We start from the raw sequence: 144,179 nt of genomic DNA, 5'->3' as shown, positions 1-144,179 counted from the left end.
TTTTAAAAAAAAAATCAACATTTTTCAGTCAATTTTACCACTTTGTTGGATATTCATTCGGATAATATTTTTATTGATATTTTTTCAGATTTTACTGTCATTTTGACAATTTTTTTAATAATTGTAATAATGTTACATTAAATTGGTCATTTGATCAAGATAATTTTGTAATAGGTATTGACAATTGTATTAGAAGTAACCTAGAACCAACCACAGCCTTTTTAACAAAATTCATAATTTTTCAGTTAATTTTACCACTTTTTGGATATTCATTCGGATAATACCTTTACTGATATTTTTCAGATTTTACTGTCGATTTAACAATTTTTTTAATAATTGTAATAATGTTACATTAAATCGGTCATTTGATGAAGATAATTTTGTAATATGTACTGACGATAGTTTTAGAAGTAAACTTGAACCAACCACAGCCTTTTTAAAAAAATGCAGTTTTTCAGTTAATTTTACCATTTTTTGGATATTCATTGACTAATACCTTTATTGATATTTTTTCAGATTTTACTGTCAATTTGTAAATTTTTTAATAATTGTAATAATGTTACGTTAAATCGGTCATTTGAACAAGATAATTTTGTAATATGTATCGACATTTGTAATAAAAGTAAACTTGAACCAACCACAGTCTTATTAAAAAATGCAACATTTTCCAGTTAATTTTACCACTTTGTTGGATGTTCATTCGGATGTTACCTTTATTGATATTTTTTCAGATTTTACTGTCTATTTGACAATTTTTTTTAATAATTGTAGTAATGTTATATTAAATCGGACATTTGAACAAGATAATTTTGTAATATGTATCGACAATTGTATTGAAAGTAAACTTGAACCAACCACAGTCTTAAAAAATTGCAACATTTTTCAGTAAATTTTACCACTTTTTTGATTTTCATTCGGATAATACCTTGATTGATATTTTTCAGATTTTACTGTCAATTTGACAAATTTTTTTAAACTTGTAACAATGTTACATTAAATCGGTCATTTGATCAAGATAATTTTGTAATATGTACTGACGATTGTTTTAGAATTAAACTTGAACCAACCACAGCATTTTAAAAAAAATGCAATTTTTCAGTTAATTTTACCACTTTTTGGATATTCATTCGGATAATACCTTTGTTGATATTTTTTCAGATTTTACTGTCAATTTGACAATTTTTTTAATAACTGTAATAATGTTACATTAAATCGGTCATTCGATCAAGATAATTTTGTAATATGTATCGACAATTGTATTAGAAGTAAACTTGAACCAACCACAGCCTTTTTAAAAAATGCAACATTTTTCAGTAAATTTTACCACTTTTTTGGATATTCATTTGGATAATATTTTTATTGATATTTTTTCAGATTTTACTGTCAATTTGACAATTTTTTTAACAATTGTAATAATGTTATATTAAATCGGTCATTTTCTCAAGATAATTTTCTAATATGTATTGACAATTGTATTAGAAGTAAACTTGAACCAAAAAACATTTTCCAGTAAATTTTACCACTTTGTTGGATATTCATTCGGATAATATTTTTATTGATATTTTTTCAGATTTTACTGTCAATTTGACAATTTTTTTAACAATTGTAATAATGTTACATTAAATCGGTCAATTGCTCAAGATAATTTTCTAATAGGTATTGACAATTGTATTACAAGTAAACGTGAACCTAAAAACATTTTCCAGTAAATTTTACCACTTTGTTGGATGTTCATTCGGATAATATTTTTATTGATATTTTTTTCAGATTTTACTGTCAATTTGACAATTTTTTTTAACAATTGTAATAATGTTACATTAAATCGGTCATTTGCTCAAGATAATTTTCTAATAGGTATTGACAATTGTATTAGAAGTAAACTTGAACCAAAAAACATTTTCCAGTAAATTTTACCACTTTGTTGGATATTCATTCGGATAATATTTTTATTGATATTTTTCCAGCTTTTACTGTCAATTTGACAATTTTATTAATGATTGTAATAGTGTTACATTAAATCGGTCATTTGATCAAGATAATTTTGTAATAGGTATTGACAATTGTATTAGAAGTAACCTTGAGCCAACCACAGCCTTTTTAACAAAATTCATAATTTTTCAGTTAATTTTACCACTTTTTGGATATTCATTCGGATAATACCTTTATTGATATTTTTCAGATTTTACTGTCGATTTAACAATTTTTTTAATAATTGTAATAATGTTACATTAAATCGGTCATTTGATGAAGATAATTTTGTAATATGTACTGACGATAGTTTTAGAAGTAAACTTGAACCAACCACAGCCTTTTTTAAAAAAATGCAATTTTTCAGTTAATTTTACCATTTTTTGGATATTCATTGAATAATACCTTTATTGATATTTTTTCAGATTTCACTGTCTATTTAACAATTTTTTTTAATAATTGTAGTAATGTTATATTAAATCGGTCATTTGATCAACATAATTTTGTAATATGTATCGACAATTGTATTAGAAGTAAACTTGAACCAACCACAGCCTTATTAAAAAATGCAACATTTTTCTGTTAATTTTACCATTTTTTTGATTTTCATTCGGATAATACCTTTATTGATATTATTTCAGATTTTACTGTCGAATTGACATTTTTTTTAATAATTGTAATAATGTTACATTAAATCGGTCATTTGATGAAGATAATTTTGTAATATGTATTGACGATTGTTTTAGAAGTAAACTTGAACCAACCACAGCCTTTTTAAAAAAATGCCATATTTGTCAGTAAATTTTACCACTTTGTTGGATATTCATTCGGATAATACCTTTATTGTTATTTTTTCAGATTTTACTGTCAATTTGACAATTATTTCAATAACTGTAATAATGTTACATTAAATCGGTCATTTGATCAAGATAATTTTGTAATATATATCGACAATTGTATTGGAATTAATTTGAAGCAACCACAGCCTTATTAAAAAATGCAACATTTTTCTGTTAATTTTACCACTTTGTTGGATGTTCATTCGGATTTTACCTTTATTGATAATTTTTCAGATTTTACTGTCAATTTGACAATTATTTCAATAACTGTAATAATGTTACAATAAATCGGTCATTTGATCAAGTTAATTTTGTAAAATGTGTTGACAATCTATAGAAGTAATCTTGAACCAACCACAGCCTTTTTTTTTTTAAAAATCAACATTTTTCAGTTAATTTTACCACTTTTTGGATATTCATTTGGATAATACCTTTATTGATATTTTTTCAGATTTTACTGTCGATTTGACAATTTTTTTAATAATTGTAATAATGTTACATTAAATCGGTCATTTGATGAAGATAATTTTGTAATATGTATTGACGATTGTTTTAGAAGTAAACTTGAACCAACAACAGCCTTTTTAAAAAAATGCCATATTTTTCAGTAAATTTTACCACTTTGTTGGATATTCATTCGGATAATACCTTTATTGATATTTTTTTCAGATTTTACTGTCAATTTGACAATTATTTCAATAACTGTAATAATGTAACATTAAATCGGTCATTTGATCAAGATAATTTCGTAATATGTATCGACAATTGTATTGGAAGTAAATTTGAAGCAACCACAGCCTTATTAAAAAATGCTACATTTTTCTGTTAATTTTACCACTTTGTTGGATGTTCATTCGGATTTTACCTTTATTGATAATTTTTGAGATTTTACTGTCAATTTGTAAATTTTTTAATAATTGTAATAATGTTACGTTAAATCGGTCATTTGAACAAGATAATTTTGTAATATGTATTCACAATTTTATTAGAAGTAAACTTGAACCAACCTCAGCCTTTTTAAAAATTCAACATTTTCAGTTAATTTTACCACTTTTTGGTTATTCATTCGGATAATACCTTTATTGATATTTTTTCAGATTTTACTGTCTATTTGACAATTTTTTTTAATAATTGTAGTAATGTTATATTAAATCGGACATTTGAACAAGATAATTTTGTAATATGTATCGACAATTGTATTAAAAGTAAACTTGAACCAACCACAGTCTTAAAAAATTGCAACATTTTTCAGTAAATTTTACCACTTTTTTTATTTTCATTCGGATAATACCTTGATTGATATTTTTCAGATTTTACTGTCGATTTAACAATTTTTTTAATAATTGTAATAATGTAACATTAAATCGGTCATTTGATGAAGATGATTTTGTAATATGTACTGACGATTGTTTTAGAATTAAACTTGAACCAACTACAGCATTTTTAAAAAAATGCAATTTTTCAGTTAATTTTACCACTTTTTGGATATTCATTCGGATAATACTTTTGTTGATATTTTTTGAGATTTTACTGTCAATTTGACAATTTTTGTAATAACTGTAATAATGTTACATTAAATCGGTCATTTGCTCAAGATAATTTTCTAGTAGGTATTGACAATTGTATTAGAAGTAAACTTGAACCAAAAAACATTTTCCAGTAAATTTTACCACTTTGTTGGATATTCATTCGGATAATATTTTTATTGATATTTTTCCAGCTTTTACTGTCAATTTGACAATTTTTGTAATAACTGTAATAATGTTACATTAAATCGGTCATTCGATCAAGATAATTTTGTAATATGTATCGACAATTGTATTAGAAGTAAACTTGAACCAACCACAGCCTTTTTAACAAATTTCATAATTTTTCAGTTAATTTTACCACTTTTTGGATATTCATTCGGATAATACCTTTATTGATATTTTTCAGATTTTATTGTCGATTTAACCATTTTTTTAATAATTGTAATAATGTTACATTAAATCGGTCATTTGATGAAGATAATTTTGTAATATGTACTGACGATAGTTTTAGAAGTAAACTTGAACCAACCACAGCCTTTTTTAAAAAAATGCAACATTTTTCAGTTAATTTTACCATTTTTTGGATATTCATTGAATAATACCTTTATTGATATTTTTTCAGATTTTACTGTCTATTTTTTTAATAATTGTAGTAATGTTATATTAAATCGGTCATTTAATCAAGATAATTTTGTAATATGTATCGACAATTGTATTAGAAGTTAACTTGAACCAACCACAGCCTTATAAAAAATGCAACATTTTTCAGTTAATTTTACCATTTTTTTTATTTTCATTCGGATCATACCTTTATTGATATTTTTCAGATTTTACTGTCAATTTGACAATTTTTGTAATAACTGTAATAATGTTACATTAAATCGGTAATTCGATCAAGATAATTTTGTAATATGTATCGACAATTGTATTAGAAGTAAACTTGAACCAACCACAGCCTTTTTAAAAAATGCAACATTTTTCAGTAAATTTTACCACTTTTTTGGATATTCATTTAGATAATATTTTTATTTATATTTTTTCAGATTTTACTGTCAATTTGACAATTATTTTAAACAATTGTAATAATGTAACATTAAATAGGTCATTTGCTCAAGATAATTTTCTAGTAGGTATTGACAATTGTATTAGAAGTAAACTTGAACCAAAAAACATTTTCCAGTAAATTTTACCACTTTGTTGGATATTCATTCGGATAATATTTTTATTGATATTTTTTTCAGATTTTACTGTCAATTTGACAATTTTTTTAACAATTGTAATAATGTGACATTAAATCGGTCATTTGCTCAAGATAATTTTCTAATAGGCATTGACAATTGTATTACAAGTAAACGTGAACCAAAAAACATTTTCCAGTAAATTTTACCACTTTGTTGGATATTCATTCGGATAATATTTTTATTGATATTTTTTCAGATTTTACTGTCAATTTGACAATTTTTTTAACAATTGTTATTATGTAACATTAAATCGGACATTTGCTCAAGGTAATTTTTTTAATAGGTATTGACAACTGTATTAGAAGTAAACTTGAACCAAAAAACATTTTCCAGTAAATTTTACCACTTTGTTGGATATTCATTCGGATAATATTTTTATTGATGTTTTTCCAGCTTTTACTGTCAATTTGACAATTTTATTAATGATTGTAATAATGTTACATTAAATCGGTCATTTGATCAAGATAATTTTGTAATAGGTATTGACAATTGTATTAGAAGTAACCTTGAACCAACCACAGCCTTTTTAACAAAATTCATAATTTTTCAATTAATTTTACCACTTTTTGGATATTCATTCGGATAATACCTTTATTGATATTTTTCAGATTTTACTGTCGATTTAACAATTTTTTTAATAATTGTAATAATGTAACATTAAATCGGTCATTTGATGAAGATAATTTTGTAATATGTACTGACGATAGTTTTGGAAGTAAACTTGAACCAACCACAGCCTTTTTTAAAAAAATGCAATTTTTCAGTTAATTTTACCATTTTTTGGATATTCATTGAATAATACCTTCATTGATATTTTTTCAGATTTTACTATCAATTTGACAATTTTTTTAACAATTGTAATAATGTTACATTAAATCGGTCATTTGCTCAAGATAATTTTCTAATAGGTATTGACAATTGTATTAGAAGTAAACTTGAACCAGCCACAGCCTTTTTAAAAAAATGCATAATTTTTCAGTTAATTTTACCACTTTTTGGATATTCATTCGGAAAATACCTTTGTTGATATCTTTTACAGATTTTACTGTCAATTTTACAATTTTTTTAATAACTGTAATAATGTTACATTAAATCGGTCATTTGATGAAGATAATTTTGTAATATGTGTTGACAATTTTATTAGAAGTAATCTTGAACTAACCACAGCCTTTTTTTTTTTTTAAAATGCAACATTTTTCAGTAAATTTTTCCTTTTTGTTGGATATTCATTCGGATAATATTTTTATTTTACTGTCAATTTGACAATTTTTTTAACAATTGTAATAATGTTACATTAAATCGGTCATTTTATCAAGATAATTTTGTAATATGTATCGACAATTGTATTAGAAGTAAACTTGAACCAACCACAGCCTTTTTAAAAAATGCAACATTTTTCAGTAAATTTTACCATTTTGTTGGATATTCATTCGGATAATATTTTTATTGATATTTTTTCAGATTTTACTGTCAATTTGACAATTTTTTTTAACAATTGTAATAATGTTACATTAAATCGGTCAATTGCTCAAGATAATTTTCTAATAGGTATTGACAATTGTATTAGAAGTAAAAGAAATTATACAGATTCATTAATTGTGTTATTTTTAGAATTAAACTTAGAATTTAAAAGGGAAAATGGACATTTAATTTATAAGAGACTAATACTATCTCCTTCAATCACTATGCCATCACTAGTTGCTCCTAGAACAGAGTTGTTTAAAGTTAACCTTGCTGTATCGACTTTGAAATCATCATGCATACATTGATTCAGTTCTATATATTGGGCTCTGGTCCTGTCCTCATTGTCTATTCCCCACTGGATAGCCTCTGGAAGTGATGAATACCTGTAAAATAAAAATAAATATTTTATCACTAAAATAACATTAATGGTACAAATTTTCCTGCACCATATGCGCCTTTCTTTCAACAAGCCTCACTGGGGTAAAGCTGATGACCGTAACTGCATTCACGGTCATCCCAAGATGTCGGATGAAAAATTAGGTCAGTTTCTGTATTGTCTGTGTTTCTATATCATTTTCTTTACAAACCATACATTGAAACGACGTAAATTCATAAAAGAATAACTCGGAAATTACAAATTACTACCGTGAAATGTGCATGAAATGGGAAATTCGATTTGAAAAAATCATTAAGATGACCGTAAATCATAATCAAAATATTTTCAAGATGACCGTAACATATAACAAGGATGACCGTGATTGGTAAAAAGATGACCGTGACTTGTAAATGATGACCGTAATTTGTATAGGCTGACTGTAATTTATAAAGGACGACCGTCAATTCTAAGAAATATCCGTACTTGTATTCAAAGCTTTTTGTTGAGTTTGTCGATTTCAATAGGGGCTCGGTTAGCGGATATAAATATGTTTCATACATTTCTTTTTTTTTTAACTATTGGCCGTATTTTGGGTTCATGACATTGATAGTAAATTGCATATTTCTCGTAAACAATGAAATATTTATTGATAACGACGTTAAAATTTTACTAACAATTGACAGTGATACGACGAAAATTTGAAGAAATATGAATGTGTCGCTAATACACAGATACCTCATCTACACTATCATTTTCTATGTTTAGTGGACCGTGAAAATGGGATAAAACTGTAATTTGGCATTAGAAATTCAAAGATCATACCATAGGGAAAACGTGTACTAAGTTTCAAATTGATTTAACCTGAAGCTGGACAAACGGATAAACGAACAGACGAACGGACGAACGCACGCACAGACCAGAAAAACATAATGTTCATAAATGGAGCATAAAAAACATTAATAATACATACATGTATGAATATTCAGTAATCGAGCCCATGTGTATGGTTCCAGAGGAAGCTGATTAAAATCTTAATTTGTCTTGATATATGCAGGCGGAAACCCAGTTGAAATAGAACAAAAGAATCGTAGCTCGTTGTTAGAGAAGGTGATAAATGTTTACTTTAATGTTTACTATAGTAACACAATTTTTAAAAGTTATTAGAAAAAAATAAAACGACAATTTTCTTCTCAATTACGAAGTGTTTAATTTTAGAAACACCATTTGCATAAGTTTTCAATTTATCTATTACATAGTAATGCAGGACAATAAGATATCAAGTCGACGACATGGGCACTATAAGTTGGATGTAGAAAATGCATAACCTCCGATTTTTTTTACCACGGACGGAGAACATTTCAATCTAATAGTTCAGAATTTTTCTTAGTCTGCCCTTCCATTATGTGAATCTAGAAAAAATTCCCAAAACTAGGTAACGATTGTATCGAAAAGAGAAAATCGAGTGTACCTTTTTATGTTAGGGCGTGTTTGATTTGTATATTTTGTCTTTAAATAAAAACGTACAAAGCAGGAGTATTTGATATAGCATCTCGCTTCTGATTCTATAATTTTTATATATCAAAGCTACAGGTTGACTTTATATAACGTAAAATGTGTATAAGTGAAGGACTGTGGAACCTAATTCAAGTGAATTTTAAATGAAAATAGTCCTTTTGAGAGGCAATGTTGGCAAACCCCTACCAAAAAAATATTCAAAATAATTCTACATCCAAAAGCTACTAAGTATACGGTACATGTACAATTGTCTCACTTACTTTGTTACATATCTCACTTTCAAATTAATTCATTTATTACTTTATTTAAACTTAAAACAATGAATACATAAAAATGGCTAAGAAGTAAATAAACTAATCATAGAAACCAGAACTAAATTTAGTATATACGCCAGACGCGCGTTTCGTCTTCTAAAGACTCATCAGTGACGTTCGAATCCTTAAAAGTTTAAAATGCCAAATAAAGTATGAAATTGAAGAGCATTGAGAACCAAAATTCCTAAATATTTGCCAAATACAGCTAAGTTAATCTATGCCCGAGGTAGAAAAACCTAAGTATTAAAAAAAATCAAAAATTTGTAGAGTCAATTTATAAATATAACCATATCAATGACAATTCATGTCAGAACAAAAGTGCTGACTACTGGGCTTGTGATATCCTCGGTGAAATAAATCTCCACCAGCAGTGGCATCGACCCAGTGGTTGTAAATAAACTCATCATAGAAACCAGGTCTAAATTTAGTATATACGCCTGACGCGCGTTTCGTCTACTAAAGACTCATCAGTGACGCTCGAATCCCAAAAAAGTTTAAAATGCCAAATAAAGTACGAAATTGAAGAGCATTGAGAACCAAAATTACAGCTTAGTTAATCTATGTCCGAGTTAGAAAAGCCTTAGTATTTAAAAAAATTAAAAAAAATTGTAAACAGTCGTCAATATAATTCTCTATAGAATATGGTCGATTTCTAAGTTTAAAAAAAAAGTTTCTTAAATTATCAAAAACGTTATCAAATTTTTAGGCAAATGTACAACAAAATATTATTAAACCAATGACAGGTCTGTTTTTACTGTCAATATGATTCTCTATAGAATATGCTCTATTTCTAAGATAAAAAAAAAAGTTATCAAATTTATAGGCAAATGTAGAATAAAATATTATTTAACCATTGACAAGTCTGTTTTTACTGTATATATAATTACCTATAGATAAAGGCAACAGTAGTATACCGCTGTTCAAAACTCATAAATCCATGGACAAAAAACAAAATCGGGGTAACAAACCAAAACCGAGCGAAACGCACCAAATACAAGAGGAGAACAACGACACAACACCGAAACGCAACACACACAGAAACAGACCAATCATCAGACAAAACACCACGAGAATAACAAATGTAACATGAAAACCAAATACATGAATTTGGGATAGACAAGTACCGTGCCACGTCTTATCTCAATATCTCAAAAATAAGAGAAAACACAAACGACTCAACGTTAAAATGCAACAAATTCAAATTTAGAATATGGTAGATTTCTAAAATTATCAAAAAAGGTATAAAATTTTAGGCAAATGTAGAAATAATATTAAACCATTGACAAGTCTGTTTTTACTGTCAATGTAATTCTCTATAGAAGATTGTCGATTTCTAAAATTATCAAAAAAGGTATAAAATTTTAGGCAAATGTAGAAAAAATATTATTAAACCAATGACAGGTCTGTTTTTACTGTCAATATAATTACCTATAGAATATGGTTGATTTCTGAAATTATCAAAAAAGGTATAAAATGTATAGGCAAATGTAGAAAAAAATATTATTAAACCAATGACAGGTCTGTTTTTACTGTCAATATAATTATCTATTGAATATGGTCGATTTCTGAAATTATCAAAAACGTTATCAAATTTTAAGGCAAATGTACAACAAAATATTATTAAACCAATGTCAGGTCTGTTTTTACTGTCAATATAATTATCTATTGAATATGGTCGATTTCTTAAATTATCAAAAACGCCATCAAATTTTTAGGCAAATGTACAACAAAATATTATTAAACCAATGACCGGTCTGTTTTTACTGTCAATATGATTCTCTATAGAATATGCTCTATTTCTAAGATAAAAAAAAAAGTCATCAAATTTATAGGCAAATGTAGAATAAAATATTATTTAACCATTGACAAGTCTGTTTTTACTGTATATATAATTACCTATAGAATATGGTAGATTTCTAAAATTATCAAAAAAGGTATAAAATTTTAGGCAAATGTAGAAATAATATTAAACCATTGACAAGTCTGTTTTTACTGTCAATGTAATTCTCTATAGAAGATTGTCGATTTCTAAAATTATCAAAAAAGGTATAAAATTTTAGGCAAATGTAGAAAAAATATTATTAAACCAATGACAGGTCTGTTTTTACTGTCAATATAATTACCTATAGAATATGGTTGATTTCTGAAATTATCAAAAAAGGTATAAAATGTATAGGCAAATGTAGAAAAAAATATTATTAAACCAATGACAGGTCTGTTTTTACTGTCAATATAATTATCTATTGAATATGGTCGATTTCTTAAATTATCAAAAACGTTATCAAATTTTAAGGCAAATGTACAACAAAATATTATTAAACCAATGACAGGTCTGTTTTTACTGTCAATATAATTATCTATTGAATATTGTCGATTTCTTAAATTATCAAAAACGTCATCAAATTTTTAGGCAAATGTACAACAAAATATTATTAAACCAATGACAGGTCTGTTTTTACTGTCAATATGATTCTCTATAGAATATGGTCGATTGCTAAGATAAAAAAAAAGTTATCAAATTTATAGGCAAATGTAGAAAAAAATATTATTTAACCATTGACAGGTCTGTTTTTACTGTATATATAATTACCTATAGAATATGGTAGATTTCTAAAATTATCAAAAAAGGTATAAAATTTTAGGCGAATGTAGAAATAATATTAAACCATTGACAAGTCTGTTTTTACTGTCAATGTAGTTTTCTATAGAAGATGGTCGATTTCTAAAATTATAAAAAAGGTATCAAATTTTAGGCAAACGTAGAAAAAATATTATTAAACTAATGACAGGTCTGTTTTTACTGTCAATATAATTCTCTATAGAATATTGTCGATTTCTTAAATTATCAAAAAAGTTATCAAATTTTTAGGCAAATGTACAAAAAAATATAATTAAACCAATGACAGGTCTGTTTTTATTGTCAATATAATTCTCTATAGAATATGGTCGATTTCTAAAATTATAAAAAAAAAAATCAAATTTTAGGCAAACGTAGAAAACATATTATTAAACTAATGACAGGTCTGTTTTTACTGTCAATATAATTATCTATAGAATATTGTCGATTTCTTAAGTTATCAAATTTTTAGGCGAATGTACAACAAAATATAATTAAACCAATGACAGGTCTATATTTACTGTCAATATAATTCTCTATAGAATATGGTCGATTTCTAAAATTATAAAAAAGGTATCAAATTTTAGGCAAACGTAGAAAAAATATTATTAAACTAATGACAGGTCTGTTTTTACTGTCAATATAATTCTCTATGGAAGATTGTCGATTTCTTAAATTATCAAAAAAGTTATCAAATTTTTAGGCAAATGTACAAAAAAATATAATTAAACCAATGACAGGTCTATTTTTACTGTCAATATAATTCTCTATAGAATATGGTCGATTTCTAAAATTATAAAAAAGGTATCAAATTTTAGGAAAACGTAGAAAAAATATTAAACCAATGACAGGTCTGTTTTTACTGTCAATATAATTCTCTATAGAATATTGTCGATTTCTTAAATTATCAAAAAAGTTATCAAATTTTTAGGCAAATGTACAACAAAATATTATTAAACCAATGACAGGTCTGTTTTTATTGTCAATATAATTCTCTATAGAATATGGTCAATTTCTAAAATTATAAAAAAAGGTATCAAATTTTAGGCAAACGTAGAAAAAATATTATTAAACTAATGAAAGGTCTGTTTAACTGTCAATATAGTTATCTATAGAATACGGTCGGTTTATAAAACTATCAAAAAAGTTATCAAATTTATAGGCGAATGTAGAAAAAAAATATTATTAAACTAATGACAGGTCTGTTTTTACTGTCAATATATATCTATAGAATATTGTTGATTTTTTAAATTATCAAAAAAGTTAATAATTTTTTAGGCAAAGGTACAAAATTTTTTTATTAAACCAATGACAGGTCTGTTTTTACTGTCAATATAATTATATATAGAATATGGTCGATTTCTAAAATTATCAAAAAAGGTATCAAATTTTAGGAAAACGTAGAAAAAATATTATTAAACTAATGACAGGTCTGTTTTTACTGTCAATATAATTATCTATAGAATACTGTCGATTTCTAAAATTATCAAAAAAGTTATCAAATTTTTAGGCAAATATAGAAAAAATATTATTAAACTAATGACAGGTCTGTTTTTACTGTCAATATAATTCTCTATAGAATATTGTCGATTTCTTAAATTATCAAAAAAGTTATCAAATTTTTAGGCAAATGTACAAAAAAATATAATTAAACCAATGACAGGTCTGTTTTTACTGTCAATATAATTATCTGTAGAATATTGTCGATTTCTTAAATTATCAAAAAAGTTATCAAATTTTTTGGCAAATGTACAAAAAAAATTTATTAAACCAATGACAGGTCTGTTTTTACTGTCAATATAATTATATATAGAATATGGTCGATTTCTAAAATTATCAAAAAAGGTATCAAATTTTAGGAAAACGTAGAAAAAATATTATTAAACTAATGACAGGTCTGTTTTTACTGTCAATATAATTCTCTATAGAATATTGTCAATTTCTAAAATTATCAAAAAAGTTATCAAATTTTTAGGCAAATGTAGAAAAAAATATTATTAAACCAATGAAAGGTCTGTTTTTACTGTCAATATAATTCTCTATTGAATATGATCAATTTCTTAAATTATCAAAAAAGTTATCAAATTTTTAGGCAAACGTAGAAAAAATATTATTAAACTAATGACAGGTCTGTTTTTACTGTCAATATATATCTATAGAATATTGTTGATTTTTTAAATTATCAAAAAAGTTATCAATTTTTTAGGCAAATGTACAAAAATTTTTTATTAAACCAATGACAGGTCTGTTTTTACTGTCAATATAATTATATATAGAATATGGTCGATTTCTAAAATTATAAAAAAAGGTATCAAATTTTAGGCAAACGTAGAAAAAATATTATTAAACTAATGACAGGTCTGTTTTTACTGTCAATATAATTATCTGTAGAATATTGTCGATTTCTTAAATTATCAAAAAAGTTATCAAATTTTTAGGCAAATTTACAAAAAAATTATTTTAAACCAATGACAGGTCTGTTTTTACTGTCAATATAATTCTCTATAGAATATGGTCGATTTCTAAAATTATAAAAAAGGTATTAAATTTTAGGCAAACGTATAAAAAATATTATTAAACTAATGACAGGTCTGTTTTTAATGTCAATATATATCTATAGAATATTGTTGATTTTTTAAATTATCAAAAAAGTTATCAATTTTTTAAGCAAATGTACAAAAAAATTTTATTAAACCAATGACAGGTCTGTTTTTACTGTCAATATAATTATGTATAGAATATGGTCGATTTCTAAAATTATCAAAAAAGGTTATCAAATTTTAGACAAGTGTAGAAAAAATATTATTAAACAAATGACAGGTCTGTTTTTACTGTCAATATCAGTATCTATTGAATATGGTCGATTTGTTAAATTATCAAAAAAGTTATCAAATTTTTAGGCAAATGTACAAAAATATATTATTAAACCAATGACAAGTCTGTTTTACTGTCAATATAATCATCTATTGAATATGGTCGATTTGTTCAATTATCAAAAAAGTTATCAAATTTTTAGGCAAATGTACAAAAAAATATAATTAAACCAATGAGAGGTCTGTTTTTACTGTCAATATAATTCTCTATAACATATGGTAGATTTCTAAAGTTATCATAAAAGGTATAAAATTTAAGGCAATTGTAGAAATAATATTAAACCATTGACAAGTCTGTTTTTACTGTCAATGTAATTCTCTATAGAAGATGGTCGATTTCCAAAATTATAAAAAAAGGTATGAAATTTTCGGCAAACGTAGAAAAAATATTATCAAAAAAGGTTTAAAATTTTAGGCAAATGTAGAAAAAATATTATTAAACCAATGACAGGTGTGTTTTTACTGTCAATATAATTACCTATAGAATATGGTTGATTTCTAAAATTATCAAAAAAGGTATAAAATGTATAGGCAAATGTAGAAAAAAATATTATTAAACCAATGACAGGTCTGTTTTTACTGTTAATATAATTACCTATAGAATATGGTCGATTTCTAAAATTATCAATAAAGGTATAAAATGTATAGACAAATGTAGAAAAAAATATTATTAAACCAATGACAGGTATATTTTTACTGTCAATATAATTATCTATTGAAAATGGTCGATTTCTTAAATTATCAAAAACGTTATCAAATTTTTAGGCAAATGTACAACAAAATATTATTAAACCAATGACAGGTCTGTTTTTACTGTCAATATAATTATCTATTGAATATGGTCGATTTCTTAAATTATCAAAAACGTTATCAAATTGTTAGGAAAATGTACAACAAAATATTATCAAACCAATGACAGGTTTGTTTTTACTGTCAACATAATTCTCTATAGAATATGGTCGATTTCCAAAATTATAAAAAAAGGTATGAAATTTTCGGCAAACGTAGAAAAAATATTATCAAACTAATGACAGGTCTGTTTTTACTATCAATATAATTATCTATTGAATATGGTCGATTTTTTAAATTATCAAAAAAGTTATCAAATGTATAGGCAAATGTAGAAAAAGATATTATTAAACCAATGACAGGTCTGTTTTTACTGTCAATATAATTCTTTATAGAATATGGTCGATTTCTCAGATTTAAAAAAAAGTTATCAAATTATAGGCAAATGTAGAAAAAAATATTATTAAACCAGTGACAGGTCTGTTTTTACTGTATATATAATTACCTATAGAGTATGGTAGATTTCTAAAATTATAAAAAAAAGGTATAAAATTTTAGGCAAATGTAGAAATAATATCAAACCATTGACAAGTAAGTCTGTTTTTACTGTCAATGTAATTCTCTATAGAAGATGGTCGATTTCTAAAATTATCAAAAAAGGTATAAAATTTTACGCAAATGTAGAAAAAATATTATTAAACCAATGACAGGTCTGTTTTTACTGTCAATATAATTGTACAACAAAATATTATTAAACCAATGACAGGTCTGTTTTTACTGTCAACATCATTCTCTATAGAATATGGTCGAATTCTTGAACTATCAGAAAAGGTATAAAATTGATAGACAAATGTAGAAAAAATATTAATAAACCAATGAAAGGTCTGTTTTTACTGTCAATATAATTATCTATTGAAAATGAGCAATTTCTTAAATTATCAAAAACGTTATCAAATTTTTAGGCAAATGTACAACAAAATATTATTAAACCAATGACAGGTCTGCTTTTACTGTCAATATAATTATCTATTGAATATGATCGATTTCTTAAATTTTCATAAACGTTATCAAATTTTTAGGCAAATGTACAACAAAATATTATTAAACCAATGCCAGGTCTGTTTTTACTGTCAATATAATTCTCTATAGAATATGGTCGATTTCTAGGATAAAAAAAACGTTATCAAATTTATAGGCAAATGTAGAAAAAAATATTATTTAACCAGTGACAGGTCTGTTTTTACTGTATATATAATTACCTATAGAATATGGTAGATTTCAAAAATATCAAAAAAGGTATAAAATTTTAGGCAAATGTAGAAAAAATATTATTAAACGAATGACAGGTCTGTTTTTATTGTCAATATAATTATATATAGAATATGGTCGATTTCTAAAATTATCAAAAAAGGTTATCAAATTTTAGACAAGTGTAGAAAAAATATTATTAAACCAATGACAGGCCTGTTTTTACTGTCAATATAATTATCTATTGAATATGGTCGATTTGTTAAATTATCAAAAAAGTTATCAAATTTTTAGGCAAATGTACAAAAATATATTATTAAACTAATGACAAGTCTGTTTTTACTGTCAATATAATCATCTATTGAATATGGTCGAATTCTTAAACTATCAAAAAAGGTCTAAAATTGATAGACAAATGTAAAAAAAATATTATTAAACCAATGAAAGGTCTGTTTTTACTGTCAATATAATTCTCTATAGAATATGGTCGATTATTAGGATAAAAAAACCGTTATCAAATTTATAGGCAAATGTAGAAAAAATTATTATTTAACCAGTGACAGGTCTGTTTTTACTGTATATATAATTACCTATAGAATATGGTAGATTTCAAAAATATCAAAAAAGGTATAAAATTTTAGGCAAATGTAGAAAAAATATTATTAAACGAATGACAGGTCTGTTTTTATTGTCAATATAATTATATATAGAATATTGTCGATTTCTAAAATTATCAAAAACGGTTATCAAATTTTAGACAAGTGTAGAAAAAATATTATTAAACCAATGACAGGTCTGTTTTTACTGTCAATATAATTATCTATTGAATATGGTCGATTTGTTAAATTATCAAAAAAGTTATCAAATTTTTAGGCAAATGTACAAAAATATATTATTAAACTAATGACAAGTCTGTTTTTACTGTCAATATAATCATCTATTGAATATGGTCGAATTCTTAAACTATCAAAAAAGGTCTAAAATTGATAGACAAATGTAAAAAAAATATTATTAAACCAATGAAAGGTCTGTTTTAACTGTCAATATAACTATCTATAGAATACGGTCGGTTTCTAAAACTATCAACAAAGTTATCAAATTGATAGGCGAATGTAGAAAAAAAAATATAAAACCAATGACAGGTCTGTTTTTACTGTCATTATAATTCTCTATAGAATATTATCGATTTCTAAAATTGTCAAAAAAGGTTATCAAATTTTAGGCAAACGTAGAAAAAATGTTAATAAACTAATGACAGGTCTGTTTTTACTGTCAATATAATTCTCTATAGAATATTGTCGATTTCTTAAATTATAAAAAAGGTATCAAATTTTAGGCAAACGTACAAAAATATATTATTAAACCAATGACAAGTCTGTTTTTACTGTCAATATAATTATCTATTGAATATGGTCGATTTGTTAAATCATCAAAAAAGTTATCAAATTTTTAGGCAAATGTACAAAAATATATTATTAAACCAATGCCAAGTCTGTTTTTACTGTCAATGTAATTCTCTATAGAAAATGGTCGATTTCTAAAATTATCAAAAAAGGTATAAAATTTTAGGCAAATGTAGAAAAAATATTATTAAACCAATGACAGGTCTGTTTTTACTGTCAATATAATTACCTATAGAATACGGTCGGTTTCTAAAACTATCAAAAAAGTTATCAAATTTATAGGCGAATGTAGAAAAAAAATATAAAACCAATGACAGGTCTGTTTTTACTGTCATTATAATTATGTAAATAATATGGTCGATTTCTAAAATTATAAAAAAAGGTATCAAATTTTAGGCAAACGTAGAAAAAATATTATTCATTTAACATTCGTTTTTAACACTGAACGTTCGTTTTCCACATTGAACATTCGTTTTCAACATTCAACATTCGTTTTCAACATTCGAATTTCAACTATCAACATTCGTTTTTAGCATTTAACATTCATTTTTCAACATCCAACATTCGTTTTCAACATTCAACATGCGTTTTCAACATTCAACATTCGTTTTCAACAATCAACATTCGTTTTCAACATTCAACATTTCTTTTCAACATTCAACATTCGATTTTCAACTTTCAACATCAGTTTTCCACATTCATTTTCAAACATTCAACATTCATTTTAAACATTCAATATTCGTTTTCAACATTTAACTTTCAACATTCGTTTTTATTATTCAACATTCGTTTTCAACATTCAACATTCGGGTTTAATATTTAACATTTGTCTTTATTTTTAATTTTAACATTCGTTTTCAAAATTCAACATTGGTTTTCAACATTGAAAATTCGTTTTCAACATTCGATTTTCAACTTTCAACATTCGTTTTTAACATTTCAACATTCAACACGCGTTTTCATTCAACATTCGTTTTCATTCAACATTCGTCTTCAACATTCAACATTCATTTTTAACATTCAACATTCGTTTTCAACATTCAATTTTCAACTTTCAAAATTCGATTTTCAACTTTAAATATTCGTTTTTAACATTTAACATTCTTTTTTCAATATTTAATATTCGTTTTCAACATTCGTTTTGAACATTGAACATTTGTTTTCAACATTGAACATTCGTTTTGAACATTAAACATTCGTTTTCAACATTCGTTTTCAACATTGAACATTCGTTTTCAACATTCAACATTCGATCTTCAACTTTCAACATCCGTTTTTAACATTCAACATTCATTTTAAACAGTCAACATTCGTTTTAACATTTAACATTCGTTTTCAACATTCAACATTCGATTTTGAACTTTCAACATCCGTTTTCAACATTAGACATTTAATATTAAACATTCTACATTCAATTCGTTTTTTTTGTTTTTTTGTCGTGTATCAATTTTCAACTTCAACATTCGATTTCAACATTCAACATTCGATTTTAATATTCAACATTCAACTTTATCTTTTTTCATTTTTTTTCTTGCATCCATTTAATAATTCTATATTTGTTTTTAACATTCAACAGTTGTTTTCAACATTCATCATTCGATTTCAATATTCAACATTTAACTTTTGTTTTTCTTGTATCCATTTTCAACATTCAACATTCGATTTCAACATTCAACATTCGATTTCAATATTCACCATTTAAGTATAGTTCTTCCTAAGGACCATGCAGTCGTATAACAAAGGGTGGTAAAGTAAAAATTTCCAAAGTTCTTTATTTTTGGGAATTGACTTCCTTTATTATTTTTAGAAATACAAAATCTTTTTTTTTCTCGTAAAAATGAGGTTTGTGAAATTTTTTGGTGTAAATTTCTCATTACTGTCCATTTCAGAGTACTATACATGCATAGTAATGTGACCCACTTTGTTCATTTCCAATTTTTTTTTGCAACTGTTAATAAGAAAGTTATAATCTGTATATATAAGAAAAACAATACTTTTTTAAGTTTAAAGAAAAAAAAGTAATGATAATGATCGTGAAATATGAAATATAAGACCTCAGAATATTGAATTGATCATCAGTGGAATTATCCCAATTACCTCCCTTAGAAGAATGTTTACATAGAGGGCGATGTTTCAATGGCTGCCAATGTTGATAAACAGACGACACATTGTCCATTGCAGAAGTTTACTGGGGGGAAGTGTGGGTTTTCTGCTACATTTTCCAGAGAAAAAGAATATGTGAAACTTTCTGAATGTACCAAAAACATTTCAAACCATTTAAAGTCTTGCAAGTTGCCAAGTGGCCACCAATCGAAATGGGAGGCAGATGTATCAAGTGAAGGACACCTCATATCATACAGATGTGGACTTTTCAGGTAGGAAAATAATTATTCTCACTTTAAAAAACGTTATAATTGATGTTTATTACTATTTCCTTTCAGTTAAAGCTCTTAAGATTTTTTAAACTTCTCAAAAAATATTCCCACCTCCTTTTTTTATAGATAGTATACTTTTGTTTATGCTTATAGTGATACCTGTTACAGGCTGTGTTACATGTATGAATAGTAAACAAATGTTGGCTTAGAATGGTTCAAATTTAGAACATAAATAATTAGCAGCTGATATATTGATAAGCATGAATACTCAGAAAAGATAGGAAACATGTATGCATCATGATATATATTTATAACTACAGTAGCATCCATTTTTAACAAATTTAAAATATGCCAAACAATTTTGTTTTCATCTACTTGTATGTAAAACATGGCCCTGGATGTAGGGATAATAACTATTCTTGATAGACAGAATGAGATTTATATTTTTGAGTGTAAAGCAAATTTGGAAGAATGTTTACATTTGCATGCCTAGTGACCAGGAACACATGAACAAAGGTAAAGGATTTTTACACATGCATATGCAGACATGCATAATGAGGTTGATAATCATACTACAGGTGTTGTTATTTTTTTGTGAACATGAAAATGGTCCTCAACAGTCATTACAGCAGTACATAATGTACAAAAAAATGATGTAAAGTTGTTGTTTTTCAATGTTTAAGCCAAGTTTAATTTTTCTTTAAAAAAAAATTCTGATATTGTAGCTTTCAACCAGACTTGAAGGTGTGCCCTGTACATAGGTACAATTTAGGGTTGTTATGGAAACCTGCAAGATCTTGTGCCAATCCAGACCATAAAGGAAGTAAGAAAGTGACTAAAGTGGTGATAACCAAATTGAGCAGATATTTATTCATCAGAGAAGGCATCTTTATTCCTGTTGGAGCAGGTAAATTATATTCAAGTTATATTGCTGGATAAATTAAACTGATTATAAATCAAACCAGTTATGAATGGTTGACTGCAAAAATGGGTGATGCATGTACATTTAAAGTGATTTAGTCTAAGCATGGTCTTTGTACTTTGTCTGAATTAGAATACATGATTTCTTCTTATCATACATGTAACTTTACTTTACTGTCTTTTTGATAAATATGATAAAGAATTGGTTAATGAGGTTTGATGTCCAGTAGCAAATATGACATGTATATAAGGACAAGAACATGTTTACAGTTAATCATGTTAGTTTGTACTAAATTGACAAGCATGACATTTTGAAATGGATTTTTAACATTCTAAGAGTCTAGGAAGCAACCCCAAACCCAGGAGAACATTCCTGTTTGACTACAAAATAAATATAAGGAGATGTAGTATAACTAACATTCAGACAACTATCAACCAGAGTTCAAATGACTCAAAGATAAGCAGTTTAAAGGTTACACAACAAAACCATTTTATTTGATTTGGTTAAATATATGTTCAAGTTTTCCCATTTTATTCCATTAACAATTTCGATATGCTGAAATAGTACATTTCTGGGTCTCTTAGAAGTTGGTATTGTATACAACACATGTATAATGCTGATGTTTAGCATTACTGTTACAAAAAGTTTCCAAAGGAAAAATGAATTGTAATTTAAACAACTGCAGAATTTGTTATACATGTACAACAGTTGTCTATATCATATATAAATGTAGATGCATTAATGAATTTGTTTGCCTTCATGTATATTTCAGGCTTATGTAGTTCATGCTTTATAATCTTAAATGGAAAGTACAGTGAGGAGCAGATAGAACTAGAAAATGTCAGTCCAGTAAGTTTATAAACATTTGTTTTACCATTTAACATTTTTTTTAAATTGCAATATGATCAAAATACAAATGAAATATATATTCATTTTGTCTGTTTGTTGTGGCATAGAGGACTTTAACCTTATTTCATGGTCTGATAGTAATTTAAAAATACTGGTTGAATTAAATTTTTTGTATGGAATTGCAAAATGTGCATTTTTGTCTGGTAATATAACGAGCTACATTTACTACAATGAAGGTGATATCGTTGATTATAGAACTAATCCTGCTATGAACAAAGGGACTGCGGTTTTCAGTAGTGGTTTTTGGAGAAGAGGCTTAGTGATCAAAATAGACAAATGTCCTAGACGAGGCACGCTTTACACTGTAAAAGATGATATTACAAACTTCTGTACCTCCTTTACCTTGATCATTGATAATGTTTATTTGATGTTGGTAGAATAACATTTTAACAAACAACCATATCATGATCAGTCTACACCATTGTATTAGCCACTAGAATACATGGAATTGAAAAATAATAAAAAAAAAGAATATGTGGCATGATTGCCACTGAGACAACTCTCCATAAGGTACCAAAATGACACAGAAATTAACAATTGCAGGAATTAACTGTATGGCCTTCAACAACGAGCAAAGCCCATACTGAAGTTAATTTGGAAAGGTACATATTTGAAATTTTTTAGTTAGACACCACAAAAAATGTCAGAATATAGCCATTATTTGTCTTTTGGCTATATAATGTAGAACATGAAGTTGGGAAATATTTGTGTGTAGACTTCTTGGCTTGTTAGTAAAGAAGCAAGTCACGTGCTTCGCGACCGTGAAAAAACTTGTTTCATCCAATTCTAGAATTAGGAATTTACAGCGTTTCAATATGAGCAGGTCTCCAATCACCCTACTGTACCTAGTCGAGCAGGACTTCTAGAAACTATAATAGTTTTGCCTTACCAGGAACATTCCCACACATCAAGATAAGAGATTTTAGCAGAACCATCATGAAGAATCGTTTTAATATTTTTGAGACTTTAGCCACAGATGGGATAGAGCCGGATCTTTCCACTACTTTCATGCTAATGCTATAAATCTACAGACCATATTTGTCATGCTTTGGATAAGGCTGGCATTCTTTTACGATTGGATAGTTGAAATTGATTCATAAAATATTGCTGGACATTACATTTGCATATGGGAACATTATATCAATTATGTTCTCAATTCAAATGTTCAAACGAACATAACATATGTATGTGCTAACTTGCTCTATTTTCCCTGTTCAACTCTGCGAACGAACGAAATGTAGCGCACCTCTTTAGATAGCGCTATTTCGAGGGGTTTTCAATAGGAGTAATTCGTAGCTCTATGGTCCGCAAATATCAAAATTAATGAAAAGTACCTTAAGCGCTATTAAAGTAGTAAGTGGTTGATCATCTGAAAAAAAGTCATCTCAGCGGGTTAATGAGGCCCAGCACGTCCGTTCAGCTGTAATGATTTAGACGTGCACCTCCTTATACTATTAACAACAACAACAATTTTTATTTGTCAATCAAGACGCCCCGATGAGCAGTACAATTACAGTTTAAATTAAAGTGTACAAATAATTGTGTTGGATTTTTTTTCATTGAAATTACAATACATGACAATAAAACTAAAACAATATTATATAAGAGACCGATCAAATGACCGATTTAAGGTAACATTATATACAATTATCCCAAAAAATGTAAAATTTACAGAACAATGTTGAAAAAAAACCCATTAAAGGTAAAAATCTGAAAGAATATCCAAACAGTAGTAAAATTTACGGAAAACATGTTACTGAGAAAATGGTGCAATTTTTAAAGACAGTGCTTTAAAGGCCTGACTTTCAAGTCGTGAGGTTCATCTTTCCTTACGCGACATCCAACAAATCTATGCTGGGGGTCATTTGGTCAGAAATAGATCCGGAAATGTTTAAATTTCTCCTCTTCTTTTTGTGGTATGAAATGGTTTTTGTTTCTTTCATTTACATTGGGAAATAAAGAAACGATCAGTGTGTATTGATCGTTTTAAAAACTTTTTATAAATGTGTATTTTGCATTATAAGCAGTCAACCTGATTACAAACTATCATTATTTGAATTCCGTGTGGAAAGAGGTCGGGTCGATTTCGAGTTCTATTTGCGATCTAAAGATATTTTTAAATCGTTTCAGTCGTTGATATTACATGATATTACAATTAAAAGTCGACTGAACATGAATTATACTGCATATTATACAATTTAAAGCATTTCTATACGCGAAGCCGTATGACGTTATAGTTATTTCGGTCTCAGTTATATAAAGTATAAAATTATCGTTCCTGAAGCGGTGGCGCCGATCTGGGTCTCACTATTTAGAGACAAAAAGTGACAAGAAGCGACAATAAAATTAAATTAGCGATAAGTATCGACAATAAAATAAATTTAGCGATAAGAAGCGACAATAAAATTAATTTAGCGATAAAAAGTGTCAAGAAGACTATTTAGCGACGATACATAAATAAAAAATTATCATTGCAACAACTAATTCCCAATAGATAGTAAAAAAAAACATGCATTATTTTTATTGAAGATGCGGTTATAAAATATTTTTTTTATATAACATTGATAGATAAAAAAAAAAAAAATTAAAGAAAGGGATTGTCTAGGTATTAGATATATCGATTGTGTTTTATGCACACGCTCAAATAATTGGAAATCAAAACAAAAGATTTTCCAACTTCCTTTTAAAGATCAAAACCATGCAATATCATTTCCTTAATAGTGAACCGGCAGTAAAACGCTTGCCGAAGTGGGGCGTCCGTTTGGCTGTGCGGGATAGATCAAGTTCGCAGTCGCGTCAGGTCAGAATAATTACGTTAAATCCGATGTCTCGTGTAAAGAGAGTGCCACGCTCATTGCACTTAAAGAACCCTTGCAACAACTCCCTGAAGGGTCCGTAGGTTGCCTGTTGCAAGGCAAAATTTCTGTTCCTATCCAATACCCCCTAAATTTTTAGTGGCAGTCCAAAATTCCCCGACCATTGACCTCTTTTTTTACTAGACCTACTTATTGTATTTATTGTGAACTTGTTCTCGTCCTGAATATGCATGAAATATTTGCCACTTGACGTTAAGCAGCCACAATCAATTTATGGTGGACGACATCAGAAGGTCATGTTGAATTTTTAGATGGCCCACATGAGAATCATTCACAAGACTGTGGACATAATTTTCATCATTTAAGTACATCTTAAATAATAACATTAGAAAATGTCAGATATCAGTATACTATGTATATTAAATAAGATAATATTAAATTAAAGAGCTATAAAGTGTGTTACTGTGCAAATCTTTTATAAATTTGCAATACCTCTTTCAGTTTCTTATTGTTCAACAAAAACAATTGTGCATATAAAAGATGGGCACACTATAAACACTCTTTGTGCTATAACACAATGCCTCCATAATAAGTAGTGATGCACATGATAGGCTCTGTCTGACTATCAAAACCTCTTAAAAATGGTGCCCATCTGGTAACATGACTGATTGTTGGTTGTTTTACGCCGCATAACCACAACAAGGCTATATCGCGGCGAGAGCTAATTCGAATATTCTTACAATTTATAGCATATTTTTAAAATAAGACTTAAAGTCCTTTAATATACTAAAATTCTTGACTAAAGCAAATTGATAATATCTGGTAACAAGCTATTTCCACAATTGTAAATAAGTTCTTCTTGCAGACGTTCCATACACATATAGATCTGTTTTGTGATCTTTTTTTTGCGATAAACACACCTTCTTTTTCCACATTATGTGCAGATAATGAATGTCCTTACTCTTGCTGAAAAGAACAAACATGTTTGCTAAAAAAAATGTTTTAATTTTAAGATGGTTCATATAAAGAAATGAAGCGAGATGTTTAAAAGCTTTAGATATTTTTAAAGTTGTTGGCAGCACTGACTGGTGTGCTGATCGCAACATTTTACTCAATTTATATAGATCTCTAGTTACATCTAAACTAGATTATGGCTATATAGTGTATGGCTCTGCAAGGAAGTCCTACATATAGATTCTCGATGCTGTGCATCATCAAGGTTTGCGTCTCTGTCTTGGCGCATTTAAAACCTCACCAGTTGAGAGTCTATGTAGAGGCTGATGAGCACTCACTCTCTGACAGACGTTTGAAGCTTGGACTTCAATATGCTGTCAAACTAAAAGCCCATTCAGATAATCCTGCCTACAGCTGTGTTTTTAATCCGATTTATGAAGATATTTTTGCAAAACATAAAAAACAAAATTCCTCCGTTAGGTATACGTTTAAAACTCAATTTAGCTTCTTTTGATTTAAAATATGTTGCTCAAGATAAAACTTGCAAATGTCCTCCATGGGAACTTCCCAAACCAAAAATGATATTTGATCTCCGGAAACACAATAAAAATAAAACAAATCCTCTTATAATTCAGCAACACTATGCTGAAATTAAAGCCGATTATTTAGATTTTTCAACTGTCTATACTGATGGATCAAAAGATGGTGATAGAGTTGCATCTGCTGCTGTCTTCAGGGACAGAGCTGCAACCCTCCGTTTGCCATCTGATGCATCCCTCTTTACTGCTGAAGCAGAAGCAATTATTTTGGCTTTGAAATTTATTGCTTCTTCAGATAATTCCAAATTTATTATATGTTCGGATTAACTTTCATGCTTACAAGCTATACGAAATACTAAAATTAAAAACCCAACAATCCTGAAAATTGTATATGTAATGAGGAATTTAAAAATTCTTCTGAAAGAAATAATATTTCTATGGGTTCAGAGTCATGTTGGAATCCTTGGAAACACAGCTGTAGACCTTGAGGCAAAGAATGCCCTGGGTGACCCTCTATCTAATTGTGATATACCATATACCGATTTTAAATCTAATATTAGAGAATATGTCTTTAATATATTGAAAAATAAATGGAGTAAAAAAGATGATAATAAATTGCATGAAATTAAACCTAATTTAGGCAAACCTTTTAATAATATTATGTGCAGAAAAGATCAGTGTGTTATTACTAGATGTCGTATTTGTTATACTAGAATAACACACGAGTATCTTTTAAAAATGAAGATGAACTGCAAGTATACTATTAAACATGTTTTAATTAATTGTATTGACTTTGCTGATATTCGTAAGAAGCATTTTAATGTCAATAATATGTATGATTTATTATAAAATAATGTTCCATTTACAAATATTGTTGCTTTTTTAAAAGAAATTGGAATTTATTATAGAATATAAAAAATGTTAGTATATTTAAATCGATTTTAATTTTTATCACGTTATTTTACTGTTGATTTTTATTTTTATATACTCAATTTGCTTTAGTCAAGAATTTTAGTATATTGAAGGACCTTTTTGTCTTATTTTAAAAATATTCTTTAAATTGTAAAAATATTCGAATAAGCTCTCGCGTCGATAGAGCCTTTTTGTGCTAATGCGGTGTAAAGCAACCAACAATCAATATAAAAAAATGAAAGGTTCCATACACTTTTGTAGTCTGTCAAAATGGAAAAAAGACAACTATAACCAAGCCATATAAGCCTTTATCAACGATTGATAAAACTGCGGGTGCTACAAACGATGATCAACGATAAAGATGACTATAAAACTTTAAATGCAGAGGTGGTGAACATGGAACTAGAAAGAAATGGCGATGTGCAGCTTAACAATGAACAATTCAACATGAAACACCTGTGACGATAGAACCTAAAAATAGTATGTACAGTGTTATTATACTAAAGTGGCATTTGTTATCTCCTTAGAATAGTTATGGGTTACAAGATAAATAAAGAGGGGGTGCTATGAGCGCATATATTCCCTTCCTTTTTTGAATTTCATATCAGAAATGTATTTAAAAATAAAGGAAGCCTATTTTAATGGATATAAACTTGCAATATTCTCAGATGTGTTGATTACTATTGGACAGACACACAACATGATACAATTAAACAAATATCCTGCAAACAGGCTTATAACATTGAATTCTTTCCAAGCCAGAAAGAACTCATTTATTTTGTTGATAATCTTTGATAAAGGTGCAAATGTGTTAAACATCATTGATGAAAGTGGCTGTAAAAAAATATGTTGTAATTTATCATTCAGTATAAAATTCATTCGAAAGATTGTATAATTATAAGAAACTTGTGTCTGCAGCAAAGGAAAAAGAAGCTGTAGTCGATTTTAAATGCCAGGATTGTGGAAATGAAAACGTTGATCTTTCCGGTGTCTAGACTGCATATCTTGGCCGGTTATATGTGAAAGTTGTCTGGAAATTAGGTATCAATGTCCACCCGTATATGTATTTGAGAAAAAGATGATAAAATATTCCGTCTTTTTGTAAGAAAAACCATGTAAAATCGACTTGTAATTTAGTAACACAGATCTTTTCAGTAAGAATTCCTGAAATAAATAAAAGTGTTTGTCTTATGACAGCCCATCTTTTTAATAAAGCATGAAGATACATGCAGATAATTGCTTTATGAAATATATATCAAAAACTAGTTATTTTTTATGGTTTCATTTTAGGTGTTGATTGGTCCTATTATCTCTGTTTTATTTAATTATAACCATGTTTGTGTAAATTGGCCATGCTGAGTTCAGATTTTTTGAGACATAAGATCTGGATGTATGTTCTTTTTGTTTGTTATTTGAGTGAGGTCTAGTTCACCCAAATATATCTTTGTATTCAAACTTATTGGCAGTTTTAGTCAATATTTTTTGCAGTTATAACAATTCAAAAAAGGTCATGATTTTATTAAGAAACTGGATTTCATGATTTAAAAGAATTTACTGGACACCAAGATTCTTATATTTAACACCCCCCTGTACATGTGATAGCTTAACATATCAGATTTTTTTAAATTACAACCTAAAAATTTGATGATACATGCACTGTCTAATTATATAAAGAATATGTGTTTTTTTTAATAAGACAATAACATAATCACATTGACAAGCAAACCATTGATCTGAGTACCATTTAACCTTATGTTTTGGTATAGCTAAAAATTAATCCTCCTCTAAGGTATTCACACATATTAACAGTTGTAAAATTTAGCAGTAAGAGCAGTTGAAGATTAACATTCAAAACAATAATTCAGGTTTTTACTGTGGACCCTGGTTGAACTTATTATATTAAAATTTTCCTTAAAATTATATCAAAGATTAGCAATATTTTTGTAATGATGAACCATAGACATACTTTTGTATATCATGGGGCTTTTAGGCTATGCACCTCCAACTAAGCGCTTGAAGGGAAGAAAAATGATATGTGTACAACTGACTATCTGAAAGATATAGTGGTTATTGATGATAAAGGTATTCTTTATATAGAAACATACTGTTTTGTATCATTTATTAGGATTAATGTATGAATAACTTTTAAATGGATATTTGAAATGATTCAGACAAAAAAATGTATACATATACCAAATTGCAAATATTTGGTAGATTTTTTACCAGTAATGTTTATATATGATCCAAACAAAAGTTTCTTATGTCGTGTTTTATTGGTACACGTATCCTTATTTACTATAGTTCCATAATTTGAATTTGAATTCATATCCAATCAAACAAAATTGGGTTTGTACCGACCTTCATACAATCCATGAATCTGTTATGAGTAAAACTTAAATTGCACCCATGCTTAAATTCACATCAAGAAGTTAAATAATAGGTAGTCCAAAGTGGAATACACCAATTAGTCTTTTTAGCAGTTTTTTGTAAGACCTATTTTTTTTTAAAACAGTTTCTCCATTAATTGGCACCTTAATTTTCATTTTTATTTATCAGGTAGACAACATCATAGAACAATTCAATTTTTTTCTTGAGAAGAGGAAGCAATTACCTTGTTGTCATACAATCCGTGGCCTGCCTCACTAAAAACACCTCATTTGACCTTCCACATTGATTTACTTCACTGGTTAAATAGTTTATTGCTTGGGTATCTGTGAAGGGGTTTTGTGAAGCTTTAAAGGCTATGCAACCAAAGCTGTGTTGGTCACAAAAGAGGTTAATTAATTATAGTAATTTATAGTTTGACGTTTAACCCTAAGCAGATCCTAAATAACTTAAAAGAGTGCATTACAAAAAATAAATTACTCTGTATATATTTGAAAGGATGAAAAATACCAATACGATTATATGTCTTGCAGAAATTAGATAATTATGTTGTCAACATGTTTATAAAGGATACAGTATGTTTTAGACTATTATATATGAAAGGATATGGCAATGAGACAACTATTCACAATCGATAAAATGACTCAGAAATTAATGACTAAATGCTTTAAGGTTTTGGTTGGTGGTGGTGGAAAATTTGATTTTTTTCATTATAATTCAGAGCCACAATTGCGTGATCTTAAATTTAATTTTTTTAACTTTACTTGAAGGGGAAAAAAATATAAGAGTTTGATGGCAGAAACTATTTACCAATTTCGTCAGTTTGTATACTAAATGGACTATTTAACAAATAATTTTCAAGATCAAGATGATGGTTGTACTCGTCAAGCTTATTTTGAGTTATAATTGGTAAAATGTCCTAGATTTACTTAATTTTAATGAAATATGTGTCAAAAGATAAAATTAATAATCAATAAAATATGCAAAACAATAAACAAAAATAGGAAAAACAGTCAATCAATCACTGTGTTTTTCAAGAGGGTGCCCATGAAAAAAACCAGGCAGAGGATGGCACATGACATATTTTGTTTTCAAAACTTTTTCATGGAGAGTCTGCTGCTGATGGCACTATTGCAAAGTCTTCTAAGGACAAACCATCAGGTATTATTTAGTAAGTTAATTCATGTGTAGGACAGCAGGTATCAAAGTGACACTGACTCTTAAATAGGTCTTCCAGGACATGGTGTGTACTGTATAGGAATTATTTTGGTCCCCAATGCTCTTCAACTTCATACTGTGTTATTCCCTTTTGAACCTTTTTGGATTCGAGTGTCACTGATGAGTCTTTTGTAGACGAAACGCGCGACTGGTGTATATACATAATTTACTCCTGGTGTCTATGACAAGTAAATTTACAACCACTGGGTCGATGCAACTGCTGGTGAAGATTTTTTTTCCCAGGGTATCACAAGCCAAGTAGTCAGCACGTTTAGTGCTGACATGAACTATCATTGATCTGGTTATATTTATAAATTAACTCTTTACAAAATTTGGATTTTTAAAAAAATAATAAACATGATAAAGGCTTTTCTACCTCAGGCATAGATTACTTAGCTGTATTTGGCAAATCTTTTAGGAATTCTGGTGCACAATTCTCTTCCACGTTGTACTATGTTTGGCCTTTTTATTTTTTTATTCGAGCGTCACTGATGAGCCTTTTGTTGACGAAACGCACGTCTGGCGTATATACACCAACTTAGTCCTGGTATCTATGATGAGTAAATTTGCCACGTTTAACTATTGGATACATAAAGCTAAAACCAGTCTGCTAATAATAATGCTGTTGAGATTAGTTCAAAACCTTACCTGTAGTTAAATTTATCTGCACTATTCTTCAAATTTTAGTAAATAAAACTGCCTTTACTCAAATTAGAGAAAATGATATTATGATATAATTTTAAAAAATAAAGTGTCTTCACTGCCGATGAAAACTTTTTCTCCGAAAGAAATTAAATAAAAATAAAGCACACGATCAAATTTAACCAAAATCGGTATTTTTTTTAAAAGTCGTTTTCAAACACCTCTATCGATAATGAATTTTTATGAATTTTTTTGATTTCTTGTCAAGTAAAGCTTGGCACTAGTGTTTCTATATCTAATAAATAGTTAAGAGGGGTTATTTAGGTTGACAATATTATACATGTTTATATCTGAACTAAAAGAAGATATAGGGGTCTATGACTTTCTAGCCACTTTAATTTAATTCAATAAACACAAGCACCCAGTCAAAATCGGCCTCCGTTGTAATATATATATATATGAAAATAAAGTAGAAAAAGATTAAATGAGAAAAAATGGTGGCCGTTATGTCATTGGAAATGTCAAAACATGGGTATAAGTCCTCAGCAGAGATAAATGGTAGATGGAAAGCTATTACAGAAAAATATAAAAAGAGTGGTGGAGGAAAAAGAAGTTATGAATACGATGACAGATGGTTGAAATTTTTGGGAAAGATCCTGCTGTCACACCTATTGTTACAGCAAGTAGCACAAGTTCTGGTAATAAAAGAAAAATAGATGATAGTGCTGATCAAAGTCTTCAAAAATTTGAAACAAAACGTCAAACACCAACATCTGATGTGGTCAGTCTTTTAAAACAATATACCGAAAATCAAGAATTTAGATATAGTACCGAGCTTAATAGAAGAGAACAACAATTTAGGGAAAGGATTGCAACCATGAAGGATCTGGTAATTGTCATTAAGACATGTTGAGAGTAGTGAACAACAGCCTCTATTATTATTCTTATATTTTATAAAGTGTTCTTTTTTTCAAAGAAACGAGATAAGTACCTTGTGTTAGTTAAAAATATTTAGGTTAAAAAAATCAGACAAATAAATGTTTTGGCTTACAGTCAACAACAGATAATCATCGACTCATATTTATTTTATAATTATACAAAAGTTAATACAGTAACTCTTACAAATTGACTTAACTTTCTTCAGAATGTGTCGTTTTTATGGACAAGGAAGCAAACTGTGTGCTTCTTGATTGCCGCCATTTAGTTGTGTGCAGAATATGCTAAAAAAGTAGAGATTATAACGAACCGCATTGAAATTTACAATGTTAAAAGATTTAAATTGTGTTTTAGAAAACTCTTTTTTTTAAATTTTGTCCATATCGGTATTGTAAATTTGTACTTGGTACCGCTAAATATGCTTCTAACCATGCCATAATTCTACTTTACTACTACATTTCTATACATATTTATATTATTGTTATTTTACAGGTCGTTAAATAATGTCCAAGTACATGTTTTTTGTTTATTGTACACCCCTCAATTACTGAAAAAAGACCATCATATTTTTTCACAAAATATGCTTTACAATTTTTAAGTAAGTGATTTAATTCATCATTCCAGGTGCTAACACAAAACCTACATTTCACCCCAAAAAGTGTACCAACATTGTTTTAGTATGCTTCATACTTCAAAACATTTGCAAAGACAAGTGTATTCCACAGCTGGATGAACTACTGGAAGATGAAAATAACGAGAATGACCATGAGCAACTAGAGGTTTTCAATGTTTTTCGTGATGATATAAACACACGTGCCTCCCTTGTGAGACAAAGGTTCAACTAAACATGTCAGTAACACATAGTGTATAACCATCATTTTAAATGCTAGTTTAAGGATATTTTTATAGAGTACATTATCTCATTAGTCTTCAATAAAATTAATAAACGGTAATAAAATGCTTGTGAAGAGATGGACCCCATATTACTTATCTGTTTTTGAGTATGGACAATTATCCTGGAAGAATACTTAAAAATAAAACTTATTCATAATACAATAATGAATAATCAACTTGCTTGTTAAACATGTTAAATGTTACCTGTATCACCTGTGAAATGACATAAAAGTTTTTATATTTTTTTAGCACAAATGAAATACAACCAGAACACACAAATTAAACATTAGACTTTTAAAAGTTAATTATAAAGCATTTTAAAATATCACGGGTGTGTTCTAGTTAAACTAATTATTATTCTAAAAACTCAAGTTCAAAGCCAAATCCTAGGCAATATATCAAGCAATTGTAAATGCATTTTGTGAATCTTTGAAAACTAAAGCATTATTTAACAAATTCTTTCTATCATTTCTAGTAACTGAACAAGACATAACAATTATTTTGTACAATTGTCTTTTAAATATACTTCTTTTAAGTGGAAAGTTTTTAATCTGGATTGAAAAAGAGAATTGAAAATCTGGAGTGTAATTAGGGTTTGGTTGACACTTAATTTTACTTTACTTATACATTCTTTTGAATTTTATAATATGTAATTGGAGAACACAGTGAAATCAAATTTTAAAAACACAGTAGGAGGAGCATGTGATATCTACTCAAACAGTGTTGAAAGACCATTGAAACAAGAAGAGGTACACACATTATATTATACGTTTTGGCCATTACGGCCTCCTTTGGAATGAATTACAACATTGAAACAACAATTACATCACTTGGATACATGTCGCTATAATAACAAATATAAGGTTCATTTTCCGCGTTTTTTCTCTTTTCTAATATATGATTCCAAAACTTATGGTACATCTAGCCACTGCATACGATGTAGATTTTTAATCAATTAAATCGCTACCAGCAAAATCGAATGTAAACTGGACCAAAATATAATAACTCCCGATAAATTTCCTCTCAATAGAAGAAGTTGATATCAACAAATTTATTTACTCGCCGCAATATAGCCTGTTTGTGCTAATGCGGCGTAAAGCAACCAACAATCAATCAATCAACAAATTTAACAACACTAAAGAGAATAATCGGCTGGGATAACTGTAGGCGAGTACGAATGGCTAACCATGTATTATGCAAAAAGACTCACAACACCAAGACCTTCCAAAAGAATGAGGAAAGCAGTAAGGCAACAATTACAAGCTCTAACAATCCTAATATTTCAACAACTCTCCGTAGACAAAAAGAAGACTACTGGATTAGACAATTGGGAACTGCAACACCGTATGGCTGCAATGACAAAATTTCTGGTATAGGTATTCTATCTAGTCCTTCGTGTAACTCGGTGAATGTGATGAATATTTTGAACTGGACTCCTCGACGTAGACGCAGTCATGGTCATCGTCATTATACATCACCTTCTCTGCATGATGTCTCTATTAATGACTTGCTGCCATTCATACAAAAGCCGATAGGTATTCATCACATTCGCACGAACCTTTATTCATCACCCCTTTCAAAACTTAATTCTCTGTTCAATTTATATTTGGAATCCACTGTTACAAACCCTCATTCAAACCAATACAAACTTCAAGCTATAATTTCGGATATTGCAAGTCACAGACTTTTCAAGCCAGTTCGCATTGGGAAAGATGAAACAGAGAAAAGATGTTTTCTAAATCTTTTCTTTGCCAACAAAGGTCTTGACGACGCCAACCTAGGCAATATCCTTCATCATAAATTAGTTCAATCGAAAATATCTCCTTATTTCAAATACCAGTCTGTACCAATTATTTCTTATACCTATAACAAACCTATTGCAACTAAAATTTTCAATTACAAACGCGTTTTTTTAAACAGGATCTCAATATTGACTTCAAGTCTAAACCTCCTGATTGCACTTGTGCTAGTTCCCAATTCACATATAATCCTGCTGGCCACGTTAATACCGGTGACCTTAACATTGTTAATAACACTTCTCTACGAAATGTGTTATCGAGAGGTTCGAAATATCGTGAGCCTAAATCAATCAATTGGAAATACAATTTTGAAATTTTGATGGATTCAGTCGAGGATTATGCCATGCAATGGGCTAAGCGTGATAAGGAAGACGTAGGTACTCTATCCGAATGGATTAAGGCAGTGAGGTCGTTAATACAAATTAGAATTAAGAAACTGAATGGGTCCATCTATTCCCATGCTACGTCAATCTTTAAAGACTCAAATGTTGCTAAACACCTATCCGACCTCCATGATATGTCCCCGCAGACAAAGCCCCAAATAACATCGTTTTGTCTATAACAGTCATTACATTAATTGCTTGATAAACGAATTAGGTATAGACAATTTACTTGGAAGCTCAACATATACCCTCACGACACTTACCAAAGTGGACATCCTGGATAATCATAGGTCTGTTCTTTGTTCCTTTGGTATTTCAACCAAAGATGAAGACTGGATCTTCCATCACTGTATTGGATACCTAACCTACATAAGTGTCCTTACAAACAACGGTATATTGATGGGTCTTCCTAGTGCTCCACGAAACCTCTTTCTAAATTATTAACATCTATTTTATCAGCAATCAAAGACGGGCTTCAAAGTTATTGTGAAACTGCCTATTCAAGAGGTGGTGTGAATCAGATGTGGATACTTAAAATCTATTTCTCTTTTATCTTGTAACAGTATTAAAACATTTGACTTTTCTACTCTTCACACAAGTATTCCACTTTTTACTATACACAAATTAAGAACATTAGAGGATGGCATCAAACAAATCAAAACTGCCATTTCACAGCTGGCTGCAACAGGAAATGATGGTGTTGTGGCCACTTATATTGTGGAAGATATTATTCAGCACCCCATCAACTATATACATGAAATGAGTGACTTTGAAGATAAACTGAAAGATGATCATTTCAAATATGAACTTCTCTGATTATTCAAATATGGTTGGTGGTCTCTTTGACCAGAAATGTAATACATAATACGAAATTTATAAAAAAATATATATATGCTAATATTGCAAACACTCAACAGATGCATGGGTTGGAAAGGGTGGCATTTTACTTAAATCTATTCTTTTAATTATATGCATGTACATGTATGTCTGTAAAATTTGTACGGCTCCTAAACCAGATTTCTATTCTAATGAACAAGCACTACAAACTGCTCAGAGTATGAAAAGACCATATTTTGTGCTCAACCAGTATTAAAGTCGGGCACATATTATACTTGACAAGACTTGACATAATCTTGACACTACTTAACTGCACTTGAATATGGTCTCGACCTTTCTTGACTCAGTCTTGAGCTTTGAATTTAGTCTAGACTGGTCTGAATCAGCCCATTTAACTCAATTATATATTGATCTTACAAAATTTTGTTCATTGCTTTCAAATTAATGGATAACAAAACTATACTTTTCAATTCTGATTAAATTCATATCTATAGTCACCTTTTATTATTACTATTACTTTATCAAATACCAAAAGGCCATGTGAGCTTATGCCATCACTTGGCGTCCGTCGTCGTAAACAATTTCAAGAATCTTCTCCTCTGAAACTACTGGGTCATATACATCCAAACTTCAATAGAATGTTCCCTAGGGTATCTAGTTTGTAAATTGTATCCGAAAATTTAATCCATCAACAAACATGGCCGCCATGGCTAAAAATAGAACATAGGGGGGAAAATGCAGTTTTTGGCTTATAACTCAAAAACTAAAGCATTTAGAGCAAATCTGACAAGGGTTAAAAATGTTCATTAGGTCAAGATCTATCAGCCCTGAAATTTTCAGACGAATCCTACAATCCATTGTTGGGTTGCTGCCACTAAATTGGTAATTTTAAGGAAATTTTGCAGTTTTTGGTTATTATCTTGAATATTATTGTATATAAAGATAAACTGTAAACTGCAGAAATGTTTGGCAAAGTAAAAATTTATCAACTACCAATATGCATATGTGTGCTCACACTTTGTATTTATTTCAAAACACATGTATCATATCATTCTAAATTTGTTTTATAACCGATTGAAGAGTTTCATCTTTCATGTCTGGGTTCTCTTTTTCAGATTCTTAACCAATGGTTCTTTTTGATAAAAATCTTCTGTTCTTTGTGGAGCAAATATCTAGATTGATTGTTTGTTGCTTTACGCCGCATTAGCACAGAAAGGCTATATCGCGGCGAGAGCTAATTCGAATATCTTTACAATTTAAAGCATATTTTTAAAATAAGACAAAAAGTCCTTCAATATACTAAAATTCTTGATTAAAGCAAATTGATTATATACAAATAAAAATCAACAGTAAAATAACGTGATAAAAATTAAAATCCATTTAAATATAATAACATTTTTATATTCTATAATAAATTCCAATTGTCTAATTTTCTTTTGTATTCTGCAAATTTCTCAGACTACCAAGATGGTTGATGTGTAACAACTCCATCTGAACATTCATCATAAGAAGACATTTATTTATTTTCTTAAGCAGGTGTTCTCTTTGCTTTTTTACTGTACTTATTCCCATCTTCTCTAGAGCAGTAATCCGTTCTTTATTTCAGTTCAGATTTTAGAGATTGGTCAACAGTGGACCATGCAGTCACTGGTGCACAAAGCTGATCACAAATCAACATTCTAGATTTCCCCATGACCACAATTAACAGTACGGACTGCTGCTTGAACTATGCCTTCAAAGGTTTTGGTGATGGTAACATTTTTAGGAAACAACCGTCGTAAGCTACGGTTAAATCCTTCAACTTTTTGCGTTGAAATTGGTTTCATTTGAGGCATTTGGACCAAGATGGTAGTTTACATTTTCTTATTCTCAACTGTATTCACACCCAAGGGTGACTGGAGAAAAGAAAAATTCTGGTAGGAACCACTAGAGGCCTAGATGGACTTTACTTCCGGTTCCTGGGGATTATAGGCTGCTCACTGCAACGGAATGACCCAGTGCCTTCTTCCCATATTTTTTTTACATTTGTCTGCTCCTTCCTTCTTGTTGACTTCCATCCTTCAAAAAGTGCTGCCCTTGTCCTAATACACCTTATCGCTAATCCCGGCTGATCCGGCCGCTTGAACTTTTGACGCACACAACAATCACTTTTCCATTGTGGCGTCAGATATTTTGCTTTATGACGTCAGAATTTAACGGGAACCTGTGTGAATTCCAGTAATGGCGGACAAATAGCGATAAGGTGTATAGCAATAGTGCTGGTCCATTCTGATGGTGTAGGTATCTTAATGTAATCCTCTGCCCGCTTGGCCAACTAAAATCCATTTTTGCTGTTTTGGGTTATAATCATGAATGTTATTATAGCTAGAGATAAACTGTAAACAACAATAATGTTCAGCAAAGTAAGATTTACAAATAAGTCAAAATGACCGAAATGGTCAGTTGACCCCTGTATGAGTTATTGCCCTTTAAACTCAATTTTTAAACATTTTCATCAACTTTGTAAAATTTTACTAACAATTTCCATTGAAACTACTAGGCCAAATTCATTATAGATAGAGATAATTGTAGGCAGCAATGATGTTCAATACAACACGCATCACAATCACCAAAACACAATTTTGTCATGTTACCATCTGCACTCTTTGTTGTTTAATATTCACATAGACCAATAGTCATAAATTTTTAGGAAGTATTTTCCACTGTAATTACTGGGCCAAGTTCATTATAGACACAGATAATTGTAGCAACAAGAATGTTCAATAAAGTAAGGTCTACAAACACATCACCATCACCAAAACACAATTTTGTCATGAATTTATCTGTGTCCAGTGTTTGTTATGTACATAGACCCAAGGTGAGCGCCACAGGCTCTTGAGAGCCTCTTGTTATAGTTCGTTCTTATGTTGTACATCATACCTATATATGTCCAAAGTTAGGGAGAGGGTTGGGATCCCGCTAACATGTGTAACCCCGCCACATTATATGTATATGTCTGTGTCTGTCCAAAGTCAGGAGCCTGTAACTCAGTGGTTATCATTTGTTTGTGTGTTGCGTATTTGTTTTTCGTTCATTTTTAGCTCATCTGACCTTCTTTTCTCATCACTTGACGTCCGTCGTCCGTAAACTTTTACAAAACATCTTCTCCTCTGAAACCACTGGCCCAAATTTAACCAAACTTGCCGTTAATCTTATATCGCGCATATATTTCTACAATTCCTGCACCCCTGTTTTTCTCAATGTAGACACTCATATAAAAACCATGAATGCTGAAGTGCACACATTTATGGACGAATGAACACTCTTTTTTCAATGCAAATTTTCCCCCTTTTTTAATTTATTTGCAATTTCAAAGTTTTGGTGTAATGGGTCGTGCCTTACAGCGGGGAACGCTCGTGCATCCTCCCGCGACTCATTACCTGATGAGCAATCAGTAGTTTCCACCGGTCCTTCTGCCACCAAGTTTCCGACCCCTTTTGTTTTCTTGACAGCTCTTTTCCGACCCGCTCCGATTCTGATTCAAGCTGCGAGCGCCATCTATGGCCATAAGCTACAGACTGCAAAACCCACACACATATTTGATTGAATTAAACCAGATTACTGAATATATCAATTTTTTATGATCTCTATTTATAACAACTGAAGTTGTAGATCCGATTCCTTCATGATACACAATTGAACATTTGCAGTATCCTCGGACCTCAATTAATATTGGTACCTCTTCATGACAAACTTCAAGGTTTTCGTCTTGGAGACATTGGCACGACGGAACCATGCCACTAGTACAGCATCGTCTTGCAGGGGCAAACGGTTTCCCCGTAATACTCACTCATAAATATACAGATATAGAAATCACAAAAGCTTCCATGTTCCGTCGGTAATGCGGGAATTAAATTATCACGTGATTATATGTTAACAAAACCACTTATTAAAACATATTTATGATAAACGTCACAGGAAAGTACTATGGTTCTCACTTTTCTACGGACATGATGCGCTTCTGCTGATGTGATAAATGAATGACACGATTCTCATCGGTCCCCAGATTCGCGGGATTTTTAGTAACCTGTTTTACGGGTTTGTCCCTACATTTGGGGTATCCCTGTAAAGTGGTTCCCTACCTTTTAAATGTAAACAGTAAAACTGTAAATATTAGCATCATACAGACGAAAAGAATAATAATTTACAAGCATGTGATATAATCATACATATGGAAGCTTTTGTGTTGATGTCATAATATCCAGATGGTCCCCTCTACCCCAACTTGACATCAGCTACAGTACGATACAGTTTACAATCTATCATCAGTTGACCATCTAGCCCAAACAGTCGTTCTCCTATCATGAAATTTGCATGTACAGTAAAACATCCCTTTCACTCGGACATTCAACTCTACAATTCCTCTCCCCATTGTCCAAGATTTAACACATAAGACATGTTATCAACTATCAATTCAGCCTCGGTCCCAACATCAATAAACTCTTATACGTAATTTTCATGATCATTACGCTATCCGACTTGCGGAGAATCTTTCAATTTCCTGCCTCATTTAATTATTTGAAGTAATCTGATTAGTTATCAAAGGTACAAGGATTATAACGATTTGATTTCTCATCGGAAGATTTAGATCTCGAAAATTTACCAGAGATATTACGTTTACGCTGTTCCATTATGACATTGATGTACCGTCTGCTTCATAACAACAGGTAAACAACTATTAAATGTCATTAAAACGCTTGTAATATAAGGCGTATTTTAAAACGCTGTATTGACGTATATTTACTCAGAATTTATCTTTATCTAAGACTTATCTTTTCTTAGGTGTACGGTACCTCCTTAACTGTGAACTCTACTCAAAATTTGACGATACGATTTATACAGCAAGTCGTAAGATTATTACTTGACCAATTTTTTATATAATTTGATTTAGGTATCTTTAATATATGGCCGAATATGTATAACATCGAAGCTGAAATGCAAGCTGTTTTTAAAATGATGTGTCCACTTTCTAGAGTGGTCATTGATTTTACCGAGATAAAACCAACCCTCATCCCTTGCACTTGGCTCGAAATGTTACTCTTCTTATACGAGTTACTTTACAGTATATTGGTTTACTTTTTTTAAAATTTATATTTGGATGGAGAGTTGTCTTATTGGCACTCACACCACATCTTCCTATATCTATGTAAAGGACTTGTTGATCTTGCACCTCATGGTGCTGTAACTTTGGTTTCTAGTTTATACACTAGTTGAATGTCAGATGTAGAAATCACTAAACTGTGTGGGTTAATTCATCAACTAAAGAGTGGGATAGTATTTTGGAGGATAAAGGTTTGCACTAAACAAAATGTAAGATGGTAAAAATGTATAACAGTAAACACTCCCCCTTTCCTTTTGAGCCACGGTCAGTTTAGCAGACAGGATGTGGAAGAAACTAAAACTTTTGGTCAATTAAGATTTCACATTGAGATACATATTCGCAGGATACAGGAATAAAGTTATGAGGGTTTAGTTTTTATTGTTAACAACAAATCATGGACAATATTGAATCAAATATATAAAGTAAATTGCGGGACTTTTATACCTAAAGCTTTTGTAAAACAAATACAAACAAACATCAAGTTTTATTCACTAGTAACCCGAATTTAACTTGAACGGACAAAAACGTGTTAACGCTATTTAAATGAGATTGATCGTTATTTGATAAAGATTGACAAAAATTAAAAATTATATTTAATTTATATCAATTCATATCAATTCATTTTAACGCCAGTCAAATAGATTTCTCTGCAGTGAATCAATTGAAATCAAGCTGCTGGTGAGTTGCGTTAAACTAATAGGCCACGCCCCCGTTAAACTATTTCAAACATGCATTAATTCGTTTTAAACATGGATGAGACCCGAGTTTTTTACAGGTAAATCACCCAAGCAAAACGATCGTTTTTTGTTTCAAACTTTAAATGCGTATAGTCTTATTAAAGTCACATGCTTCACAATTTAAAACGTTGAAACGAATGAATAATACACGTATCATGTTCATATGTAAGGAATTAAAATAAAAACATTAAAATATATATGCACACGCGGTTTAAAAATGCAAAACTTGTGAATCTGTTGAAAAAAAAATAGTTAAATAGATAACATGATGGTTTTCTATATTGTACTCGTATTCAAATGTAGACACGGAAAACTATGTACACAAAAATTATGTATTGTGTACATAATTTAAATCGATGTATTTCATATTTTCGGCATTGACTGTAAAAAGTGCTTAAGTCCTTTATGAGTAAAATACAGAATTAAAAATAACTCTACCTTTTTTTATATTTCTTTATTTTAGAGGTAAGCTTCTGGCCAAGTGTCACTGATTCTGTCGCAAATCATTTACTTCAATAACCAATCAATTGTATTCTGAAAGAAGTTGATTTGTTTTCTGTACGAATACATGAAATATTTCTCACTGAACGTTATGTTTGCAATCGATGTTCAAATACAAATCTACAGTATATGTATGAAAGAGACTTAATAATATATTTTTTTTATTATTATTCTACACATGCATATTTGAAGGATCGAAATAATCAGTTCTACAAATGGGTGTTATTTTTAAAGACTTGAAACTTTACAATTATCAAGTGAATCCATGAAATTTTTATCGACGCACCAAACTTTCATCGTGCATAGCTCATTTTCCGATTTAACGATCTTCTTACTTGTTCATTACATTCTAAAATTAAAATCCTTCACAAATTGCAAAAACTTGTATTCTCCGGCTAGACTGCGTAAAAGATAAATCTTGCTTTGTGTATACACAATGTTTTGAAGGCCGATATCCAGTTTGGCTAAAAAAGAATTAATTTGCACCACAAGTTAATTACGCGAATTCTTTTTTGGCATAACTTTATCATAAAAACTGCAACATTCATTAGCGCCAATAAAACAATCATTTAATTGCGCAAATATTATAGACTTCTTTTCAAATGTTTCTTCTTAGTGCACTGAGGAGGTCCTTTTAGGTATTTTCATGTAGGTACAGAAATCGCAAACTGAAAGGGCCTCCTTAGTGCACTTAGACTGACAAAAAAAGTGCACTATGGACCTGATGGAAAGATAGAATTGACACAAAAAAACATAGCATACGGAAGGAGAAGTACATAATTTTGAATTTTAGTAATTATAAAGTTATTCAACAGTTGAAGTAGGTATTCTAATGTTACATGTACGTGTAAATAGGTTAATAGTTTCGAGATAAATATGACACAATTAATAAAATTGAGAATGGAAATGGGGAATGTGTCAAGTTTCATTTATTGGCGCAATTCATATAATAAAAGAAAAGAGATGAGCGCGATTCAAAACTTTACAATATGACAAATTACACCTAACCGTTTTGACAAATCAGTAAATTCTTCGCCCGGGGATATACACCTGCCAGTAATCTACCTTCAATAACTTTACAATACCCAGCCGTGTCATTTCCGTATATTGTACATGTAGATAGCAAGTGTGATACATGTATATACACCAGAAATATCCATTCAAGTGATTTTTAATTTCAGAAGAACTCCATATCGGGTACATAAACATAAAATTACAATAATATGAAAAAATGTATTAATAAGTTCAAATGTTGTTTTGGTAAATGCACCTAGGTATGTATTTGTAAACTTATGTTAATTCGTTATTTTATGTCTCTTTCTTTTTTTTTGCTTCAATTAATTTTTTGTATCTTATAGACTTATTCGTAAATCGAAAAAAACTCACAAATCTGAATAGAATCATATGGCAATGAACATGTTGAATGATTTCTCTAACTCAAAACTAGTTATACATGTACATGTAGATGCCTCTGAAATTATATTTTTCTCTTTGGGTTGCTTGTTCATTAATTGACGTTTACGATATATTCTAATGTTCAGTATTTGTGAAAACCGCTCATTTATCAATTTTACAAGAAATATTATAATACTTGTAAGTCATGAACATTGAAGTTTAACTTTCTATCATTTTTTCGTATACGCACAAACATACAATAAAATGAAACACTTTAAATCGGTTTAAATTATGCAATGCATTTTGAAAATATAGTTTTGAAAAACCGGATATTTTTTATTCATACTTTTTCTATCCCTTTTCTTAAAAATTAGGACACGTGTCACTGGTTAATATAGAATACAATTAACGGTACCAATTTTCTTGTACTAGATGCGCATTTCGAAAATACATGTCTCTTCAGTGATGCTCGAGGCCAAAATATATGAAATCAAAAGCAAATTTAATATAAAAGACGAAGAGCTATAATCCAAAAGGTCCAAAAGTATAGCCAAATTCGTGAAAGGAATACTAGTGAACCATGAATAATCCCAAACAACAATTTTGTGAATCAATTTGGTTTGTCACACATGCTTATATTATCAATATTATGTATTGTTTTCGGCTGAGACGACTACATGTATAAAATTTATAGTAGCCTCAGTTTTCGGCAATATTGAAACAAATTGAATATCCTTTGAATTGCTTCTTAAGTTATTTTAATATATATACTGAGCCAAAAAAGTTTAGCAATTTCGTTTTATTACAAAATCATAAAATTTAAACATATAATTTTAATAACACAAAAATGGAATTATGATATGTCAGAAGCAACATGAATGTTTATCACTCACATTAATTAGGATTTTCTTTGTATGGAGCGCGGGAGGGTCAAAATGCTTAAATGAGTATAGTGTTTCTCAAAATCAATTTCTCAGCCATGCCCTTAGTGCACCAATGAAGGATTGACAGGAACACCAGCAACTTCCCTTAGTCAATGCAGTACTTTTTTAGCCGAAAACAACTTGTCACGTGTTGACGTAAAGCGAAGGAAGCGCTCCTCCCTTGACGATAGTTTCTTCTTGTCTACGAGATATCGACCTATCCTATGCAGTTGTAATTTGTCGATATCTGTTTGTTAGTCTCTGAACTGTTGCCTAGTGCACATTAAATCGAGCCATGATGACAACAACCCTCATTCCGGCATCAACCGTTTCAAGACCTTTCTGACTGTCATTTTCGGGGTGGCCTGGTTGACGCCCCAAGCAAATTTTTCAACGGTGTTTGTGTTTTTCTTACCAATGGTGTGTTTCTGAACGTTAGTGAAAAAGAATTTTTTAATATCGTTTTAAAATTACAGACTGTACAGAAGGTAAAACATCATTGACACGTGCAAAGCTGAAATGGCGCGAAATCAATCAGCAGGAAAAAAGTACGACTGTTACAGGTAAAACTAAGGATTATATCAATGATGTTTAAATATTTTTTTCCAAAAACAACAAAAAAAAAATTATAAAAAAAAAAGTGTTGCTAAACCTTTTTGGCTCAGTATATATACGGAAAAACAAGGTGGATATTTAATCATCGGCTCTCGTGAAGTTTTCATGTAGGTTAAAAGAAGGGGACAGTATACCTCTAAGTAATAAAACTTTAAGATTTGTATTCTTTAAATTGTGTAACGTCTTAGTCTGGCTTTCTCTTCAATTTTTAGATTATATTCAGAATCACGTTTTTATGCCAGATCTTTTATCATTTGTTAAATCAAAGACATGTAGTAGATGTATTTTTTTTAGACCAAAAAAACTATCATACGGTATTCCACATGTACGGTGAATTAAATTATTGACAAGCATACCACATCTTCTTATATTCATTCGTTATTTGATGAAGATCTTCAACAAGCCTTAAAGGGATAATTCGCGATTTTTCACTTTAAATAAATGATTTTGAAAATGAACTTATTGATAACTATACACTTTTTAATTCTAAATAATTATGTTTATCCAGAGACATATAATTGTATTATATGTCTCTGGAACAAGCATGTGCATACAATAATGCATGTATGTATACGCATGAGTTTCTCGCTACATTAAAGACCCGTAATTTAGGCCTTCCTCTTTTGTCTGCTCTATAGTCGGGTTTTTGTCTCTTTTACACATTCCTCATTTTCATTCTCAATTTTTGTAATATACGACGGTATATTGTTCCTGTATCAAATACCATGTACATGTACATATATGAGGCTATGAAAGTAAGTTTACAGAAATAAAGATGATAGTGGGATAAGCACTTTAAATTACAGAATAAAGAGATGAAAATATAAAGAATAGATTAAATGATTCATGATTGCTTAACGCCCAGTTACAAATATTACACTCTACCCCTCCATCTTTTTGTCCATCCTATTTAAAATGATTCTTATAGGAGGGTCTGAATTGTGGGGGGGGGCTGTTTTTCTGTAAACATTTAATTTTCACCCCTTTTTTTCTAATCTTCAAAAAATAAGTCTATTCTTTAAAAGTAATTTTTTACGCATTATTTTCTAATTTTTCCCCAGTTTTCTTTAATCTTTAAAAAAAAAAAGTAAAAATCATTCTTTTAAATGAATGAGAACGGTGATTTCCAAACAACAGCAAGGCTTTCATTTGTTTCTCAACAATGACGTGTTGGTGTGTATTGTTCTGCATGATTTAAGTGCTAGTTCTATGAAGTAACAAGTCCAAGTTTTCATCAGTTCTTTCCAGTGATTTTGACTACACATAAGAAGATGCCAATGAGACAACTCTTCGAAGAGACCAAATGACACAGAAATTAACAACTATAGGTCACTGTACGGCATGCAACAATGAGCTAAAGCCAACCGCATACTAGTAGTCAGATATAAACAGGGGCGGATTCAGGCTTTTTGAAAGAGCTTTAGTTTTGTAACGAGGGGAGCGAGGCGAAATTTTTTTTTTGCCCCTTTTTAGGACTTAAAACATAAAATAAGTGAAATATGCACTTTTTAAACGGTTCCTGGCGTGGGGCATGCATATTTTGTAGTTGCTGGTAAGGTGTAAGGGTTGGACATTTTAGATGCTGCATCTCCCTATTAATTCACGAAGTCTAGTCTGATTAATCATTTAAAAAAAAAAGTCCAAGCAAAAGGGGAGGTGTACGCCCTCTACGCCCCCTCTGGATCCGCCACTGAATTTAAAGCCCGAGTAGAAGTATCGGAAACCAGTTCATATTGACTGAATCCTATAGTCTGTTACCACGAAACCAAAAAAGGTTTACCAAGTTTGTTTTCACTTTTATCATATTTTTACAATGATAACTTTGATAATTTTCTTTAAATTTTAAGAAGAGAAAATTCTGTTACCAGATAATGTTTAGCATTTTCTTTTATTAATCATTCAATAAAATTCAGGTATCTTTTAGCGTTTTCTTTTATTGATCATTCAATGTTCATTATATTTTTAGACCACGCATTTCTCTAATCTTTATTTTTTATGCCCATTATTCTCTAATCTTCATTTTTCAAGGGCATTATTCTCTAATCATTGAACCCCATCCAAACCCTCTTTTTTTATTATGTTGTACATGTACTGTTATACCACTGATCGAGACTAGGGTGAGGATAGGGAGCCCGCTAACAATTTTAACCTCGCCACATTATTTATGTATGCGCCTGTCCCAAGTCAGGAGCCTGCAATTCAGTAGTTGTCGTTTGTTTATGTTTTACATATTTATTTTTCATTCATTTTTTTTGTTATATAAATAAGGCGGTTCGTTTTCTTGTTTGAATTGTTTTACATTGTCATATCAGGGCCTTTTATAGCTGACCATGCGGTATGGGCATTACTCATTGTTGAAGGCCGTACGGTGATCTATATTTGTTAATGTCTCTGTCATTTTGGTCTCTTGTGGACTGTTGTCTAATTGGAAATCATACCACATCTTCTTTTTTTATATTCCTGTCCTTTTAAAATGCCCATTATAGACATATAATAATACATTAGGCTTAACATTTCAATTTATAAATATCAAATAGCGAAAAATTTATATATTTATTCAATAACGACAATGTTGCTGCAATAGATGCCAAAAACATCAACAATATTTTATTGAAAAGAAACGGCATTTTATTTCACTTGTTCTTAAATAAAAAGATGTTTCATTTCATTTGTTATATACGGACACTGTAAATTTTGAATGTAAATGAGTAAAAATTTGTTTATATTTATATATTGTGTCTTATACGCGTCTCATTTATCTTTTTAAAGATTGATGCACACAATGCAAATGTTTAAATGTTTTGTTTAGTTCTGTGATTCTCATTTTATGTTTGTATGTGGTGAGACTTTAAAAAATAATAATAATGATAAAATATTGAATCTAAAAATATTCAGAAACTATTAACTTTTCTTAAATTTATACTTGAGTCAGAAAATTAAAACCAGCAGTGTCAAACATGTTTAACACTCAGCAGGCATTCGATATCATTGACATACTATATAGCACTAATCGCAATATGTATACATGTACATATATTTTGGGCATCTTATCAGTAATCTCTATATTGAAGATGTTGAAATATATGTATTATAATTATTCGCTTATTAGGCAAATTCATATTCTACAAAGATATTTTCAATCATTTTAGTTTTGATAAATACCATTACAAATAACTTATTTTGTCTAGTTTCCTGTGTGAGGATATTTGATTGATAAAATTCAATAAACAATTTAAGGTTGTCGGGTAAATGTGGATTACGGATTAAGATGTTAGATGTCAAACTTGAATTAACAAACTAAGGTGAATTTAACCTGAATATGTAGTTTCCCTTCAACAGTGTTTAAATTCCAATTTCCTTATTTTCATTTAAACTAAATTAATTAGAATGAAAGAAAGATTCGAAACTAAAGATAGTCACAATTAAAAATATGTATTTTGAAAAAAAAGACAAAAACCGCCAGATCATATCTGATTTAAATTCAGGGTCCGTATATGCATCTTCTGACTTCAGACTCAGACTTCTCTTGAACTGAATCTTAATGTTCGTATTGTTATGCGTTTACTTTTCTACATTGGCTAGAGTTATAGGGGGAGGTTGAGATCATAAACATGTTTGCGCCTGTTCCAAGTCAGGAGTCTCTGGCCTTTGTTAGTCTTGCATTATTTTAATTTTGGTTTCTTGTGTACAATTTGGAAATTAGTATGGCGTTCATTATCACTGGACTATATATATATATATTTGTTAAGGAGCCAACTGAAGGACGCCTCCGGGTGCGGGAATTTCTCGCTACATTGAAGACCTGTTGGTGACCTTCTGCTCAGTGTTGGTTTTTTTCTTTGGTCGGGTTGTTGTCTCTTTGACACATTCCTCATTTTCCATTCTCAATTTAACAATGGTACGTAAATTAAGATTTTATTCGAAAAGACGTATTTTTCTACATGTTCTACATGTACCAAAAAAAATGTACAACTATTGAATATTGTAAATGTTTAATGATGATACATGTCCAGATCTAGATCGAACTTGCTTTGCTTCGTCGAGAGTACGAATATAGAAAAATCACAGATTTATATTACAACTAGAAAGTCCTCGAACAGTTGAAGAAATCATCAGAATTTGTTTATTGTAAGTTATTTTGTACATGTATAACTATAATGCGAACCCGAAGTTGTGAAATCGCAACTAAGCGTACTTTGGAAAAGCGACGGTTCTATGAAAACCTATTGTCAAGTTCAAGTTCTGTTTATAATTAGAAAACAATCTAAAACACGATTCGTCATTCCCCATGTATAATTATAGATTAAAACAAAATTATAATTTTAATTCTGAAATTCTATGAAAACCTATTGTCAAGTTCAAGTTCTGTTTATAATTAGAAAACAATCTAAAACACGATTCGTCATTCGCCATGTATAATTATAGATTAAAACAAAATTATAATTTTAATTCTGAAATTCAAAAGGCATGTTTCTGATACGTGACAGTTCAGCGAACACTATTACATGAAATGCACGATGATATTGACCGAAAACAAAGGTGAAAGATTCAAATTGTAAAATCATTCGCTGAACGGTAGAATTTCTATCAATCATTCAACGATATAAAAAGACTTTTGAGTGTAAAAGTAAGATAGAAATACTTTTAATTTATTGAAATGCCTGTTATATTGTTCCAGTCATTGGTTACTAGTGCATGATTGTCAGTCCATTTCTATATTTCATTTCACTTTTACAAATTCTGAAAAAAAAAGAAGAAAAAACTAATATTCCCATGGGAAAAATATATCTTCCCATGAGAAGAAAATTGTCCCGCAAAGTGTTCAACTCCCACAAAAGGGAATCTAACCAACTAAGAAATGCATAATCATCTGTAGATTGATTTTTATATATGAAACGATGTGTATTGATTTTACTTGGTTCAATGTTCAGTGGCAAGTATTTTATATATGCGCAGGTCCTGAGACAGATAATGAAATTATCAGATTGCGGGATGACGGACAGGAAGACTCCAAACGTAACAGTGTGAACTAGCTGTCAGAAACTTAAGTACTCTCAGATTCTTTCATCGTTGAAGACCCTCTAGCGACTATAAAGATGAACAGGAATAAAAACGCTGACCATTGATAATTTGTATTTTTGTTAAGCTCTGACTTTGTGTTCGATTAGGTCCCGTGTATGTTTACCCCATATTCCTTTATTTTCTATAAAGGCGTCTGTCTTGACAGTAAGATGACACGACTTAATCATGTTAATACTAGTTAAACCCTTAAATGTAAGACACCAGATGGAAATACTCAAAAAGGAGAGCCAGTTTGGTTCTCTTTAATGTTAGAGTTCAAATCTTCATGAAGAAACGACTATATGTTTTCTGTATTCAGCATAGAATAATATCTTCTAAACTATATTTTTTCGCACAATGTCTGGATATTGGTGGACATGCATTATTGCGAAACCAGACATTTACAAATGAAAATTAACACTTAGACTATAGATATTTAGTAGGGAAGTAAATGAACAAAAGACAAGTAATTCAGAAACATAAAATTGAGAATGGAAATAGGGAATGCATGGATCACGCAAAATTAAGCAGGGGCGACACCGGAGTAATGGGAGTTTGCTTCTTGCAAGACATTCGCCGTGAAAACAATTTGATATGAAGACAAGCCTTTGTACTGTGACTTTGTTTTAAAATTTCAAACATGAGGCTGTTACGGCCCTGGTCAATGTTTTTAAGCAATACATAGTTTCCTTTCATTTTGTTGTTGGCTTTCTGAAATAAATGTTTACATATTATAGACTATTATGATCCTTTTTTTTTCAATTTCAGTTAAACACTATGTCTGATTTGCTTTTTCAGAAACTTTAGCATGTATAAATGTCTTTTTCTTTTTCTTCATCTTTTTGAAACCCTAGTTTTGTATTACCACTGACCAGTTCAGTAAAAAAACAGCTGCTTCATGTTTGTATAAATGTGTTTGTAACCTTTCTAACATGCTATTATTTTCCGTTATATTTTATTCCGTGTCTATAGATAGTCTTGATCGGAGAGTCAAGATTTATTTTGTCGGTTGGTTGCTTGGCTAGCGTAAGCTAATCGATTTACCTCACATTTTGAAGTTGGATGGAGATTGTTTTTAAATAAATGCCGTACCTTTGTACTTTGGTTTCCTGTCGGTTTTTTCTCAATTTTAAATTGGGAAGTTTTATCATTTGTTTTGCATGATTATTAATTTTGACTTGCAAATGAACAATTAATAAATCTAGTCCCATGTGTGCTAGCGAAATGTCTTTAGTGTAATCTCGGAGTGTAATATTTATTTCAACTTTTACGTTTGCTTCAGCACAACCTAAAACACGAAAACTTTCATTTTCTTGTAAGAATGAGATTCGTTACTTCAAACAAAAATCGCTTTTATCTTTTATTATTTTTTTTGCAGTAAAAGACCGGTTTCTTAAAAAAAACTTTCATACAATCGACTAAACGAAGTATAAGCTTCGGGAAGGTCAAGGATTATAACATATTTTTCGTAATTTTGCAAAAATCGAAAATTTACGGTAATTAATGGTCGAATTGAAGCTTAATACCTACCAAAAAATCTCAATGAGCGAAAAGACTTTCATTTTAGTCATCTCTGGTGTATTTATGATGGCTTGGTTTGAAGCGAGAACAGACGAACTATGCTTACTAGTGTTGCATAAAAAAACATGAGGATATGGTTTGTCCTTTATGAATCTATATTGCAAATTTGACTCATATAAGGATAATGTTTGTCTCATAGAAAAATCGGTAGTTTTAACCGATCATTTATTTTTCGATTTTTATCGGATATAGTAGTTATTTAGAAAAATACAAACCGTATAATTAATTATTAAAGTTTCGTATGCATCAAAAATCAACCGGCTCCGGCAACTTTTGACTTGTTCTAATATCAATAGTAATGATTTTCAGCGGAGAAAAAGATAGATATTTTGGTCGTGGTTGAAAGAATCGTAAAAGTGTTATTTTTCTAAATTCTGTTTGTTTAATCGGACAAAGTAGAGTCTTAATTTGATTTTTTTTTGCCGAACTGGACTCTATATTGTGTATTGAATTGAAAGTTTGCAAACGTTCCGACCAATGAAATTCATTTTAATATGTAACGCGAACTTCAACGAGAGCACCTAGATGAAATATTTTATCTATACTACAATCAGTTTTAACTTAGAAATTTCCGCTCAAATATATAGGAAATAAAATTATATGAAAACAACAATGCAGAATGTTTCTTTTCCATTTTTTAACAATGTTTATGTTCAATTCAATTTGGTAAGTAGACTTATATTTAATGCCCAAAACGTAAATATATGTTTTCTTTTAAAACATTAAAAAACGTGAGAGTATGCCGATAAATAGCCAGTCTAGGTCGTTAAACTTAAATCAACTTACCCATCGTTATCGCAGACTAAAATTTATCTCATATATATATGTTTATTTATTACAAGTACGTCAGGGTGCATGACAGCACAATAATTTTTTTACAGAATCGTAAGAACAATATTTTTGTTTGCTATTTGCTTCTCTTCCACAATTAACGCCCGATTTGGCCAGTGACCGGTATTACAATTTAACACAGTTTTAAAAGTTCAGTGGGCTGCTACTTCATTTATAATTTTGGGTATGACTTTCTGTTTATCATATTCAACATACGTCAACATTGTCTTCATCAATTTTATTATTCAATTCATCAAAACCTTGTTTTTCATTACAAGCTTTACCGTATATCAATATACGGCAAGAGAATGAATATTTGTTGCTTACCGGAAATATAAGATACATCGATTTAAATTATGTACACAATAAATAATTGCTGTGTAGTTTCCATGTCTACATTTGATTTACGAGTACAATATAGTAAACATAAAAAGAGAAAAGAGAAACGGTAAATATACAGGAATACATAAAGTTTCGTAAATAGTTGCAAAGGACCACATGTTACTTACATGCCATGAGGTTTCATAGCATTCAGTAATTTTTGAAACGCACATATATATGTGCGATAAAGATCTAGTGCATTTGAGCAAATTAAATTTATGTTATCCATCTAACTATTTTATTTTCAACAGATTCCCTAGTTTGACATTTTTAAACCACGCGTGCATATATATTTTAATGTTTTTATTTAAATGCCTTATATATGAAAATGTCACGTGTATTATACGTTCGTTTAATTAAATTGTGGAGCATGTGACTTAATAAGACTACGCATTTAAAGTTTGAAACAAAAAACGATAGATACATCGAGGTCGTTTTGCTTGGGTGATTTACCTGTAAAAAGCTCGGGTCTCATCCATGTTTAAAACGAATTAATGGATGTTTGAAATAGTTTAACGGGGGCGTGGCCTATTAGTTTAACGCAACTAACCAGCAACTTGATTTCAATTGATTCACCGCAGAGAAATCTATTTGACTGGCGTTAAAATGAATTGATATGAATTGATATGAATTAAATATAATTTTTAATTTTTGTCAATCTTTATCAATAAACGATCAATCTCATTTAAATAGCGTTAACACGTTTTTGTCCGTTCAAGTTAAATTCGGGTTACTAGTGATTATAGTACCTCCTTCCCCACGTCATACCTTCCATTTTAAGTTAAAACCTGGTGGAAAATGCCCGTTAAATTTCTGAAAAATTACTTACGGCAAAATGTGTGCCAGTACTGTAGTATTTCAATGTCACCACTAACATAAAGTATTTAAGGTTTAATTATGTTTTTAATAATATATATTCTTCAACAAATGAATATTGAAACTTATGTACCTACCCATCTTAACCACTTATTTAAAAGTGTTAAATTTATTTTCTTCAATTGATATAAATAAAATTATTTCCTTTTAAAAACTATCCATAAAGTCCTGTTGTTTATGAATTTCGAACAGCGGTATACTACTGTTGCCTTTATTTACCCCAGTATTTAAACAAACAGCTGCATCATGATTTGGTGGTAATAGTTATGATTCATTTTCAATGTCCAGCTATCAATCACCACTTTTAGTGAGATAGCTGCATTTCTGTAATTGCTTGACAGGACACTTGATCTCCAATAAACCTTTAGGTGGGTTATATACCTTTCTTTCGGGGTATGCTGCCAGTCAAGGTGTGCATGGGCTTACAATAATGCCACAAGGGTATACATCCACACTGTGGTCTTGAAGCAGGAAAAACAGACAAAATGATATCAAAAAAGCTACAAGTTAAATGAAATAGAAATAATAAAAGAAATGTTATTGACTTCGTTTAATTTTTCTATCTAATTTACTTCAACTCTACTAAAACACTCACAAGGTAGACTGGAAACCTGGGCTGAAATAATGATGTGTTGTAACATTTATATAGGATAAGAATAAAGGTCAACACAATGTACATTAAAAAAAGAATATATCATCATGAATCTAGTGTAGTATACGTACGCTTCTATTGAAGGTGTATGCAGTTTAATGCACATCTGACTTGCCTAAGAGTCTTCACTTAAACAAGTTCAGAAATTGGTTTTCAATGACTTCATATGTCTGAATCCTCTTTCACATTCTGAAGAAGAACCTACAATAATTCAAAATAAGTTTAAGATTTTCATAAGTTAAACAGCTATACAAGATGAATTGTCAGATGAAGCTTACGGGAAGCTTAATACAAAAATTTATGATAAAAGAGATGATTTTTCATTTCCTATTGTTAATTATCCATTTTTAGATGGTGACGTTCCCTTGTCACCATCTTATGGTGTTTATATATCTCAACTTGTACGATTCGCTCGTGTATGTAACAATGTATTAGATTTTAGCGAGAGAAATTTATGTATTACTGAAAAATTATTACACCAGGGTTTTCGATATCACAAACTGGTCAAAACATTTACTAAATTTTATCACCGGTATAAGGAAATAATTCGTAAATATAACTCAACATGCAGACATCTTATACGTTCAGGTATTTCACATCCAAAATTTTATGGAAATATTCTTTATAAAGCACAAAAATGTCAGTATTCTCCTCAGAAACTAACAAAACCTTTAAATAGACTTATTAAAAGGGGATATAGTTACGATACTGTTGTCAGGTCATTAAAGATTGCATATTTTGGCTTTAACATTGATTCACTGATAGGGTCTTTGCATCGGAACTAAACACATTTATTTCTAAAAAAACAGTTGTTGGCATGACACGGGTTATGTTCTTCTCATATATTTTATGATAGTATGATACTAAACCCCTAACGGGAGGGATTGTACCTGATATTCATATGATGAAGACATAATCTTTCAATCAGTTTAATTGAGGTCTGGAGCTGGCATGTCAGTTAACTGCTAGTAGTCTGTTGTTATTTATGTATTATTGTCATTTTATTTATTTTCTTTTGTTACATCTTTTGACATCAGACTCGGACTTCTCTTGAACTGAATTTTAATGTGCGTATTGTTATTGTTTTACTTTTCTACATTGGCTAGAGGTATAGGGGGAGGGTTGAGATCTCATAAACATGTTTAACCCCGCCGCAATTTTGCGCCTGTCCCAAGTCAGGAGCCTCTGGCCTTTGTTAGTCTTGTATGATTTTAAATTTTAGTTTCTTGTGTATAATTCGGAGTTTAGTATGACGTCCATTATCACTGTACTATTATGCATATTTTAGGGGCCAGCTGAAGGACACCTACGGGTGCGGGAATTCTCGCTACATTGAAGACCCATTGGTTGCCTTCGGCTGTTGTTTGCTCTATGGTCGGGTGGTTGTCGCTTTGACATATTCACCATTTCCTTTCTCAATTTTATCAGATGCTTGTTTCAATTATGTATACCCATTTGTAAACAGCCAGTTCAATTATAAACGCATGACTTAATATTAATTATAGAACAAAGAATTATAGTTTTGCATGTTTTTGTTTAGGTCATAAGTTTCACAGGCCCTCGTTTCTATCACTCTATCCCTATCCATGTAATTTTATTTTATAATAGAATAACCTGGAAAGAAGATCCTCCAATTGACAGAAATAAGTGTGTTAAGATTGTTCTATATTTCAACTAAATGAAATTGTTAAAAGGGTACCTTGAAAGTTTTTGAGGTCAAGAGAAAAAAAACCTATTGACCAAAATATCATTACCAACTATACAAAATTAGACTTCAGACATGTCCGCTTCTTTTGGTGCCAATTTTACCAAAATCTAACTATGAATACCAACAAAATATACTTGATATGAAATGTATACAACAACAAAAAATTGACAATTACGTTTGTAAGTTATGACGTTTTTTTCCACGTAGTCACTGTACATAAGCAGACTTTAAAGTCGTTAGCATCATATTAAATATTGTGCATTTGACATGGTTTAAGAATAAAGGTCAACACAATGTAAGTTTTGGTGCCAATTTTACCAAAATCTAACTATGAATACCAACAAAATATACTTGATATGAAATGTATACAACAACAAAAAATTGACAATTACGTTTGTAAGTTATGACGTTTTTTTCCACGTAGTCTATTGCATCCAAGATTTTCAACCACAAGAGAGTTTTAGAGGCTTTTAACCTCAAAGACACAAAATCCAAGCCTCCGGATTGCTCATGTGCATCGTCACAATACAATTACAGTCCAGCTGGTCATATTATTACTGGAGACCTTGGCATCGTTACCAATGAACAACTACGAGAGTTGTTAGCCAAGGGACCAAAATATAGAATCCCCCAGCCCATCAACTGGAAAAAGAATTTCAAGTTACTGATGGATGCAGTTGAGGACTATGCAAGAAAATGGGTAAAGCGCGAACCAGACGAACCAGAACTGGATACTTTGTCTGAATGGATCAAAGCTATTCGATCATGCATTCAGAGGCGCATACAAAAACTACGATGTAATATGAGTACTAAAGTTTCTAACCCTTTCAAGAATCCGGAGGTTGTGGATGCTTTATCCTCTTTGCATGACAAATATGTCGTTGTTCCAGCAGATAAAGCCTCCAATAATATTGTCTTCATATGTAAAAAACATTATTTGCAATGTCTCACTACAGAGCTTGGAATTGATAAAACTACTGGTAATCCTACATATTCTTTAACATCATTTACCAAGGACGAAATTTTACAAAATCATAAATCTGTCCTTCTTTCTTTTGGTATCAACATCAAAGAGAACGAAGAAAACTTGCCTTCATTATACTGGATACCCAAATTACACAAAACTCCATATAAAGAACGATACATAGCTGGGTCTTCAAAATGTTCAACCAAACATCTTTCTAAAGTACTGACTACTATTCTTTCGACAGTTAAAGATGGGCTTCAAAAATATTGTGAGGAGATATATTCTACCAGTGGTGTTAACCAGATGTGGATTCTCAAAAATTCGAAAGATCTACTGCTTAACCTTCAATCACAATCTTTGCAATTTTGCAGCAACATAAAAACTTTTGATTTTTCTACGCTATATACTACTATTCCCCATGCTCAGTTGAAAGATCGACTACACCATCTCATAAAACAGAGCTTTTTCTATAAAAATGGAAATCGTAGATACAAATTTCTTGTTTTGGGTTACAATAATTCATATTTTGTGAAAAATCACACTGAATCTCCCAGAAAATATACAGAAGATGATATTATCAAAATGCTGGACTTTTTGATCGACAATATATTTGTTGAGTTAGGAGGATTTATATTTCAACAGACAGTCGGTATTCCAATGGGTACTAATTGTGCACCCCTGCTGGCTGATTTGTTTTTGTACTCGTATGAAGCAGAATTCATTCAGAACCTTCTAAAAGACAAAAAGAAAAAGCACCTTGCGAAATTCTTTAATTTTACTTTCCGATATATTGATGATGTTCTATCATTGAATAACCCATATTTCAGCCAATACTTACATCTCATATATCCAAGTGAACTAGAAATTAAGGATACCACTGATACTAGAAGGACTGCTTCATACCTTGATCTTTTCCTCAATATTGACGTAGATGGACGACTTCACACGAAAATCTATGATAAACGGGACGATTTCAACTTCCCAATTATCAATTTCCCATTTCTCAGCAGTAACATACCCTCTGCCCCTTCGTATGGTGTTTACATATCACAATTGATACGTTATTCACGTGCTTGTTCACACTATACGGACTTCATATACAGGAGTGTGCTCCTTACGCAGAAACTGCTCCAACAAAGTTATGAGGAGGACAGATTAAAATTGACACTCCGTAAATTTTATGGACACCATCACGATTTGGTGGATCCATACGATGTTTCGTTGACCAAACTAGCTAAGGACATTTTTACCACATGGTAGATTGTGTTTTGTCATAATGTCGTCTAATCTTTTAATTACCAAACGTGACTTATTCCCGATTGTGACTGTTTTGCCGAGTGTGAACTCGCATTACTATAAGACGTGGTACGGTACTTATACATCCCAAATTCATGTATTTAGTTTAAATGTTTAATGTTATATTTGTAATTCTCATCGGATTTTGTCAAATGTGTTGACGTCTTTTCTATTATATTTCTGTGTTATGGTAAAGAAAATTAATCACCGCCTTCATTTATCAGATTTGATTTCGTTCAAAGTAATCAGTACGATATTTTACGTTTGAAGTTAGATTCATAACAAACCTGACATAGTTTTATAATATAGTTAATTGCTACCTCAGTTTTATATTAATAAGAATTAAAATGTGCTTTGTTATTAAATGCAATATCAGTATTTAGTTCAAATATATAATCTTAAATTAATCCTAATTCTAATGACGTCATTTTTTCGTCATTTTTCATTTTTTGATGCTCTGTTTTACTAATTCTAATGACGTCATTTTTTCGTCATTTTTCAGTTTCAAATAGGACGTCACTTGGCGTAGAGGTTTAAACGTATTCGGATGTGTCTACTTTTGTGTTTCAAATGTCTGGTTATGTAAATGTATTTCAGTTGTTTCCTGTAATTAGTTAATACTTCAGCTTTATCATGCACATCTTTTGAATATTCATTTTATTAAATTTACTGTTTGCAAAAGTATAAATTACTCTAAATTATAGGGATTATCTGGTAACTTAACGGAAAGCCCTTGCCGTTTTTGGCACAACCTTTTTGATCTTTTGGTCCTCGATGCTGTTCAACTTTGTACTCGTTTCGGCTTTCAAACTTTTGTATCTGTGCGTCACACATAGGTCTTGTGTGGACAAAATACACTTCTGGCGTATTAAAATTTTGAACTTGTTGCCTTTTGTTGGCTGTTGTTCGTGTGATTCTTTATCAATTGTGTTCTCCAATTTATTTATATTGTAGTCCTGTGTTGTCATTTTGATGTTATATTTCACATGGCCATAAAAGTGCGAGGTTTGGCATGCCACAAAACCAGGTTCAACCCACCATTTTTTCCTTTAAAAATGCCCTGTACCAAGTCAGGAATATGGTCATTGTTATATTATAGTTCGTTTCTGTGTGTATTACATTATAACGTTGTGTCGTTTGTTTTCTCTTATTTTTGAGTGTAAATTCACATTGCGATAAGACGTGTCACGGTACTTGTCTATCCCAAATTCATGTATTTGGTTTTGATGTTATATATATATGTTATATTTGTTATTCTCGTGGGATTTTGTCTATATGTGTTACATTTTAGTGTTATGTCGTTGTTCTCCTCTTATATTTAATGCGTTTCCCTCGGTTTTAGTTTGTTATCCCGATTTTGTTTTTTGTCCATGGATTTATGAGTTTTGAACAGCGGTATACTACTGTTGCCTTTATTTAAGTCATCATATACCTATCAATCAGATCTGCCTTTTTACCTAGGATTACTGCACCCTTCATGCTGAGACGTTACGCACAGTATTGGTGCTACGTTTGTAACGTCTGAAAACGTTCATCGACGGGACGTTGAGAAAATGTTATTGATGCCTGTGTCAACGTTTGCATCTCAATCTTGTTTAAGTGGTTTTTTTTTCTTTTGTGTCTTCTGTGATTCAATAAAAATTGCAGTTTACAAATTATAGATTTTGTATGTACGTGTTATTGTTTACGTATATTAATTGTTGAAGGTTGAAGTTTGACAAATATTTGAATGATTTAAAGGATAATTTCCATAATGGAGATCGACAAAAAAAAAGAAACATCATTTATAAATACATTTTACTCGTGGTTTAAGCACTGCAGAATTCGGCCATGCAGAGACTCGTTAAAATGATTAGACAATTATAATTAATATCAACCTCTGATCAAATGTATATAACTGAAAGTGCGGGAACGATTGCCGGAATTCGTTTTAATAACTTCAATTTGAATTGGTTAATCATACCAGTTTTCATTTATTCTAAAAGACATGCTCAAATTAGGAAGAAAACACGCGGAGCTTGTAGGGTTCACAAATACTATGCGTAACGTCTCAGTTCAGCCTTCAATTTGGGGACGGTCCACAGGCAGTATTTAGCCGCCGCCTTAGTTTATATTAGTAACAAGCGTCTTGTTGAAAATAAAACGCACGCTTAACCACTGCTAACGTTTATCCAGATCCGACTTGTAAAATTACGTGATTGTTAACCAATCAAAATGGACTGTCCCAAAACATTAGATTGCGGACTTTCAGTTAAGAATTTTCCTCTTAGTTCAGTATTTTATGAGATTTTATTCTTTTAACAGAGGGACTACAGATACCCGGGGGACAGTCAAACCCAAATAGAAATTAAATTGAGAACGCCTGGTCAAAAAAAGAAGGTACTAGACAAACAAGTACTACATCAAGAATAAGGAACACAATCCTCAACTGTGAACGACAATTTATTTAATGTTACCTGTGTGACGTACCAAAAAAATATTGTCATGTACTGTTTCGTGACTTGCTATAATCATCGAATCTTATTTGTTCTGGGAGTGTAGAAATGTGTTAGATGTGATTATTCCACAGATTTGACATGCAATTGGAAGAAATATTTGAAAGACGAGAGACGAAAGATACCAGAGGGACAGTCAATCTGGTAAATCGAATTTAAACTGACAACGCCATGGTTCAAAATGAAAAAAAAACAAGACATACAACATGGGAAAACATAAGGGTCGCGTTCGGATGGAACTCTTTAGAACTCTCGGTCGGGTCCATGACATCATACAATTCTAAATTATTAAGCGCGCGCAACTTTCAAATTAACGCATTTTTTTCGATCTCCAATAACTTTCTAATATGGCTGACAATACCCTTGTTTTATTTAGTGTTATGAATGAATTCATTGTTGTTGATACTGAAAATAATCTTTTTAAAAAGCTTTTGTCTTTAGTTGTCATATGCGCCTGCAAAAGAAACAATTCCGTTTTGAAGGTTTGTCATATCATTCTCGACTGACAACAAGTCTATTTTAAAAATGTTGTACTTTCTTCCATAAAAACAATTTGTACTTTAAGCTTTTCCATAAGGAACGAGAAGATGGTCCTCTGGTTCAAACATTCCCCTGCACCACAAGCTGACTAAACGGTTGTACTCATAAGATAAACTTTGAAACCAGTGTACAAAGGCAAAGTCGACAGGCTTGTACTGATCATCTGTTCATAAAAAAAGTTACAAAAAATGTGATGACACTCGGACGAAGTTTAAACTCATTAATTAAAAATACCTCCTTCACTTCCACACCACGAGGCAAGTTTTTGATAGTCGCGAATTGCTGCTTTCGAATTTATCGTCGCACATCTCCATTGCCAAATATTTGCTACAACTGCCACTGATTTCATATTCATTCATTTATATCAGGAATACGCCGTAGTAATTCTTGAAGGAAATCCAAATAGTGGTCGCTCATAAAAAGTATCATGTCGTATTCGGTTGAAGCTGATGTCTACAATACAAAACCAGTGATTCGATCGGCTGATATCTCCTGTTGATAATGATCAAACGTTGCACAACTGTTTAAATTTAAACGAGGAAGAAAAAAGGTCCAAAAAGGTTAAATGTAATTTTCCAAGTCCATCCCTACTGAAAAATTTAATTAGGATTCCATTGAGATTTCAAAGGAATTTAGTGGAAGTCCACTGGTGCCATTGGAATTCCACTGGCAATCATTGGAATCATGAATTACAATGGAATTCCACTGTAAAAAAATATGCATCTTCTGGAATCTCAACAGAATTCCAATGGAAGAACAAGTAAATTTCTGCATGATCATAATTTTAGTTTTCCAGTGGAGTTTCCACAAAATAATTGCAACTAAAAAAAAATCATTCTGGTTATAAATTCAAACTTTCCTGGTAGTAACAAACTGATATCATACTGAATCAAGTCGTGCAAGAAGACCTATTAATATTATCATTCTAAATAATTTTTGTAATAATTATAACTTAAATAAATTAAATTGTTACTCTATATATGTATATGGACTTGAACAAAAAGCACTAATATGACTTAATCTAATATACATTGTAAGCTTGTTAAAGGGTGGCAAATAAGTTAGCTATATGGCATTATAAAAAGTGCTATGTAGATTTATGTTTAGTATGAGTGACAACATAAAAAAAATCAATGAAGGATAAAAAAAATTAAACTAAATTCAAAGTTTTCTTTTAGGGGGGGGGGGTCAAAATTACTGCAAGTTTTGTTTAATTGACATCAATCTTATATATCTTTATTGGTCAATCAATTTTTCCCAAATTAAGTTAAGGGTGGTGTGGGGGGGGGGGGGGGGGGGGGGTCAGTGAAAAACCTGTATGAATTAAGTTTTTGTTATCCTACATTGAACTTTTGATGTTGTCCCTTATCTGAGCAAACAAGAAAAATGCAAATTTAAGTTCATATACTTATTATAAATTATTAATTAAAAAATTGTTAAAACAGCAGGGTGTTATGTTCTTTCCATAAAACACTAATGAAGGAAAATAACACTTGTGTGTGTAAACTTTCTACTTGATCAGACATTATAGAAAAATAAAAAAAGGGTATACAAAGTGTCACTTTCCTAATTATGCTCTAGTGTATTTGGAGGACAGCTAATAAAAGATAACTGCTCATTGATATCAGTGAGAATACATTTCTTCTTCATACAAACAGCTGGAATAATTCTAATGTCTCCATGTCGTTCAATTCTCTGTATATGCTTGCAAAAACAAACATCTAACTGATCCTTTAAAATTTCATTCTTGATTTCTCTCTGAAGAGATAAATGAAATATACATGACATCACTAACAGGTATGTGGATAACAAAACACGTATTTTCATCATCTTACAAGATTCTTTGTAAATTAGGTATCAAATTTGATTATTGAGGGATGCATTTTTCTTAAAGAAATTTAAAGGTCACATCTACCTTAAGTGTAACATTTCATAAAATTAACATGAGATACTTGCAATTTTCTGAAGACAAGATATTTTTCATTATGCAAAATTTTCTCTAGAACTCCAACAGAATAACTTCCTGGGTCTTTCAGCTTGATGTCATATGGAAGTCCTTCAAGACCAATGACAATCTTGCCACCTGCTATGGCACGTGACCTTTGTCACCCATTCTTGCTGAAGTTCAATATCAATGAAAAATAACATCTTATTTGTCGTCTTCAAATTTTAAATTGAGATTGGTATTTATTGTTACTACTATCCCTTCCACTTTAACCTTATTTTAGTTTAAACATTTATTTATAGCGGGTATGGAAACAAGGTTTACCCGTAATTTCACCTATAGAATAAAATTTATAACTACTAACATGAGCATCATGATGGGTGCCATCTGTAGCAGGTTCTACTTGCCCTTCCAATGCACATGCAATCGCCCCAAGTATGTTTACTTTATCTTTTGTATTCTATGTTGTGTTTAGTCTGATTGTCTTTTTCTTTTTTAGCCATGCTGTTGTCAGTTTATTCAATACTTTTAAGATTAGATTGCATGATCCTTTTGTATCTTTAACCCCTTTCTGTTTTAGTTGATTTTTCATATAAAGCTTTATGAAAAAGTAAATAATATTGTAAAAATTTTATCGTGGTCAGTTCCAACAAATGTAACTGTAAGTCCGTCAACTTATTGGGATGAGTAGCAATTATTATCTTTTTAAAAAAGATTTTTCTTCTCTTGTGAAGCCTTTAACAGAGCTCACTAAGAAGTCAAATGAATTTATTTGGTCGAATGACTGCCAAAAATCTTTCGAACAACTAAAAGAAGTATTTATGAGTCCAGAAATGATGGGATATTCTTTAGACAAGGCAGAATTCATCTTGCTCTGTTTCTGTATGTGATTCATTCTTATCTGTTTTCTATTTCAAAGACTTTGCTGTCTGTTTCAATTGTAAGTTCTTCATTCTCATCTTTTTCTATTTCATTTACTTATCTGTCTGTTTTAAGTCACTTTCTCTTTTTCGTGGAAAGGAATATAACTTTGATCACACAATCGAAACATAAACCTATATTGATTATAATGCACAGGTATGAAATAGTTTAATAACATTATTAAAATACAATAGGTCCCCAAGGGTGACTGGGGAATAGAAATATGGTCACTTGGTCTTCTCTCGACCGGCAGTAAAACGCTTGCCGAAGTGGGGCGTCCGTTTGGCTGTGCGGGATGTATCAAGTTCGCAGTCACATCCGGTCAGAAGGGGGACGTTTAATCCGATGCATCGTGTAAAGAGAGTGCCACGCTCTTTGCACGTTAAGAACACTTGCAACAACTCTTTGAGGGGTCCGTTGGTGGCCTGTTGCAAGGCCAAATTTCTGTCCCTATCCAATATACCCTAATTTTTCAGTGGCAGTCCAAATTTCCCCGACCATCATCCAAGATGGCCTCTATTATTGTTATTACCGGAGTGTCTCCGTTATTACACAGTTTGTATTTTGGTCATTGTTAAAGACCAAATACATGACGGACATAGTAAATTCGCTTTCATCTTAAGTTGATATTTTTTTTATTGGTGTTGTTATATTGCATCTTTTTTGATATTTGCAGACAGGTTTAAATGAAATTAATTGAAGAATTAAACAGTAGGTTGATATGCAAGATAATTTTTATTTGTTAATTTGCTGTCTGCAAATACTTAAAATCATAATTGATTAAAGCAAAAATATTTTTACACATATCAGTATAAGATTTTTTTTTACACTTGCTTCTTATATTATTTGTAGAGCATCTAGAGAAATTCATATTATTCAATCAATTGATTTCACACCTAAAATACATTTGTTTGTCAGATATTCAATGCGTTTACTTTTAAAAAGGTGTTAAAACGTACTGAGTAGTGAAAATATTGGATAATCCCACAACTTATAAATGAATTGAATGATAATTATATTTTAGAAATCACTATCAAAGTCAATTATGCAGAGACGCTTTCTTTTGATTGTCCCATTGTTAAAGGTAAAATGGAACCATGGAATGTTGCATTGCCGAAAAGACCACTCATTGCGGGATGTAAGCTCAAAAAAATAATTTCCTTGGTAGATAGTCTGCAAACAGTTGATTAAGTCTGTGTTCATGTTTTTGTCTCTGGCACTGGTGAGGTATTTCCCCTATTATATGATTTAGTAACTGTAGGTTGCTGTAATTCTCTTGTTGAACATAGCATGATATGTTTTTTTTTTTTGGTTCCAATCTTGTTATGGAGTACGACAGCTATCAGTTGACATTTTGGTATCCTGATCTTTGTACTATTTTCTGAGTCTTGCACTCAACTGCCCTTATGTTTTTTTGGATTGAACTATGGTCAGTGAGTCTTTTATTGTTATTGGTAGTTCGTCCGTGGTCATTGATGTTATTAGTGTTTGAATAGGGGAAACATTTTTTTGTCCTTATCATTGAATGACACAGGGCTTTAGTTTTAGATGGGCGTATTACCCTTGCATTTATATATACTGTATTTGTGGCGAATTGCCTTCACTTTGTTTTGTAATCTTTGATCGTGTTAATTAATCTGACGAAATTAAATATAAAACAAGATGCAGAACATGAAGTGATAATTTTTTTTTGATACGTCACTGTGGCCAAGTTCGGATGGAACTCGAGTACTGACTCTAGTTCCATATGAACGGTAAATTATTTTGAAGAGTAAGGACTCTAGATTACCGGAAATACAAGGCCCCTACTCTGAATATGTTTACATTCAATTTTGATTGGATCGACGTCATAACATCCGGGATATCGAGTCGATCTCTAGTAACCCTGCCACAACCCAGGGCTCATTGAGTTCTAATGGCGGGAAAGCTATATCCAATCATAGCAGGTGTTATATATGACCATGTCAATCCTATCTACTCTAGATATCCATCCGAACTTGGCCTGTGGTAATGGTAGATAAAGTTGTCGTTTACAGTATGAAGAGAATAAACTCATCATAGAAACTTGGACTATTCTATGAAATTTGGGATACGTGTAACCTAGAGAGGAGTTAATTTAGAAATGATATTCTCTAAGATAAAAGGAGTAGGTCCAGTAAGACCCCTTTTTTGCCCCAAAATATAGCAGTTTTATAAAATGGTTAAAATGTAAACATTTAGTTATTTATTGGATAGTAGAATGGTTCTGCTACATAAATATGGGCTGTTTTTGACAATACAATGCACATATATTGGGAACTAGCACCATTAAGTCATGCTAAATTACTGAAATTTTCATAATTCCAGCATTTTACTTAAATTTTAGCCGGTTTCCGTGTAAAACGAAAGTGGCCGCATTCGTGTTCATCCAAAATATTGAAACGGAAGTTGTTTTTGATGATAATACATAACATATATAAAGATTGAGGATGAACACGGATGCAGCCACTTTCGTTTTCGACGAAAACCGTCTGAAAATGGACATTTTTTCGCATATTTGGTAGATTTTTCATATTTGAGCTTGAATCGGATCGTTTTCATTGGATGAATAAGTTTAAATCTTTCACATAAATTAATTGAATCATATAAAATAGACACTAAAGTGTTTAAAAAGTGGTCAAAATCTTTCGTCAGATGAAACTGAAATTTGAGGCCAAAATCGGTCCTTACTTGACCTACTCCTTTATTCAGATCTTGAACTTCATAAATTATCACATGAAAATAACAAAATTTAGTTATCAAAGGAAAATAACAAAATTTAGTTATCAAAGGTAGCAGGATTAAAATTTAGTACGCCAGACGCGCGTTTCGTCTACATAAGACCCATCAGTGACGCTCAGAACAAAATATTTATAAAGCCAAACATTTACAAAGTTGAAGAGCATTGAGGATCCAAAATTCCATGTTATGCCAAATACTGCTAACTTAAGGTAATTTATGCCTGGGATAAGAAAATCCTTAGTTTTCGTAAGATTCAGTTTTAATAACAGGAAATTTACAAAAATGACCACATTATTGTGGTTTTTGGTGGGGTTCGTGTTGTTTATTCTTAAGTTTTCTATGTTGTGTCATGTATACTATTGTTTTTCTGTTTGTCTTTTTCATTTTTAGCCTTGGCGTTGTCAGTTTGCTTTAGATTTATGAGTTTGACTGTCCCTTTGGTATCTTTCGTACCTCTTTTATTGATGTTCATGTCAACACCGAAGTGTTGACTACTGGGCTGGTGATACCCTCGGGGATGAAGCGTCCACCAGCAGTGGCATCGACCCAGTGGTGTAAATAGTTATCAAAGGTACCAGGATTATAATTAAGTACGCCATACGCGCGTCGCTATTGCTGTTCTATAGTGCGTAGATTTTTCATTTGGGGAACGACCATTTGATATTCTGGGTAGGGAGGAGTATTTTGAAAAAAAATAACTCGGCCTTGATAATTACAAAAATAAATGGTTTGTTCTTTAGTAGTTTGAAAATCAATTACCTGACTTGCAATGTATTGAAAATAAATAACTCAGCAGGTCTATAGCTTCTTGGGCCTTCAGCAGTTCCAAAACCCTTCAAAAAATTGTTTGCCTCGCTCTGCTCTGCAAAATATGTTTGACACTACTTTTGAAACAGGCCGGCTAGGAAAAACCAAACTTAAATACTATGTATGAATGCAAAACATGCATGTTTATTGGGAATATAAATGATTCATTTCGTAAAGAAAAGTATAAAATACTACTAATTATATACCAATTGTCTTTAATAATATACTATGTATTTGTGTTTCGGTTGCCCTGTCTCGCTATGTATTATCTTAATATGTTTGTATATATTTTCCTCTTGTACACAAGTATGTGTCTGAGGTTATGAATAAAATCTTGAATCTTAAAATTTCTGCAGGGGATAATGATTAATTTTGATTTAATGGCATGGTACACAATAACTCATCTTCGTTAGCCAAGGGTTAGGATCCACATCGGAGGGCCCTTAGGCAACAACCGTTTTCTTATCTGGGGGGGGGGATTTTTTGGAAAAAAATATTTTGATGACCAAAAAAAAATTTATATTTTGCACTGTAAAAATTTTATGCTGTCACCTGCTTGAAAAAATTTTTATGCTGTCACCTACTTGAAAAAAAAATTATGCTGTCACCTGCTTGAAAAAAAATTATGCTGTCACCTACTTGAAAAAAAAATTATGCTGTCACCTACTTGAAAAAAATATTTTGCACTGCTGAATTTGAGAATGGTGAAACAATTAAAACAACAGATGCAACAGTGAAACAGCAGATTATAAATATATGTCCAGTCTACAGATTTAGGTAAGATTTCTATTTATACCTTATCCATGTTATCATTTTTTTTATGTTCTTGTAATAGTGTTCGATCAAGAAATATTTAAAATCATTCCAAATCTCCTGCTTGATATGCAACTATGTTATGACAATAGTTAAAACTGCAAATATTATAAACATCAACTGTTCCCAACTATGATAATTGACATTATATTGAAAAAAAGAGGTAGATTAACAGAATGATACAAACGGAAAATACTACCAGTATACAAATCTCAAATTTCAAATTGCTCTTTCACAGAACATTTCATTTTTCTATAAGAACAATATAAAAAACATTCTTTTTGGAAAAGAAATTTTTGGGGTATTCAAATGATGCTTTCAGTCAACATTATACCAAAAACGCATTTTTTTTATTTAAAAAAAAAAGTTAACTTCACTTTTTTTTATTGTTACTAAAACACTTGAATATATTTATATTTCAACAAATTTGAGCAAAACTGTATGGAAAATCAGTGTAGTGATCTTAATTGAAAGTTGAAAGCATGTAAATAATATTTTAATACTTTACAATCAAACTTAAACTACACCACAAATGGAGTTAAACATGTGATATGTGGAGAGGCATTTCCCCTTGAGAAGGCCTGTTAGGTCGAAACGTTGGACTAAATTGGTTTAATTGATGAATAATTGTTTATGACATTTCCTTGAAGGAAATAAAAGAATCAAACATAAACTGACAAATTATTTACTTGATGATGAATTGATAAATTGCTGTTGCTATTTATCTTACTACTTACAATAGCCACCCAATGAGATCTTTCATTAACACACTTGAAAAGCACATCATGTTTTAAAACTTCGTCCTAAAAAAACATCATTGATGTTATCAAGAAAGGTCAACAACGTTTAGATTATTTTTTGTTATGTCAATAGTGATTTTTTTCCAGATAAGTTTTTAAGGTCTTGCAAGCATATACAATGTAAAGCAAAATACTTTGTGACCTACCATTTAAGTTCACATACTAATAATTTGTAAATAGGGTTGTGACTGTAATTTAAACGACTTTATTTGTGACAATAAAGTGCAATTTCCAAACACATACTGTACTAAATAAAAACAATCAATAAATGTAACAATTAAACTTTTGCAAATTATTTACTGTTGGTTGATTGATTTTGTGTTTGTAGCATTTCCCAATATCCTTTCTAACTTCAATTTATAGACATAAACATACTTTTCTATTAAACATACCGGTCTTCCTCTTAGAAGACAGCAAGTCTGTCAAGACAAAGCTGTCTCCAGAAGCTGCAATCTAGAAGAGAAAAAAAAAATTATTGAATTAGATTACTGTTTTTGATTGCCTCATCCTATAATGATAACAAAGATATTATTTATTCTCAGAACTACATAGTATTTCAACACAAAAAAAACATCCTATACTGATTAAAATATGCATCATTAACATGATTAAGTTCAATTAAAAAATATGTTCTCCTTAAAACCACTTTTTAAAAAGTCCATGTATGTAATTCCAATTCATATTATTACTTTTGTCTGTTTTTCTTTAAAATTTGTCAACAATTTATGTTTTGAAGTAATATACAGCTAAATCTTACCAATTAAACAGAATCAAGGCCCCGTGAAATAATATTCACATATGATTTAATAAAGCTCATTGTTATGACCATCATGTGTCCAATATAAAAAATAAATACACATATCTTAAAAGTTAGTTTCATTTTTTTTTATTTCCATTTTGTGTTCTTTTTTTTTTTTTTTTTTTTTTTTTACTGATGATTATTGTTCAATTTAAGTTATAGATTTCACCGTATCTTCAAGAGAAATAGCAAAACTTTAAACATGGATACAAGAGAATTAAGGCCTGATTGTCTGGTTGGTGGCATGGTTTGTCCAGTGGCATCCTGCGGTACAGGAACCTAAAGTTTAGGCAGCTTTTACGCCACTGAAAACAGTTCCACAAATAAGAAATACATGCACACAAGTGTCCATTATGTGGGATAATTGACTCAAGACGGAATGATCTAAAAAGGCAGAAGGGGACGTTAAATCCGATGCCTCGTGTAAAGAGAGTGCCACGCTCTTTGCACGTTAAGAACCCTTGCAACAACTCTTCGAGGGGTCCGTAGGTGGCCTGTTGCAAGGCAAAATTTCTGTCCCTATCCAATATACCCTCATTTTCCAGTGGCAGTCCAAATTTATATATGATATTACATTTAAACACAATGCATATTGCTAATAGCAATTAACTATAATATATATATATGTCCAGTTTGTTATGAATCAAACGTAAATTATCGTACAGATTACGTTGAACAAAATCAAATCTAATAAATGAAGGCGGTGATTAAGTTTTCTTTCCATAACAAATAAATATAGAAAAGACGTCAACACATTTGACATTATGTCCATCTAATCTTTTAATTACCAAACGTGACTTATTCCCGATTATGACTGTTTTGCTGAGTGTGAATTCGCATTACTATAAGACGTGTTACGATACTTGTCTATCCCAAGTTCATGTATTTCGTTTAAATGTTAATGTTATATTTGTAATTCTCATCGGATTTTGTCAAATGTGTTTAAATGTAATATCAGTATTTAGTTCTATTATAATCTTAAATCAATTCTAATTCTATCTTACTTTTGAGATATAGTTTACCATATGTGACGTCATTTTTAGCTGTTTCAGAAATTTCAGAAATTCAAATGTGACGTATTTTTTGTGCCTTTTCGCAACTTCGTATGTGACGTCATTTTTATATTTATTGCGTTGAGGCCTGGACCGAGTCGGGTGTGTCTATTCTGTGTTGGTCTTTGCATTATGTATTCGGGTTTTGTTTTCTGTAATTAGTTAATACTTCAGTTTCATTATGTATATCTTTTATATTCATTTGATAAAATGTACTGTTTGAAATAACATTAATTGTTCTAAATAATAAGGATGTTCTTATCCCTTTAAAAACAGAGCCGTATTTGACACAACCCTTTTCAACTTTTGTTCTCCAGTGCTGTACAACTTTGTACTTTTTTCACTTTCGATCTTTTATATCTGGACGTCACTGGTGAGTCTTGTGTGGACAAGGCGCGTTTTTGGCGTATTAAATGTTAAACCTGATGCTTTTTGTTATCTAATACGTTCTCCTATTTATTTGTATAGTAGTCCTGTAATATTATGCGTCTACTATTGGAGCGTACGACACCACAGCAAATTCATGTCTGAATTCAGAAAGAGTGCTGTTATATCCGGTCTAACATGGAATGGTTTGATGGTCAAACTTGTCTAACTGAACAGGAAAGTTGTCAATATCTCTTGACATGGAGCGCAAAATTACCAAAAGAATCTCCGATGTATTTTGCATTTTTTCAGCACATTTCAAGATGTTGTTGAAAGCATTCGGAACACGAACAGGAACTCCTCTTACCTTTGGTTTAATGAAAGGTAGAACAGCAGTCAAAGAAGATATATTGTCAGTCAACGGAAACGTTTTATCTTGACCTCTCTTTACCTTAATCTGACGCAAAGTAGAAACAATTGTGGACGGACAAACCTGAAAGACTGCTAATGCCATTGAATGAAACGTGTCCTTACCATCAATTGTCTCAGTGTTGAGGTCTATATTGCCGGCACCTTCTTGTATCAAATACCCCCCTTGATGATTTGAAGCAATGCCGTCCGGAACATATATACCGTCTTTCTCGTCTTTCAAAAAACCTATTTCTCGTATCAAACATAAACTAAAAGAACTAGCCAAGAAATTTGTTTTTGTCCCGGCCGATAAAGCTGCTAATAATATTATTATTGTTTGACGTAAATTTTACATTGAGGTTCTGAAAAAAGAAATCACCAATTCACCAACATTCCAACTGATTCCATTTTCAGAAAACGACATCTGTAACAAACAAACTTTTAGCTTCCGATTTACAAGCAGAGCCAAATACAATGAAAGTCCAAACTATGTACTGGCTTCCGAAGCTACACAAAACACCTTACAAATATAGATTTATTTCAAATGATCGATTTAAGGTAACATCAAATACAATTATCAAAAATGTAGGCAAACTTACAGGGAAATGTAGAAACATATCAATACATCGATGGCAGGATTGGTGTTTCATTCTACATAATAATCTTTAGAATATGGTCAATTAAAAGTAAAATGAATGAATTATCCTAAAAGTGGTATATTTTACTGAAAAATGTTGCAATTATATGATAAAGGTGTACTAGTTCTAAGTTTACTTCTAATACAATTGTCAATACATATTATTGATTGAGTGTTGGTTGCTTAACGTCCAGTGGCAAATATTTCATGCATATTCAGTTCACAATAAATACAATAGGTAGGTTGTTGTAATAGAGGCCATCTAGGATGACATCAATACATATTAGAAAATTATCTTGATCAATTGACTTATTTAAGGTAACATAAAATACAATTATTAAACAAGTTGTCAAATTAGCAGTAAAATGGGGAAAATTATCAATACATCGATGGCAGGTTTGGTGTACATTGTATACAAATATCTAAAATTTACTGAAAAATGTTGGATTTTTTTAAAAGGTCTGCTTAGTTCAAGTTTACTTCCAGTACAAGTGTTAGTACAAAATGATCATGATCAAATGACCGATTTAAGGTAACATCAAATACAATTATCTAAAACAATCATTTTACTGACGGCAGGTTTAGTGTTGCATTCTAACTTTTAACTTTATAAAATCAATTCTCATTTGAAATATTTCATTTAGTACATTTTTTTCCTCATTTTATTATAGAATTTTCTGCCTATGGACTCTGACTCACGAGGATGGAGTTTCTTATTCTGAGGATTCTAAAAAAAAATACTGTGCTGCATTTAAGGGAGCGTCTGCATGCATATTCCAGATATTCCAACGAATCTAGTAAACAATCAGAAATTGTACGTGCAATTAATTCCTTTCGTGTGGAGAAATACTCCAGCAAGGCGATGAAGCTTCTTCTTTAGTAAAGTGTTTTTGGGGAAAGACTGCTTCAAGCCGTCTATCCTATATGGCGTTGACCAGAGTGATATCCCCTCATATCATTCATTTTGTTTTTATAGTGTGGAAAAGCCCCAACAAATCTTGCTGAGATTGATGAGGAGGAAACACACAAATGAATAGATTGACTTTAAACACTTTTCTACACATTTCCCTTCTGTTTCTAGCGAAATTATCGCACTATTTACGTTTCTTTTACAATTCGGAAAAATCAGTAGGGCGAGATATTCTAAATATATCCACATTTACTGTCATCTTATGCCAAATCATTTTGAACCTTCTTCAGATGACGCTTGTGATTCTTATACGGAATAAGTTCATTAGAAAATTCCTGTTTAGTGTTATTGCAACTTGCTTTTGGGCAGGATCCACTTCTAATAATGTGATTGCCCCAACCTGCAGTGGATTTTCCATCGGTGGTGGTTCCTCATTCATATCCTAATCAAAACAACTAGCATTGTCCAACTCTGGGTCAGATGTAAAAACCAAAAATATAATTATAATAACCACATCAAGCGTTGGTTTGTCAGGACATTAAATGTGCAAGAAAGTAGATATGTTTTATATCAAAACTGCATGAATGCTTATCTTCAACTCGTTAAGATGAACGCCTTATTTATTGTTTTTCATGTTAAATACAATAATGTTGTTATCAATACTATTTAACTTATTGCGATCGACAATGTTCTTAAGCTCTTACAACTGGGTCTTTTATCACATTTAAACGTTTGTTTTAATAGAACTACATTTAATTTATTTTAAATTTTAACACAAGTGACATATTGCTTATATTTTTAAGAAACCTAAATAACCAAGAAAACTTAACATTGACCAATGAACTATGACAATGATGTCGATGTCAAGGTCAGTTGACACCTGCCAGTTGGACATGCACTTATTGCAGTTCTTCTTTACACTTCTATAACTAGTTTTATTTGAGGCCAACACACCTTGAAGAAGCAACTTTTGGTTTTCGAGTAAACACGTGTTGCATGTTACATTTACTCCTTCATAATTTTGTTATAACTTAGCTATTCTTACCCAAAACTTCCAATCTTTTCATAATGCGACGAGCATCAATCTCCGCCAATTTCTCTCACTTCTCATCACTAACCCCCTTGGTGGTTTCAATGTAAAAGATTTGTAACTTATTCCAAAAATCTGGTATACTCTGCTTGGTTGCAAAGAGGTCCCTCTTATGCAGGAATGATCTCTAAATATAAAGTTTCTTTATATTAAACTCTTTTTTTTTTAAATCAGTCATATAATCACAGCTTATCCAAATAACAATGATTTAATAAATTTAAAAAAAATATTTCTCAAACCAGTCACCATGTGCACGTAACAGAATTGATTGTTGATTGTCATTTATATTTAATAAGCAATATGTACGATTAAAAGTGCTGCAGTTGAAGAGTTGACACTGCTAATTATCGATTTCATAGTCAAATGCAGTTTTACTGGTGACGTGTAGATCATATTGGTATACTAAGTAAATTTAAAATACATTTTAAATACACTTACAAGTACTAAACAGAGTTTGATTCTCTCTTGGGAATCATAACTATCCAAAGCACTGCAGAAACTGCTAAGAATGACTTTGGCAAAGTAATCTATCTGCAGGCTATGGAGGTCATTCTTCCCCTATGTCAACTCTTGGAAAATAAAAAATGCACATATATATATAAATTAAATTGTGTAAAGAATAAAAGATATAACACTTATTTGAATTAAAGACTTAATAATGATTTAAACAATGCACACAAATCTTTCAATTCTTTATCACATAAGCTGTTCAGTGTCATCCATAGCAGATATATACAGTACTTGAAGTTAACAGGGTTCAATGATTTCAGATTTTTATGCCCCACCTACGATAGAAGAGGGGCATTATGTTTTCTGGTCTGTGCGTCCGTTCGCTTCAGGTTAAAGTTTTTGGTCAAGGTAGTTTTTGAAGAAGTTGAAGTCTAATCAACTTGAAACTTAGTACACATGTTCCCTATGATATGATCTTTCTAATTTTTTTTAATTCCAAATTAAAGTTTTGACCCTAATTTCACGGTCCACTGAAGATAGAAAATGATAGTGCGAGTGGAGCATCCGTGTACTTGGGACACATTCTTGTTTTTATATATATTTTCATTTGTTTAGACATTTTTATTTGTTTAGAAATGAAATTCAGGAGGTGAATTCCATGTGCTAAGATTTTTTGTAGAACCTATTGATGTCTACTGAGGTCATAATTGGAGCATACCACCAAAGTGGAGGTCATTGGGATTTGTTGGTAAGTGTTCATCTGTTTTCTATTAGTATATTTTTGTTTAATGAAATGATCATAAACCAGATGCTCCGCAGGGCGTAGCTTTATACGACCGCAGAGGTTGAACCCTGAACGGTTGGGGCAAGTATGGACACAACATTCAAGCTGGATTCAGCTCTAAATTTGGATTGTGATTAGTTGACACAGCATAGGTTTCTGACACAGAATGAATGTGTTCTAATGAACTTAATTTTTTTGTTTTCTCTTAGAGCAATTCACTATGCTGTTGAATATTAATCCTCTCAAAAAAATGTTTGAAGAAATTTTCTTTTTTATTCATGAAATTTCAAATGAGAAAAATTGAACCCAATTTTTTTAATCACATCCCCCTTTCCCTTATTCCAAAACTAATCTCAATTAAAATTTCTAATGGAGTTTGCAACAATAACTACTCATTTAAACACATCATAAAATATTAAGATGTAAAAAAACTGCTTGTTATCACTGAATGGTAAAGATTATTTTAATTTATCAGTTGGTAGTAAAAAGTGAATATACATTGTATATTGTATATAACAAAGATTTAAGTTGATTCTGGACAAAGAAAGATAACTCCAATTAAAAAAAATCTTGCTATTGCACAATGTTTTGCAATTAAATATTTCTTGATTACTATTCTGGACAAAGAAAGATAACTCTAATTAAAAAAAAAATTTGCCATTTCACAATATTGTGCAATTAGATATTTCTTGCCATTGCGCAATACTGTGCAATTGAAAAGACTTGCTATTGCACAATACTTAATATAATAATTTTAGATCCTGATTTGGACCAACTTGAAAACTGGGCCCATAATAAAAAATCTAAGTACATTTTTGGATTCAGCATATCAAAGAACCCCAAGATTTCAATTGTGGGATTCAACGGGTAATATACATTTCATTGTGTTGTATATTTCTCCGTAAGTATGATATGAGGACTTTTTAAAGGAGATTTCCCCCAATATCTAAATCAAATAAATAACCTTAATTATTGTCTATGTATATAAGTCATCCTTGGTGGAGGGATGGATCTATCTTATATAGTTGTCACTTAACAGTAAAAAAATGACCGTTTTTGAATACATTTAATGCGGTGCAGCACCTTTGTATTGTGAAATCAACTTACATTATCTTTAAATTTGTAATTGCAGTGTGAGGTACTGGAATCGGTGAGGTTCGAGATTTTGGGTTTCGGAGTTGACCCCACGGAGGAGGTGAACCCAGTGGTGTTTGCCTCAAGAGGAGCACTGTCGTTTTTCAACAGGAAAATTTTCAAACTTATGTGACAGGTATTTTATGTAAATGATGACTGTTCAATTTTTTTTTTATAAAAGTTGGCTGCTATAAGGAAATATTTTACTCTTATTTGTGTTTTTGTTTGTAAATGGTAATTGTCGAAACGGCAATAAATAGCCAATTTGATTGTCAATGTAACAGGTTTGAGAATTGACAATTGGTATTTGCTACTTCTCTGCTGAGTACCTGGGCATATAGGAGTAGGTATTGTTGATAGTTTCGGAGTCAAACTAAGTCCGCCTAGGTAGAATGCTTTGTTCCACTGTTACCTAGTGAACTAGCACGTAAAAGATCCGGCTCATCATCATCATCATCTTTTTTTAACAGGAAAAACACAAGTTGGGTCTAAAGAATTAGAAAAGAAAGATCTTCAACAGCTGGTGAGGAAGCAGGTCAATTCTGCATGGGGTAAGTAATGTAGAGAGAAAACAAATACAGATAAGCTGAACACACATCTGATATGCTTTAAGTGAAACAATCATTACAATAAGATTAATAAATTAAAATAAGTATACTGGAGGATAAATTTTTGATAACAGTCAGCTTGATTTGCGTTATTTACTAAAATACAAAATAATCAAAAAGGGGAGTACCTCTATTCAATATATTTCCTTAAGGAATCTTATAGATTTGTTATCACATAAGCAACACGACGGGTGCCACATGTGGAGCAGGATCTGCTTACCCTTCCGGAGCACCTGGGATCACCCCTAGTTTTTGGTGGGGTTCGTGTTGTTTATTCTTTAGTTTTTTTATGTTATGTCATGTGTACTATTGTTTGTCTTTTTCATTTTTAGCCATGGCGTTGTCAGTTTGTTTTAGATTTATGAGTTTGATTGTCCCTCTTTTATAAAAAAATTATGTTTTGTAAGTTTTTAATGAGACGTCTCATTATTTAACTCAAACTTAGACTCAACAAAGACGGAACATATTTAGCTTTTAGCGAAAGATGTCCTGTTGCTAAATGTTCAGTAATATCTTCTAGTTTCTGCAAAGGATCACTTTTTAAAAATTAAAGAATTTTATTAGTAAAGTAAATGATTTTTTTCTTTTTCTTACTTTAGTATATCGATTCCTTACTTCATTTTTTTTTTATATTATCAAAGCAAAAACATCAACTTCAACAAAATGCCCATACAAAGATGTCAAGGATGGAAAAGTGGATGTAGAGATTAAGGAATTGCCGGACAATGTTGGGCTGAAAGATCCGAGCTGGTACGGGATAAAAACACTGAAGACCATGCTGGATTCAAATATAGAGTTTAAAATTCGGTAAACAAGTTAGCATTATGTTAGACACATATAAGATACAAAAACGTATTAAAAGATAATATACACATAATTATTACCTGATAATTGTATCCAGTTTTAGGCATTTATGAAGATAAAAAAATTAATTTGATGATTTATGGAATGTGAATATATCCCATATGAGGCAGACAAAGACTTTGAAGGCGATTATTTGTCTGCAAATATCATTGATTTCCCCCAACACAAAATTTGCCACCAACATTTTTTGATGATGACAGAGCAGGAGAGACCTGGAGCTACAACACATTGGGCCAATTTGACGATACATTTATGATACTTTGTATGGTGAAAACACATATAGTCTACTTGAAATTTTTACCTGTTGTTGGAATTTAATACGTTATTATGTGAGCAAACCTACGATCAAAATTAAAAGAAAGTTATAGACAAGGTAAAAGGCTATGCCCAGTACTCATTTAAAGTAGGACTGACCTTCCGCCATTTCCTGAATCTATGTAAGGAACCAGTAAGTGCAATGTAATCCATGGTGCTGCAAGATCTGTGATACATAGACATGATACTAGATATGACAATACCGTCCGTTATAACGTCATGTGTCGGATTACACAACTTTGTTTTGAGGAATGAAAAATGCTGAGACTCTATTGATACCCTTGTTCCACTAGCAGAAATAGATGTCTTAAATCTTTTAGTACTGCAACTGACCTCGAAAAAGACGCTTAGTTAACGAGTTTAATGGTCCGGAATAATACACGGCTGGAAATTGTTTTAAAAGAGGGACGAAAGATACCAAAGGGACAGTCAAACTCATAAATCTAAAACAAACTGACAACGCCATGGCTAAAAATAAAAAAGACAAACAGAAAAACAATAGTACACACGACACAACATAGAAAACTAAAGAATAAACAACACGAACCCCACCAAAAACTAGGGGTGATCTCAGGTGCTCCGGAAGGGTAAGCAGATCCTGCTCCACATGTGGCACCCGTCGTGTTGCTTAAGTGATTACAAATCCGGTAAATAGTCTAATTCGGTAGGTCATATTCATGAAAGGGAAGGGGATTGTAGTCACGACGTAAGGAACATATTCGATATCATTTGTGAAACGGTTATTCCATAACGGTCAACCAACTCGTGATGGCGTCCGTAAAATTTACGAAGGGATGATTTCAACTTCACCATTTGGAACTCTTGGTTTAATAGCTTCCTTGTGAGCAGCAAACCTCTATCAAGAAAATCATGATAGGAAATGCAAGCACGGGAATATCGTATCAATTGGGAGATATATACCCCGTATGCAGGTGCTGCTGGAATGTTGCTACTTGAAAATGAAAAATGCTGAGACTCTATTGATACCCTTGTTCCACTAGCAGAAATAGATGTCTTAAATCTTTTAGTACTGCAACTGACCTCGAAAAAGACGCTGATTATTTTTGAGTCTTTTTAAGTGTAATTTGATTTTATATCGTATTTTTTTTGTGTATATTTTTCATTTTAAATGATAGAAAAATCTATATATTTTAATTTTCGTCGGGTCGTAAAAAATTTCTATGGTCACATTTTTTTTATTTTAGCACGTTTATGGGATATCCCTCAATTTACGGTTTTGGGTAGTCGACTTAAGATTAAAATAAAAAAAAAAATGGTTCAATTTCAGTCTCTGTTCGTAATTATCTTCGATACACATAAAACCAAGGATCAACGGAATTATAAAGACATAAATATAATACTGACCCCAAATAAAAAAAATCAAACTTAAAGTTGACAGTTTTTTAGATAGAAAAATAAGGCCTTTTTCTTTAAAAACCAGAAAACATACTTTTCAAAGGCAGTATTTGTCATTTGATAGGGAAGAATATATTATTGTGATACTGCATTCAAATTTATATAGGCAAATTCCAAACAGTTTTGGCAAAAAGTCAAAAACAAAAACATCATTTGTATCCTGTTTTTATTACAGAAATTTCATATCCGTCAATCAGCTCCATCACTTATAGTTACCATCTATCAAGTTCGTCACAAGGTCGTTTTGCTCCACAATTAATTTAATAGTTTCGATACGATCGTACAATTTCCTTGATTATTTGATTATTTTTGAGTCTTTTTAAGTGTAATTTGATTTTATATCGTAGTTTTTTTGTGTATATTGTGTAAATAAGTTATATTTTTGTTAATTGAATATTGGCTTTTTATAAAAGTTTACCCGAATCCTTTGGATCCCATTTTTTTCCGGATAATGGCTAGTTATGGTAGTCCAGTAAAGTAGTCCCAAAAGGAGAAAGAATGATTTTGTGTGGGAAAAATGCATTGTGTGAATGTACATAATCGGAGCAATTAATAAGTATGCGAGCAGTCGGGAAAATAAGTTTTATTGAAGCTATGGATATACGCAAATAATCTACTTTCCATAGATGATTGATTAATTGTTGGTTGCTTAACGTCCAGTGGCAAATATTTCATGCATATTCAGGACTAGAACAAGTTCACAATGAATACAATAGAGGCCATCTGGGATGACGGTCCGGGAAATTTGGACTGCCACTGGAAAATGAGGGTATATTGGATAGAGACAGAAATTTTGCCTTGTAACAGGCTACCTACGGACCCCTCGAAGAGTTGTTGCAAGGGTTCTTAACGTGCAAAGAGCGTGGCACTCTCTTGACACGAGGCATCGAATTTAACGTCCCCCTTCTGACCGGAGTTGACTGCGAACTTGATACATCCCGCACAGCCAAACGGACGCCCCACTTCGGCAAGCGTTTTACTGCCGGTCGGGAGAAGACCAAGTGACCATATTTCTATACCCCAGTCACCCTTGGGGTGTGCATGCATTACGAAGTATTTATTAAAGTCAACTCCTGTGAAACCAGACAATACAGTATATAAAGAATCAGAACATGAACTTGCTTTCAAGTCATGATGATCTGTTCCTCCACAAAAAGGCCTTTCTAATGTCGCACATCCTTGACACATACCAGTCACTTTTACCCCAAAATGTCTGCGATAAATACCAATCTTACAAACTCCAGAACAAATTAATAAGTTATTATGGCAGCTCAATTCAGACACAGCGGGGACAAGGAATGTCAAATATAGCTCTGACCTTACTATAGGGGATGCCATATCGGCAGCAGGAAAAATTAAAGTCCATGTTAAGACTTTCAGAATTACATCAAGGTGTTTCTGCAGATATATAGGAAACATTAAATGAAGACCAATTACTTCACTCTGCAGCTAACACTCTTGGGCGTGATATCAAAAACCTTGCTATTTCTTCTGATGACTACCCTAGTGCCAATGAAGCCTCGCTTAGTGCTTCTATGGAAAATATGCCAGCATCTCTTCTTAAGTTCATTTGTTGGTTGATTGATAAAAAATCACAGCTCTTCGCGTGTCTAGCCAACTTTTTTTTTGAACAAATAACGTTTCACACATCAGACGTGAATGACGTTGTAAGCCTGCACTGTACTAAACGTGAGTGTGTGTATTAGTAACAACCAAAAACACAGATAAAAATAATAATAATAAATTGTATTATTATATAAATAACATAGCAAAAATACAAAATATAAAAAGTAAAATATAAGAGTTATAAATAAACAGGTTCAGAACAACCAAAAACACAGATAAAAATAATAATAATACATTTTATTATTATATAAATAACATAGCAAAAATACAAAATATAAAAAGTAAAATATAAGAGTTATAAATACACAGGTTCAGAGCAATGCTGTTGCTTGCTGATGTATTATCTACATACGTAAATTGCTGCCTTTATATGGCCCATTGTATCCTCCTTTCTCTTATGTGTGTAAGGTTCACACGGTGGTGTGTGTCCTTTCCAACAAACCTCTTTAGGTAAGTTGGGCATTCCATCGTCGCCATAGTTAATGACTAATTCCGTTTTCCCGGCACAATTGTTATAGTTTGTTTCTATGTCTCGAGGAACTGGTCAATAAAATTAATGTCGTCTGGATCGGCTATTTTGACCGTACTGGAATCAACATTAACATCTAATATGAAGTCCAGAGAAGAATCAGTACTACTAGGAGTTATGTTGATTTCCTCTTTTGAAAGGTTTGGAGTGGTGTATTGTCCAGAACCCGATGGGATTTGTCCGTCTTGTACATACTTGCCACCGAAATTGTTAGGTTGCTCCGACTTCCTTTTCTTTTTAAGATGAATCCGCCTGTCATGATTGAGCAGGCTATCTGCTCTTGTGAATTTTGCGTTACATTTATCGCAATCATATGTTTGTTGATTGTGAAGGTTTAAATGCCTTTTTAAACTGCTCTTGCTTGTGTAGTTTGCTTGACACACATCACAAATATATGAGCTGTTGGACATCGTGTTCCTGGAACAGAAACTGTATAGTAGTTAAAGACGTCGTTAGTTGACAGTCCGGCGTTGGTGACTTTTGAAGGATTGTAAGGTCATAAGTAAATGATACTGACGCAAACAACATCCACCATATGTCTTTCGAAATCATCGAAGTCCTCTGGAACGATCCTAATGACCACACGTCAGACGTCCCTAGTAGTAAAAGAGATGATTATTGGATGCTTCAACTCAGAGCGCTAAAACCCATTGGAATCAACAGTTCAGAAACTTCCAAATTTCAGTACACCACTCACTCTATTCTCTGGTTTATAATCATGAACTTGCGAATAATTAAGAACGCTGGAAAAAGATTTTAATCTCATATTGTTCTTTTTTTTTTAAATTAACTAACGTATTTTAAAAGTATCGCAGAGCAGTTCCTAAGTGCTTATGTGAAGTCAACAATTCTTACAGCTGAGTGCTTTGTCTCATTCTTTTCAGTGCATATAATTTGTACATTGTTGCTAGTTTGTTTGTCATATATGTTTTTTTCCTCATTTTGCGTTTGTCTTGCCACTTACCAAGAAATGGCTTTACCTCCATTTAGTACAAAGGACATTTCAGATCCAGGGATAAACGGTGGACTCTTAAGATAAAATAATCTATTTTATATTTTTTGCATACATATCGGGGCTTTTTATAGCTGACTATGCGGTATGGGCTTTGTTCATTGTTGAAGGCCGTACGGTGACCTATAGTTGTTAATGTCTGTCATTTTGGTCTTTTGTGGATAGTTGTCTCATTGGTAATCATACGACATCTTCTTTTTTATATAAGTTATACATTCATGTTAATTACACAGTTTGCGTATAAAATATTTATAACATTCTACAGTTAATAAAATATATCAAAAGTCCCCAAAAGACACTACAATCTACACAATAATGTACCTTTACTTATCATTGACATTTCATTTTTTGTACTTTTAACACATGGATTACATTGTAATGTGTCGGTCTGTGATTTCATAGGTCACAAGCTCCACATTGTAAAAATATTTCTATCGTTGGACGTATAATGTTTTAAAAAGGAAAGGAAAGTTAGTACAAATTAATAAGTCACTTACTAATGTATAATATGTATTATAACTTTTATTTATGCTCCAGAATTCAAATTGATGGAATTTTATAGTAAATAAGGATACATGTACCAATAAAACACGAAATAAGAAACTTTTGTTTGGATCATATATAAACATTACAGGTAAAACATCTGTCAAAATATTTGCAATTTGGTATATGTATATGTATACATTTGTTTTGTCTGAATCATATCAAATATCCATTTAAAAGTAATCAATACCTTTATCCTAATAAATGATAAAAAAAAAAGTATGTTTCTATTTAAAGAATACCTTTATCATCAATAACCACTATTTCTTTCATATAGTAAGCTGTACACATATCATGCTTTCTTCCCTTCCAACGCTTAGTTAAAGGTGCATAGCCTATGAAAGCCCCTCAGTCTTACTTTTTGACTCTATCAAAGGTAGCCAATTAATTAAACCTATGAAATGTAACTCAATGTGGCCTAGAAGCTTCCGTAATGCATTTGATATCCGTAATACATTATAGACTTCAAAGAAGGGATTCATTTTAAGGCAAGCGAAAATTAAAAAATATAACAATAACTTTCATAATATTATACAACGTAAGTAACTTTAAAAAAAAAAAAAACAATTTACATGTTTATAGGTTCTTAAATTCGTGGATTTCAGTTTTTGTAAAGAAAAAAATGGTTTAATGATTTCAAACCATCTAAAACGAGTACTTAGTAAAGTGAAAAAAAATCGTATGGTTTTATAATAATTTCTTGGACATTGCAAATCATGTGTTCATTTTATATACATTTGTACTTGTTTGTTCGTTTTTCATTATTGATAATATTCATCAAACTTTAAATACAATAATTGCTTCCTGAAAAAAAGCTGATTCTTCTCTTCTACAAATGTTCTCAATTGAACGTAATTTCAAAGCAACTACTTTAATTGTCGTAAACATGCAATCAGAAGTGATATCAACATTCCAAATATCATCAAAGGTGTTAATGAAGCAACAAAGGAGTAGGTCCGGTAAGGACCGATTTTGGCCTCAAATTTCAGGTTAATCGGACGAAAGATTTTGACCACCTTTTAAACACTTAAGTGTCTATTTCATTTGTTTCAATTAGTTTATGTGAAAGATTTTAACTAATTTAGTCAGTAAAAAACGATCCGATTCAAGCTCAAATATGAAAAAGCTACAAAATATGCCGAAAAATGTCACTTTTCAGATGGTTTTTGTGCAAAATGAAAGTGGCCGCATCCGTATTTATCTTCGACTTTTATGTATGATATGTATTATCATCAAATACAACTTACATTTTAATTTTAAGGATGAACACGAATGCGGCCACTTTCGTTTTACACGGAAAATTTAACTAAAATGCTAAAAATTCAGTAATTTAGCATGACTAAATGGTGATAGTACCCGATATATGTACATATGTATGTAGCAGAAGCATTTTACTATCCAATTAATAACTAAAAGTTTACATTTTAACACTTTTGTAAAACTGCTATATTTTGGGGCCAAAAAGGGATCTTACTGGACCTACTCCTGTGTCACTTAAAAATAACGGTTACTAAAAAAAGTTACGATGGTACTTTGAATTGTAGAATTAACTCATAAAATCAAAAGCTAGCATAATGTGAAATTACATATTTCATTATTTTTTGTTCGTGAATGAAAAGTGTTAAGACGTATATTTTTGGTTGCTTAAAGATTAGATGGTCATATTCATGTATGTAGTTGCATGTTTGGTTCATTTTGCTTTTGCTGATCTTTGATGTAGCCAAACCTACAGTTATACATGTATGGATCTTTCAATGTCATGATTCAGACAGTAGTTCATATATTTTGTTGAACACTAATACAAGTGGATAATGCCATCAACGAAAAAACATGATAAGATGGTACCCACGAATAAAAGTACTTTCACAGCATCCAAAATCTAATTACAGTAAGACCCAAACAATTTGAGTCTTTAAATTTATTCCAATTGAATTGGTTAAAGAGATTTGTATTATTTTCAATTTGAAATTTCTCACTTTTGTGCAATAATGTGTAGTGAAGACAAAACACCACAACTATGATTTATATCAACCAATCAAATACCTTCATCTGTATGCATAATGTTATTAGGATTAAGACACATATGAAATTGAAAACCTACCATGATAGTCTGTCTCTTCAAAAGTAAATATTTATATTTGATTAGTAGTTATTGGACGAAAATGTGCTAAAAGCTTTTTTTTGTGAGACAAATTTCAAATGAATCACAATGCAATCTTATTTGATTGATTGTTGGTTGCTTAACGACTAGTGGCAAATATTTCATGCATATTCAGGACGAGAACAAGTTCACAATAAATACTATAGGTAGGTCTTGTCACTAGAGAGGTCATCTCGGATGATGGTCGGGGAAATTTAGACTGCCACTGGAAAATGAGGGTATATTGGATAGGGACAGAAATTTTGCCTTGCAACAGGCCACCTACGGACCCCTCAAATAGTTGTTGCAAGGGTTCTTAATGTGCAAAGAGCGTGGCACTCTCTTAACACGAGGCATCGGATTTAACGTCCCCAATCTGACCGGACGTTGACTGCGAACTTGATACATCCCGTACAGCCAAACGGACGCCCCACTTCGGCAAGCGTTTTACTTCCGGTCGGGAGAAGACCAAGTGACCATATTTCTATACCCCAGTCACCCTTGGGGTTGCAATCTTATTTGTCTATCTATCCTATTGTATAACGTATACTGATATAACTGAATTTTTAAAGGATATCATCTACAGATTTTAATATAAATGTAACGGTTGGACATCATAAATATGATTTGATTTTGTTTTTCTAAATGAAAAGATGACAACCATTTCTATTTTAATGTTTAAACATTTATATTTTAAATGAAGTATACCCAAAAAAAAGAGTTCTTTTGCTGTAATGTTTTTCTTTAATAACAAAAACAAAAACCATAATTATATCCCTTATAGTATTTGGATGTATATATAAATTTAAAGCAAGTACAAATTATTTGAATGTGTGTGCAACTTAATTGGATGTGTGGATACATTATTTTGATGAACGTATACATTATTAAGATGTATATATATGCATGATTGGTACAAGTGTAAATTATTTTGATGTGTGTATACGGTGACCTATAGTCGTTAATGTCGTTGTCATGTTGGTCTCTTGTGGACAGTTGTCTCATTGGCAATCATACCGAATCTTCTTTCTTATATACAGTAAAATAATGATACATGCTTTAGACTTTTGCTAACAGGGCTTTACGTGTTGTTCATATTATTACTATTTGCTTGATATACTGTATGCCAAACTTTACCTATAATTTATTTCGCTTCATACGAACATTTCCAGTTTATTTCAAGAATCATTTATGAAGAGGATGGCAGGGTGATATTCATCCCAAGAGGATATGTTTGTATATTTTTTTACAATAAGTAATATAAAATCATTCTCAAATAAAAATGATTACCTGATCTCATTGAAATTATATGAAATTTCTTTAAACCATCATGACAAACGGTGACAACTATACATGTTTAATTATTAATATTTCAGAAAAGCTGCAAAATATAAATACTTGGGAACAGCTTGGTATAAGATTTGTTTGAAATTGTACTTTAATAGCAACATTGAATGTATTGATATATTTTTAAAGAGTGCCGTCCCTCGGTAATATCAATTATATAGAAATTAGCCCTCTATATGTACAAATCTTGACCAGCATTAATGAAACTTCATAGTTTTATATAAGCAATGTCACGGAAAAATCAATGCCTAACTTGCGTTAAATAATATTTGAATATATTTAACTTTTACAATTAAAATATTTGGGGTAAATATTGGTCACAATACAGTTATTTCTTCTTGAATTGTGTGGTCACTTCTCAAGCTATGAAACTGCCTAAACAGTTGCCCAAGATCAATTGTTGTGATCGGATTAGTAGAACGTGTTACTGATGTTGCTCTTCCGGAAATTCCTTCTTCAAGATGCTTCTTATCTGAAGTACCGATCCGTAGCTAACACCTCAATCCTGAATCCCATGACAAGCAGAAGAGTCGTGTATCTTCAAAAACCTTCAACTTCCATTTCTTATTATGACATAAGTGACACCTGAAGATATTGTGCATGTGGTGATCGAAGGAATTGCACTTTATGAAGTTAAAGCAACATTAAGGGTGTTGATTGGTGAAGGCTGTTTAGCTTAAGGTCAAATTAATTAAGTTCATCGTTCACTTATGGATATAAAGACAGAAAATGTCAACCTTCTTGTATACCTGACAACGTTTTCAATTCAGACGATACATCACTGCGTCAGTCAGCATCTGCAATGATTGCTTATATAAGCTTCTACTACATATGCTGATTAAAATTTGGCTCTGCTTGTAAAGCGGTAGCTAAAAGTTTATGTTTGTTGCAGATGTCGTTTTCTGAAAATGGAGTAGTACATGTTAGTAATTGAATATATATAAATTATTATAACAAAGCAAGAAAGATAATGGTTTGATGCTATATATATTCAGAATAGTTATATTAGTCTTAATAGTACATTGAAATAAAGATTTATTATTTTTTTCTACACATATACTTGGTTATTATATTTATCTTTGCTGTGTTTTTTGGTGTTATTTGTGTTGAGTGAGTCAGCAGTGCTGGCCGTATTTAAAACGTATCTTAAAATTTATTAAATATAGAAGTAATTATTGTGTATTAAATAAAAGTGAAGATGTCGACAATTAACATCAATACTGCGACAAAAGAAGAGTTAATGGGAATTAGAGACATAGGGGAGGCCAGAGCCAATTTAATTACGAAAGCAAGAAAAATAACAGGTACCTTGACATTAGAAGATCTACAGATGATAGAAGGTGTACCAAACACGATTTGGGACCCATTGATAAGGAAAGGCACAGTTGAAGTTCGTCCAGAGGAAGAAACTCAAGAAAAGCAATCCACAGCACAAGACGATACTTCTGCAATATTAGAACAGTATAAGACAAAGTTGTTAATTGCATTCACACATTTACCAACCCAAGAAGACATACTATTCAAACTCATCTACCATGGTATGTGACACCAGAGACTGCCTGTTGGATTTGTGGTACACAGGAACAGACAGCCAATTTCCTGAACAAGCATATAGCTAACTCGCTGTCATCCCACAAATGCTATTGATGCTACCTTTAAGAACAGAGAAGTGATGTACGCTGAGCTAATGAAAGGTCTTCTACGAGAGTTAGCACATGCACTAGGTACCTCCTTCCCTGTAGGCCTTGAAGAGAAACTGAATGCCATAATGAGAATAAGGACACAATTGCCGCCTACATAATTTCATATTTCTCAAGTTAAACTCGTGGATTCTTTCTTGAAATTAAATGGTATGGAACGTCCCGCTGATTACAAAATTCCAGCTACTCCATTATTGGAAATTTATCATATTCTACATTGAAAAATTCTTAAAAATCTTATTGGCTATTTAAATTCAGATGAACAACTCTGGCTGTTAAAATTTGAGGAAAGAAAAAAGAAGCTAAGGTATTAGCAAGCCCACACAAACACTTCAATATATCAAGTATAAATAACATCAAGAATTAAATAATGATAAATACCTCAAATGTATAAATTATTTCCAAGAAGTCAAATGTAAACAGCAATAGACAATAAAATAGTCCAATAATAGTAAATGCAAACCCAGCTGAATGTATTTCTGACACTAAATAAAAGAGGGACGAAAGATACCAAAGGGACAGTCAAATAAAGTAAATAAAGTAAATGAAGTAGCAGTCATAATTTCAATAATTGAGGTTTATTGAATATAAGGTACATTTTAAGGGACCTTTTTCAGTGTATATTTGGGGTTTATTATTATTGTTTAGAACTAACTCTATTACGGTTGCAACTAGTTTGGGACTTAATACAAGTTTTACCGACTAACAGCTAGTCACAGGCAATAGGTAACAAATATTTTTTAGTACGTCACACAGGTAAATGGAAATAAATTTGTTGGTTAAAGTATAAAGATAACAATTAAATGTTCTATATGCACTAATTTAAGTATGTTAGAATTTATCAGTTTATAAGCACAAGCTGAAGATGTGATATATATCAAAATATGGTAATGCATGTAGGCAAATAGTATTGCAACAGTATTTCAACGTCCTTGGGGGACTAATAAAGGACGAAATCGTTTCTAAAAACTAATTTTACTGCTCTCAATATATTTGTGTGTGACTACCTTAACATGCGGTGGTAAAGAGAAAGAGAACAGGCATGCTAATGTAATTTGATACGGAGGATATATAGATGATTATACTATTTACAAACATCATCCCGGAGCACCCCTGTGATTCCGGTATGATACGTACTGATCTACGTTTCCAACAACCATATACAAATCAAGTATATAACATCCCCGCCCCGAAAGAAAAAGAAATTCAAAAATTTCGTGATGGTTGTTGGTAAACGTAGGTCAGAGAATATCAAACTAAAATAAGACAACAAACATAATAGTCGACCATAATCAAAAAAAAAATATATATATATACATGTATATGCAAGTTTCTCACTAAACTTCAACATATGTTCAAGCTATCAAATCTCTGACGCCGACTACCACACAAATCTCTTACAATGTAATATTTTCTCATCACAGTTCTGGTCTGGATAAAATTTGGGCTTTTTCCACCAAGTTACAATAAAAATCTTCTATTGCCTGACCTGAACTTAGACGAATGTTTTGAAAAATCTCATTTGTCATTAACATTGTGGAACTTTGACCTGTAAAGTCCATGTAATGTCTTTTAAATAAAGCTGAAAGTAAAGTCCAATCATATTTTGTAGTATTGCTTACATTTATAAACCATGTAAGCGCTGGACCTTTGAGATGCAGGTGAAATGCTGCAATTTTTCTTTTGGAATCCAGTAAATCATAAAAGAGTTGAGTAGGACTCAAATTCAGCCATAAATTTAGCGGCATTTTCTTGGGGATAACCTGAGAATTCCCTACACTTTACAATTTTCTCCATTGGGATGGAAGCGGGTGAGTATGATGAAGACATTAAGGAAGTTGTGCTTCTTGTAAACGGTAAATGAGAAATGTCCGTTCGAGGAGTAGATTTTGGAATGTTGGTTATGTTGTCAAACGAACGTGTCGGAGTCGGTAAAGATTTAAACTCGTCCTCTTGTATAGCTTGTTTCGAAATAAAACTGTCACTTAATAAATATCTAGACTGAGAGAGGTCATTTGAATGTTCTTTATACATGTGTTCAATTGAAGATTCAGAAATGTTGGGGTTTATTTTGTCTTCCTCAAATGTTACAGATTTACTCATACTATGTCGTATTAATACAAACAATCATGAACTTAAACTTGGTCTGGCGAGACAATTCTCACCGAGAGCCTCATATGTATACACATAAAACAAATAAATTCTTCAACACTGACAATTCCTTTATTACAATAAAACATGTGATTATGCGCAATCAACAACAATCAAAGCTACTATTCGCAACAGCCATAATTTGGACAGCAATGATGTAGGATGAATTCCATCTAAATAAAAGGCATTAAATTTGTATGTAAACCGGCTATTTCTCATTTGTCTGCATTTTCTAGAATTTTGAAGATCACAGCTAAATTTTGGTGAATGTTTTCGAAGAATTAAATTTGTCTCCCGAATAAAACTATTTACGGTAATGATTTGTTCTTCAAGTTTCAAATCGTCATTCTGAAATTGTTCCGAATATTTGTGGCCTTGGTATTTATTCCAACATACAATGGAATAAACAGGTATTTCCAAAAACACTAATTCAACAGTTTTATATTTAGCGACAAGTGCATAAATTCGTCTAAAGTTATTTATTATATCATTGACCGAGGAAGAGTCACGTGATCGGAGACTGATATATCTATTTTTACGATTAAAATCAGTAAAGTCACAAGTTCCTAACCATACATAAAATACAATGTTTTTGTAGTGACGTACAGCTTCTTCGATCTGTCCTTCTAAATATTTATAACTGTCTCTTGTTGTTGCTCCCTTTTTATGCCAAAAACGAACGCCAGATTTAATTGCTAAATTTCTTTGTAATTTTAAATATTTCCCTTTACTATCGGATAAAATTATAGGTGTTTTATTAAAGGCACGTTGATGCGAAAGTTTGTTTTTCAATTTAAGAATTTCTCGCTGTAGCTTATCATTGCTCATTATCATGTAGCTGGTCACTGCAATCTAAAAATACATTCCTTATCTGCATGATGATTGCGTGCAGACGATACACACACTACGCTGTAATTTGGGTCAAATTCACACAATCAAAATGTCAATTAATTCATTTTTAAAGACGGAATGCAATAAAAAAAAATACAATGTTCATAACGCCAGCGGGAAGTATTTGAGGTCCTCCACCATTCAACGTCCTTGGGGGACTAATAAAGGACGAAATCGTTTCTAAAAACTAATTTTACTGCTCTCAATATATTTGTGTGTGACTACCTTAACATGCGGTGGTAAAGAGAAAGAGAACAGGCATGCTAATGTAATTTGAAACGGAGGATATATAGATGATTATACTATTTACAAACATCATCCAGGAGCACCCCTGTGATTCCGGTATGATACGTACTGATCTACGTTTCCAACAACAATATACAAATCAAGTATATAACGGTATGTATACATACATACAATAAAGTATTGACCCCAAGGGTGACTGGGTAAACAAAATATGGTCACTTGATCTTTTCCCGACCGACAATAACCGCTTGCCGAAGTGGGGCGTTCGTTTATCTGTGCGGGATGTATAGAGTTCACAGTCACGTCAGGTCAGAATTGGGACGTAAAATCCGATGCCTCGTTTAATGAGAGTGCTACACTCTCTGAACGCAAAGAACCCTTGCAACAATTCTTTGAGAGGTCCGTATGTGGCCGGTTGCAAGGTATAATTTCTGTCCTATCCAATATACCCTCATTTTCCAGTGGCAGTCCTAGTTTCCCTGACCATCACCCCGGATGTCCTCTTTGATGGCAAGACCTACCTATTGTATTTATCGTTAACTTGTTTTCGTCCTGAACATGCATGAAATATTTGCCACTGGACGTTAAGCAACCAACAATCAATCATAAAGTATTTAAATACGGCAATGTTTGTAGAACAAGTAAAAAAACATTTATATTCAAACAAAGATAAAATTTCAAAAGACAAAAATTTGACGCTACGTTACAGTACCCGAAAATAACTACCCTGTTACAAAGATATTATTTGTTCGTATTTACATGTAATATATTATTGATTATGTCAAACACAAACCTAAGGTTTCAATTGAAGACCTATTGCAAACAGTTGTTCTGCTACACTTAAAAAAAGTCGTTCCTATATTCTGCAGACAAACTAATATCACATTGTTCTAGTGCAATGTTTGACTCTATATAAATGTATTTTCTAATAAATCTCCCGACTCGACCAGATAAGTCAAAGTCTTTATTTTTTATAAAAGTTCTTACTCTTTTTGATGATTTCTCTAACTCTTGTGTTTTAGGTTCCAGGTCCTCAATTTGGCTGTTTTCTGTATCATTTGCCTCTTCCTCAGTTATAATATTATCCATGTAAGTTGTTGTTGGCGCTGTGATCAGATCTTCCTCTTTCGTGTGAAGAGAGGAGAGATCAACTGTGAGCATGGGATTTGATGTGAAAAACTTCGATCTCATCAAAATTATCAAATACTGCAGCAAAATGTTTGCAAGGCAAGTGTGATCGTCGACTTTGCTTGATAGCCATTGTATAATCATCTCCAAGGTAAACATTATGCAGTTCCGATGACTTTGTTTTGGATTTTACTTTTTAGGCAGTTAAGCTGCCTTATGCGAGCACCCTAGATTTGTGTTCTACCCAATAAATGCTAAAATATGTGCCATTGTTATTATCTAGCTGGATGTGATGTTATTTATGTTATTTATAACTAATTGGACAGTTTTTTCATACTTTTAATTCTTGATTACAAAAAATATGACCAGGTAAATCTTAAATGATCGTCGAATTATCCAAAAGTTTTAAAGTTGCGCATAGGAAGTAAGGCACATTAGGAATCTTTATGTAGTTTATCACCAGCCCAGTAGTCAACACTTCGGTGTTGACATGGATATCAATAATGTGGTCATTTTTATAAATTTCCAGTTTACAAAACTTTGAATTATTCGTAAAACTAAGGATTTTCTTATCTCAGGCATAGATTACCTTAGCCGTATTTTGCACAACTTTTTGGAATTTTGGATTCTCAATGCTCTTTAACTTTGTACTTGTTTGGCTATATAAATATTTTGATATGAGCGTCACTGATGAGTCTTATGTAGACGAAACGCGCGTCTGGCGTACTAAATTACAATCCTGGTACTTTTGATAACTATTATTATTTCCCGGTTTTTTGGCTAAGCTGTCAAAGAACAAATGTAAGAAATGTTTAATCGCCGAAAATCTCTAAAGACAAGTACATTGTAGTTCAGATTTCCCAAATAGCAAAAGTCGTAGAAATATTGTTTGTCGTCAATACGTAGTCAACTACGTCAGTAGTCTTAAAATAAGTTCCACTGTTCATGCTTTTGGCGGCAATTTTAAATTATAAGATGAAATTTGTGTATCTTTTCAATTTGGAGGCAGGGGTTCAAATAAGCGGATGTCCGAGGTCTGCGACCTTCCTATTTTGCAGTCGGACTTTCGACTTTGTTACTAGCTACACACCAGAGGAAATAAATAAATAACTTTGTAAACCTTTTTACCAAAATCTCCTAATTAACGATCTCAAAACTTGTTGTTAGCATTATTATTCATGACAGCGATGTTCATTTTGTTCAACCGCTAGCTTTATACAGAAAATAGCCGACAAATAATGTGTAAATTCGAGTAAAATCGTATCTGACAAAAACAACATTGAAAACAAAATGGCTGACATGAGAAGAAAATTACAATATCGGATCCGATTCCGGAAGCGGATATGGGTAATTCCGGGTTTTGGCAATCAACTATTAAAAAAATCAGACAGATGACAAAATACATCTTTGCATGGTAAATAAATATAAACACTAGAATTGAAAACCAAAAGATATATGTAAAAGAATGAAAAAAAAAACAGAAATATTTTGTACTGAAACTCAAAATTACTTTTTGACAAATTTTAATGTCAAAATCCAATACAATGCGAGTCTTATTGACAGCTGGGAACAGTATATCTAACAATATATATGGTCCTGGTGAGAGTATAAATTTTCTTTATCAGTAATAAATGTTGGTAAAGCAAGTTAGATGCTTTTAAAGTGTAAACATATTACTGCAATTTCAATGGGTATTTTTTTCTCAATTTTGATGGGTCAGTTAAACTATTAAAATTATTTTACACATATAGTGCAACTAGATTATATGATACCTGAATGTAAGCAAATCATATGATATGTATGTGGAGTCCTTTGGGGCACTCTATCCCCTCCTGTTTGAAAACTTTGAAACGGATGAGATCCCCACCTCTCAACCATATACATTCCTGTATGGGACAATATAATAAATCAAATGAATTATAGTGGGAGTCCCTGTGGGTCATCCCACCCCTCCTGTTTGAGAACTTGGAAACGGTCGAGATCTCCACCCCTAAACCATATTTATTCATGTATTGGACAATATATCAAATCAAATGAATTAAAGGGGGGAGTCCCTAGGGTCACTGCACCCCTTGGAAATAGTCAAGATCCTCACCCCTTAACCATATATACTCATGTATGGGACTAAATAACAAATCAAATAAATTATAGGGTGAGTCCCCACGGTCACCCCATCCCTCCTGTTGTTTGAGAATTTGGAAACAGTGGAGATCCCCACCTGTAAATTAAACAATATATTTTCATGTATGGGACTACAGAACTAATCAAATGAAATATAGGGAGAGTCCTAAGGGTCACCCTACCCAATCCTGTTTGAAAACATGATAACGGTTGAGATCCCCATCCGTAAACCATATATATTTTCTTGTATGGGACAATATCAAAAATCAAATGAAAAATAAGGGGTAGTTCCTAGGGTCGCCCCACACCCTCGTGTGTGTTTTGAGAACTTGTAAAAGATTGAGATACCAACTCCTAAAGCATATTCATTCCTGTTTGTCATTTCAAAAAGTTTGAATGACATACAAGGTCAATCTCGTAGGCGTCACATATGCATATAACTTTGGTAGACCTATCACCTGTCATTGTATTCCAAACTTAGACATCATGGACTTAAGGTGAAGGTGGGAGTCATTTACATTTACTATGGACAGGTCAGTTAGACCCAGACTTGGGGTAATTGTAATTGTAATCGTTAATCAGCTGTAATTGATTACAATTTTTCAAGTAATCATTGTAATCATTAATCAGCCAAAAATCTGATTACATGTAATTTAATTTAATCAATTACTTTTCAAAATACCCTGTAATCATGATTACTTTTTGATTACATTCTGATTACAATGAAAAAAATCTAAAATTGTGTTTTTGGTCATTAAATGAACCTCTTTGTTCATATTTGATAAATTTTTAACATACTAAAATGGTTTGGTTACTTTAAGCTTGTCTACTTCAGTAAAAAATAAACTGTTACAGTATTGAAAAGTCATCATTAGCCTAAGCAGAGACATATAATACAATTATATACCTTTTATCTTAGTAAAAGATATTGTACATACATGTATATTCATCGTTTTATAATGATCTTCATATTAATATTTGATAATAACTGTTATATATTCAAGTAATACTTTACTTTAACCTTGAATTATAATCTTTTGTTAATTTTTGTGATTTTTGTCAACTTTGAATTGACAGGTAGGAGACTAATTAAGGTTTGTTTTTATTGCAATTACCAATTGAGTATATCTGTAGGGAAATATATATGATAAAAGATAAATCAGACATGAAAGTTTATCTAATTAGCACAAACTAAATTAAAAGTTGGACAAATATGTTGTTTAAACTTTTTTTTGTATTTGGACTGGACGTGTAAAATGCAATGGTTTTTAGTACTTTAATACATATTGTTTACAATTTGATTAAACATTTCTATTAAAATTTAACATAGTTTTAACTGGTACAAATGTAACTTTATTTCATCCATATTTAAACTTCCATAAACTGCAACTTGGAATACATATAAATTATGAAAGAGGTCAGAAGACAAACAAAAAACCTCTTTGATTATGATATATCTTTATTAAATTTATTTCAAAATAATTTAGAGAACATTGGTGATAAAGTGTAATGTATATATATGTAGTGAAATTTGGTGTTTATTTAAATAGATGACATTTAATTTGAAGTTATCATTTTATAATTGAACCAAATAAAATACGTTCTCAAAAATGCTATAGTTATATTAAACGTTTATTCATCCACATCATTCAAAATGTTTGTTTTTAAATTCATTGTAATCAGATGTAATCATGATTACTTTGCCAATGTAATCATTAATTTAATCAGATACTTTCAGAAATGATGTAATCATTAATTTAATTTAATCGTACAAATGACAAAGTAATTGTAATTTAATCAATTACATTGAAAGTAATCGGACCCATCTCTGGTTAGACCTCACCATTGATCCCTGTAGTAATAAACATTTGTCTGATTTGTGTCTCATATCTTTTGTACTGTAGAACACAAACTCAGTTTTCTGTCCTGGGAAGCAAGTCCATCCATACTTATACAAGCTCGTACTAAAGTCAACTTGAACTAATAACAGTCAACTAAAACGACCAATTACGATTAACTAGAAGAACTGCAATCATTGCAAATTTGTACAACTGCTGACTCAAGACTTTCTTATCCCAGGTATAGATTACCTTAGCCGTATTTGGCACCACTTTTTGGAATTTTGAATACTCAATCCTCTTTGTACTTGTTTAGGCTTTATAAATATTTTGATTTTGATATGAGCGTCACTGATGAGTCTGATGTAGACGAAACGCGCGTCTGGCGTACTAAATTATAATCCTGGTACCTTATTTTGTATGCATAATCGCAATTTAAATGAAGGAACATTATGTTTGAGAGTACATCTTATAATATTAAGAATACTCACTATGTCTTTCAACAAGGTCATGATGATGGCCGTAGAAATATTCATATCTAGCAACACAAAGATAATACTTGAGGAAAATTAACTTCGAAATTTTTTTTTATTGAAATTACACAAATCTCACAAAAATATTCTTATCGATAGTATCTATTCATTACAATCGATTATGAAACACGCATCTGTTTTATTTTGTAAATGAGATTGCACTTATAAAACTATCGTTATCTTGAACCGCTGTTCCTGTTTTCTATAATAAAAAATAGTAAAGGCGCAAGCCCAGGATTCATTTCCGAAAACAATGTACTCAAAATACTTCATACTTGCATGTGAAAGAAAAAGGTGATAAAATTGGTCCATTTCATTCTATTTTGTTTGACCAATTGGTCATACGAAAATGTGTTGTTGTGACTACGAAAACGTAAAGAGGGGCAGTGGAAATGACAAATAAAAAAAGACCCAAAACATCCAAAGACATATGTTGACTATACGTTGTTGTTACTAACGAAACAATTTTTTTTGCTTTTTTTATATATTTAGAATTGCAATTTAATTGAAGAATATTATGTTAGAGAGTAAAACTAAGGCCACACCAAATTAATTAGTAGTTCTTTGGAAAACCCGCACCTAAATTGCCGAAATTAAAATAAAAAAATAAAAATAAATTTCCCGCACCTCACCTGCCAAAACCAAAAAATAAAATAAAATTCCCGCACGTCGAAAAATAAATCCGCATTTTCGACGAACTCGATTCCGGTATTAAAAAAAAATCTTTATCAATTAAGCGTTTGAAAATATGCAGTGTTTGTCATTTGTCAAGCATATTTTTGATTCTGATAAAAAAAGTTGCAAAGATGGAAAACGTGCTGATTGTTTCTGTGGTGAAACATTCAGACAAAAATAACATTAATAACAAGGCATACATATTAAAAAATACGGCAACACAAACAAAATGTCGGACATTCAGGGAACTATATCAAGAAGCCATTGAACGATGTAGCGATGCACAAAGTGAGATTATTAATATTAAAACCATACAAATAAGTAAGTCGAACAGTTTTGATGATTCTAGTATCGAAATATCTGACAAAAATATGGTATGGTCAATATGTAATGACCTAAACTTTAAATATGTGCAGTTCACAATTGATGATGGATCTACTGCTACTAAAGATGCATCAAATTCAAAACCAAGGGGAATTAATGCATTTTCGGTTCTCATGAGCTCACAAAATGAGTTACACATGCCTGATAAACCTGTCCCCTTGTCTGGGAAACAGCTTTCTGGGCCACAAAGACTTTACTCTGATATCATTGATTGGGCCTCAAACATTGATCAAGGATGGTCACTAGACACTTTAGATACAGGTAAAGAGGTTTTCTGCATTTGTTATTTTTCCTGGTGGATGTTGTGCAGTTCTCAAACTTTAAAATACCCCATATTGTTCCATTTTTATATGTACCTTTTTATAATAATACAAGGTACTGACAAAATGATAAAATTTGATATTTTATACCATTTTTAAAGATGGGTGAAATTGAAAGTTAACTTGTTTAACACAGGATGTTTTGTAAATGAAAAAAAAATGCATTTCTATTGCAGGATTATAGACTCCATGATGCATCTGGTTGAAATCTTAGTTATAACATAGGCTTATAAATGTAGGTTATGTAGGTATTTCCATGTTGGTATGTTTTGGTGTAATTTATTTTCTGATATTTAATTGTAAAGTAGCACTAGCTAGAACCCCCAGTTTCCACTGTGCTTGGATTGACTGGTATGTGATCCATATGCATAAACACAAAACACACACCATGCAGTTATGTTACAAGAAGCTAGCTAGCATACTACAGAGGGTGTCTAAGGACCAGAAGGTGCATATACTACAGATGAAAGCAGTGCATATTAAAAGCAGATAGCCATATAAAGTTCATGCATAAAAAAATATGTTCAAAAGTGTATATTTGTGCAGTGTTAATTATACAAACAACAAAACAAAATGAAAAAGAATGCAGAAAGTTGAAATACATATAAAAAGGGAGATAATTTAATTATATCAAATTATGTCCCCTTTCAATTAAGTGAGTTGAAAATTCAGTTGCTTCTTTTAGGTAAAAGATATAAAAATTGAGAGAAAAAAAATATCGCTCGCTCCATATTTCTTCAAAATTTGAGGCGAAGAATTTAAAAATATAAATTTAAATTTCGCTCGCTCGCCCCATTTTTTTGGGGTAAAATCTCAAAGAACTATTAATTAATTTGGTGTGGCCTAATATTATTAGTATATCACTGTTCTTGGGTTCCTGATGATCTTGAGACATATGTACTAGTATATCACTGTTCTTGGGTTCTTGATTATCATTGGACTCATCATCTGAAGGAATCATGATATATCTATCAAAACAATCAAAGTCAATAAGGGTGTTAATGACCCAAGGACTCATTGATTGAATGGCGTCATGTCCTTGGGCATTTAACCTCTCTACAACTTGATCGAAGACTTTGTCGCAGTATATAGATGCCTCATGTTACGAAGTTTCCGTCAGTCACATGTCCATTTTCCAGACTCCTTGACCTCATTTTCATGGTTCAGTTACCACTTGAAAAAAAAGTTCAGATTTTTTTGTATTAAATATTGAATTCTCTCTTACTATAAGTAATAGGATAACTATATTTGGTATGTGCGTACTTTGCAAGGTCCTCATGCCCGTCAGATAGATTTCACTTGACCTCGACCTCATTTCATGGATCAGTAAACAAGGTTAAGTTTTTGTGGTCGTCCACATCTCAGATACTATAAGCAATAGGTCTAATATATTCGGTGTATTGTAGAACTGTAAGGTGTACATGTCCAACTGGCAGGTGTCATCTGACCTTGACCTCATTTTCATGGTTTAGAGGTTATAGTTGAGTTTTTTTTCTCAAACTTTATGCAATAGGTGTACTATATTTGTTGTATTGACTGATTGTAAAGTGAACATGTGTAGCGGGTAGATGTCATCTGACCTTGACCTCATTTTCATGGTTCAGTGGTCAAAGTTAAGTTTTTGAGTTTTGGTCTTTTTATCTAATACTATATATCATAGGTCAACTATATTTGGTGTATGGAAATATTGTATGATCTATACGTCAGTCGTGCAGGTTTTATTTGACCTTGACCTGGTTTTCACGGTTCATTGCTCAGTGTTTAGTTTTTGTGTTTTGGACTATTTTTCTTAAACTATAAGCAAAAGGTCAACTATATTTGTTGTATGGAAGCATTGTTAGCTGTACATGCCTGCCTGGCATGGTTTATCTGACCTTGACCTCATTTTCATGGTTCATTGATCAATGTTTAGTTTTCTTTGTTAATGTTAAGTTTATGTGACAGGCGTAATAAAGCTTTATATTTAGGAGTATCAACATAATATCAATGATTAGCAAAGAAGGCGACACATTTCAGTGAGTGCACTCGTGTTTTCCTTTCTGTAGAAGGTGTAAGAATAAACAAACACCTGAAATACATTTTAAATCACCTATAAATATGAGGATACCTATTGTCCATGTCAATTAAGGACAAGCATAACAATACACACCGGTTTTTACCTGAGGGAGCATCTCAAAGTTGTACAACACCACTTAGTCAATTTTCACACCTTATGCATGAAGAAAAAAAAAAACGCCCATCAAAATCGAAAAGAGATTTTATCTTTCTGAAACACAAAATGCATTTAACTTTTATAAATCTAATGGATGCCAGGCATTAAAACTTGTCCGTTTGACTTTGTTATGATGAACCTTAAGGTTGATGACCCTTTTTGTTGCCTGTCAATTTCTAAATTTTCAACGTTTGAAACTGCAATAGTAACAAAACAGCAAAGATAATGAATAATAGAGATGAACCATTTTGAATATATACCGAGGGAAAACAATATGCAGTTTAACTGCATTTAGTAGAATGGAGAATTTGGTGAAAATAAAACCAAGATTTTTGTAGAGAATCAATAGAATTTAAGACAGAGATTTTGTTTTATTATTCCAAACATAGATTACTCACTTGATTTCAATGACAAGCTAGCGTTTAAAGTTTACTAAAAGACATTAACAACCTTTAAATTCTAAAACACCTCTTGCTGAGCCACTTAAGGTTTATGTACCCTTCTGTAGCCATTTTGTACGAATTTTTCAAACCTCAATTGTATCAAAACTAAAGATATAATAAATAATAGAGATAGGCCATTTAGTACATGTTCCAAGGGGAAACTTGATGCAAAGCATTATTTTTTACTGTTTCATTGCATTTGAGAGAAAGAGGACTTTGTGGAAAATAAATCACGATTTTTATAGAAAATCCACAGCCTTTAATACAGAGATTTTTGTTATAAAATTTGAAACATAAATTACTCACTTGATTTTCTATGATGTGCTAGTGTTTATGTTTTACAAAAAGTTCTAAGTAACCTGTAAATTCCAAAACACCTCGTGCTGAGTCACTAAAGTCGAGCGCACCCTAAAAGGTGTACTTGATTTTGGCCATATTTATACTTGTCTTAACCAATGACTACATTTATAAACTTGTTTTAAGGAAATCAATGCTAGCACTGCATGCATTAATCCTATATCTATCAGTCATCAAATTGCCAAATATGAGAGTACAAGGATAAAGGCTGTGGATTTTCTATAAAAATCTTGATTTATTTGCCACAAAGTCCTCTTTTTCTATTAAATGCAATGGAACAGTAAAAAATAATGCTTTGCGTCAAGTTTCCCCTTGGAATATGTACAAAATGGCCTATCTCTATTATTCATTATATCCACAGAGACTCGGTTAGTAGATTGCATTCGTGTCAGAATATTCAAATTTCCCGGCGAAAGCAACGTATCATTCGGAAACTTCCAGGTTGATGCGTTTACTACAACGATAAGTCCTTATAAACAGACGAGTGCTGTCCCCTGATTTATTATTACATATCGAGCGCAAAATTATTAACCATGTTAACGAATAGAACCTTTCTTCAAACGGGGTAACATAAATCATTGACTTTTTCGTTGACACATCAATAAAATGAAGAAGTAACTTAAAATATTGACACGTTCAATGGAATTTATAAGGTTTACTAACAGTACCAGGATATAAAAAAAGGGGGAGGGCCGGTTGGTAGGTCAACTTGGAGTAATACTTTGAAAAAGTATATTAACTTATCATACATGCATGTATGAAGTTCAATCAGTAGGCCCCTTTTCCATATACATACATATACTCCTCTGATTATATAAGTGTTGTACTGCATAAATCCATGATTTGAAAAATATCAGGACGATGTCAGAAGATCTCAGTAGTTTGGGACAATCATTTGATATTTTCAATGGGCGGAAGGATAGGAGGATAATCTGATATTGAAACAATACATTTTAATTTATATGAAGGATATCTTGGTGTGGCGTAGGTATGAAGTTAGGGGACAGCACTCGTCTGTTTATAATGATTTATCGTTGTAGTAAACGCATCAACCCGGAAGTTTCCGAATGATACCTTGCTTTCGCCAGGACATTTGAATATTCTGACACGAATGCAACTGAAACTGCGTAAGGGTTCTGTTAATCCACAAATCAAAATATGCATGTGATAGAAGAATAATTTCGGAAGAAAATGAGGGCTGTTGTAAGGTATATAGTAATTTATTAATATTTTTAATTATTTTTTATCTAAAGTAGGGAAGGCAATTCAAGATGGCGACTTAGATCCCTTTAGGTTTTTTCAGTATATGGATAGTAAACTGCACATTGCCAGAAAACAAAGAAATAGTGATGACAACGTTAAATACGTTAATATAGTAATGCAAATAGACAGGAAATAATAAAGCATAAATTAAAAACATTGATTTACAAAATTTTAATCTGCTAACCGAGTCCCTGTGATTATATCTGCAGTTTTGATACAATTGAAGTATGAAAAGTTCGTACAAAAATGGCTATAGAAGGGTACATAAACCTTAAGTCAAACGCACCTTGAAGGTGTACTTGACTTGGTCCATATTTATATTTGTTTTAACCAATGTCTGAATTGATAAATTTGTTTTAAGGAAATCATTGCAAGCACTGCATGCAATAATTATTTATCAATGAAGCATCTAATTGTCAAATTTGAGAGTACAAGGGGAAGGGCTGTGGATTTTCAATAGAATTTTTTATTGTTAAGCATTAAATCAACACAAGGGTTTCACAGCTATAACAAAACATGATACTTTGTGTTATAAAACTCGTGTGAATGCGATTTATTTTTGTGCAAAACTGTTGACTTCCTACCTTCCAACCCTTTACCTCCTCATTTGATAGGTACAAGGTGAAATTACCTCTCTTTCCCGTTAACTCTACTGCATCTAGTTTCTTCTCCGCCATTTTGAAAATATCTAAAACATGCTTTTCATTCCGGTTGAGATGTTCTAAAACCATTTTACCGCATGGTTAAGACCGACTAGTCAAAAAACTGTTAACCATAAAAATGTTTAAAACCAGGTTAATGGTTCAGAATAAAACAAATCAGGCCTCTAGTCATATACGACACAATGATATGTTTAAAAGAAATAGTTTATGGTTTGAAATAGATTAATTTCACTTTGTTTTACATAAAATATATATAATTTCAAGTAGATGTATATTAATATTTTTTTTTCTCTAAGAAAGATGCCTTGAACTTGAAGCAAAATTGTTTTTTGTTAAAAAATCGTGATAAAAAAAAATGTTTACCTCGCTAAATAAAGTTTTTTAAGTCTTTCGTTTTCAGCTTTTAGGGTCACATTTTCTGCTTTCAGTGAGTTGCTTTCCTCCCCTTGTTGCTGAATAATCTGAAAGAACCCAAAATTAATAAAATTATGTATTTTAACCTGAATTCAAACACATTGCTGTTATCTGCCTAAACGTATTAGGTATCAATCCACTAGATCATGGCTACATTGATAACTATATAAAGTCACCAATTTAAGGCATTCAATGCTATTTTGTCTTTTGTGTTTAGTAGTAAAAATTTAATATTTTTTGAAATTACCATATATTCAAAGATGTGTTTTAACAAGATTTAGAATTGGAGCTCACAAACTTGAAATAGAAAAAGGTCGTTTCTTTAATATTAAACTAGAAAATAGAATATGCAAACTCTGTAATGAGGAAATAGAAGATGAGATGCATTTTCTGTTAACATGTAAAACTTTGGATAATGTTAGAAATTCCTTTCTGAGCAAAATATATAGTAAAAATAAAAAGACTTAGTTTAAATTCGCCATAAATGAGGCGGATTTACAGAAACAGAAGGCCTTCATAGAAGAGCCAGAAAAAGTTGCAAGTTCTAAAACATTTACTAAAAGGTTGAGTTTGGAGCTGAATTAGAACTGCTTTCCTATTAAAAGGACGCTACTGCAGAGGCTGATGCGCTTGAATATGACCAAAATGTTTGTGGTAGTAAAAAGACAATGATTATTGGAGAGAAAGAAGGCGGGTTGCAGCTCTCTGTTCCTTCAGATGGTCTGGCTGGATGCAAGATGTGCGACAACCCGTTATCGCTATCACATACAACCCGTGTATTGAACTATGGTCGGGTGCACTTTTGAAGATGCAATGTATGAATACGGTTTGCCAGTACATAAACTGTACTACCAACAGGAAAGAGGCACCAGCAGGTGTTTGACATTAACACAAAGTTAGCCACTGGTAAGAAATTAAGTTCAACTGGTGAAAATGAAGGACTGATTAATAAAAGAGTAATATAAACTCTAGTTGATAGGTCATCTGCAGATCTGCTCAAATATTTTCCGGTCTTATCAGAGCTTACACAGTTTGTGAAGATGGAGTTGCTGCTGGCAATGACAGAGCTCATTATCACTGTGAGGAAATGGGCAACATTGGTATGCTAGTACTATAAACATAGTAATCGAAAATACTCTTTGAAAGAAAAAAAACCCACACAAAGTCCTCTTACATATTTCCCTTAAAAAAAGAAGAGACAAGTAGATGACGTGTAACATAGGGGAGTCTGATCATATGCTATTATAATATCACGGTAAACAACAATCTTATAAGGGGAACAAAGAACAGATAAAATGGTAATTTATAATTATAATGTCCACAAAAAAGTAATGTAGAAAATCAAAGTGGAAGATCTTTCATTTAGTATGCAAATGTTATTAATGACAGACCTAACAAACAATGTATGTAGATATCTATACAGTAACTAACTATTATATAATCTAAGTGTACTTCTCAAATTAATATGTATAATTTCAAACTCGCAATCATGCTTTTGATCAGCAAATGGACCATCGCACATCCAAGTCATACATACACCTCGAATACTGCTGTATTTTCCATGTAGATCAAAATTTAACTTTCATGTAAAATTAAGTATTAATACATGAGTAGCCCACAGCTGTTCTTCTAAAAACAGGAGGATTTTGAAAATAAATAACTCAGCCTTGATAATCATAAAAATAAATGGTTTGTTCTGTGGTAGTTTGAAAATAAATTACCCGACTTGCAACTTATTGAAAATAAATAACTCAGCAGGTTTAAAGGGGCACTGGCTGTCAAAATCATGGTCACAGATTTGTTTCAAATTCTCATATTTGATTTATAACAATGTAAAACATTTATCCAAACTACCAAAAGTCCAAAAGAAACAGTTTACAGAGCATGGGGTAGAGAATATGTAGGTTCGTTTCGTGTGAATTTTAGTCCAGACGCCATCTAATTAACTATCGATTTGACCTCAAATGACCATATAAGCGATGTAAACATAATAAAGATATGAATAGATTAAACCAACACGTGCAATTAGATTTTTATAGGTCTGTTTGATTTTATTTTATAGATTAAACATATATGTTTCTCATTGTTTTTAACCGTATAAGAATGATTTTATATGGATCGAATAAGTAATCAAATGGGTTACCGTAGTTTCACTTTCATTGTTGACATTATTTTTCTTTAAAAATAACCAGTACACGTACAATGCATGCGTTGTCAATCTCTAGCTAGGGGTTAAACTGAAGTTCACATGAATACGGATTTAATGAGGTCGACAGATTAACTTGCAAGTGAATTAGCAAATATCAATGTTTCTTCGCTTAATTTGATAAAATTGAACTATTTTGGCTTCTAAAAGCGAATTATTATTTCACTATTTCACTTTCATTATTGATTTAACAAAAAAAATCTTACTTTAGATTTTTTATATATCTCGTAGCTAGTACCCCTTTAATCGAAGTATGAGATGGTACTAGATTCGTCATATTTTTTTTTATTAAATTTATCTTTTTCCCCAAAAAAAATCGGGAACACTTCCCATTTTTTGTTAATAATATAAGTATATTATTTAAATATACTTGAAATGTCTGAAAATTGGTTTCATTTAACTTGAGGTATATTGTCTCAGGAAACCTTACCTTAATTTTATTTTAACAGGGACATAACTACATTGAGACAAATGCCTAATGTAGGAAATTTCAAAACCAAACGCTTGTCTCCATACCAAATTGTGTTCATGGTGAGTGCCTTGCAAGAAGCAAGTTCTGTTTCCCTAAGACGTAGTCCTGATTTTTCGGGATCAATGTCTCTTATTTATTTGTCTTTTGTAAAATTAATTATCGCGTATGTTTGGCTGAAGAATCATAAGGATTAAACACATTTGTTCTAGAGGTTAATTTACCATTTTATCTGTACTTTGTTCCCCTTATAAGTGCACAATCCGTTTTATCATTTTACTACGACATTCTGCTTGAATATGTCCTTTCTTCTTACATTTATGACACGTTTGATCTTTAAAACGACATGTATCGGCTTTATGTCCTTGTTTGTTGCAACGGTAACACGTTATGAGTTTCTGTTGGTATGAGTTAACCTTCGGTTTCTGACTTTTAACCTTATGTACAGCTGACTCTTGTTGTTTTCCTTGTAGCTCCAATGCGTCTTTCGTAGCTGTTTCCATTGCCACGGAAATCTGCATAGCGTTTTCTAATGTTAATGCTTGGACTGACAATAGTTTCTTCTGAGTTTGTTCAGATTTTAACCCACAAACCAATCTGTCTCTTAATGTATGGTTTAGATCCCGGAAATTACAATATTCCGAAAATTTTTGAATTTGTGCTACATACTCATTAATAGACTCTCCACTCTTTTGGTCACTCTTGTGAAAACGGAAACGTTCTGCTATCACCAATGGTGCGGGTGATAAGTGTTCTTTCAAAACTTTCACAATATCATCGCATGATTTATCTTTCGGTTTGTCTGGTGTCGTTAAATTTCTTAACAAAGCATAAGTTTTTCCACCGATTAAACTAAGTAAAGCAGGTACACGCTTTTCGTTGCTAATTTCATTCACAGCGAAATATTGTTCTAGTCTTTCTGTATAAGAAGTCCACTGTTCAATTCCATCATCAAAATTTTCGATATATCCAGCCATTTTTCTTTTTAACTCGTCGCCAATTTGTTATGTATTACTAAGTATAACATTATTGAGGTAGAAGGCATCTGTTTAGATTAGCATTTTATTCTACACTAAAATAATCAAGCAAGTTACATATTATATATCGCGACAACTGTGGTAGGTAACGGTATAGACGCAATAGGACTTTCAATTACAAACTTGGTGACAGTCGTTAACTCCCTAGATGAATCGACAGGCGGACAATAAGGTGAAGCTGTCTGTGCCACAGAATAATTAGAGAAAGTTGGCATACTAAGGCAAGTCATATTTGATTGTAACAGTCTACTATAACTATCGATAGATGCTGCTGAAGAAATAATTGTGGATGTCTCCAACGGAGCTAAAGGTTTTGGAGCTATCGGAATAGGAGTAGCTGTATAGATAGGTATAATTGGCTTTATAGGCTTAAGGAACGACTTTATACGGATGCCTGACCTAAAAGCCCAATGCTTTTGTGATTCTGAGTGTGACTGCTTCACGATATCACGTCCATCTTCAAATAAGTACGGTATTGACGCCTTCTTCAAGTAGTTTCTTTCATTATAAATTTGTCCATTTTTTTGTAGGGTTTTGACCTCCCTAACATGCTTCCCATACCCACGGGTATGGCTATTAAGGTGATACTCATTCCTTCACCTAAACATACACAAGGTGCAATAATAATCACAGTGTTCCAATGGTACAAGATATTTGTAGAAATGGTCTGTCACTCGTTTTTTCTCTACTCTATAGGGACACCTCCCGCAGACATACAAGTAGCCTCTTGTTCGAACTAAATCCGGATCTCTATCCATCTACAACAATTATTATCATTGATAAGCCTTGCTATTCATGTCAATGTTTAACTTGTACATTGTAATGTCATATTATATAATACATGTAGTATAACTATGTTAACAATTATTTGTGCAAATGAAATGCATGCATATATATATACATGATGCATTTATTCATAGTATTCAGCTGCATTTTACACCTCTGCTGAAATGTAATTTTATTTTATTATTTTGTACCTATCTCTATATCATAACATGTTATATATGTCATGATTTTTTTTTTTTTTTTTTTTTATTGTCACATTTAAATATAAATATAATTCTTAAATTTTGTCATTTAAGAATTTTTTTATAATTCCATTTCGAAACTTCCTGCCCTTTATATGGTTTTAACTTGTTATGGTTTACCACTTTAGATTTTCCCAATTTATCCACTAATAAAAGTAAATACAGCAAGTCATGATACCTTTTCAAAATTAAAAAGGGGGATCAAGTACCAAGCCTGCATAACTAAACGTTGCTGTAATTCAAATATTTACCTTTTCTCCAGCAGCATCCTCGTCTGTGTAAACACCTGTCCTCATTGTATCTGCTAGTAACACTGAAATAAAGATCTAAATATACTTGTATAGAAGGGTTATAGTGACGATACTGTTGTCAGTACATTAAATAAAAACTGCATATTTTGGCTATAATATTGATTCTTTTAAAGGGTCTTTGCATCGGAACTAAACTGTATTGGTTTTTTTTTTGCAAACTTAGAAACTTTGACTTAATAGCGTTTTGTTAAGAGATGCCGAGAACGTCGTACCCGTCTTCCACTCAGTCGTTTTTCACTATTGTAAATGACTTGTGACTTGGCGAATTCTATAAGGACCTGTACACCATTTGCAGGTTGAATACCCTTTTAATGTTTCACTCTATATTTTCTGGACCATTCATTCCAGTTAATTGGCACAGTTGTAGGATGATCTTTGAATTCTTGAATGAATTCCTCAATATTAATCGTATATCTTGTTAGGTTTCCAACTAGATCTTCTTTTTTTTGTTTCCTTTCCAACTTATCTTTAAAGCGCATAGCTTATTTTTTTTTTTTGGCCTTTGATTTGGTGTTGAAACTTTCCCTCTCGTATTCATTATACGATTTATTCGATGCTAAAAAGTGTATATCTTCATTTTCTGTGTTCAAACTTTTGCTATTCTCTCTGTACTTTTGGAGACAATAGTGTGAATTCTCTTTTGCTTCTCGTCTGATGTTAACTTGTCAAGTCATATAACTTGCATGCTGTTTCTTCCGCAGGTAGGTTAATGCTGTTCGAGAGTAAATCAGCTATTTATTCATATAAAAATCAATGAAATTTGAAATTATTTAGAATTTTTGTCCAGAAACTTTCATACCCAGAACTTATTTTTATCATCCCTAATATTATCCAAAATTTTAATTTCTGGTGTCTCAGAACCCTCCATCTGGTTGCCATGGTAACGGGCAGCATTCAAAGATGGCGTGTGAACGTCCAACTTCAAGAGCCTGGCACACCCCATAAAACTAGACAAATGAATAAAAATAAAGTTGTATTTGGTTGACAAATATGTTATCTTTCCCGTAACAGCTGTTTCATTCTTTAAATGTGCCCTTTTATAATAAAAAATAACAGAAATGACATATAATCCAACCGTGACCCCACCAAAAGTCAACTATATTGCCAATTTTAGATATGTTTTATTCATTTTAAAAACAAGAAACAGCAATTTTTGTATTCATGAGCTTTTCAAGAATAAATATGCCAAGTTTTAAAGAGATCAATAAATGTTAACGGGGTGTGCCAACGCGATCTTTATAGATGAATGATATTCAAGTCCTTACTCGGCGACATTTAAACACTGAATTGATTCAGATCGATTATTCCCCTTTTTGGTGTAAAAATGCAGGGAAAGAAATACTCGACATTTTGATAGTTTCTGACTAGAGATAAACACATTAAAGATGTAAAATAATGGGGGTTTTTTTCTCACATTTTCATACTTGAGTTGTTCATGAATCTTTAAAGAATCACCATGCATACGAAGAGAAAAAAGGGGGGATACTCTGACGTTATACTTTGTGAGGGTTTTCGTAACCAAATGTTCATTTCTAAACATATGTGTGTCATATCTGCCGATTGCAAATAATATTATCTTGCTTCCTTCCTTAAATTTGAATATCATAGGGTCTTTACGACTTTTAGATTACCAAGGTTTAGCAAAGTGAATAATAAAGGCAACAGTAGTATACCGCTGTTCAAAACTCATAAATCCAGGGACAAAAAACAAAATCGGGGTAACAAACTAAAACACAGGGAAACGCATTAAATATAAGAGGAGAACAACGGCATAACACCGAAACGTAATACACACAGAAACGGACCAAGCATCAGACAAAACACCACGAGAATAACAAATATGTTCTCTTTTCGTAATAATGTGTAAAAAATCACATGACAGTTATTAATGGTTCAGCCATAAACGAGTATATTTAAAAGACACTCATTTTCACTAATTAGAAACAAAAACAATAACATTAACAATCCCTGATACTATACAAAAAGAAAAAAATATTAAACATACTAGGAAACATTCATAAAACAACCATTACACTATAACTAACTAGTAGGTTGTATAAAAGCCGCGTCAAAGAGTAATCACCAAAATAAACATTAAAAAAAAAAGAAAGAGATGGGTGAGTAAATAAACAGACAATTATACTCCAAAAAGTAAAACAGCATGACAAATAAAAAAAACGGCGACAAGACACACAGTAATCAATAAAAGTTAAAACACAGATCTAAAGACTGTTTTAAGTGAACTTGTGTATATAAAAAGAAGATGTTGTATGTTTGCCAATGAGACAACTGTCCACAAGAGACCAAAGTGACACAGACATTCACATATAGGTCACCGGAAATAGCGTACAAAAAAATATGACGTTACAAGGGAAAACGTTAACGTGTTGTAGAGCGGCAGCATCGAAAATATCTGTAGGAATATTATCCAACATAGACGTATTTGCGCTGGCGCTGTACAAGACAGCATATAGGATAAAAATAACCAGGGAAGAAATACTAACAAAAGTATACAACTTTCTGAATGTGTATGAAAAATCTATCAACTGTCTCAAGAGCATGGTGATTCCTGCATTGATGACCTTGACTTTATCTTTGTGTGGACCTACTTCTACACTGAATAGTAACATCTTTTCTGTATGTGGTCCTGGCGTCGGAAAATCTTTAACTTTTGATTCAGTAGTGGACCCAGTTCTTATTTTCAGGAAACTGGTAAACGTTTGAACTTAAAAAATATACAACCGCCGGAATAGACGGGCACCAGCAATAAAACCAGGGGGATTGGATTGGTAATCAGTGGTGAGGGGAACCACTTTCCGTCTTCGGTACAGGCTAAGCAGGTAAAATGAGAGTCAGAAAGTGCACTTCAGTGCAAGATGTGAAACGGGATTTTTTAAGCTTAGCTAGTAGCTGAAGAGGTTTTACAGTGACTTCAATGTCTTTTTTTTACTTACCTACTCCTTTTTCTATCTGAAATACCTAATTTTATTAACAACGATGGCTTCTTAGACCGCTTCTTGTTTTTCGTTACAAAACCAGTAATGCACCAATCCAGTTTCATGAGGGAAACATGATTCTCTTAGAAAAAAATCCTATAAAAGATTTCGTAAAAATCCACAGATGCTTATTCTCAAGAGCTATGCCAAAAATATATGCAACTGGCAAGCAGTATATTCGGACGTATCAAAGGATGCACAAAAACTGCCTGACAGAGTCAAATCATTGTATACTGATGCTAAATTTGACAGGAGGAAAATGTCGGACCAAATATCCAGACTTGTGACAAGGATCCTGTTTTGATACCAAGCAAAGAAATAAAACAACTAATAACACAAGTAAAGGATTCGGAGGGCAGATTCAGCACCAAAAAACACCCTTTAAAAAGAAAAGCAATTAGCAAACACGATTTTTCAAATCTCACAGAAGCATTAACAAGATGAGTCCCAAAATATGACAAACAAATCAGCAGGGGTAAAGAGAGCCTTAATACAAGTTATAAAAAGATGTCTGGAAAGCGAAACAGCATCAAATCAGAATATGGCAGTAGTAACACTGAACTAAACTATTTAATACATACTGATTTCAATTCATTTCCACTTGAAATACAAGTCTAGAGTTAACTCTATCGTGAATTTCCTGGAACCAAATTCAAAGTGTTTGCATTATCTGGGAAACAATATTTAAATTATATTTCCAACTTGGAGCGCATAATAATATGTAAGGAAAAATAAAGATTTACACCAAATGACTTCAAAGCCAACACTAGACAGAAACGTAAGCAGAAAGAGAGAAGGTCAAAATATCCCACATAAAAGAAGACCAAGAAGTCGTGTCTTAATGTTTTTCGTTTTGCCTTTCATATACCCGGCAAGTGTTATCGTTTGGAACTGAGTGCAATAACGTCAGAAATATCATTAATTTGCTCACCTTTTGTAGAATTTTGAACCAAACACGGCGGCGGGCAGCTGAACGGTTAGCAGAAGTTGAATGTTTTAAAGATTGTCCTTTTCTTTTTCAATTTTTCGTTTTAACTCCACTTTTCTCATTTCGGTTTTCAAACGTTAATGTCATTATCCTCAGTTAACTTTTAAAAGGATTTTTTTTTATCTTGTACTAGTCATAATCGATTAGATGCTTGCATGCTTACGAAGTTACTTACAACGCAGTGTGGTCACTATCTCTGCGATGCTGCGCATGAGTGAGGGGTCGTCTCAAGGCTAGCTAACAATATGATATTAATACACGTCGCTAAAATTACATTTATCCTGAATTACACTTTTAACGCGTTAAAACAATATTTTAACACAATAAACTTTGCAATTAGTAAGTTTTAGATTCAACACGTAATGGGAAAAGGCCGTTTATCGCATTATACAAGTATTTCTGGCCACATGTGTTATAATGTATTACATTTAACGCGCTAAATTCAATAATCGTTTAACGCGCGTTCAAAAGTCATTTAATGGGTTAAAACATCTTTTAACGCGCTTAAACATTGTTTATCGCGATTAAACATCGTTAATCGTGATAATAGTTATCGAAGGTTCCAGGATTATAATTTTACTACGCCAGATGCGCGTTTCGTCTACACGAGACTCATCAATGACGCTTGGATCAAAACAGTTAAAAGGCCAAACAAATACAAAGCTAAAGACCATCGAGGACCTAAAATTCCAAACATTTATGTCAAGTACGGCTAAGGTAATCTACTCGTTGGATAAGAAAAACCTTTGTTTTATGAGGTGTTAAAACGTTATTGGGTAGAGTTATGGAATACGATGATCTGTTCATAGTTTTTGGAGTATCGTGGTGTCTTCCTGATCGTCAAAGACGAAGGATATGAGGATATTACATTTCGACTTCCTCTTACAATTAAACCATTCTCTTTAACCAACGATATTTCAAAAGAGCCACCACGGTTTGTCAACTGAAAACCATACATTTTAACGGTCGTAAAAAACTAATAATCATGAAGTTATTAAAGAAGCAGAAGCTGTGATAGAAGGTTTTGCAGACGATGATCTTAAAGGTGTTGTTGGAGCAGAAAATGTGATAGAAACTTAAGCAGAAAATACTTTGATTAGAAATTTTACAAAGGATGAGATACAGGTAAAATATAAGATCAAAAATGTTTATGCAGTTATCAATTTTCTAATGAAACTTTAGACTACAAGTATGAAATTAAACTCAGTTGAGGTATAAGCCATACACTATAATTTAAATATATTTTATTTGGCACATAAACTATGTCTAACAATAGTTAGGTCTAAGCTCGTTTAGCTGGTATCCGTTGAGTTTAAATTTGCATTTTGTGTTGTCATCTTCTGTTACAAATAATATCCCTCGTGATAATATTTATACATCTTCCTAGTCTCCATTACAGCTGTTCCCTTGTTCATGGCGGGGTCTGTCCTCAACTGTAACACTCCCACAAATGTAGGTGTGAATACGTTTTCACAGTCTCGCCCATGTAACTCTGAGGGATATAATTTAACTGCTTTACAATCTCCATCAGTCCCTCGTTTACAAGTTGATGTTGTGAAGTACATGGATTCTGAATAAAAGATTATAAGTCTAAAAGTACATTTAAAAGAATTTATATAGTAATTATCTAGATTGACCGAAAAGTATAACTTTAGATTTTAAGAAAAATAACACTTTGGGATAAATATTTCCTCACTTGAGTTGGATTTATAGTTCATTTCTTTAAGTTAAAAATTGAAATAATGTAAAATATCAACAATGCATTATTTTTATCCTATTGCACATTTTTAATAATACTGAACAGGTGTGAATATTATAGAATGAAGTTCCAGTCTGTTATGACTGTCTGCATTAATTTATCAATGAGACCCAATACATATATATACTTAACACTGTTGACACATTATTATCCTCATGATTTTGACCGTGACATTGTTGACAGCTTCAATTCTGAGCATAAACAAAATAATACTTGCCAATGTCAGTGAAAAAAGATGTCCACCAGCCATCTTTGGCACAACCATTTTGTTTGTTCACTTTATTAATATCTGATTTCAGACGATCAACATCGATGTGGTCGTCATTCATGGGCATAAAGAATGGACATGTGTTTGGAATAGCCTTCAGTATATTTTTTTCAGAACCATTACACTCAAGCCAAACCTAAGTAATAAACAGTTTATAAATCAAACAATTGCAAAATTTAATATAAATTAAAAAAAATATGTTTGGTCTCTTTATGGACAAATGTCTCATTGGCAATCATACCACATCTTCTTTTTTATACTTGCATCTATGTCAAATTACATCAATTATATTATTATTTGTGAAAAAGCTACTGACTGTAAAAACCTCTATCCTAAGACAAAATGATTCCATAGAGTGTTATTTATTACATAAATAATGAAATCATGTTTGTGTAAAGGTACGTTATCCGCTTCAAGCTTTGCACTGTTGTTTTCTTTCACTTATTTATTATCAAAGGCGAGTTAGAGGGGTCACTTACCTGGGAAAAAAATGGTTGATTATATAGGGAATCACTGAGGCATGACTGAAGCTGGCCCCCCTCTTAAGAATTCATTAGGCCTATACAATTGTTTCTTTGTTAATTGTGTTCTCCTATTTATTTATATTGAAGTCCTGTAATGTTATGTTGTCATTTTTATGTTATATTTCACATGGCCATAAAAGAGGGAGGGTTGGCATGCCACAAAACCAGGTTCTATCCACCGTTTTTCCTTAAAAATGTCCTGTACCAAGTGAGGAATATGGCCATTGTTATATTATAGTTCGTATCTGTATGTGTTATATTTTAACGTTGTGTTTCCATTGTGTTGTTTGTTTTCTCTTATTTTTGAGTGTGAATTCACATAACTATAAGACGTGTCAGGGTACTTATCTATCCTAAATTCATGTATTTGGTTTTGACGTTATATTTGATATTGTCATATGATTTTGTCTAACGCTTAGTCCGTTTCTGTATATGTTACATTTTAATGTTGTGTTGTTGTTCTCCTTTTATATTTAATGCGTTTCCTTAGTTTTAGTTTGTTACCCCAATTTTGTTTTTTGTCTATGGATTTATGAGTTTTTAACAGCGTATACTACTGTTACCTTTATCTATACCATGGATAAACCTTATTACAGTTAAACATCACTTACTTTATCATTTGCTCATTTCTTGTACAAAAATTTTGATTTTCCATCATCTCCAAGGACAAATTTAAAAGTGTGTGGTTGGGAATGGCCACTGATTGAATTGATAAAATCCTAAAATAGAAGAAAACAGCGTTAAATATTATAGTGGTATTAAGCTGTTTTAGATTCGAGGTTAGCTGTATTGGACCCGAGACTAACGTGCATTACAAAATCACAGATTTGCATTACAAGTCATTAGACCTTACAACAAACAGAACATCATTTAAACTTTATTTATATTATATTAAGTAAAAAAAAAGGTTGCCACTTATTTAAGGTAAAACAATACTAATATTTTTTTACTTCCAATCACTGACCTTTGAAATGCTGTATCTTTCTTATAAATGAATAGACAATAATAAAAGAGGTATATATAGAAAGATAAAAGATTAATCTTTTAAATGAATGCAATATTTTTATTATGTAATCAATTATTATGTAAAAAGTGGCAAAATCTGGGTAAGGTCACTTGAATGAATTTAGCTCTATCATCTTTTTAACTATACAGAAAATGTTAACGAAATCTTAATCAGCACATCATGGGCTTCAAAAGAGTGTCTCAGATTGTTTCTATAGTATTCCATTCTCTTATAAATCTCTAATTGGTGTAAACCTCTCAACTACATAAAAGAAGATAATGTTTAATTAGGTGTAACATTTGTTCTATACATTCTATCTGAAATCTGAGACACCCTTTTTAGATAATGGCCATAGGAACACCATATTATAAAATCAACATCTATGCAGAAGCTAATTTCATTTGAAAGTGGAAATTCGGTGCATAACACTAACATTGCATTAATTTGAAAGAGTAATCTGTTAGCTATTTAAAACTACCACTTTTATTAACTTTCAAGCATTATTAAGAAAGTTACAGCATTTTAAAACCTGGGAGTTGGAGTTATAAAATCTTTGTTTTGTGCTACCTTAAGCGACATTTTGATATAATAAATGTTCCATTCGTGTAAATAATGCATAGCTGTGATTTTCTAATGCATGTCTGTAGCTAATTCTTCATTCATAATGACCAGTTGTCGAAATTCTCCTTTCTATACATAATGTAGTTAGTCGGTTAATAATTATCAATAATAGGCTGTTTTCCAAGGTAAGTATGTTGGCAGTATTGACTATATATCTCCTATCATTGCTCCCTTAGTTATATGACTAGGACAGACTTCCTACGTGTCCCTTCCTAATTTTTTTCAATTATACAGTTAGAGGTCTGACATCATTCCAGTTATAACTAAGAGTGTGCTATAACATGTATATTGACACCTGCTGAAAAATTCATTTATCAAAGGGCAATAACTATCATGGCACTTCTCAGTACATAAACCCCCAAATTATAAGATATACATAAATAAAAGAAAGGGAATTGCAGTAAGTCCTTTTAAAAAGAACTACATTGACATCATTATTCATTGTGTGTCTTGCTATGCCCCATGGTTGCCTAAATGTTTGTATACACCTTATCGCTATTTGTCCGCCATTACTGGATATCACACAGGTTCCCGTAAAATTTTGACGTCATAAAACAAAATATCTGACGCCACAATGAAAAAGTGATTGTTGTTGACGTCAAAAGATCAAGCGGCCGGGTCAGCCGGGATTAGCGATAAGGTGTATTGCTTTTGCTAGATGACTTAATCTTTTGTGTTCCAGGACACAAAGATATGTCCATTACATGTAGTTATTATTTTAAATTGAATAAAGCTTGTTAATTTCAGACTGAATCTATACACAACAATGTGTATATATATTATACTGATATAATAATGTAACATGTCACATGCATTTTATATAAGAAGATCTCATAGATTTAAACTCACAAATTGAAAAAAAGTTAAAAGGACTTGCACGTTACGTTTGTGAGTAAAAGAAGAGGGACGAAAGATACCAAAGGGAAAGTCAAGTGATCCAGTTTACAAATCAAATATGATATTCTTGAATGAAATAGGATTTTAATTGAGGGTCTTATCCATCAATTTTGTTTTTGAGTAGCAAACTGTCACAATGACTTCTGTACCTTGATCCAATTTGTAACATCATATACATTATTGGTTTCAATTGCGTGTGGTTTTGGTTGGAAGCAGTTTTCAAACGCATGCATTAGTCTTGGTAGTGTAAAAGCTGCATGTTTATTCAACAATACTGAAAATCTAAAAAAAAATGTTTGATAAAATTAAGTATAAAATAAATGAAGTTAGGTATTGTAAGAAAGCGGTTGTATTATAAAATGATGAATAACATTTAATAGTATTGATTACATGAAAAAAATAACTCATTAAAAGTAAACACAAGAGTGCACACGCTGAACTGTCTCAGCTTTAATAATCATGTCCGGTACACCACAACAGCTGTTAAGAAGAAAAGGGGACTGGAAAAAGAAGCAACAAAAGGTCTGTCTTTGTTTGACAAAATGGCAACATTTGCCGATGCAAATGACGATACATTCTATTTTGTTAAAAAGGGACAGGAAGTTTTTTTTTGGTGGATCAAAACAGTATGTAGAAAAAAATTAAAAACAATGAAGCCCTCAATGAATCGATGATAGAAACAAGAGAGGAGCCTTTGCTGAGGAAAATAATTATAACTGCTGCCAAAAAAATAGCTGTCAAACCTTCTCCTTCAAAAGGAAATGCAAACATGTCTTTCCTTCCGGGATTGAACGTGCAGCAGTATCATCAAAAAAGGTTTTGAAAGCAACCACACCAACAGGACAAGAAGAATCTATTTCTATTAATAGGGACTCAATTGTAAATTTAAAATCAAGAATTTTTGTAAGACAGAGAAGGAAAAATCCTAATGATAGATGTAAAGAGATGGAAGAAAACAACATTGAAAATAAAATGCCAACTAAAAAAGGAAAAGGTAGGAGAAGGAGAGGGCATAATAAATTTAATTTTTCTACCGAGTAGCTACTTTTTCAATTCTCCAACACGAAATGATTGAAGGTGGAACCCAACACTTTCACTAAAATCAATTTGGCTCGTCTAATTTTCATAAAATTTGACAGAGTATTTTCTTTGACCCTTTGACAGAACTATAAAAAAAAATAAAAAATTTGAACCAACCATTTTATCAGAAAAATTACACTTGTTATATAGCAGTGTTACAAACACTAATTTTGATCATATTGAAAAGCTTAATATTCCCCTAACAACGCATTGTAAATAACATTCATTTATTTTTCAATTTAACAATTGTCAAGTTAGTCCAAAGTAAGTATTCAAATTATTTACAATTAATAAGCATGTATACTCACACGCATTGTGTTGAAGCTTCATAACAGTTAATTAAGGCAAACTGAAGTCAGAGAACGGAAACCGACTTTAGGACGTATTTATTTATAGTGGATTGGGAAACAAGTTTTACAACTTATATTAATCCCTTTCCACTTTACGTACGTGCGTTCAGTTAGACAACTCGTTGTCTCTTCCGCTACGGCGGAGATATACAATGAATTGGACACATTAATTGAAGAAATAGCATACCATGTACATTCAGTTGGCGGTATGATTTCGAGAGGCAGTTATCAAGATTTTGGTAGAATGATGTGTATATTGGACTATGAGTGAAGTCCTTGATGATTTAAAACTATTATTACAATGTTATTAGTTTACATTCATTTATTTTTCAATTCATCAATCAGTAATATGGCATTCAGAACCTTGACTCAGTTGAGGAATTAATGTGCTTAAATAGAATGAACAATCCAGCATTAGGTATTTAAGAGCGAGCGGAACCTTTACGTGACCGAGAAGGTTTTTACAGTTACTAGGTCATATCTGCAACACTAGAAGCAAAAGGAATATCTCTTACAAGAGTAAGTGCAGACGCTTTTGAAGATTTGCCACCTACAGAAGTACGTTTACTATTGGTACAAGCAAAAGCTGAGGCATGCAATTTACTGGTACGTTTGAAAAGTTCGACACACTGGCTGGCCATTCGTGTGAAGGAATCTTTATCATGGACTCTAGACAAACACACCAATGTCCGTTATCGATTGTAGATGCAGCACATTTCATAGAAGGCCACTCTCGTCATCATGGTGCCGTAGACATTGTCGTGAAATTAAAAACTTAAGCGACAGATCCAAATATGTCTGAAGTCAATGCGAAAACATTGCAATAATTTCCACCTGTTCGAGAGATGATACAATTGAATGTCAATTTCTTCCGTATTTGAAATTTAAAATTTCATATATACACTGAATGATAAGTTTAAGGAAATGATTGATTGATTGATTGATTGATTGTTGGTTGCTTAACGTCCAGTGGCAAATATTTCATGCATATTCAGAACGAGAACAAGTTCACAATGAAAACAATACTACGGTAGGTTGGTACAATAGAGACAAATTGCCTTGCAACCGGCCACCTACGGACCCCTCAAAGAGTTGTTGCACGGGTTCTTATTGTGCAAAGAGCGTGGCACTCTATTTACACGAGGCATCGGATTTAACGTCCCCCTTCTGACCGGACGTGACTGCGAACTTGATACATCCCGCACAGCCAAACGGACGCCCCATTTCGGAAAGCGTTTTACTGCCGGCCGGGAGAAGACCAAGTGACCATATTTCTATACCACAGTCACCCTTGGGGTGCCTAAGGAAATGAAAACAGCTGGCAAAAAAATAGTCGAAGAGAGACAGCCGTTATAAACGCTGAAGAGCTATTTAAAGAATGTTTGATGTAAAATAAAATGTAGTTCAATGTACAACTAACATGGTGAACAAGAATACCGAAGAATCAACCAATTTTTAGTACTAAATGTTTACAAACACACAAATAGGAATAAAAATGATCAACCATTACATGCTGAAGTTTAAGTTCTGTTTAGTTCTATTTTAGTTTTGCTGACCACTATCTGACCTTTGTTTTACATAAGGAGGATATCAGTCTGATCAACAACATAGGGGTGATCTGAGGTGCTCCGGAATGGGTGGGCAGATCCGGTTCCACATGTGGCTCCCGTCGTGTTGCTTATGTAATTGCAAATCCTGTAAATAGTCTCAATTCGGTAGGTCACATTCATGAAAGGGAAGGGGATTGTAGATACGACGTAAGGAACATATCCAATATCATTTAGTCAACCAACTCGTGATGGCGTCCGTAAAATTGACGAAGGGAAAGAGGGTCGACTCGCAAGTACATCGTCTCTTGATAAAGAATGCCATGCTCAGCATATCATGGAGGTCTGCGTCAACAAGATCTACCACAGGGAAATATCAAGCCAAGGAATGGGTACTGCTTCAAGACAAATTATGAACAGCCGTATATCATGGGTCCGTTAAAGTAAAAGTACTCCTAGTTGACAGACAAACCCCTGAAACATTAAATGAACTTGACAAATTTTTAAAACATGCATTTTCAACATTATTTTTCAATGGCAAGTAAGTTTTACCAAAAAAAAAAATCGGATGTGAAATGAAAAAGCTTATAGGAGTATCATCAATTTATTTGAAATTGCAAATAAGTAAACAAATAGGATACACAAGAGAGGGGAAGAAAATATATAATTATTTTTGATCTGATTTTATGTTCATTTCACCGGTGGTTTATTCCAATGGCATTCAAATTGAATGTATGTATTCACAATCGAATCAATGGAATTGAAGAAAAACTCTAACATAAGTGTGAGGAACCAAATGGTACTATTGAAGTCTTGTCCATGCACATTAAAAAGAAACCTTGTCTGTCATACCATATTTTTGTTGATTGTACGTTTATCTATAATAGAGGACCGAAATTAAGAGAACGATGTCGAGATCAATAAGAGCCCCACATTCAATGCAGTAAATATTTGTAAAACTACCATAGACAATGTGGTAATGTACAATATTTGACTTTCCTCACGGACAATATTTAATTACCGAAAGAAGGAATTAGTAAAAAAGTAATTTTGTTTTGACAGTTGTACCTGAGCATTTGTGAATTCTTGGTTTACTAACTCAATTTGTAAATGGGATGATTCAAGAACAGCAGCACATGTCCGTCAAGTAGCAGTGGAAATATACAATAGTTGTGTATGTGGCAAGTAAAGAAATTGAATAGATACCAATTTCATTCACAATTCAAATCAGTTAAGCTAATTAATGTACCATGCTTACAGAGCATAAAACACAGACAATGACAAACAATGAAACAAGAAAAATGATAAAAACAGACTCGGGTGCAAACTAGTGTATTCCAAAAAAGGCAAGCAATTCCTTACAGTTTTTCGCTACATTGAAGACCCATTGGTGGCCTTCGGCTGTTGTCTGCTCTATGGTCTGGTTGGAGTCGCGTTGACACATTCCCCATTTTCTTTCTTTATTTTATTTCCCCCAAAATACAATGAAATATCATATTTTGTATTTTATCTGGTATTTATCTATCCTATATTTAAGTTGTGATGCATTGATACAAGAATTTGTATCACTAAGTCACCATTGACAAATTGATGAAGCAGCTTCCCTTCCCTTCCCCTTCCCTTTCATGAATTTGACCTACCGAATTATTTACCTGATTTGTAATCACATAAGCAACACGACGGGTGCCACATGTGGAGCAGGATCTGCTTACCCTTCTGGAGCACCTGAGATCACCCCTAGTTTTTGGTGGGGTTCGTGTTGTTTATTCGTTAGTTTTCTATGTTGTGTCATGTGTACTATTGTTTTTCTGTTTGTCTTTTTCATTTTAAGCCATGGCATTCTCAGTTACTTTTTAGATTTATGACTTTGACTGGCCCTTTGGTATCTTTCGTCCCTCTTCTGTAACAGGTCACTGTAACCTTTGGTTCAAATGATCTAATAGTTTTGTTTTTGGCTATAAATAGAAACATTGTAGTTATTATATAGCGTAGTTTAAATTACCTCCAAAAAAATCATGAGGCGATGAAAATCTTCTATTTTTGAAATAAAGGCCTTAAGTCGTGATGTTTGCGTTTCCTCATTCAACATAGCTTGTTGTGTACATTGGATCCGCTCATCTGTCAACCTATCTCCTGTAAAGTATGCAATTAATAATAATATAGTTAGTATAAACTACAATGTTCAAAGCGGTTCACCTGTACAAATATATAATTATGATTATATATGTAATGGTTTGTTTATTAAGTACTTTACAAATTAAAAGTGTTGCCCAAATTACAAAATATGCACTTGTATGCAAGATTAGATTATTCTACAGTATATCCATTATAAAACTTTACCAAAAGTGTTTAAAAATACCTGGCCTCCCTTTAATAGTTGCTTCTCTTTACACGAGACATCAGATTTAACGTCCCCATTCTGACCGGACGTGACTGCGGACTTGATACATCCCGCACAGCCAAACGGACGCCCCACTTCGGCGAGCGTTAAACTGCTGGTTGGAAGAAGACCCAGTGACCATATACCCTAGTCACCCTTGAGAGTAATCTTGTAAATAATAACAAAATAACTTATTCATCTTATTTTCCCAATTTAGTTCTCCACATTCCTCTCTACAATGTCCAAAGTATATGCCAAGAGTTTTAACTGGTCCATTGCTCCAGTTGATTCCCTCAATTTTGTTTTTACAAGATTTAAGCATTCCTACCCATAACCCCTCTGTTTAATTTCAGTCTTTTTATAATTCTCAGCGACCTTCCACACTGCTTCATTGTTAACACCCATGTCATGCAATACTTTTGAGCAGCTTCTAGAACGATTGTTTACAAAAATGTGATGTGGATCAATTAACGGTTGCAGTAATTGGCCATTCATTTCCGTTGGTTGAGCATATTAAACCACTTTGATAATCTTCAAGTGTTTCAGTATCAATTATAAGTATCAAAGACAATGTTCTAAAATATCATAGCAAACACTATGTCAATAACTGAGACTGTTACTTTGCCGATGGACCATAAATGGCAGCACATTCGCGTAGAAGGTTGCTTGCTGATGTTGTAATTTAACAATAGTCAGTCCATAGGTTGAAAACCTTGCTTTGATCATGGCGGCTCTTGCGTTGGTAGCACTGTAGTTTACCCTTGGTGGCAAGTTTCAGTTGAAGGGTGAACAAAGTTCAGTGACCTTCTGGTAACAACGTTGGTGTTGACGCGGTTGTGCCAGCCCTAATTACCATTGTTGGTTCTGATGACTGACATGAATACACTCCAATGGTGGAGTAAACAGTTCTTAACGAGACTATAGCCTGTGGTGCTCTGGCATTTAACTGGAGGAAAGTATCAGTGATGTGCTCTAGCGGAAAGGGAAGAGCCATCAGTTGTCTTAAGCAGGTGTAGACACCATCTTTCTGGTTGTTAGCAGTCTGAAAAAAATAATATAAACAAATTCAATACATATAACAAATTAACAAAAAATATATTGTCAAACACTGATGCTTTTATATTTCAAACTTATTGTTATGGTTTCAGTACTCATGGTAGTAGCATTGTCTTAGTAAAGAACGCTTTGGAATTGTTGGGTCATCAACATACTGCTTTATCACTCTTTAAATGGGACCTTTAATAGACAAAATAAGTGAAATAGTGTTTATTAAGAGGCATATTGAGCAAAAAAACAAAAAGATACCACCTGCTTCTACACAGTAGTTTTATTTTCTCTAAAGGAGACTTAAATTGATTCTTATACAAAATTAAAAATCATAATAACACCTTGTGATGTATAAATCTTTTTTTTTAGCCTTTAATTTTTGTTGTTGACTTGATATCATGATTTTATTGGAAAACCTCGTATTACAAGACTACCAAAACGATTCTGTAAACTCAGGAAATTACTTGCTTTCCTCCAATTCAAATACTTTTTTTTCGGTAAAAAATTCTTCTGGTGGCAATGAAAGTGATTTTTGTGATAAAAATGAGTCTGTAAATAAACATGATGCTAGCAGTCATATTAGTATAGAAAAGGAAAGCGATTTTGAAAACCAAGCTGAAAGTAATGATGATAGAGAGTCACCTGACTTCAGTGAAAATAATAATATTTCGACCGATATTGAAAACAATTCTAATGACGAAAAAGATGATTTCGGCAATATTCATTGTGATTTACCTACGCAGGTAAAAAGACCGAAGAGAAAAATTATTCCTCCGTCTCGATATTCACCATGTCAACTTCAAAATGTAGCTCAAAGAAATAAAAGAAACACCAGAATGCTAAACACAAGAGCCTCAATGTTTACACTTTTTACAAAGCTTCCAGGGAAAATACAACTGAAAATATTGTTTTTATTGATAGGATCATCTGCAGCTTGTATTGGTATTTTAAATCGAGTTTGTACACATTTTAGACAAATGATCATTGGAAGTATATACCAACTTCCAAAGGTTTATATAAATTCCAGTACAATGACACGGTTGACAAATAACGAATGAAATGAGTAACGAATGAAATGAGTAACGAATGAAATGAGTTCTGAGTTTGATGGAAGGTTATATGAGTTTTCATTGCGTTCTCTTTGCATGGCATCAGGTAGAAGTAGTGGCCTAATGATCAGTATAAAAGATATTTTTAGAGGCTATACGAAATGGTTCAGCGGGTATATTACTGTTAGAAGTTCAGATACACCAGGATGGTTTTACATAACTGACTTTTATCTAAAATATGACGATGATTACTTCTACTAAGAATCAAGATTAGTTCAATATTATAGCAACAATCAAATACTGTATTGTATCTTAAAAGTCTCGAATTAATATCAAATTTGAATCTATAAACGGTGGTTATGAAGTGAAATTGAATCACATTCATAGAAACAAGTTTTTTTGTTTGTTATATCCTATCTATGTAAACATATAAATTTTCGTCTATTAAGATTTTCTTTATTCTTTAATTTTTTTACGTAAACCTATTTCAAAATCAGCAACATTAACAAATAAGAGAACTTATCAAATATTTGTAGATAACTGTTACAGTTTAAACGCTCTCATATTCACTGTCGATGTTCTCTTAACATGTTAACGAATTTGTGTTCGTTTTAAATGCCGTTTGTTGACCAACATAATATGCTATACAATTGAATTACTTGTGTTTCTTATATTTACATTTGGTCACTGGTGGAGAGATGACTGTCATTGGCAATCGCATGAATATTTTTTTTGTTTTCAAGATGTGTTACTAAAGAAATGAGATATTTTCTTTGTGATATTTTCAATTCATCTATTCACTTATTAAATATGGTTTTCCAATGTTAATCTAAAGTTGATGTCATTCAAAACCGTATCAAAGACACCAGGCGCGGCAACTTCACAACTGTACTTCCCTTTCATAACCAACTCGTAATGACTATGAAAGCGAAACTCTCCACCATATATGTGCCATGCAATGTTCATTTTCTTTTAAATTGCTTATATGTATAGTCTAGACATTGTGTTTACGTTTATGTTAGACAAGGTTCTAAAGCTTTGTGAGATGATTTGGCTGATGAAATGATATATGAAAATGTAGCCAAAGGGGGAAACAATTTCTACTTAATTGTAGACAGACTGCATTTCAAAAAACTGTCGTGAAAAGTATAGTTTACGGATACTGGAATTGATTTCTTCACGGGATTCTTGGTAAAACAAAAGTACTGCCATCAAGTTTATAATCCAAGCCTCAAGTTCTTTAGTTTGTACTAATTCATCTTTAATTTTTATATCATATATGTATACCTATTGTGAAGCTTAACTCTTGAAACTAAAAATCCAGAGGTATGTAGATACCAAATTAAAAGTCCTGACATTTTTAATCAATCCAAGGCTTAATTATGTCCGGCCTAAATACAGGTTTAGTAGAAAGAAAATCAGATGAATAGAACAGACCGCGTGACCAAATCTTTTTGAATGTTAAAGTTGTATCATAAAACAGGTCAAATTTACGGTTTCTAATAAGAGAAATGCCTTAAAATAATATTTGAAAATATATTTTCTTTTGTTTTCGGATGTTATGTTAAGTATTGATTCATGATTTTTTTTCAAATTTAAAGACCTAGACTGTGTATTGGAATAAACATACCGGTCCAGTTCTGTTTTGATTTTTTACTATTCATGACATGCAAGAGTTATGCCCTTGGCTATCTTTCTAAATGTATGTTTTAGGTTTAATGATGACATGTACATGTGTATATCTTTTGACTAAATGTTAAACTGAAAGGCAAATTTTGGGGCTATATAACATTGGTCAGCTTCGCAGTTTCTGCCTTTACCGTTCAACAGTTCTGTACCTTAATTTTCTTAAATACTGCAAGCGTGGATATATATGCCATCATAAAATGCTTATTATAATTTCGAAATCTTTCTATCGACTAATCTTATTATTTATTAATTTTCCAAGTAGGTCCATATAGTCCAAGGACACCGTTATCGTTAGTTGGTTTTTGTTGTTTAAAACAAATAAAGTCCCTAGTGTGAACAGTGTATAACTTGCCATATTTTTTATTGATTCACTTTCTCAATTAATTTTTTGATATCTAATGCATGAAATATTAAGTAGGGGGATGACATTGCATGTTAAAAAAATTTGGATGAATAAGTTGTGATTTGGTCCAGTTCAAAAAGGTCAAATTTTAGTACGTTTGAAGCTGTCAAACTTAATTCTAGACCCCCTTATCACAGGATTGTTAATATTTTGAATTAGAGCTGGTATAACTTTCTATGATTTTGATATCATTTGTCCCATTAGTAGTACACTACACTGTAAAACAGGTGCGATTTTTTTTATTTGAATTTATTGTCATAAAGAAATGCACTACAAAATAAACTGTGTTCTCGGGCCATATATGTTGATTTTTTGGTACTTTTTACTACAACAAGGTGCTGTAAAACTTAATGTAATTCAACAAAATGTTAGATAAATTTAGAAAAAATACCGTTTCAAGATAATGATAAAAATAATGTTTCAAAATGTTGTCTGCATTTAACCCATTTGGATGGAGTATATGTTATTTTTTAACTATTACCATAGACCAAGTTATTGAAGTTTTCCTGGATTGTTTGTTTTGAAGCAATTAGTTCATATATGTACGTATGGTTGTAAATAGCACTAGAAGCGAAACTTTCTTTGATTGATGTCTTAAATTGTAAGAAACTATGCCATTCAGTCGTCAATTAGTATATCTTAGTTTAGGCAACAAACCAGTTAGTACAACCTAGTAGTTTGTTTTCCCTTCCCAGAGGTGCTTTTCATATTAATTTATACATTTTTTATTTGGAGTTGAATGTGTTAAATTTTTTGACTTTCCAGTTAATTTTTGAATAATGTATACAAATATTAAGTTTTACGAATTTTACTTTTCATAGAGATTTATGTAGAGGTTAACAGATTTATTTTTTGAACTCCTTATCATAAGAAGATAAGACGATGATTTTTTTAGAATGTATTACCTTGTAGGATCTTGTAGATTACACATACTGGTATCCAAAAAAAGGACTTGCATATACTAGGTATAACACTTAAGCTAACGTGAATGAATTTTTAAGTATATTTAATTAACATTAGTCTGGTCATATAAAAATTTTATAGTTTCTCATTCATGGTATACAATATAGTTTCGATCCCATAATGTTTTTACGAAAATTTGCATAAAAAGTAAACAATTCAATTGTGTAATGAAAATATACCTTCATGTGCTACTTTAAGTCTAATTTTTTTTTTACATTTCTATCCTTTTGATAGATACACATAACTTTGATTTTTATTTGAACAGATAAACACAAGCGGATTTTTGTACAAACAAAATATTAAAATCTTATTTACTCATCTCTTAATATGTGCAACAATTCTTTGCAAATAAAATCGGAATCTTAGGAAAAACGGCATTTTTGTGGCATCTTTATCAAATTAAAAAAAAATCAATTTTGACTTTTTCATTAAAATTGGTACAAATAACCTTCATACGTTATCATAAACAATACAGTTTTAAATAAGAGGGGTCCATGTACTCGTTTTCAAGTGAAATCAGTTCAAATCACACACCAAAAAAAACCCAGTAATTTCCCGATATGTGAGCGTTTGACCTCTTGAAAATTACATTTTACGTTAGCAAAATCACATCACATCACATCCCCTGCATTTGTATTGTATGCAACTAATAACAGAGGGTAGTAATGAAAGTATGGATTACTTTAACATTTCATTCAAATCAATCAGAGGGATATGTATGTTTAAGAACTCGTATTTATGTCATATAACTTTTTTCTTACCAATTTGACTATACGTGTTGACTTTCAAGATTAGATACCTTTGAAGGTTGTTCAAAAGACACTTTTCTAAATGTATTTACCGTGTTCATACAAATCAGGAAGATGTATTATTTTTTCATTAAAACTTGCAGAATTTTTTATTTCTTATGTTTTGTATTTTAATCTATTCATGCAAATACCGGATAGCGGAAAGTTTGACAACTTATTGAATAAAAAATCAGAAGACATTAAAGAAATTTCATCACATGGTTTCTTGTACAACCTGTTTGGTATATGTGTACCTAGTAAAGCCAATAACCAAAAGTGTGATCATTATAAAACAGTTTTCGCTCGACTTTTAACAGTGAGTAAACCCCAGTTTCAAGTTTCAAGTGTCATAACTAAGGCAAAAAATCACTAGTCTGAAACTATTTATTTCAAGTCCTTAAACATTGGCAAACATTTTCTTAATCTAAACGAAATTGAAGGATGCTATGCATCCTTTCAGGATAAAACTATACGAGTGTTTCAAGCTTACAGATAGATAAGGAAAAATGGAAAATCTAAGGTGGCTTCAATTAGAAATGTTCCATCTAAAGAGGGGACGAAGGATACCAAGGAGGTATTAAAACTCAAAAGTCGAAAATGATCTGACAACGCAATGGCTAAAAAAGAAAAGGACAAACGCGTACAAACAATCAAATTAGAATACAAAACATAACATACTGAGCAAAACTTAGGGTGATCTAAGGTGATAAGGAGGTATACATGTATAACACTCCACATTCTGTGTGTTCTTTTTCTGTCCCAAGCCAGGAGCCTTAATTCAGTGGTTGGTGTTTTTCTGTTGTTTTTCGCTAATTTTTATGTACAATAATTAGGCCGCTAGTTTTTCGTTTGAATTGTTTTCATTTGTGATTTCGGGGCATTTTATAATTGACTATATGGTATGTACTTTGCTCATTACTGAACGCCGTACGTACCACACTCATTAAGACAACATATAAAACATAAAATTTAATTTGATTTCAGACATACTATTGGCGAAAAGTATGTTTCTATTACGATCATTTCAAAAAATATACTTGGTCTACTATAAGATTATTACAAAAAACACATCTAATGAAAAATAAGCATCGACCGATAGCACATGAAAGTAAGGTCAACCGCGTTAAATATTCTAGTAAAAATAACAAGCCCTGTATATGCTTATTGTAATTGACCCATTGATAAAAATACATAAGGAAAAAGTACACCCTAAAATCAACCTTTACACAAACGAAACAACGAAAATTAAATCAAGGACAATCAATTGAAAAGTGTGTCATTGGAGCATAAAGCTTTAGTATGCATTTTTTTTAGCATTTGGATCTTTTTCACATCTAAAATAAATTAAACGAAATATATACCAAAAGATAAAGACGTCAGATTTACATACCTATATTTTGTATTATGTTGCGCTCTTCTCGGTCAAAGTTAATATAGGTCAAAATTATAAATGCTCTTCTAAAACTTTTCCAATGAACGTTAGAGAGCGATAAATTCAGAACATATTGATCAAACTAGATGGAGAGTTTTTCATTGGCATTCATACCACATCTTCTTATATATAGAGAAAGAAACGAATAGTTCATGTACAAATCATTTACAAAGTGAGTATGTTGTGTATCTAATTCCAAAAAAGGGCATGGTATTACGAAGTTCAAAATGAAACCTGCAAAAATATACTCATTTATTGCATTTTACATCGGACAAAAAGCAAAATTATCGGACAAAAAGCAAAAGTGTCGGACAAAAAGCAAAATAATCGGACAAAAAGCAAAACGGACAAAAAGCAACGGACAAAAAGTAAAAGTGTCGGACAAAAAGCAAAATAATCGGACAAAAAGCAAAACGGACAAAAAGCAAAATTATCAGACAAAAAGCAAAAGCGGACAAAAAGCGAATTGCGGACAAAAAGCACCGTATCAATCGATTTCTAAAATTATCGAAACAATTATCAAATTTATATGCAAATATAGAAAAAAATAATATATTTAAACCAATGACAGGTCTGTTTTTACTGTCAATTTAATTCTTTATAGAATATGTTCCATTTCGAAAATTATCAAAAAGGTTATCAAATTTATAGCCAAATGTAGAAAAAATATTAATAAACTAATGACAGGTCTGTTTTTATTGTCGATATAATTCTCTGTAAAATATGGTCGATTTCTTAAATTATCAAAAAAGTCATAAATACTAAGGCAACTGTAGAAAAAATATTATTAAACCAATGATAGGTCTGTTTTTACTGTCAATATAATAATCTGTAGAATATGATCGATTTCGAAAACTATCAAAAAAGTTATAAAATTTATAGGCACATGTAGAAAAAATATTAATAAACCAATGACAGGTCTGTTTTTACTGTCAATATAATTCTCTATAGAATATGGTCGATTTCTAAAATTATCAAAAATGTTACAAAATTTATAGGCAAATGTAGAAAAAATATTATAAAACAAATGACATGTCTGTTTTTACTGTCAATATAATTCTCTATAGAATATGGTCGATTTTTAAAATTATCAAAAAAATTATCAAATTTATAGGCAAATGTAGAAAAAATATTTTTGAACCAATGACAGGTCTGTTTTTACTGTCAATATGATTCTCTTTTGAATATGGTCGATTTCTAAAATTATCAAAAAAGTTATCAAATTTATAGGCAAATGTAGAAAAAATATTATGAAACCAATGAAAGGTCTGTTTTTACTGTCAATATAATTCTCTCTAGAATATGGTCGATTTCTATAATTATCACAAAAGTTCCAAATTTACAGACAAATTTAGAAAAAAATATTATTAAACCAATGACAGGTCTGTTTTTACTGTCAATATAATTATCTATAGAATACGCTCGATTTCTAAAACTATCAAAACAATTATCAAATTTAGAGTCAAATATAGAAAAAATATTATTAAACAAATGACAGGTCTGATTTTACTGTCAGTATAATTCTCTATAGAATATGGTCGATTTCTAAAATTATCAAACAAATTGTAAAATTTATAGACAAATGAAAAAATAATATCATTTAATCAATGACAGGTCTGTTTTTACTGTCCATATTATTATCTATAAAATGCGGTCGATTTATTAAACTATCAAAACAATTATCAAATTTAGAGGCAAATGTAGAAAAAATATTATAAAACTAATGACAGGTCTGCTTTTATTGTCAATATAATTATCTATAGAATGTTGTCGATTTCTATAATTAACTAAACAATTACAAAATTTATAGTCAAATTTTGAAAAAAATAGTATTAAACCAATGATAGGTCTGTTTTTACGTTCGACATAATTATCTATAGAATACGGTCGATTTCTAAAATTATCAAATTTATAGGCAAATGTAGAAAAAATATTATTTAACCAATGACAGGTCTGTTTTTACTGTCAATAAAATTATCTAAAGAATATGGTCGATTTCTACAATTATCAAAAAAGTTATCAAATTTATAGGCACATGTAGAAAAAATATTAATAAACCAATGACAGGTCTGTTTTTACTGTCAATATAATAATCTATAGAATACGGTCGATTTCTAAAACTATCAAAAAAGTTATAAAATTTATAGGCAAATGTAGAAAAAATATTATTAAACCAATGACAGGTCTGTTTTTACTGTGTATATAATTCACTATAGAATATGGTCGATTTCTAAAATTATCAAAAATTTTAAAAAATTATAGGCAAATGTAGAAAAAATATTATTAAATCAATGACAGGTCTGTTTTTACTGTCAATGTAATTCTCTATAGAATATGGTCGATTTCTATAATTATCACAGAAGTTACAAAATTTACAGGTAAATGTAGAAAAAATATTATTAAACCAATGACAGGTCTGTTTTTACTGTGTATATAATTCACTTTAGAATATGGTCGATTTCTAAAATTATCAAAAAAGTTAAAAAATTTATAGGCAAATGTAGAAAAAATATTATTAAATCAATGACAGGTCTGTTTTTACTGTCAATATAATTCTCTATAGAATATGGTCGATTTCTAAAACTATCAAACAAGTTATCAAATTTAGAGGCAAATGTAAAATAAATATTATAAAACCAATGACAGGTCTGCTTTTCTTGTCAATATAATTCACTATAGAATATGGTCGATTTCTATAATTATCTAAAAAATTACAAAATTTATAGTCAAATTTTGAAAAAATAGTATTAAACCAATGACAGGTCTGTTTTTACGGTCGACATAATTCTCTATAGAATATGGTCCATTTCTAAAATTATCAAAAAAGTTATCAAATTTATAGGCAAATGTAGAAAAAATATTATTAAACCAATGACAGGTCTGTTTTTACTGTCAATATAATAATCTATAGAATACGGTCGATTTCTAAAACTATCAAAAAAGTTATCAAATATACAGGCAAATGTAGAAAAATTATTATTAAACCAATGACAGGTCTGTTTTTACTGTCTATATAATTCACTATAGAATATGGTCGATTTCTAAAATTATCAGGAAAGTAACAAAATTTATAGGCTAATGTAGAAAAAAATATTATTAAACCAATGACAGCTCTGTTTTTACTGTAGATATAATTCTCTGTAGAATATGGTCGATTTCTAAATTTATCAAAAAAGTTATCAAATTTATAGGCAAATGTAGAAACAAATATTATGAAACCAATGACAGGTCTGTATTTACTGTCAATATAATTCTCTATAGAATATGGTCGATTTCTAAAACTATCAAACAAGTTATCAAATTTAGAGGCAAATGTAGAATAAATATTATAAAACCAATGACAGGTCTGCTTTTCTTGTCAATATAATTATCTATAGAATATGGTCCATTTCTAAAATTATCAAAAAGGTTATTAAATTTATAGGCAAATGTAGAACATTTTTTATTAAACCAATGACAGGTCTGTTATTACTATCAATATAATTCTCTATAGAATATGGTCGATTTCTAAAATTATCAAAAAAAATGTCCAATTTATAGGCAAATGAAGAAAAAATATTATTGAACCAATGATAGGTCTGTTTTACTGTCAATATTATTATCTATAGAATACGGTCGATTTCTAAAATTATCAAAAAAATTGTTAAATTTAGAGGCAAATGTAGAAAAAATATTATTTAATCAATGACAGGTCTGTTTTTACTGTCAATATAATTATCTATAGAATACGGTCGATTTCTAAAACTATCAAAACAATTATCAAATTTAGAGGCAAATGTAGAAAAAATATTATTTAACCAATGATAGGTCTGTTTTTACTGTCAGTATAATTCTCTATAGAATATGGTCGATTTCTGAAATTATCAAAAAAATTGTCAAATTTATAGGCAAATGTAGAGAAAATATTTTTTTACCAATGACAGGTCTGTTTTTTACTGTCAATATAATTCTCTATAGAATATGGTCGATTTTTATAATTATTAAAAATGTTACAAAAATTATAGGCAAATGTAGAAAAAATATTATAAAACCAATGACAGGTCTGTTTTTACTGTCAAAATAATTCACTATAGGATATGGTCAATTTTTAAAATTATCAAAAAAGTTATCAAATTTATAGGCAAATGTAGAAAAAGTATCATTAAACCATTGACAGGTCTGTTTTTACTGTCTGTATAATTCACTATAGAATATGGTCGATTTCTAAAATTATCAAAAAGGAAACAAAATTTATAGGCAAATGTAGAAAAAAATATTATTAAACCAATGACAGGTCTGTTTTTACTGTCGATATAATTCTCTGTAGAATATGGTCGATTTCTAAAATTATCAAAAAAATTGTTAAATTTAGAGGCAAATGTAGAAAAAATATTATTTAATCAATGACAGGTCTGTTTTTACTGTCAATATAATTATCTATAGAATATGGTCGATTTCTACAATTATCAAAACAATTATCAAATTTAGAGGCTAATGTAGAAAAAATATTATTTAACCAATGACAGGTCTGTTTTTACTGTCAGTATAATTCTCTATAGAATATGGTCGATTTCTGAAATTATCAAAAAAATTGTCAAATTTATAGGCAAATGTAGAGAAAATATTTTTTTAACAATGAAAGGTCTGTTTTTACTGTCAAAATAATTCACTATAGAATATGGTCAATTTCTAAAATTATCAAAAAAGTTATTAAATTTATAGGCAAATGTAGAAAAATTATCATTAAACCATTGACAGGTCTGTTTTTACTGTCTATATAACTCACTATAGAATATGGTCGATTTCTAAAATTATCAAAAAGGAAACAAAATTTATAGGCAAATGTAGAAAAAAATATTATTAAACCAATGACAGGTCTGTTTTTACTGTCGATATAATTCTCTGTAGAATATGGTCGATTTCTAAAATTATCAAAAAAGTTATCAAATTTATAGGCAAATGTAGAAAAAATATTATGAAACCAATGAAAGGTCTGTTTTTACTCTCAATATATTTCTCTCTAGAATATGGTCGATTTCTATAATTATCACAAAAGTTACAAAATTTATAGACAAATGTAGAAAAAAATATTATTTTACCAATGACAGGTCTGTTTTTATTGTCAATATAATTCTCTATAGAATATGGTCGATTTCTATAATTATTAAAAATGTTACAAAATTTATAGGCAAATGTAGAAAAAATATTATCAAGCCAATGAAAGGTCTGTTTTTACTGTCAATATAATTCACTATAGAATATGGTCGATTTCTAAAATTATCAAAAAAGTTATCAAATATACAGGCAAATATAGAAAAATTATTATTAAACCAATGACAGGTCTGTTTTTACTGTCGATATAATTCTCTGTAGAATATGGTCGATTTCTAAAATTATCAAAAAAGTTATCAAATTTATATGCAAATGTAGAAAAAAATATTATTAAACCAATGACAGGGCTGTTTTTACTGTCAATATAATTCTCTATAGAATATGGTCGATTTCTAAAATTATCAAAACAATTATCAAATTTATAGGCAAATGTAGAAAAAATATTCTTAAACCAATGACAGGTTCTTTTCTTGTCAATATAATTATCTATAGAATATGGTCGATTTCTATAATTATCTAAAAAAATTACAAAATTTATAGTCAAATTTTGAAAAAATAGTATTAAACCAATGACAGGTCTGTTATTACTATCAATATAATTCTCTATAGAATATGGTCGATTTCTAAAATTATCAACAAAAATGTCAAAATTATAGGCAAATGAAGAAAAAGTATTATTTAATCAATGATAGGTCTGTTTATTGTCAATATAATTATCTATAGAATACGGTCGATTTCTAAAATTACAAAAAAAATTGTTAAATTTAGAGGAAAATGTAGAAAAAATATTATTTAATCAATGACAGGTCTGTTTTTACTGTCCATATAATTATCTATAGAATACGGTCGATTTCAAAAACTATCAAAACAGTTATCAGATTTAGAGACAAATGTAGAAAAAATATTATTAAACCAATGACAGGTCTGTTTTGACTGTCAGTATAATTCTCTATAGATTATGGTCGATTTCTGAAATTATTTAAAAAAATTGTCAAATTTATAGACAAATGAAAAAATGATATCATTTAATCAATGACAGGTCTGTTTTTACTGTCCATATAATTATCTATAAAATGCGGTTGATTTCTAAAACTATCAAAACAATTATCAAATTTAGAGGCAAATTTAGAAAAAATATTATCAAACCAATGACAGGTCTGTTTTGACTGTCAGTATAATTCTCTATAGATTATGGTCGATTTCTGAAATTATTTAAAAAAATTGTCAAATTTATAGACAAATGAAAAAATAATATCATTTAATCAATGACAGGTCTGTTTTTACTGTCCATATAATTATCTATAAAATGCGGTTGATTTCTAAAACTATCAAAACAATTATCAAATTTAGAGGCAAATTTAGAAAAAAATATTATTAAACCAATGATAGGTCTGTATTTACTGTCAATATAATTCTCTATAGAATATGGTCGATTTCTAAAATTATCAAATTTATAGGCAAATGTAGCAACAAATATCATGAAACCAATGACAGGTCTGTATTTACTGTCAATATAATTCTCTATAGAATATGGTCGATTTCTAAAACTATCAAACAAGTTATCAAATTTAGAGGCAAATGTAGAATAAATATTATAAAACAAATGACAGGTCTGCTTTTCTTGTCAATATAATTATCTATAGAATATGGTCGATTTCTGTAATTATCTAAAAAATTACAAAATTTATAGTCAAATTTTGAAAAAAAAAGTATTAAACCAATGACAGGTCTGCTTTTACGGTCGACATAATTCTCTATAGAATATGGTCCATTTCTAAAATTATCAAAAAAGTTATAAAATTTATAGGCAAATGTAGAACATTTTTTATTAAACCAATGACAGGTCTGTTATTACTATCAATATAATTCTCTATAGAATATGGTCGATTTCTAGACTTGTCAAAAAAAATGTCAAATTTATAGGCAAATGAAGAAAAAATATTATTTAACCAATGATAGGTCTGTTTTTACTGTCAATATAATTATCTATAGAATACGGTCGATTTCTAAAATTATCAAAAAAATTGTTGAATTTAGAGGAAAATGTAGAAAAAATATTATTAAACCAATGACAGGTCTGTTTTTACTGTCAGTATAATTCTCTATAGAACATGGTCGATTTCTGAAATTATCAAAAAAATTGTCAAATTCATAGACAAATGAAAAAATAATATCATTTAATCAATGACAGGTCTGTTTTTACTGTCAATATTATTATCTATAAAATGCGGTCGATTTCTAAAACTATCAAAACAATTATCAAATTTAGAGGCAAATGTAGAAAAAATATTATTAAACCAATGACAGGTCTGTTTTTACTGTCAGTATAATTCTCTATAGAATATGGTCGATTTTCTAAAATTATCAAATTTATAGGCAAATGTAGAAAAAATATTATTAAACCAATGACAGATCAGTTTTTACTGTCAATATATTTTTTTTTATAGAATATGGTTCATTTCTAAAATTGTCAAAAAAGTTATCAAATTTATAGGCAAAGGTAGAGAAAATATTTTTTTACCAATGACAGGTCTGTTTTTACTGTCAATATAATTCTCTATAGAATATGGTCGATTTCTAAAATTATCAAATAAGTTACAAAATTTATAGGCAAATGTAGAAAAAATATTATTTTACCAATGACAGGTCTGTTTTTATTGTCAATATAATTCTCTATAGAATATGGTCGATTTCTAAAATTATCAACAAATTTATAGGCAAATGTAGAAAAAATATTATTAAACCAATGACAGGTCTGTTTTTACTGTCAGTATAATTATCTATAGTATACGGTAGATTTCTAAAATTATCAAAAAAGTTATTAAATTTATAGACAAATGTAGAATAAATATTATAAAACCAATGAGAGGTCTGTTTTTACTGTCAATATAATTCTCTATAGAATATAGTCGATTTCTAAAATTTTCAAAAAAATTATTAAATTTATAGACAAATGTAGAATAAATATTATAAAACCAATGAGAGGTCTGTTTTTACTGTCAATATAATTCTCAATACAATATGGTTGATTTCTAAAATTATCAGAAAAGTTATCAAATTTATAGGCAAATGTAGAAAAAATAATATTAAACCAATGACAGGTCTGTTTTTACTGTCAATATAATTGTCTATAGAATATGGTCGATTTCTATAATTATCAAAAATGTTACAAAATTTATAGGCAAATGTAGAAAAAATATTATAAAACCAATGACCATGTCTGTTTTTACTGTCAATATTATTATCTATAGAATATGGTCGATTTCTAAAATTATCAAATTTATAGGCAAATGTAGAAAAAATAGTATTAAACCAATGACAGGTCTGTTTTGTCTGTCAATATAATTCTTTATAGAATATGGTCCATTTTCTAAAATTATCAAAAAGTTATCAAATTTATAGGCAAATGTAGAAAAAATATTATTAAACCAATGACAGGTTTGTTTTCACTGGCAATATAATTCTCTATAGAATATGGTCGATTTCCAAAATTATCAAAAAAGTTATCAAATTTATAGGCAAATGTAGAAAAAATATTATTAAACCAATGACAGGTATGTTGTTACTGTCAATATTATAATAATCTATAGAATACGATCGATTACTAAAACTATCAAACAATTTATCAAATATAGAGGCAAATGTAGAAAAAATATTATTAAACCAATGACAGGTCTGTTTTTACTGTCTATATTATTCACTATAGAATATGGTCGATTTCTAAAATTATCAAAAAAGTAACAAAATATACCGGGAAATGTAGAAAAAATATTATTTAACCAATGACAGGTCTGTTTTTACTGTCAATATTATTCCCTATAGAATATGGTCGATTTCTAAAATTATCAAAAAAGTAACAAAATTTACCGGGAAATGTAGAAAAAATATTATAAAACCAATGACAGGTCTGTTTTTACTGTCAATATAATTCTCTATAGAATATTGTCGATTTTCTAAAACTATCAAATTTATAGACAAATGTAGAAAAAATATTATTAAACCATTTATAGGTCTGTTTTTACTGTCAATATAATTCTCTATAGAATATGGCCGATTTTCTAAAATTATCAAATTTACAAACAAATGTAGAAAAAATATTATTAAACCAATGACAGGTTTGTTTTACTGTCAATAGCATTCTCTATAGAATATGGTCGATTTCTAAAATTGCCACAAAAGTTACAAAATTTATAGGCAAATGTAGAAAAAATATTATAAAACCAATGACAGGTCTGTTTTTACTGTCAATATAATTATCTGTAGAATATGGTCGATTTCTAAAATTATCACAAAAGTTACAAAATTTTTGGCAAATGTAGAAAAAATATTATGAAACCAATGACAGGTCTGTTTTTACTGTCAGTATAATTCTCTATAGAATATGGTCGATTTCTAAAATTATCAAAAAAGTTATTAAATTTATAGACAAATGTAGAATAAATATTATGAAACCAATGACAGGTCTGTTTTTACTGTCAATATAATTCTCTATAGAATATGGTCGATTTTCTAAAACTATCAAATTTATAGACATATGTAGAAAAAATATTATTAAACCATTTATAGGTCTGTTTTTACTGTCAATATAAATAATTCTCTATAGAATATGGTCGATTTCTAAAATTATCAAAAAAGTTACAAATATATAGGCAAATGTAGAAAAAATATTATGAAACCAATGACAGGTCTGTTTTAACTGTCAATATAATTCTCTAGAGAATATATGGTAGATTTCTATAATTATTAAAAATGTTACAAAAGTTATAGGCAAATGTAGATAAAATATAATGAAAACAATGACAGATCTGTTTTCATTGTCAATATAATTCACTATAGAATATGGTCGATTTCTAAAATTATCACAAAAGTTACAAAATTTATAGGCAAATGTAGAAAAAATATTATTTTACCAATGACAGGTCTGTTTTTACTGTCAATATAATAATCTATAGAATAAGGTCGATTACTAAAACTATCAAAAAAGTTATCAAATATAGAGGCAAATGTAGAAAAAATATTATTAAACCAATGACAGGTCTGTTTTTATTGTTTAAATTATTCACTATAGAATACGGTCGATTTCTAAAATTATCAAAAAAGTAACAAAATTTATAGGCAAATGTAGAAAAAATATTATTAAACCAATGACAGGTCTGTTTTGACTGTCAATATAATTCTCTATAGAATACGGTCGATTTCTAAAATTATCAAAAAATTTACAAAATTTATAGGCAAATGTAGAAAAAATATTATTAAACCAATCACAGGTCTATTTTGACTGTCAATATAATTCTCTATAGAATATGGTCGATTTTCTAAAATTATCAAATTTACAAACAAATGTAGAAAAAATATTATCAAACCAATGACAGGTCTGTTTTTACTGTCAATATCATTCTCTATAGAATATGGTCCATTTCTAAAATTGTCAAAAAAGTTATCAAATTTATAGGCAAATGTAGAGAAACTATTATTTTACCAATGACAGGTCTATTTTTACTGTCAATATAATTCTCAATAGAATATGGTCGATTTCTATAATTATTAAAAATGTTACAAAACTTATAGGCAAATATAATGAAAACAATGACAGGTCTGTTTTCATTGTCAATATAATTCTCTATAGAAAATGGTCGATTTCTAAAATTATCACAAAAGTTACAAAATTTATAGGCAAATGTAGAAAAAAATATTATTTTACCAATGACAGGTCTGTTTTTACTGTCAATATAATTCTCCACAGAATATGGTCGATTTCTAAAATTATCAAAAAAGTAACAAAATATACCGGGAAATGTAGAAAAAATATTATTTAACCAATGACAGGTCTGTTTTTACTGTCAATATTATTCCCTATAGAATATGGTCGATTTCTAAAATTATCAAAAAAGTAACAAAATTTACCGGGAAATGTAGAAAAAATATTATTAAACCAATGACAGGTCTGTTTTTACTGTCTATATTATTCACTATAGAATATGGTCGATTTCTAAAATTATCTAAAAAAGTAACAAAATTTACAGGGAAATGTAGAAAAAATATTATAAAACCAATGACAGGTCTGTTTTACTGTCAATATAATTCTCTGCAGAATATGGTCGATTTTTAAAATTTTCAAAAAAGTTACAAAATTTATAGGCAAATGTAGAAAAAATATTATAAAACCAATGACAGGTCTGTTTTTACTGTCAATATAATTCTCTATAGAATATGGTCGATTTTCTAAAACTATCAAATTTATAGACAAATGTAGAAAAAATATTATAAAACCAATGACAGGTCTGTTTTTACTGTCAATATAATTCTCTGCAGAATATGGTCGATTTTTAAAATTTTCAAAAAAGTTACAACATTTATAGGCAAATGTAGAAAAAATATTATAAAACCAATGACAGGTCTGTTTTTACTGTCAATATAATTCTCTATAGAATATGGTC

The 144,179-nt window shown here is 31.0% G+C and overlaps 1 long non-coding RNA gene across 1 annotated transcript; it reads left to right on the top strand.

The window, feature by feature from the left end:
- Nucleotides 1–20,048: 20,048 nt before the first annotated feature.
- Nucleotides 20,049–22,323, top strand: LOC143051092 (uncharacterized). Its single transcript, XR_012970590.1, has 3 exons — nt 20,049–20,551; nt 21,277–21,458; nt 22,246–22,323. It is a non-coding gene; the product is annotated as an uncharacterized LOC143051092 (long non-coding RNA).
- Nucleotides 22,324–144,179: the final 121,856 nt, after the last annotated feature.

Source organism: Mytilus galloprovincialis, chromosome 11 (assembly GCF_965363235.1).
Source record: "Mytilus galloprovincialis chromosome 11, xbMytGall1.hap1.1, whole genome shotgun sequence".
Classification (NCBI taxonomy): Eukaryota; Metazoa; Mollusca; class Bivalvia; order Mytilida; family Mytilidae; genus Mytilus; species Mytilus galloprovincialis.
Note: the sequence above shows the minus strand (reverse complement) of the source record. Positions and strands in the feature narration are given on the sequence as shown.